Source organism: Brachypodium distachyon, chromosome 4, assembly GCF_000005505.3.
Source record: "Brachypodium distachyon strain Bd21 chromosome 4, Brachypodium_distachyon_v3.0, whole genome shotgun sequence".
Classification (NCBI taxonomy): Eukaryota; Viridiplantae; Streptophyta; class Magnoliopsida; order Poales; family Poaceae; genus Brachypodium; species Brachypodium distachyon.
Window position 1 is genome coordinate 7,501,058 of NC_016134.3, and position 140,285 is coordinate 7,641,342.

Genomic DNA, 140,285 nt, shown 5'->3' on the forward strand with positions numbered 1-140,285 from the left:
CACTGTACAATGGGTTCCAAGATGGATCCCAAGAGGAAACAAAAAGGGGGAGCAAGAAAGGAAAAAGGAACCAAAAGCAGGGCCTAATATCTCGGGTCGGTGGAGCATCCCCAAATCTGCCCCAAAACTTGATGTATATGAGAGAGCCTTAGTGCATGATAACTTGTTGTACCCACATTTACTACTGGTAGTGGAAGAAAATTTGGGTGGGTTTAGCATGTGTTTTTAACCCTGATTTGTTTGATTTTTCACGTGAAATCTAGTACTCGTATATATGTTTTGGTCTTGCTACTGCAGTTCAAAATGGGCTTGTTACTCTTCGAGTTGTTGGGGACTCCTAGAAGATCACATCATGAGCATCTATTCTCCATGGATTTGCTCCGGTGAAGTTTGTAAAGGTTCGAAAGTCACCTCAAGATTACCACCTAGTGATTGAGATCCTATTCGGTTTGGGAAAGTTCAAGGAGATTGGATGTGCCAACCAAGGCTATTCGGGAAACCTCTTGTGGTGCCCGCACCCCTTTAACGGTGGTTAGGTTCCTCTCAAGGAAGTAGACATCGGGATAAATCGTGTCTCCTTCGAGTTCATCGGTTATCTCTTTACCCGAGCTTATTACTTCGTGTTATTATCTTGTTTGTATCCTTGCTATAGCTTGATAAGCATCATATAGGATTGTTCATCTAGTTGCATTTAGCAAACTCTTTATTCCACGGTGTCTATTTGCAAGTAAATGGTGAAAGAACTTGTTGTTGCCTATTCACCCCCTCTAGCCAACCATCTCGATCCCTCAACGTTCAAATTGCTTCTTCTTTTTCTATCTAGCGGTTTTGGTCTATTTGAGTGCTACTATTCCCAAGACTTACAATTAGAAAGACTTATAGTTCACGATCCACTAATAAAAATAGGGTTCACATAAGTGGCAGGGAGTGTTTTACATTATTTTTCTATGAGAATTACTAAAAATATATAATATAAATATAGTACTTCCTAATTAATTGGCGCCGGAAATTTCGCAAAAAAAAGGCTTGCTATTTTCTAAAATTGACCTTTACTCCACGTTCTACCAGAACTTTTGCAAAAAAAAAACTGTAGTTTTTCGAAATCAACGCACCGTCCACGTTCATTGAAGATGTGTGCTGCAGGTTGATGTCGTAAAATAATAGGGATTTTTTTGCAAAATGGCTGACGCCGATTAATTGAGAACGGAGGGAGTACTCTTCATTCAATAATTGTGGACAAATTAACATACAATCTCCGTCACTCAATTTTGGGTGATGTGTCGATGCCAATAAAGTTGGACGCGTGTTTGCGAGGGTAATTTTATTTACTGTCAACGGTGGGTGCGACTGTGCCAGTTGGGTCATCAATTTGAATGACACTTCCACTTAATTAAGATATGCAATGCAGCACATTTTTTTACTTTTATAAAAAAGGTGTACTCCAGCAGAGTCCTAACTAGGCAAAACATGACATATTAACACAGGACTACAGAACAAATCTTGTGATGTTTACCGACCGGCTACCCCATCATCTACCACAATCGCACTATTATTACCCCACTACAACCGTAACAGAAGAGAGGACAGTACATGCAATCCATGCTTAGTTAGACCGAAATAGCCCCTAAAAATAGAGTTACCAAAATAGAAAGCATAGATGGTAACACTCCATGTGAAGTCAAGTCTCTCCTGACACAGATCGGAGGGAGAAAGATGTTGTAGGGTCAAGATCTAAGACCCACTTTTTTCTTCTTCCATGGCTGCGCACGTCATGGGGGAACAATAGTAGTACTGAGTGGGAATTGGAGTTAGCTGGGGTGTCAATTCTAATTATAGGCGTGGATGCGTAGATGTGGGGGGTTAAACGGATTTGGTCATGGCTGATGCCAACTCTTTACCTCTCTCTCTCGCGCGCGCGCGATAACAGTGACTCCACGCATAGTTTAGTTTAGTTTAATTACGCCATCAGCTGGCCCTGTCACACTGTTATTATATTTGTTTGTTAATTTGTTAAAAGTGCTTTCTTTCATGTCAGCCTATATATATATATATTATCAGACGGTAGTTAGCCAATCTCATGTGGCTTCAGCGACAATTTATTTGTTTTCTTCTTCTTTGGCGGTGCTCTTCCTTTTTCTTCCTATTCACATATGACACATTGCTCTGCTAGCTTGTGATGAACCTTAGGTATATAGGGTGGGGGCACGTACACGAGACTCTAATGCAAATCCTACCATTTGGAAATACAGGCGTGATTTGAAGGAAAACCAGCGAACTAGGGAGACCAATTATTCCCCATTGTTCCTCCGCCCACGGTCCTCTAAGGGCAACTCCAGAGGGGCGATCCAAACGGACCATTTTTTGCGTCCGGTTTGGTCCGTTGGGTCGCGCGATGAGCAGAAAAGGCCCCTAGCCCGGCTCTCGTCCGTTTGGGTCGAGCCGCATGTCTAACGAGAGACGGAAATTGAGAATATTTTTTTTAAAGAAGAACACGACATGAACTCTGAAAATTTGCTTCATTTCATAGATACGAAAAAAGGCCCTAGAGCGGCCTTCGTCCTCCTACACCAGGAGGGGAATGATGGTTATATCAGAATGGGTTGTGAACCACTTATAAAAACTAAATTTCTAAAATGGTTCATGACCCATCTCAGTGTAACCAGCTTTCCACTCCCGGAAGCTACTGATCGTCCTCATCGGTGCCGGAGAACCGAAGTGCGGCGCCACGTCCTTGTCGGCTTGCCAGGCCCGCCGTTTTATTTCGAACGCACGGTCTGCCTCTATCCCTCGAGCGACTCCGCGTCGTCCAAGCCCTTCCTGCAGGCGTCATGCCCCGACAAGGCCTTCATCGCGAGGAAGACGAGGCGCTGCTCCTCTTCCTCGAGAGGCCCAAGAGCCCGGAACTCAACATAGGGGGCTTGCTCCTCCATCACCTCCGCCTCTGGCGCCGCCACTCCTTTCTCCTCCATCACCTCGTGCCGGTACTTCTTCCTCCCGGCGGACCTTGGGCATCCGGACGCCGTGCCTCTTGCGACGCCCTCCGGATCGACGGCTGGCGGCAGCGTTCGTACTGAACACCGACAAAGGAGACGCGACGGATCCATGTCGCCGGCGCGAAGCTAGGGTTTCGATGGGGCGAGTGGGGTATGTGGTGGGGTGGGGGAATGGGGTCGACTCGGTCCCATTTAAAAAGAACCCCGGGGGGTGGGTTGTTGGGCCACTGGCAGGTGGCCCCGGGAATGCGAAAGGGTTTTGACCCGCGCAGACCAACCGGACCATGCGGCGCTTCGTTGCGTGTCTGTGAAAACGCAAACCCGCCCCAGATTTGAAACTAGAATGGGTCGACGCGGATCAAAATCCGGACCGCCACGCAAATGGATCATCCTGCTGGGCGACGCGTTTTTGTCCGTTTCAGACGAAACGGACCGCGCAGGTCCATTTCGGTCGCCCGGAGTTGCCCTAATGTTTGCATGGACGGGCATCCGGGGCTCTCAATATTCGTATTCCTACCAGCTAGCTAGCTAGTAGTACTAGTAATACTCCTACGTTGGTAGCTAAGCTAGCTGTCTGTCTGGCTGGAACGATGAAGATTCGTTGAAAGGCGGCACACACGCAGACGCACGCGGACGCGGTAGAAGAGAATTAAGGAGCAAGCAAGGAATAAAATCGCATGTGGGAGGGTAGCACCGTAGCAGTTGCAGTAAGTAGCAAAACCCCAAAACACACTCAACACACACCCGGCCTGCAACCACTGTTAGCTGTAGCAAATGGTCGTAGTGCGAACCTGTACACAGCGCATCTCGCATTGCACGCACATGAATGCCCACACGCACATGCGAGGCTGGATGGTTCGCTTCGCTCCTTCCTTCCTTTACCTTGGTTCGTGTTCCCTCCCGGCACAAGTCACCTCCCCGGTCCAATCCGGTCCATCCATCGGATTCTCGATCCTTCGCAGCTGGCAGGGCTCCGGGCTCGTACGTTGCTTTTGCCGAGTCAGTAAAGGCATTTGATCTATGCATGACGCAGATCTCGATCGACCTTTCTTTCTTTCTTTCTTTCTTTCTTTCTTTCTTTGGTGTTGGATCCAATGGAAGAAGAAAAAGAGAGTGAAGAGACGCAAGTGTACGTACGTGCCCACACTCGTAAAGGGCAATTGACCGCGGAAACTTCCTCGCTATCGACCGATGCTGCAGCCTAAGCAATCTCAAGTTTGATCTTCCCAACAGCCATTCGAACAGATGGAAATCAGGAGAAACAAAGGAACACGAATATGGCACGGCCGGCGGCACCACAGCAATACGCTTAATGAGCGTGATCCATCGACGCGGACCAACTTGAGAACAGTTGTTTGAACGATTTCGTGTGCGGCAGCTAGCGTAGGTCCAACGAGACCGACTCGGGTCGCGCGTTGCGGAGGCAGATTGTATGCGACGATTTAATGGAGGCGGCAACCCTGCAGGTTCAATTCAGCAAGAGTACCGTACATAGCGCCTAATTTGTTTAGAAAATCTCTGCTTAACTAATTGACATGTACATGCATCAATTATTGATGCATTAACTAATTGCGCCATCCGGACTCTCCTAGCGGGCCATTTGTATTGTGCTGATATGACATACAATTAACGAGGAAACCGTTTCTTGTGCTAGCAACTGTCTTGTTACGCAAACCAAGCACAGATGCATTGAACCTCTCACGAAGCTATTAAATATTTGCTATTTTAATACAGCGTTAAGAGAAAACATAAAGGAGAATTCACTTTTCGGTTTTTTTAGATCGACCCCCCCTTTCCATTATACACTTTTCAGTTTGTATATGCTACATCTACTTCCTATTTATTTTGCGGTAAAAAGATACTCTGTTTTTATCTGTCTGTAGCAAGATATGTAGTAACTGTTTTGGGTATGAAATTGTGTCCACATTAGAGAGACTACTAAAGAAAGACTACTTTTAATTTCTTAGAATCGGCCACTTCAACCGTAGCCATATATGTAACTATCACATCTTTTCTTTTCCTTTCCTTTTAGTAGTATGTTTATTTTAAGATTGGTGTGTGCAGCACATTCTTCTCAAACAACTCTATTTTGCTGTCCTTTGCGAAAGCAGTCAAACCACACATTTGTTAAGTGTACCTCGTAGACTCATTTCTCCCGGCAGGTTATAGTACTGGCTGAATCCAGGACGGAATACAATAATTAAGCCAAGGTTTGTGAAATCTTTTTTTCTAATTTGGGTCAAGTTTGTGTCATTAGAAATTATAACTATACCAATTTAGAAACTTAAGCCCATGTCCCCTCTACTATAAGAATAATTGAGCATATATACATAGTCCTACCACGAAACAATCAATGCCCAACAAGGATTTGGATCAGATTTTAATGAACCTTTGAATATCAGTCCACACGACGACTAAATTCATGTGTAGTGCATGCGGCACCGACTGTTTGCACGGCACTTTGATTTTATTTCTTACCAACTCTCTCTGTCCGTAAATAGGATGATGGCTTTTTAGTATGGTCATTACTCTCCAATACTAATACTTTAGTTGTCATTACTTATCATGAATACGACTAGTTAAGATATCGAAACATTTTTTTCATGTCAAGTTTCATGATATTATTCTTACATGATCGACTATTTTTTACACATGTACGAAAGTCAACTTGCAGAAATTTAGTTGTTCATAGTTTACGGCGTCCTCTATTTACTAACAGAGATAACATATCAGTGCAAGGACGGTGTGCTCCTCAAAGTCGTAGATAGGCCAATCTAGAAAATTATGCTATGAAATCCTAATGTACACCTGCCAACTTCCTTATATGTATAAAAACTGTAACTTGATAATAGTCTAATTTACACCAATATCCCTCGAAGCTAACCCTAACTAAGTTAAGCATCTACCATACAAATTCCAAATAAAAAGAAATACCAATCCGACCAGATGAATATGTTGGATGTATCAAAAATTGTTAAGAAAAAATTCTAGTCAACAAAAACTCTATTAGTATATTGATTATGTGACATAATATCGATGTACATACAGATTTAAAATTGCTTAGTTATAATTGTGATTTTTCTCGTAAACTACATACAAACAGGATCATATATTGTTCAAAACACTGTTTAATCCAACTGGAATATCAACTTCAAAACTCCTTTGCGCTCCAAGTAGGTAGGACCGAAAGACAATAGAAGTACCATTATAGATCGAAGAAGAAAACGTAGTAGTATAACTTTTCCTATGTGAACAAACAAAACGAGACCTGCTGCTGCTGGATATACGGCCTGGTCTTTTATTTTCTTTTAGTCGAATAGATATCCTCCATGTTGGTGTTTAGAAACCGTGTGCTTGGTTTCAAGCACTTTACACCAATTCTTTACGAATAGAGTAAACTACTCCGTACTACTAATTGAATATTTCCAGATCGAGCTGTTTGGATGTCCCCTTCGCAGAGCAGAGCAGCAACATCCATACTCCATCAGAATCACCGACGCGACGCACCTGCTTATGATTTGTGTAAAGTTAATCCAAGCATATAGGGCTGGACAAGCTTAACGAGTGATGGAATGGTCGATTTGTTTAGCTCGTGCTAGCCAAGCCTGCCAATCAGCCATTTTGGCTTACTAATCCTAACGAGTTTGACGAGTGTGCGAACAAGTTTCGGCTTATTAAGGGTGTTGTTATTCTTTTAGATAACCTGTAAATTGATCAGCCCATCCCCAAAGGCTTTGGACTGTCAAACTGCAACAGCCCAGCCCTCTCTAGAAATTTCTTTTCCTATTCCACTCTCCTCCTCCCGTCTTATTATTGAGTCCTCGTAAAGCTACAAGAGCCACACGAAGCCCTATCATGTTCAGTCTTAACAAGCCGATCCGACTAAAAGTTTCGTATCTTGACAAGCTCAACGGTTACGAGCTAATCGATCATCAGCTTAACGAGCACGACCTTTAACGAGTTCTTAGCACGCCAGACGATTGAAAGTTTCAGCTCGGAGCTGGCGGCGTGCAGGCTAGCCCTCCACAACCTGCACCTGACCGGTGCAGGTGAAGGTGGAGATGTCGGAGGAGAAGCGCTGGTTGCCATGGCAAGGCAGAAGCAACCGCAGGAGATGCCATGGGCACTGCCGCCAGATTGCCAGACGCCGTCACCGCCGGAGGTGATCTGCTTGCACTCCGATTCCAAGTAGATCACCCAGTGTGTACTACCTCCTATCCTAAGTCATTGTTTTACTACAAATTTGAACTAAAATAACGAAGACAATTTAGGATTATCGGAATAGTAGTTATCCCTCTCAAATCAGAGGGAGTATTAGTTATACATATCAAATCCAAAAACAAGATTACAAGGGCTAATTTGTAGATATTTCGTACTCCCTCCAACACTTGGATCAGAAGGAATACAAAACACCTCACTTTTATATGAACTGAAAACACTTGTCAGGAAAACACTTCAGGGTGAACACCCAATGCACTTATGACTAAAACTAAAAATACAATGGTCAAGGCCTGCTGAGACTTGCTGCAGCCACCCGGTATATATCGGTGGTCCCACAGAGTAGGCAACAGAAAGGGAAGGAAAAGGATGAAACACTTGTGCTTTGAGGCAGCCTTCAAAAGACAGTACAGTCATGCATGATTTTACGTCTTCCAGTTATTTCAGCAGACGAAACAGCACTCAGGCAGGGAAGGAATAAGTACCATCATAAGAAAGAGAGATAGTTAGCTTCAGTAACAACCTGATGCCAACTTGGACAAAATAACCAATCCATGCAAATAAAACAGCCAATCCATTCAAAGCCTAAAACACCTAGTTCCACTACCGCCACAAGCTAAATCTCAAATGAACCAAGTCGTTTTCAGTCTAGACAAGACATATATGGTGCAAAAATTGTTGACGGTCTGCTTAGGAAGAGATGACGCCATGGTCATTCAGCGAGAGCGAAGCCAGCTGCTGTTCAGGGGACGGGTTGGTGTGCTGAGCGCTGCGGAGAACCTCCATGGCTTCAGCAACCTTGGCCTTGAGAGCATCAGGCGACTCTAGCAGGTGCAGCACCTCAGTCTGGTCCATTTCCAGAAGCATGCCAGTCACCTTGGCAGCCTGGTCATGCTCCAGCTGATCAACAAGAGGGTACAAGTTCTCACCAAGCATCTGCAATAATAACCAGTACAAGGTCAGAAGTCCAGATAAAACATCTTCCTGACAAAAGAATACAGAGAAAAATAAGGAGTCATAATCCCCATACCATTCTTTGCTGATCAGGGGGTGCATTTGCAAGTGCAGTAGCCAATGCACCTATTGGAACAGGCTGTGATGCGCCAGCATCTCTCATAGGCATCCCACCTATCTCATATGGGGATGGCATCCCACCACCAACACCATGCATAGCAGGATCAGGCATGCCACGTCCAGTAGGATAGCGGTAGCCACGGCCACCCCTAGCAATCATCTGAAACGTAGATTGGATTTATAGCATATCAGAATAAGACAAAATTCAGATTGTGGCTCCATAGTCCTCTAGAACATTTTCTTAGATATGCAAAGCAGAATGTACCTAAGGCTGTAAAACAGCAACACAAACTAAGTATTGCAGGATACCTGTTGCTGACCCATTGGCATGCTTTGCTGCATTCCACCAGTACCAGCACGCCTACCAGATGGGCGTTGTGGTTGCTGTCCTTGCTGAACCATAGGCATCATAAAGTTTGGCATCGGGGCACCAGGCCTCATCCCAGGCATGAGAGGTTGCTGGAAGCCGAATCCAGGCTAAACAAAGACGACTGTTTGTCAACCCAAAATGCATGTACAAATACTTCATGACAAAGCAACAAGGGAATTCTACTTCTACATAGGAAAGCCTGAAAGCACTATGTCCTGCATGGGCCTGTTTGGAAGATAACTATTTGTAAGTTTTGGTAGTTACTTCAAATTTGGCTTAAATACCAAAAAATACCATTCTTCAAAACAGCCCCCAAGTAGTCACAGGAGTATCTAAGGCCAAGATGTTATATTTGCAAAACAGCATGAAACTAAAACAGAAGAGAGAAGACTATAGAATGCTGGATTTTATTTGAGAAGTTATGCATACATAAGCTATGTCAAGAACGCATAATGAAAAATCACAAGACAATGAACAGCAGAAAAAGAGACAATAATAGGACCGTGTTGATCATACTATTACTTAAATTTATGTGTTATGTTAACCATGGCGACGTGTCCGGTGAAAACCTCTATTTGGTGAAAACTTGAAAACTTCCCATTTCAGCCATTAGATCTCAAGTAAACGATTCATATGAAAGGTGGAACCTCTAATCCCTTGAAAGCATTTTATGAAAGAAAAAACCCTGGATCCAGGGTTTTTTCTTCATAAAATGCCTTGAAGTGATTAGAGGTTTCCCCTTTGATCTCATCCATTTATTTAGGATCTAATGGTTAAAATTGGAAGCTTTCAAGTTTGCAGTCAATAGAGGTTTTCACCTGATACGTTCCCGTTAACTGTTACTTAAATTTTATGTATTATGTTAGCATTTGCAAATGCATAAAGTTCATCACTGGACATTAAAGTAGCAAGCAGTGCAAGAACTTGACTTTGAGCCCACTTTGAACCATAGAGTGCACCATCAGACTACAGTATGTTACTGTGGGCATGTTCGATAAGGAAAGTGATCCACTGTTATGCCATACAATGAGTTGTGAACAAGCACAGGAACAAGAGTTGATGGCCCACTATATTAACCCAAAACAAGATGGCAAGGAATAAAAGTTGAAACTAATGAGGGGCCCAACATGTTCCTCAAACCCAAGAGCTAAACGTTGTCCCCACATCTAACAAGGGTGTAGGAGAAGATCTTCACAGCTAGGGCAGGCAGTTGGAACAATCAAATTATTTGCGATGACAATAGGAAAGCAAATATATTCAATTGGAACATATCCTTGCATATATTGGTCAGTAGGTTAGCAAATAAATAAATGGCACATAACAGAGCCTCGATATTATTGGCCAGTAGGAAAGCAGGTATGTACTAACAGTGGAACACTTCCAACGAAGCATACAGGAGAAAGACCAGTGGGAAAGATGAGCAATGACCCTTCTATTAAATAGTTTGCATATTGAGTAACCCGACAAGACAGAGTGATGTTAAGAAAAAAATCGCATTTCGATAGAGATGCCAGCCCTAGATCAATCAGGGAAAAAACATAACCGCTCACCTGAGGGTTGATAAACGCTGGGGGTGGTTGGCCATAAAATAGCTGCTGGCCAACTCCAGGAACGCCAGGAGGAAACATGGCCATGCGAGGACCAACTGTTGGAGCCATTGGAACAGGACGTAATTGCGAAAACTGTGCCTGCAACAAACAGGAATGTTAGTGACGGAGAGCGTAACTACGGTATAATAGGGCGATAAATAAAGAGCATGGAAATCATATGAGCCAAGACTATTGCACATAAAACATTTCAGTACTGTTATTTAGCTAGTACACACCACAGTGGTAACATGAGAATGCAAAGTGAGTAATAATAGGCCCCCCATCATATCGTGTATAAGCAATCATATCTTATACATCTAAAGAATGCTGGCATCTCAATAGGATCTGTTTACAAACTAGGTAAGACAGTATCCACATAACAGGAAATTATGTATCAAATAGGGAAGGACGATAACAACAATAAGAGAGCATATAATTTCACTCAATAGAGCTTCTTACCTGCAGCCTTGCTTTCCTGTCTTCTTTACGCTGTGCGAGTGCAACATAAAGCGGTTTGCTGCCAACCATCTTGTTGTTCATTTCAGCGAGCTATATGGGAACAACAACCACGAGACAGATAAATATCTTCAGGGACCAGAAATCCCCACAAGGAAACCAAAATATTATTCATTTCTAAGATTACAACTCAAACTTACAGCTCGGGAAGCATCTTCAGCAGATTTAAAAGCAACAAATCCAGAACCTCGGCTTGCACCATTTGAGTCCCGCATTACCTATGACAAGAGTTTCATTCCGTAACATAAACTAGGAAGTAAAGCACACTATGTATGAATCAGCAGGTGAAAATTTAAAGAAACCTTGCAGGAAGTAATAGCGCCAAACTCAGCAAAAAGTTCTCGCAACTTCTCATCATCAACAGTATCATCCAAGTTCTTCAGATACAAGTTGGTGTTCTGATACTTATCTGCAGTCTCTTGAAGGTTCTTTTCAAACTTCTCTTTCAATTCCATCTCTCTTTCCGACTTCTTCTGTGCTCTTCCAACATACCATTCCTTATCATCAAATTTCTTGCCATTCAAGTCTTGAACAGCCAGAGCAGCCTCATCTGGACTCTCAAAATTGACAAATCCAAAACACTTGGATCTTCCATCTCCCTCCCTCATGACAACGACACTAGTTATGGTTCCAAACTTCCCAAAGATTTCCCTCAAGTCATCTTCAGTGGTAGTCTCAGATAGATTCTTTACAAAAACATTATTGAATTTGACATTGCCTGGAGAATTATCCCTCTCCTGCTTACGAATGAAAGGGCCAACATACACCTTCTTGTCATTCATAAGCATCCCATTAAGTTTCTCAATAGCAGCATGAGCAGCCTCATCCCGCTCATATTGAACAAATCCATAGCCCTTTGATTCTCCAGAAGCATCAGTTGCAACTTTACACGAAAGAATGTTTCCAAACACACAGAATGTATCATACAAAGCTTTGTTGTCTATTGACTTGTCAAGATTCTGCAAACATGATGGCCAAGATGTCAGAGAAAGTAACCAACAAGCCAATACTTGCATTTCCAATATGCAAACACACCTTAATAAAAATATTTGCTGTGCCACTCTTGCGTAGGCTGGGATCACGGTTAGAGTACATTATCCTGATAGGCCTCCCATTGATAGGAGTGAAGTTCAGCATCTCAAGAGCCCGTGCAGCTGAAAGATATTTCAAAATCAGTATAAAAGTAATAAAAGGCCCTGAAAAAATAAGCATGAAATAATTATCACATAAATCATCAAATATAAATCATTTACATAGTATAATCCAGATCCTTCACCGTGTCATCATGGGGACAACGCTACCAAACATATGCATCCACTAACATGGAATTATTATCCAGAGCATATTCGATATAATCTACATGGGAGCAGCGCTAACAAACATATGCATTAGCTAAACAAAGACAAAATTGGTAAATAAACTTATTCTATTCTACTGTATGCTTCACAATTAAAGCAATGCACTCAAGGACAGAGAAAACAAGATGATGTTATAATATATGAAAAAAGGAAACACAGTACGTCAAACAGCTATAGGAACAAATTAACATTTTCTATTCTAATGTATGCTTCAAATTTAGGCAATGAACTCGAGGAGAACACCACAAACCTGAATGAAACATCAAAACAGGAAAAAAAAACAGTGCATAGATAATCAAATATAGTCCTATGGTGCACGATAAATTAACTGCAGTGCAACCTTCCAAATCAAGTGTGACATAGTGCAACAGTTTTCGACCGCCCAATCCCTAAATGCATCATACAAGAAGAAGAAAAAATCACCGTCATTTACTACCTAATCGAGGAAACCGCATCGAAACCCTAACCATTCGGCAGCTCCAAACCCTGAATGCGGAAAAGGCTTAATTCGGTCGGAACCCTATCCATGCAAAATAACCTAATCGGCCGGGGCGGGGAATCGGGACGGGCTTAGCTCACCGTCGGCGGGGGTGTTATAGTTGACGTAGGCGTAGCCGAGCGACTTCCGCGTGGTGACGTCCCTGCAGACGCGCACGGAGACGACGCCGCCGATCTGCGCGAAGACGTCGAAGAGCTGCGCGTCCTGCACGCTCATGTCGAGGTCACCCACGTACAGCGACGTCGCCGGGAACGACGATGCCGCCGCCGCAGCGGCCGCAGCGGCCGCCGACGCGGCCGGGGAGCCACCATCCGACGGGGAGCTCGCCGCCTGCGCCGCCATCGATACAATTTTTGGGATTTTTTTTTTTGGAGGTATTTTTTGGTTTAGGGTTTGATAAGGGTTGGGGTGCTGGCTCCCAACTGCGGCGCGAGGAGAGAGAAAGGGAGGAGGCGGCGGTGGACGGGGGAAGAAAGCTATTTGTATCCCAGCTGCAAAACCCTCGTCGCACCTGGCCGTTGGATCCGGTGCCGGCGAGGTTGGACGGGCTTGATCGTGACTTGGTGTGGCGTGCACGTGTCCGGACCTCACAGTTATTCCAGGAACTTCCCCTAAAAAAAAAAGTTATTCCAGGAACCAAGAATAATGCTGCGTGGGTTTTCTTTTTGCCGCTTTTCTTCGACACGTAATTTTCCGTTTAATGTTGTTACATGTAATTTATGTTACCCTTAGGACAACGGAGTTAAAATCAATTCTTAGTTATCCGCAAAAAAAAAACAATTTTTAGTTGTGCCATCGATAGTTTTCCACGCCGGTTGGGTATTTATAAGCATGGGTTTGAGTGCGACACGCTTTGCCGGTTTGCCCTATGTGTCGTCGTGATGGGGCATTTATTCCTACGAGGCAAGGTCGTGAGGTAGATATGGCGGGACTGAGCACCGAGGACATGACACAAATCTGCTTTCATGTGTTGATCCGAAGGAACGTCGAGAAGTAGTGCATCTCTTTGTTCTCGAATTAGTGGGATGTGAGGAACAAGGTGAATGCGGGTAGGAGCCCGCTGGCTGGGGAGATGGTGCCATTCAGGGTGTGCAAAGTCTGCTGAGTTTAAGCAGTTCTTCACGAAAACTGGCTAGGACAAGAGAATGAACAAAAGGAAGTGTGTGCCATGAGAGGAAGATATTCCAAAGATAACATTTATAGTTTGAAAGTTTTGATCTAGATAAATGCACCGGAAGGTGGGTCTTTATTGTGCAGGACAGACAAGGTTTATCCGTTGGGCAGCAAGGGGAAGTTGCTCCATGTAACGGACCCGATGTGATCCTTCTCATCCAGGCGGTATAAGCTAACACAAGAACCTCGCTCCGAACGGGGTGCTTTTTTTTGTGAGATTAAAGCGTTGGCTTTTTTTTTCTTCTGAGTATTCCAGTTTGTAAGTTTCCGTTTTGTAGTCACACTTGTTTACAAATTGCTCGATCCAAACGTTTTTGAACTTCCCTCCTTCTACATGTAAATGGATCACCAATGAATCCCAAGTCCTCACATTCACATTCTGCCAAGCTCTCCTCAAAATCATGCATCAATCAATTCAAACTAGAATTACCGCTCTCCTTCTCATGGCCATACATGGCCTCATTAAAATCACCCATAATTAACCAATCTCTTTGGTCTCAAGCCGGCTCTCGATAGAAACCGGTGAATCTCCACTAAACAAAAATTAATACAACGAGAAGATATGTACTCCAGATAGATTTTATTCTCATTGTTCCAAAGTAAACATAAGATCAACATTTCTTCCATCATTCTCATCAAGTACTCTTCAGTGGCGGCAATGATGGTAGAATCACTTCTACCAGATATAGATTTTATTCTCATTGTCCCAGCTTGAATCATCGCAGGCCGGACATTCTCCAGCGCTAGCCTTTTATGAGCAGATCTTTCCTTCTCTCCCACATTCGGCTGGTCGCCATCATAAGAAGAGAGCCCTTCCACTGGATCATCCCTGTCATCATATGCCGGCATGTCTAAACTGCCACGGCCAGTCGCTGGCCACCTCCCCCGTGACCCAACACACGTCTCCGAGATGATCCGCCCGGTCTGCATGGACAGTGAGCATAGATGCTTGTGTAATTTTCTATCTATGTAGACAAGTATTTTGTCCAGATGCTTGTGTACAAATGTATTAGAGTAGATGCAAGAGAATTATGTGCAAATGTATTAGACTAGATGCAAGAGAATTATGTGCTATTGTTATAGGTAAATTATGAATTAGAGTAGATGCAAGAAAATTATGTCCAAATGTTGTAGGTAAATTATGAATTAGAGTAGATGCAAGAAAATTTTGTGCAACTGTATGTAGAGCTAATGTACAAGGGGTATTACAGACATATCCTAATCAAATCAGACAACAAGCTGTATTTTAAGAAGCTGAAAAGAAGGGGATATAATAGCTTCTCGAAGCTTCTTATGGCAGATGCTTCTCATAGAAATTTAGTTGAAACTGGTTTCTGGAGAAGCTCAAGCCGAAAAGAATGGGGCCTAAATTAACGCCGAGGCTGTGCCACCCCAAGTATTTGCACCCATCGTCCTAACCACATGTTTAGGTTTTCCTCCCCCTCTCACTTTTAGTTAATTTGTTATACTTTAAATTAGATGGGGGATTAATACTTTGACCACTGACAACTTTTCTTCTTCTCTTTCTCTCTCCCCCCTCCCCACTTTTAAGTACATCATGGTACATGAAATGTTTTTAAGTACATATTTAGTACATTATGGTATATGAACTATACCGTACCAGTTTTTAAATATCTCGTGTACATGAACTTATGATACAAGTATATCGTATGGTACATCACATGTATCTTAACAGTTTTTAAGTACCTCATGCACATGATAGATACATTAAGGTATATGACAAGTACATGAAGGTACATCACAGATACATCAAGGTACATGATTGTTCCTCAACTCATACAATTAATAAGTACCTCATCAACGATAAATTACATCGTATAGTAAATCACATGTACACTGACAGTTCTTAAGTACATACCTCGTGTATATGGACTTATGAGATGAGTACATCGTGTGGTACATAACATTTATCCAGAAAAAATCACACATATCTTAGCAGTTTTTAAGTACCTTGTCGTATCAAGACTATATACATCATGTGCCGAAACAAAATTACTACACAAACATTCATAAATAACAGTACCTCGTCATGTACAATGGGTACCTGATGGTACTCGAAAATCACAGCACAAATATTCAAAGAAAAAACCACAAACTTTGAAAAATCACCTGGTACATGATGGTACTCCACAATCACAGCACAAACATTCAAAAATTACTATGGATTTGCCGCATGGGAGGAGAAGAGGAGGAGCCTGCACCGGAGGACAGCGGCGTGCATGGCGCCGAGCTCGGCCTGGAAGAAGGCGACGTCGCCGCGGACGCCGGAGAGCAGCTTGAACTCCTGCTGCAGCAGCTCGCCGAGCTTGCCTGGCAGCGCATCCACCATGCCCGAGAGCGCGCCCACCGCGATCTCCATCTCGCTGCCGAGCACAACCTTTCTGAATCTCGGATTTGTGGGTGTTGTCGGCCGGCGGCGGGGATCGATGGGCGTGGACTCGCACCCCAAGTCTTCGCTAGACTGCACTGCTCGTGGTGAGGTGCGCGTAGGGATGTGCGGAGAGAAACAGAGAGGGTCAATGTTAACCACAGCATGCAAGAGATTAAAAAAAAGTGGGGTACACGTGTGTGGTAGAGATGGTGGGGGTAGATAGTTGGGATGGCATCATGTGGTTTGGCGGGCCTAAATCCTATGGAGAATTGCCATCTCACTGCACTCCATATGATTGTGGCCGAGCATACTATAGTCTACACAGCACACAGAACCGGCGGTACCTTCTCGGGTTTTTTTTAGGGAAGCGGTACCTTCCTCGTAAGTGACTTGGAACACCCCTCGTTTCCCATCTTTGATCAACGAAGCAAAACGGGCCAGCGGTTTAGTAACATCCAGGCTAATGCGGACACAATCGAAAATTCCCTCGCCCCATCTTATCATCGTCGATCCTGTTTTTATCACCTCGCTGATTCTCCCCGCCAGACCCTTAATCAGCCTCTACTTCCTATACCTCTCAGGTCTGTCATGGATCTGAATGCAGATCGGTAGCCGGTCCATGGACACAGTCGACAGATTGGATATGCTGTCATACTCCTTAATGACCACTCCCAGATTTCGGAAAAACCACGGGCCATCCTCCATCACCCAGGGCCGATCCTAAATACGGAGTAACATAATTGAAACATAAACAGGTTTGGCCCTATATCTACGATGCAAAATAACTTCCTTTGTCATGTCAGTGACCAGTTGACCACGCAAAGCGCATGGTAGAGCAGAACATCAAAGGCTTATCAGTCAGCACCCAGGCTAGGGCAGGCCATCTCGTCTCCTCACCTAGATCTTCCTACATCGAAAGCACTGTCTTGCAGGTTCAATTTGAAGACTGCCCTCATATCACCATACTGATTGCATTATATAAATTACCTTAAAATGCTCGTAGAAGCCATCGACAGAGAGAAAAAGAGAGAGAATATTAACCTCCATACATTGTGCTGCTGCTACCTAATACCAAGAGACAGCTGCGTACGCTGACCACAAATGAATTGTAGTTGCCTAGTGCAACACCTATAATACATTTCTCTGCAACAATACACACTACTTACATCACAGTAAATATTATCATACCCATCTATGCTCCAGGGAGAATCTGCTTCTGTGCTAGCCAATTATCAATGAGCTGAATTGCCAAAAAGCCGCCTTATAAAGAATCATCTACACTTATCTAATTTAAGCACCTTCTTCAGCTTTCTTCTTAATTTTGAGAGCAGCTCTGACGACGTTCCCCCTTGTGATCATGCCAACCTAGTTCAGGACAGAATCTTTGCTTAGGACACTGAGATAAAAAAAAAAGGGTGCGGGGAAGGATAGACTATCCACTCACCAATTTTCCCGTGCTGTTGACAACAGGCAATCTATGGTATTTGGTTTCAAGCAGCAATCTGTGAACCAAAAGACCACCATTCTAACTGAGTATTAATAAATCGGTAGAAGAAAGCATATGGGTTGGTTAAACATACCTTGCAGCAGCGTCGAGGTTGGTAGTTTCACGCACCACAAGAGGGGTGGGAGTCATCACATCACTGATAACTTTGCCATTGGTTTTGCTCAAGAGTCTCTGGATCTCACGAAATGTCTGTAGAGCAGTGGTTAGGTAAGAATGTAATAAGTTCCCAAACTGAAGTAAGATGAATCCATAAGAACAGAGAAAAGGAAACTAGCCAAATAATCTGACATTGCAAGTAATGGCATGATATAATCATCCTGCTAGATAAATATATTAACAAACTGAAGTACAAAATGTATGGGCTCTGACTAAACTGATCAATGGTTTAAATCAGTAAAGGATACACGTAACTGGATAAACTAGTAACAATTTGCTCAACAACACATGTCCAATCACAACAGCATTTACACAGTGTACAGCTATTGTTTAGTCATCAATGGTATACTGCTATCACAAAACTTATTGCAAGTTCATAAAATGTGAAGGTTTTATGTGGTTGAAATATTTCATCCCAAGGTAGATCACTGTTTCTCAACATGGAAAGATGATAAATTCCCATGATGGAAAATTACCTGACTTGCAAACTACAGCATTCCATCCCAATACAGGGAGGTTACAAAACTCAACATATGAAAGCGTATAATGGTGCCATACAACTAATCCATTCACCAAGCCAGGTTTTATAGAATATACCTTCCAAGTGCTATCTACCTCAGGAAACATACTTGTATTTTTATCAGCAAGTCCACATCCTGTAGGAAGAGAATATTTTAAAATACTGAAAAAACTACTCGACAGGGTTCATTATGTTGTAGATGATATCAATACATCTTGGAGTATTATAAAACAGAATTAAGTATGGAAGGACCTCAAGTTAATCTGTACATCTGAAAGTACCACAAATAAAACATGACCAAGGCCGGGCACTGGGATCCTAGGCAGTATTCATTCTGTTGCAGCCACCATTTCATATGGTTCCTTCTAATAACATCCTGATACCCTTGTGTGACGATATGTAGTGATAATGCTTTTGAGATGTTAATAAATAATATTGGTTGTTGCAGTTCAGAGCAAATCTTGTAATGTGACGAGTTCTTTATCAACAAACAACTAAAAGTTCCCAGAAGGAATACCTGCCATTGAGTCCAATGCTAATAGATCATAATCTGAAACAACGCCAACCTGCAGGTGGAAATAAAGTTGTGTTGTAGGAGAGTATTGGGATCAAAAGAAACAAATGGTGCAACCAAAACCACAAAAAAGTCAAGAAGAAAGCATGAGAAAGTCGACACAATCATCATTGCAATTTAATGCTTCCTAAGGCAGCCATGAACAGAACAACAAAAAGGCCTGTAACATGTTTAGCATGACAGGGAAACCATTTTCTGAAGCGGTGTCGCACTCGGAGTGAGCATTCAAAGATTTGTAAACCCTTGGTGTGGACTTAAAAACTAGACTAAATTAACACGCATAGCCCCGCAAAAAAAACATGCATAGATCCAAGAAATATCAATCCCATCATAGTATGAAACCAAAATTATCTTTGTCAAGTGAAGAAATTCATTCATCATGGACTGGAATAATCACTGTTGCAAAATATCTGAATAAGTCAACCTAGAAGTAGCCATCTCAGGAACCAAAACTTTAGTTCAAAATTCCACAGTTCTTTTCCACCAAAAGAACCTTTATTTTGGCCATTTTCGGAACGCAAACATCTAAAACTGTACGGATAAGAAAAATGCAGGATTTTGAATGTCATGGCATGTAAGTATGCTGAATCCCACAGGATCGACAAAAAGTGTTTGGAAGAGGTATTTGGATGCCTTGGAATGACATAATTAGAGAGAGAAGGGAGAGAGAAGATGGATTGGAACTATGAAAGGGAATTTCCCATGAGCTTGAAGCTCATATTTGGTTTTCTCCAAAAATCTGTAGGAAATATTCCTATCGTATGAAAACCATTTGATGCAACCCTATGATCCAAAAAACACGGGTAAGAAAATTTTCCTTTGGGTTGCAACCCTGTAATTTTCCTCTAAAATTCCCTTGTTCCAAAGATGGCCTGTTATCTTCTGAGGTTAGCTATGTTTTTATAATCATGAATTGGGAAAATAGAAACGAGTGGGTGAAAACTAAATGGCACTAACCAATTTCCAGTTGTCATCGATAACAGGGAAACCAGAGATCCTGTGCTGCACAAGCATCTCGAGCGCTGCACGGAAACAAAAAATAACTAGTTAGCAATTTGCACGCTCATCAGTAAGCATGGCTGAGAGTACATTTGTAACAAGGAGGGCACCTTCATCAACTGAGGTTGACGGTTTAACGACATGGAGGTTGTCCTTTTTAGTCATGAAGTCACCAACAGTGTACACTCCATTATGACGCTGAGCAAACAGGATGTCTCATAAGCAATAAAAATGTTTTGAAGCTGAACATGGACACTCAAAGCTAGCAGGTAAAGCATTTTCTTCAATTAGTATGTGCTAGTACTAAACGAGGTGTTTCCACTGAAAGGTAAGATACCACGACTAAATAGTTCCAGCTCGCCTCTTGTTGTAATTGTGGCCGTTGTTTCTTCCTCGTTTTTGTTAGAATTACAAGCTCATCTCTTTACTAATTAAGGCAAGATCAGAAAAGCAAGTGGTCACTTAATATGGGACGGAGGGAGTACTAGTTATTTAATCCGTACACGGTACACGACAGGAAGGGAGACCACAAAAAGCAAGTGACGCTGGAGTAGTTTAGGGGAAATTGATGAAATTAAAGAGCTTGCTTTGCAGTAACGCGGTATAGCAGAAGAGAAAAGTAACCAAGCTGTGCCCTCACCCCTGCGGCGGGAGCTGGCGCCGCGGCAGCAGCGTACGCGCAGACGGACGACGAGCGCCTGTTCCCGCGCGCGGTCTGCTGTGCTGCACCGCGTGCGGCCCGCGAAGGGAGTATGCGGCGGCGGCCGGCGGCGAGGGGTGCGTCCGCGGAGAGGAGCAGAGTTGTGGCCGCGGCGGCATCCATGGCGCGCAAGGCAAAGCAGAGAGAGAGAGAGAGAGAGGGGGGGATGGCGGGTGGGAAACGATATTGACGATGGATTGGACGGACGGATTTGGATTTTTATAGATTCCACTGGGGAGGGAAGAAGAAGGTGAAGCGTGTGTTGGCTTTGGGCTATCGTTCTACGTTTTGCTCCCGCGCCGAGGCTGGGTTGGACGGACAGGGACGGGAGCGGAGCATCCTCTCTTTCCTCTGTCGCCATTTTTTGTTCGCTCGTTCTAGCGTGGGAGAGGAGATTCACCAGTTACTTGCACGTGCTCGTTTACTCCACTTTTGTTCATTTCTGGACTTCGGGTGTACTACTTCGCGGAATTCAAACCAGTTGGCTGATAGTATGATGCAACACTATTTGCGTGCACACCACACCGTAGTCAATGTTTTACTTTTCGGGGAGGATGAGTAATGAGTTTCCAGGACAGTGATGTTGTCAGGGTATCCGGCCTCAATTTTGTGTTGTTGCTTATCATCAGAAAGATCGTTCTGTTAGGTTTGTTCAATAATTTAGTAAAAAAAATGTGTGCGTCATTTAAATGCAGAGGCGAGGTGTCATTAACCACCTTTTCGAAAAAATAGAACTGAAAGCACTTTTTCATCCCTCTCGTGTGACGTGTCACCAGCTCACCGTCAGTCTGGACCGTCCGATCTTGTATTTGGGCAAAATCTGACCGCCCATTAGTGTTCGTCCTATGGAGCAGTTGCTCCCGGAGAAAAATTGGCCGCACGGCGAGGACGTCGGACCGCGTGCTCCCCCTTTGGTAAAGTTTGGTTACTGCTGCTTCCATGCTGCAGCCACCTCCTTCCTGCCGCAACGCAGCAGTTGATTCCTCCCTGCGGCCCGCTGCCGTCGCCGGTGCCTCTGCTGCTGCTCCCGCCGTCGTCCGTGGTCGCGGAAAGCCCGCTTCTGCGGTTTCAAAGCGAGCGAAACGGCGCACGACGCCATTGCCATGGAGAAGAGAGGCGCAAAGTCCCTGCCCCTTGCCAGAGATGACCAAGTATATCCACTTCTAGAAATACGTTGATAACAGGATGGACAAATAAAAAGACCTTTATTTAACGGCCTGGTAAGGTACACGTGCAATATACTCCCAGTCAGGGGTGGAGGCAGGAAAATAATATAGGAAGGACCAGAATATAATTATGATTTATTAGGAAGGGTCAAAGCATAAGAATATGAAGCTCATATGATAAAATTGCAAAAATTATACAAGGACTTAAAATAGAAATTCGAAATCATAGGGCCGCCACTTCCCAGTTCAAAGACATTCCTCTCAATGGATAATTGATCATTACTTATGTTGCAGCTGAAATGCCACCCCGATGATACAAACATCGGTGAAAAGAAATGCACATGCCAGTGTTGCCACCCAGCTGTGGCCGCTGCTTAGCCAAGTCATGACGACGATCCCAATGTCCACGCATCCCAACAGTATCCCGACGCAACACTGCATGCAAGTTAATCGCTCGTCGTCAGTAATCAACAATAAACCATGAATATTATTATGTACTCCGTCTCATATTAAATGACTTTCTATTTTAATGTTTTAATAATGTACGTGCGTACATACCGCACGCCCCATCCTTTCGGCTTCGTTCTCTAAGAACATGTTGGTGTGTGCCGGCGCCTGAAGCTGCGCTGCTGCTGCTGCTGCTTCAGGCTGCTGGACGACGGTGGTGGGGCCTGTCTCGAGGTCGACGCCCACAACGGCAATGCTGCTCCTGGACGACGATCCTCCCATCTCGATGATCGATCGGTCGATCACACCAGATCTGTATATACGGATGGATCGACGCTTCAACTAGCTAGTTTAATCGAGGAGTTGAATCGATTCGATCGACCTAGCTAATCGCTAAGTTGTGTGTGCTATGAGTTCGGTTGATATGTCGAACTAGCTGTCTAATATAAAGATCGACCCAGAGGAGGGCAGAACCCCTTCCGTACGTGTGACCTGCCAAATTCGACTCGGATTAGTACTCGTTGGTTGGTTGATCGAACGAACGAGGCTTCCCAATTCTAATCGGATTCTAAAACGTAAAAATCATACTACGGAGTAGTACTTATTCGTTGATTAAACCGCTATTTACCGGCCTGGCGGCCGGCACCGCTCCTCAAAACCGATGGCTCCCCAAAATACCTCGCGATCTCAAAGTTCCGGGCCTGATTACCATTCCCCATTAATTGTCAATCCACCTTGTTTACCAAATCCCGATTCTGATGGTCATGGCCGGCGAGCAGTCTGTTCTGACTTGCCGGCTTTCCGCCCGGCCGTCTCGTCTACCCTGTGACTGTGACAGATTCATCTTCCCCAACGACTTTTCCTCTTTGTCTCATTGATTTGAGACAACAGAACAGAAAGCAAACCTTCATTGATACAACAACACAAACTGCAATTCACTGACAAGGAAAGATCAACAAAGCATCGTCTCCGACGGGCGGCCGGATCGGACTCCTCCACCGGCCTACCTTCTCCTCGCCGTCGCGTGAGAGTTCCGACGGGTGGCCCTCGACGATGGCGGCCGCGGGGCTTCTCCTCCCCCTCGTGCATCCTCTCCGCGCGGCGTGGTGGGTGGACGAGACAGTGGGCAGCGCAGCGGGCGGCCTGCTGCAGGATCCGGCCAGACCTGGGCCGGGAGGGCTTCTCTAGGACGGTGTGTCGGTGGCTGGGATGGACAAAAAGTTCCAACCCCGATAACCCTAAGGAACGCTCGGTTGCTCGGCTCGGTAAGATTATTGGGGTTCGTTAGGATTAATCCCAACCAGGTTAGGTTCCGTTCGGTTCGGTTGGTTAAATTAACGAACGATCTTAACGAGGGCTCGCCGGCACGTTACGAGCCGAGCCGAACCAAGATTTTCAGATCGTTAATGGTAACGAGCTTAACGAACCAAGCCCTTAACGAACCGAGTAGGCTCGTTAGCCAGTCCGGCTTCCTCTCCTGCAGCTTGGCCCCCAGGGCGGCTGGTCGCCATGATGGATCTGGCAGGTGGCACGGCTCGGCCTTCGGTGGCGCATCTTCCTAGCGTTCTCCCGCTCTCTGGTCCTCGCGGCAGTTCTGAAAGGCGAGGCTCCGATTTGATCATTGCTGACGATGACGCGCTCGTCGGCGTCGTTAATTTGTCCCGCCTCCCATACAAATGTTGCGGGAGAAGGTCTCCCGAAGCGGACGATCACAACACTTTTGATGTTGTTCTCTCCCTATTGTAAGATGGTGGACTTTCTGGAGCATGAGCAAACAACACATACCGAGGATTTGTTTAATAGTTGTCCGTAGCCTCTGAATTTCGATGTTTGGTGGTGGTACATGGTCATGGCATGTGGCCCTGATAATGGCACCCCCTTCATCGCGCTCGTAGACATAGGTTGGTGTTTAGGTTGTTTAATCGATGTATTCACGTATTTCATGTTTGTTAATAAATCGACAAAATTTTGCTATGGCATCATTTTGGTGCAGTGCCAAGGGTTTTAACCTCCTTTTCAGAAGAAGAAAAAAAGATGATGCCGTGATAACCCACAAGTGAAGGGGCTCAATATACTACTTTTCCATAAGTAAAGAGTTGTCTAACACTCGAACCCACGAGGAGCCGAAGGGATTGGTTCACAGATTTGGCAAATAAATACAATAAAAACTGTAGAGTTTTTGGAGTTTATGATTTGTAATTTGTAGGGAATAAATGGCACGTAAGTAAATAGCAGAAAATGTATCCCAATCCTCAAATCCGCCGAGTAAGCTTAAGGTGTGTTCTTATTTGAGAAAATTGTTCCCAAAGACAGTACGGATTACTTCTACACATGACTTTTATCTGCAAAGTGCCTGATCCAATAGTCAAATCCTATTCTAAAAGGGTAGAGCCACTTTAAATTGGTGTAACAATACATGTAAGCACACACCACTAATGATTTATTCCCACATCATTGTTACATGAGTGTAACAATACATGTAAGCACACACCACTAAATAATAACAAGACACCATTCATAAACATAACAATCACTACGAAACTATTCCGGGGTTCCGGTATACACAAACTGCGAGGGGATCGAGTCGAATCTCGAAGAAGATGATGGTCCAACGGTGGAGATGTTGGATTGGAGATGTTGGAGATGGTGATGTAGAGATCCCTCGCTACACCGAGGAAGAGTCGATGGAGTTGATGGTGGCGTTTGCCCCACAATGGATGCGGCGAAGCAGCCGGATCTGCCCTCACCCGGAGAACAAAGTTTTCGCCACCCCCACTATATCATAAAATTCTCGTAAAAATTGGTGGAAAGTTTTCTTTCGAGACAAAAACTACTGTAAACATGAGAAGGCGAGCTAGACGGCGCACAGGGGACAAATGGCCCCCCAACGGCACGGTCTGGCTTGTAGGGCATGCCGTGGGGTTCATCTAGGGCTGGGGCTATGTGAGACAAGTGTTGCCAAGGATATAAATGGAGATACATCTTTGTTGTTCTTTTCTTTCTACTTTCGATCTTAGGCTAGGGCATGTAATCTTAAGTTTTATTCCATAATTTAATTCGACTTGCAATCACGGAACTGGGTTTTTTTTTGTGAACTGTCGAGAGGTGTGCTTCTGAGTCTCGCATTTCTGAAGAAGTGATGCTCCTGCTAATTCATTTGTTCCATAATACTGTTTTTCTTTTGTGAAGATAGTGAATGTACTCAGGTTTTACACACAGTTTTCTTCGTTAGAGGCGACGTTGCATCGGCAAAGCACAACAATGGCTTAGCGGCTGGAGGGTTGTCGAGATTGACAAGATCACACTAAGCATGGAAGTCCGGAATCCATGGCCACCTTGCGGCAGCATGTCGACCCCACCATCTCTGTTGGTAATCAATCGACTAACTCTCACACTTGTTCGTGTTTTTTCTTTCTTTTTCGAAAAAGGAAAGCTCCCCGGCCTCTGCATCAATCGATGCACACATCCAAATTTTATTAGTAGGTTGTAAAAGTCTTACAAATCACTGATCATAGATCGTGGATACAAAAATGAGCCCGTGGAACAAGTTTAACATAGAGTCTATGCATCTAAAAGGTGACTAGTACACCGCCAACCAGCCCGGCTGAAGATATTCCGAGATACCATCTTCATACGGTTGCATCCAATATGCAATCCCGCTAATGCGCAGGAAGCAGGAATGACCAGAGACGAATCCGGTGTGTGGCTTTGAAAATGACCTGCAAAAAATAAGGAACTTTGGATCGATAAAAACAATATTATTTATGCATTTCCAAATAACCCAACAGAAAGCCGAAACTACCATCTGAATATGAGCTTTAATATTTTTCTCAATCCCGTTAAGCTAATTCCCATGTTAGTGATCAATGTCGGTGGAGCGATTTTAAAAGCAATAAAAATAACGTGCCTGACAATACGAGCAAAAGGACAATGGAGAAAAAGATGTTGAATACTCTTGAATCGCAGAAACAACATTTTAAACTCCCTTACCAATTTCTCTTAGCAAGATTATCTTTCGTTAAAATAACCTTGCGATCAAGAAACCGCATGAAAATCTTCACTTTAGTGGTATTTTTAATTTCGCACAAGTATTTCCGATGAAAAACCGTATGGCCCTCCATAAAGTCCGCGTACATGGACTTTACAAAAAAAAATCTAAAAGAGAAAGACTCCAGATACAAAAAAAATGAACCAACATAAGGCGTTGTACCAAATGTAACCATCGCAACCATCTATCACCCGACAAGTTCCGTCTAAAACTAATATTCAAAGGAACCGTCGTAAAGACTATGGCAGTAGAAACGTTTTTGTGCCGCACAATCCAGTAAATAGATGGGGTACTGAAAGGCAAGAGGTGAATCGTCCAACTAGGTATCTTCTCATAAACGAATTCCGGTCCCGTCGCCAAGGACAAACATACCACGGTTAAAGAATTCATCCTTAACTTTCAAGAGCCCCTTCGAGAAATGGGAGTCCGTTGGGCCTGGGACAGAGTGGTGGAGTGCAAATATTTGTTCTGGATCAACTCTTGCCACATCCCATCTTCATTAAGAAGTTTCAACAACCATTTGCTGAGTAGGCACTTATTTTTAACCTTAAGGAGTTCAATGCCCAAACCACCATGTTCCTTCGGACGACAAATAATATTCCACTTAGTCAATCTGAATTTTCTCTTATGCTCATCAGATTGCCAGAAAAAACGGGATCTATAGAAATCTGATCTCTTACGGACCCCGACTAGAATCTCCAGGAACGATAACATAAACATTCGCATGCTGGTAAGCACCGAATTAATTAGAGTAAGGAGATCACCGTACGAAAGCAACTTACCCTTATAGCACGCAAGCATTTTCTCAAAAAGATCATCCACCGACTTTCGTTCCTTATTAAGCAATTCATGGTGATGTATAGGGATCCCGAGATAACAAAGTGGCCGTGTTCCCGATTCATACCCAAAGAGCCACTTGTAACTGGCTTCCTCACCCTTAGCTTTACCAAAACAAAATATTTCACTTTTATGGAAATTAATTTTTAGTCACGAGAGTTGTTAAAAAATGCAAATGATTAACTTCATGTTGACGGCTTTCTCTAAGTCGTGTTCCAAGAAGAGAATCGTATCATCAGCATATTGGAGAACCGAGACTCCTCCCTCAACGAGATGTGGGATGAGACCTCAAACTTGGCCATCCTGCTTCGCATGGCCCATTAGGATGGCCAACATATCAGCAACTTATTAGAATGAATTCCATTGTTGACCCCCAAGTTTCAGTTTTTTGACAGCGTTGACCCCATTTAGTAAAAGTTTTGCCACAAATGACCCCATTTAAATTTTTTTAGTAAATAAAATTCACTCAAAAAAATGCAAAATACAAATTCCATTTAACCTGTGACAGCCGATGTTGGGTTTGCCCAAGATCAATCACATGAAGATTTAGATGCACACTCATGATAACAAGATTTTGTGCTATTGGAACCGATGCATTCATTATCGATGCTTGTTCTTACAGGTAATTTCTTATGGTACATGCAACAATTAGTTGTTAAAAAGGAAACACATTGTTTGTATAGTGGCAATAATAGAATTTTCCAGACACATGACATGATTTATAAAATTTAGTGTCTCCCTTGTTAACTTGCATATCTCTACCATTTCACAATCATATTTTGTACTCCCTTGCGATTGCCTAAATATAATTGTAGAAACATTTATATGTTCTCGTGATTCATAGGTTTAACTTTAGCTTAGAATCCTGAAGAGTTTATTCCGAGACGTCCCAATTTATCTCCATTGCAACGCACGGGCACTTAGCTAATATTTATTAAATTTAGAACCTAAAGTGTAGTTTCGTAATTGCAGAACTAACCTGACTGTTCTTGATTAAAAGTAGGACCGCGGGTGTATTTTAATCTTTTTCTTTCATGTGGGACTAAGGAGAACGAATAGCAAATTGATGTTATTTCGGTGAATTGACGTACCGCGGAGACCAGTACTCCTCCATCTCAATTTAGATTTCATTTTAGGGTAATCCCGAATACCAAGAACTCCACCCGAGCGTGTGTATGAGGCAAAATCATACTAACTCCAATTCAAATTAAGTGTTCAGACTTAGTCTAGGGAGTAATTTATTTTGCGGTTGTGCAAGTCCACGACGCAGGGGTTCTTATTTTTTAATGTTAGCAGAAGAACAACTAAAATTCTATTGAAAAATAAAGTATGGTGACAACAACCTAATCATCATGCAGGCCTAATCCAGCTCAGTTGTTACTACTCCGAGACATTTCCAGCAATTCCATACCTCTACTGATCTGAAGGTGAATTAATATCTTTGGATGTCAGTTTGGAACACTTCCATTCACCTACCTTGGACTACCCATGGGGAGCACTAAGCCCAAGATTGAGGAACACCTTCCCCTAATTCAGAGAATTGAGAAAAAGCTTACCTGCTTCTCTTCCATGCTTTCATATGGTGGAAGGCTTCAGCTTGTGACTTCCAGCATTCAACATGAGCACTTTTATGTTACCTGTGGGAGTCATTACACAGATTGATAAATATAGTAGGCATTGCTTATGAAGAGGTCAAAACATCACCAAAAAGAATTCCCCTTTTGCTGCATAGGAAATGAAAATATGTAGACCAAAGAAAGGTGGTCTTGGTGTCAAGAATGGGGCCACCCAAAATAAGGCACTTGTCATAAAAACATTAATAAATTTCTAAATCATGCTGATCTGCCGTGGGTTCACCTGATTTCGGAATTGCACTATCCACATGGTTCACGATTAAGGCACCCAAGCTGATGGATGTATTTGGAACACTCGTAATGATTGTGTCTTCAATAATATCATACCCTCGCTCCATAGATACCGGCAAATCTTCAAAGGAGAGCTTAATCTTGTTTTCATAGAGCTAGAAGAAAGAAATATAGCCAGTTCAAAAATTGGATAGATAGATTCAGATAGAATGGCCCGATAATTTTTGGTTATCAGTCTTGTACATACATTTTTAATTTTTAATATATATGTAGTGTTTCCCAAAAAAAATTATTGAAAAAAAGGAGGCCGATAGAATGGATCATAAAAGGATAATGAAAAACATAAAACCAGCCAGGCTCGAGGAGAAGGAAGCCTCCCGCCAGCTTCCAAAGTGTTGCCCCATCCCGAATCCTGGAACACTCTCTTGCCGGTGAGATGGCCAAGTTTGCAAGGTACGTCTCTTCCTTTCGCACCAAATTTCCCAGCAAACAAGGGTGTCAACTGGGCAAAGGAGCGTGCACATTTTTTGACGGCGACGACAGATAGCAGCGAGCGGAACCAATCAACAAAAAGGCGAGGCGATCGTCCCAGCACGGCGGTAGCAGCCAGCGACCAAACTCTTGCACCCAGCAGCATTCGCGCAGCAGATGGTCTCAGTTTACATTGGAGCGAGTTAGTGGTGAGAACCTTGGACATTTCAGTGGGGGGCACGCTTCCAAACCAATGGCAGGCTCGTCCGTGAACTGTATGATGAGGTAAGCTGGGTATAAAAGTTAAAATATTACTCTTTACATTTCATAAAGGTTGGCGTATTTTGTTTCGTTAAGACAAAAATTTGATAACAAATTACACTATTAATATGTAAAATATATGATACAAAATCATAATTATTAGAAAGAACTTTTAAAGACGAATCTATGAATATAAATTTCATGCATGTAAAAACACATATTAACAAAGTTATCATTGGTCAAAGCCTTGTCTTAACGAAACAAAATGCGCCAACATTTATGAAATGAAGGAAGCATATCTTTACTTAGTTGGATGAAAGAGAAAAGAAGAGAGAAAAGAAATAGGCTACTAGTTAAGAGCCAGCTGCAGCACAAGCCTCTAGAAACTATGAGAGACTAGCATGCATCTGCAAACGATTTGACGGTTTTCCTTACAGTCCGGGCCCACCTGTCAGGTGGCATGTCAGACTAAACCCGACCCGTTAGCCCGTTAAACCGGCTAGTCATTTATTCCTTTTTACTTTATCCTCTCTATTCTTCCCCTTCTTCACCTCCTGCTCCGGCCGGCCTCCACTGCCCTGGCTGCACAGGCTGCCGCCGCACGAACTGCTTCGCCGTCTCCGTCTCCATCCAATCCACCAGCTCCTGGAACATGTCCTTAGTTATCAGCCCGCAATGGCCGCGCCCACGGTGCCGGCCACCTCATGCAGCGGCATGGCGAGCAGCTCCTCCACGCTCGCCTCACATGAACTTTGCGAACTCAGAGTCCAGCGACGGGCCGTTCCGCAGCGGGGACCGAGGGCTCAGCAGGCGCCGGTCGAGCTGGGGCGGGTCGCCGGATCGGAGCCCATGCGGACCATCTTCGCGAAGCAATTGAATAGGAGGACGAACGCCCTGCCGTCGGCGAGGAGGTGGTTGGTGGCGACGGTCAGCGCGAACCCGCCGCACGCGAACCGGACCAGCTGCAGCACAAGGGGAGGCCCGTGTCGAAGGGGATCTGGATCAGGCCGAGGGAGCGGTCGATTTCGGCGAAGTGCTCCAGCGGCATTTCAACGAGCAGGTGGAGCGCGCCGATGGATGCGTGTGATTTGGTTCCGTATTTTCCTAACTGCTTCGCCCATGGTTAATTGTGTGCCCATCGGCGGTGGCGGTTCCATGTTGCTTACTCCCTGTTTGATAATGTTGCCCCGGGGGCACACCCGAGGACCCATACCAGAACCAGACCGACCACGACAACCTTGTCTCCTACGGCGTCGCCATGCCTCGCCGCGCCCGGCCGCCCCCTCGCGCCGCCTGCCGTCTCCGTTGCCCTTGGCCAGCCTGCTGCCAACTCCTACCGCCGCACCGTCTAGTCACCATCGCAGCCCGTTCCGCAGCGCCGGCGAGGTGGCAGTCGGAGCATGGGAAGAAGGGGGAGAAAAGAAATGAATGGGAATAATAGGGGGCTGAGTGGATAAATTGCATGCCACGTAGGACCTTAGTGGGCTGTCGGGGTTGGGTCTGTCCGAAGTGTTACCTGACAGGTGGGCCCGGACTGTAAGGAAAACCGTCAAATCGTTTCGGGCTTCTTGTTACATCGTGACTGTAAAAGTGTGGTTTTTCGGACAAATTAGCAAAAGAGGGGGCAGCGTGAGAAGGCTGCCTCAATATGTGTGATTTTGTGAAATTTACTCTTAAAAGAAGGTAAGAGCATCTCTAGAGATTCCACCCGGATTAGAAAAATAATCGTCAATATGATCGATAAGAAGCGACCCGAACATATCCCACAAAATCATTACGATTCGAAAAAAAAAATCAGAGATCCGAACTCACGAGTCGAAAATCCCAATATAGTCGGGACAGAGATACTCCTCCCCGATCTCCTTAAAAACGGCTGGCGTTCAGCCCGCGCTTTTTTTTCTTCTCTTTTCCCTCCTCTAGTCGCTGCCGTTGCCGAGCCCCGCCTCCTCTGGTCCCATCCCCGACCCAAACGGCCGCCCCAGCCGACGCCCCGACCCCGCTCCTCTCGCGCTGCCTGCTGCTCGCTTCGCTGCTGCCCTCTGTAACGATCTATGTGGTTAACGAGCGCTCGCGAGCAGTAAACGAACCGAACGGAACAGGCTTTGATGTTCGTTAAGGTTAGCAAGCATAACGAGCTGAGCTCTTAAAGTCAAGTATGCTCGTTAGCCGGGCCTAATCTTGCCTCACTTCTGGGCACCGACGGTCACTCCACTCACGACCAGGCTTTGCTATGGGCTCGGCCCATTCTTGCAGTTGGCCCATCTGAGTTGTTATGCACAACCGTGACAGTGCCTCCCTCTTTGAACCCTGCTTGACCCCAAGCAGGCGCATCAGGATAATCCGCCATCAGGCGATTCTTGTTTTCCCAAGTGAGCCAAGACGCCGGCAAGGAGGACCACTGAACTTGTACAAGAGATGTCGGAGATGCACCAGTTTGGATAACTTTTTTATCAACAATGCTTTGAGGAATAATACTTGCCTCCAGTGAAACACAAGCTGCTGGTATATCTTGCTGTGGTACAGCATCTTGTGGCACTGCTTTCTTCAGTAAGGAGACATGAACAACAGGATGAATGTGACTACCAGGGGGTAGTTGTAATTTGTATGCCACTGCACCAATTTTCTGGATAATTTTGTAAGGTCCAAAAAACTTGTAACTTAATTTCTGATTAGAGCGCCTGGCCATAGATGTCTGAGCATACGGCTGGAGTTTGAGATAAACTTCATCTCCCACTGTGAAACTGCGCTCAACACGCTTCTTATCAGCTTGACTCTTCATGCGTTGCTGGGCTCGCAGCAGGTGTTGCTGAATGAGAGCATTCATGTCATCTTTTTCCTTCAACCACTGATCCAAGTCCGGAGTTGTATCAGCGTGGCCGTCTTGAATGCTAAAATGTTTTGGTTTATAGCCATATAGTACTTCAAAAGGTGATTTTCCTAAGGCAGAATGCCATGTAGTATTGTACCAATATTCAGCCAACGATATCCATTTCGACCACTTGCTTGGGCAAGCCTGAGTCATGCAACGTAAGTACGTTTCTAGGCATTGATTTAGGCGCTCAGTTTGCCCGTCAGTTTGAGGATGATAACTGGAGGTCATGTTCAGTGTGGTATCTGTTAACTTGAACAACTGTTGCCAAAAGGCGCTTGTGAAGATTTTATCTCGGTCAGAAATGATGATCTTGGGCAACCCATGTAGTTTGTAAATATTGTCGACAAAGGCTTGAGCAACTGATTGTGCAGAAAAATGGGTGTGCCAGCAACAAGAAATGACCGTACTTGGTGAATTTATCCACAATTACTAGTATAGTGTCGTACCTTGATCATTTGGGCAAGCCTTCTATAAAATCCAAGTTGATGACGTCCCAAGCCTGTTTTGGGATTGGCAATGGTTGGAGTAATCCCGGCATGCGAGTATGTTCTGGTTTGGCCTGCTGGCAGATAGTACATCTAGCCACATAGTCGTGCACATCACCTTTGAGATGAGGCCATGCAAATAAGCTTTTGATTTTGTGATAAGTGGCAGTGATGCCGCTGTGACCACCAATACCGCTCGTATGCGATGCCAATAAGATGGCTTGTTTGGCCTCCTGGTGATTGTCGAGCCATATGCGATCTTTGTATTTGATGACACCTTCATGTACTGAGTACCCTTGTTCATTAGGACTCTTGATGCTTAGCTGAGCAAGGAGCTGTTTAGCATGTGGGTCTTGTAAATAGCTGCCCACTACAATTTCTAGCCATTTGGGTTTACTGATGGATATAGCAATGACTTGTTGCGAGCTTTGGCATCTCGACAAGGCATCAGCTGCTGCATTAGCTGAACCTTCTTTGTATTTCACAGAATATTGTAATCCCAACAATTTGCAGAAGGCCTTATGTTGCATTGAATTAGTGAGTTGCTGCGACTCGAGATGTACCAAACTTTTATGATCTGTGTAAATTGTGAATTCTCTGTGCTGTAAATATTGTTTCCATTTTCCCACTGCCATAATTAGTGCTAAGCACTCCTTTTCATAAGTTGATACTTTTCATAAGTTGATAATGCTTGATTGCGTGGACTGAGGGCCTTGCTAAGGTACGCAATAGGATGGCCCTCCTGGGAGATAATTGCACCAATACCTACTCCAGAAGCATCTGTATGCAGGTCAAATGACAACTGAAAGTTAGGCAACGCTAAAACAGAAGCTTCAGAGCTTGCACAAGATCCGACTTCAGTGCCTGAAAAGCAGCTTCAACAGTGCTGGACCAAATAAACTGAGTATTTTTCCTCAATAAATCTGTTAATGGTCGACTAATAGAACCATAACCGGCAATAAATTTTCGGTAGTATCCTGCTAAACCGAGAAAGCCACTCAACTGCTTCACACTGGTAGGAGGAGGCCAATCCTTGACTGCTGCTATTTTGAGAGGATCTGTGGCTACACCTTCAGCACTGATAATATGACCCAAGTACTCAAGCTGGGTTTGGGCAAATGAGCATTTGGAATATTTCAACTGCAGCTGATTCTCATTCAATATGGTGAAGACTTGTTGGAGTAATTGGTTATGGACAGGAAGAGAAGCAGTATAAATTAGGATATCATTCATGAAGATAAGCACACCTTTACGCAATAATGGTGCAAAAAGTGCATTCATTGCCTGCTGGAACGTGGCCGGAGCATTAGTCAGTCCAAAAAGCATTACCTTGAATTCCCAATGGCCGTGATGTGTATTTCTCACCTTCAGCCAGCCGAATCTGGTGATAGCCACTGCGGAGATCTAATTTTGTGAACCATTTTGAGCTATGTAATTCATCCAGCAATTCATCGACCACTGGCAATGGGTATTTGTTTTTGACTGTCAAGGCATTCAGATATCTGTAATCAACGCACATACGCCAACCACCATCTTTCTTCTTCACAAGAATTACAGGAGATGTATAAGGGCTGCAACTTGGTTGAATGACACCACGCTACAACATGTCAGATATTTGGTGCTCAAGCTCATCTTTCTGAGACGGAGCATAACGGTATGGCTTCTTTTGCACCGGAACAGCCCCCGGGAGCAACGGTATAGTGTGGTCAAACTTGCGTTTTGGTGGCAAATTCTTGGACTCTTGAAAAGCCATCTCATGATATTTTTTTTTGTAAAGGTCCCTGATATATATTATTAAAGCAGTGGAGTGGTAAACTGGTAACTCCACAGGAGAGTACAGCACGAGAAACGTACAAGGCCAAAGCAGAAAGTAAAATTACAAGCAAGCCTCCAAGATACACGTGGATAGCTCCTAGATGAAGCACACAACACGTGTGATGAGTACAGTCTCGAGCTGCCACGACGGAGGGGACCTCCGTCCACGCGTCAACCCAGCTTTTTCTCCACCGACCAGAGTTGTTCTCGCCGCCGATGAGCCGCAGCAAGGACCACCGCCGAATGCAAGGAGACGCCAGGAGATTAGCTTCCTCCAGAGGAGAAAGAAGAGTCCTGCGGAGCCAATGTCCAAGAGGATGAAAATGCCGACACCGCATATGATTATGTAGATCCTCTCGGCGCCGAGCCATATCCAACACCCCTTGAATGGGCAGAGATCTCCAAATCCTGATCCAGGGCGGCCGATGACAAAGAGCACCAAATCTCTACTCCCCGGAACCGCCAAGCGGGCCTCCGAAAAGGAGGTTGAAGGGGGAGGCAGGAGATATATGCCAGTCATGGCTGCCAGAACCAATTCTTTTCCGTGCATAAGGACATGTAAAACATCAGCGGAAAAGAAACAAGCTCCTCTAGACCAAGAAGAAGACGAATATGAAGCACTTGGAAAAGCAAACCAGATCAAAAATCTGGGGGTGAGATTCACCGGTTGCTGAGGGACAATGAACACAAACCAAAAGGAAAAGCTAGATAGGGGAAACTCAGATCCAGAGCTGAGTGGAGAAACACCAGGCAAAGCCTGCTCCAATCGATTCAGATCTGAGGGAGGTGGAGATTATTTAGGATAAAGGAGGATGCGGGGTAAGAGATCTGGCTGATGCTATCTTCATTAGGCAAACCAACGAAGAAAACGATGGCCAACATCACTAACCCACGGTGTCGCCGAGCCACCCCAACGGCGACGAAAATCCTCTAAGAACCGCCTCTAAGGCAACACAAAACATATACAAGAGGAGACGAAGGACTGGCCTTCCTTCCCTTCCCCTCCCTCTCTAGACGGCGAGGCTGCCGGAGATGAAGGGGAGAGGTGGCGGCAGATGGACTCGGAGCTGTAGCAATGGGGGGCGAGGCTTAGAGGAAGAAAGGGGGGAAATCCATCTCATGATTATCAATAACCTGTTGTGTGGAAGAGGGAATGAAAGTAGCTGGTACTTTTTCGACAGGAGCAGATAACTGAATAATTTGCGCCACAGCACCCAATTGGCATAATTTGGAACATTGTTTGCGAGCTATGCGTGGACAATATGCAGTATTATCAGTGACACCTCTAAGTGTAATTCTTTGGCCTGCATGCTTGAAGCGAAGCTGTTTGCGCCGCCAATTAACAGACATTTCACCATCACCACAATCTTCTAACCATTCCATGCCCAGGATGAGATCATATCCTTTCAGGTTCAATACACGCACATCAGCTTGGAATTTGTGCTGTTGTATGCCCCATTGAAGACCAGAAACACCAGTGGTACTGAGCATTTGAGAGCCGTCAGCTATAGCAACTCTTGCAGGGGGCCATGTATATAACATTATAACCAAACTATAAATGTGCACACTCTTTCCCAAAGTAACATGGTTTATTTTTACTGATATTACTATTTCTAAGGCAACTGAGCTATCTATTAGTAATCCTTGAAACCATCCTCCATCTATCACATATTAGTATCCAGACATATTTTAGTATATAGATACGTTCACAAAGTTGAGTCACTTAATATGGAACGGAAGCAGTATAAGATTGGTGCAACTATAGAAGAGATAAAAAAATCTGGTCGGTCGGTTATCACCGTCGAGTGAGAATAGGCACTCCCTGTTTCTATTTGCTTTTTGCATAGAGAGGTCTCTCACAGTCTGGCTCACTCACTACTTCAGTTTTTACATAACTGTTCAGTGGTAGTTTGTACAACTTCATCTCATAACACAACTTTGTATATTGAACCATACAAGAATAAGTCTTTGTATTACTCTGGCGGGGGGCTAAACCACCAAAGATTGCTAGCTTGCACATTAATTGTTCTATCCAACACTGAACCCAACCTCATTATATACTTCTGAGTCTAGCCTAGAAAGCTAGCAGGTCACTAACCGTCATCCCATCATGAAGCAACATGCCAACAGATGCCGATATATAAAAGAAGAAAGGAAAAATTGACAAACCCACGAAGACATGAAAACTAAAGCCTGAAAAATCAGTAGGACTTAACAATCAACAACAGACTTAGCGAAACAACAATGTTACTCCAGATGGAAGTACTGCTGGCCCTTGAAGCAGGGAACTTGAATTCTACTGTTCCTGAATAGGTGTTTCCATCTACGGAAGAGGAAGTGGAAGAGGAAGTCCGATTAGGTGCACCGGTGTTCTTGCATGCACTGGTCGGTGCTCCAGCCTGCAGACATTTCTTCATGAGACTTCCAAAACAATATGGCATCCAAAACTGTGTGTGCCAAGACATAAGTGACATATAAAACATTCAGTAATGCTGATGAGCCTGAGCTAATGATCTCTGAACCAAGTAAGTGAAGGAAGGGACATAAAGTATTCCATGTTTTTTTTTGACAGGGAAGCATGCCAATGTTACTACTATTTAATTATGCATAAATTTTGGCTGGATACGTGCGTCAATGGTAACATGAATTTTATATCAAGTTCAGTTTTTTTGTCAAAAACAAAATTCATGGCTTCACAATTACCTGGCAAGCAGAAATGGTATTGCAACCACATAGCGTGAGGCCATTGATTCTGTCTTGAACATCAAAAACACCCCCACCATCGCTTCGCTGTAAATGTCATATTAAGAAAAGTTACATTTGTGCCCTCTCTCAGGCTTGTAAATAACTCTTATTTCATCAATGCATAACACAAAACTTTTTGTGTTTTCTCGAGAAAGAAAAACAATTACATTGGCTACCACCAGGTATTTTGGTTTGTATTTGTGGGGAACTGGGGAATAAGTATTACCATGTAAAAATTTACAGCTATGTAGTTCGGGATTCTATTTCCAGCTGCAGCATAACAAGTTTGGACCATCTGTGGTAGTCCGACCGAATTCTCTTTGCATGCTTCATTCTGCACAGGAATTGAGGGGAAGTAATTTTGCAGAAGTAGAGATGCAGATCTTGCGTTCAGTGGCTGTGATTCCTTTCTATTTGGACAAGATCCAGGCACAGTACCTGGATCTCCAGCTGCCATGACCATGGGAAATAAAATGTGAACATCAAAAATACAAGATCTCTTATATTTCTTCTCAGACGAAATTAACAAAGCTATCAGTAACCACAACATGGTCAAGAGACCACCAAACTGACATACAAAATTACAAATGGATCAATGTTTATTCTGATAAGCTAGTAGAGGATAACAGGTGAAAACTCAATTCTGATGTAAACTTGAAATTTGAGTTGGTTCAAGCACCAAATCAACATGAAAATTTTCCCAACAAATTGAGCTAGTTCTTAGTTCATCAAACATCTAAAGGTATGTTGGGGTTGTATGAATCCACTCAATGGAGGGTTTGTCTCTTGGGGTATAACTTGCACATAAGTTTGGTTATACATAGAAGGGACTGACTCTCCATGGATTGAAGACTATCCATACCCCAAAACTAAACAAAATGCAACTTCACACTTCAGTCTTGCATGTTCTATAACTATATGCAACATACAACACTGTGTTATGCAGAGGGAGCGCATATGTGGTGCTTTCCCCTTCTATAATGCTGGAGTTACAATACCACCCCATACTTTACTTCTTGGCTATCAATGAATAAGTACTCCGTTATTCTCAAACCTAGGAATTCTTTGTATATAATAGTTATTCTCAAACCATAATAAATAATTGCCTAGGTATTCGTTGGTAATGTACAGATAAATCTTGGACCCATGTAAACTGGCAGCTGAAGCACTTAACACATTGTAATTATTTTTTTGCGGGTACCCAGCAAATTGTAATGAATAAATAGTATCTCAAAATGAATTGTAATCTGAGAATATACAAAAAATTCATGCTCAAAAATATAGATTATCATCTTGACAGAAGAATAACACAAAGGAGTGATTTCTGTTTAGATGCTACATATCAATCATGGTTAGTTACCATGTTTGACATGGTTAGTCATTGATATTAGTGTTAATCTGCAGAGTGCCCGGCCGATCAGCGATTAATCGCTGAATCGGCCGATTTCTTGAACCATGGATTCCTATCCTTGAGTTTAGATGCTACATATCAATCATGGTTACTTACCATGTTTGATTCCCTTGATTGCATTTTTTACTTGCTGAATAGGTAATTATATATACTATACAGTATAATGGTTGACCGATTAATCGGTCCGAAATCCGATTAATCGCTAATCCCTACCCGACCGAGCAGTTACCGATTATCGATTTCTTGAACAATGTTCTCAAGACAGAGAGAAGTACAATCATCGCCTTATCTTACTTCTGAAGTGAGAAAAGTGAGAATATTCCGTAGTACAAATTGTATTTAAGGTATTTTAGATTTGCACATGACAATATGGTATAGCTATCACTACCTATTATCGAAGAACTTAGTTTTTGTTTGCTTGAAGCACAAAAAAGCACTTACACTCATTCTCCAGCAAGTAGCTCCATTGGTAAGCTATTCCTTCACTAGCCTCCTTTGAAGCATCTGAAGTAAACACTAGCAACCTGTGGTTCTTTGCAACCATATCTGTGACGCTTGGCCAGTCCTTGCCATTAGTTGGCATTTCCAATATAGGGTACCAATACTTCATCAAGTTAGCAGCAGTGAAGAGTTTGCTCAATCCCATTGGCGAATGTACATAATCCTCAATGAATATCGTGACAATCTCTGTGGGGTTCTCAGATAGAAATGATTCCACCTCTTGCAATGTGTCAATTGCTGGTTCCTAACATCATATTTCATTTGAAAATTTAGTGTGGGAGCCTTATTAAACAGCTGATGGAATCAATCAAAATTTGCTGGTTCCTAACTTGCAAGGTCAATGATGAATTTCATGATGGAATCAATCAACTTTCGTTTTCCATGTTATTTAATTTCAATTGATTACCACAAGGAAATGCTATTGTCCAAAATTTGGCTACCAACAAAACAAAAACATAAGACTAACAAAAAACCACAAATCTAAGCATTATAAATTCACAATTGGGTTACCAGAATATTATAACTGAACTGCATTTGAGGTGGCTCAACTAAGAGAAGATGAAATGTTAAATAGCTGGTATCTACAAATAAGAGAACTTACAAAAGCGGTGAAGTTGTAGCATTGCCCTTGCAGTGAGTGGCAGAGCCAGACATCACCTCCAAAGTCATACATATCCAGCATCAATCCCCTCGCTCCATTCTGCAAGCACACGACATATGAGAAAACTGAAACTAAGACACTCATCCTATAACTTCGCGAACACACAACCCAAGAATTGACCCATAGATTCAATAACTACCCTCAGCTGGTTGGTGACAGTATCTTCCTGGTTGTAAAATGTAACCCTCTCGACCCCAGTGCGCGACGGCTCGCCAACAATGGAGAATGAATTATGAGTCACCAGCCATGAGTACCTGTTAAAGGGCAGCCCCTTCACCTGAACAAAAAAAGCATGTCCCCCATCCCATGGTTCAAGAACAAGAGCGAAGAGGAATTGCTCAACACAAGCTACAGCGTGGTACAAGCAAGCACTGAAGGGGGATGCAAGAGATTACGATGGAGGTGGGCTGTATGGCCAGGTCCCTGATGCAGGACGGCCGCGTCCTGCCGGTGGCGGCGCAATCGCCGCAATACAGGCCCGTCCCGCAGTCGCGGGCCGACGAGCACGAACCCCCGACCTGCAAAAAAGACCAAGCATCCGGCAGTAAATTCAGGGCTGCAAGAACCGTCTTGTCTCTGACTGACTACCAAATAACTACCACAAAGATCGCACGATTTTTAGGAACAAGATACTGAGATCAATTATGCTCGCGTATCGTAGTCGCAAACGAAAAGAAAATTTGTTCATGTGTGCGGCAGCAAGGGTCGGATTGAATTGAACAAGAACTTGCTCGAGCTGCAAGAATTCGAATTGTGGCGAGGAAGATTGAAGGACCGGGTACCTGGCCGGAGCTAGGGGTTAGCAGCAGCAGGGAGACGTGGAGAGAGAGGAGGAGGATGCAGGAGAGGCGCGCCATCAGTGACCACCAACCATGGAATGGAGTGAGGGAGAGCGAGTGATCTGCTAGTATGGGAAGGGAAAGCAGTATTTTCCTCCTTTTTCTTTTATTTTCGCTGTTTTTGAGACCGAGCTTTTGTCGATTGGAGGGGTCAAACCGTCAACGCGCTTTCTCTTTTCCAAAGACCCTCTTGAACGGGCCCGTTAACTTCTTCTTTTCTTTAGAACACACTCACACATTTTCTTCGTGAGCACCTTCGAAAGACGTTGACAGATCGATGAAGTCACATCAGACATATCACTGTTAACGGGTCTTTCACCTACCAATAAAAAATACAGCGCGACGCCGCGCGTTAGAGACCTAGCGCGACGGCCTGCGCGCAGGGGACGAGGGCGCTGCAGTGCCGGGGTAGCGCGGGGTGAGGGCAGAATGCCTGCAGGCTGCAGCACTCGGGCGACAGCAGGCGCACGGCGACCGTGCAGCAGTAGGTGCACGGCCACGGGATCAACGCGCGAAAGCGGCGAGCAGCAGCAGGTGCATGGCGACAGGGAAGGCACGCAACGGCCGGCTGCGTAGAAAAGCTAAAAAAATCAACGTGCATATGTGTTTGACCATACTTGTACGAATAAACCAAAGCATTTTCTCCAAAAACTATGGCTACAAATCGCAACCCGTTATTGAGTACAAATGGCACTTCTAATGAACACATAATAATCGTGTCGCGGTCAAATATACCACCTACCATTGCATACTGCATCTTCGACACTCAAATCGAGCAATTGTCTATTTATAACGAATCTGACACACACCTCATCTCCCATGTCATCAATGGCCACACACGTCTTAATTCAAATTGTCATCCCTAGTGAGCACAAATTGTCACCCCGCTTAATACAATTTGCCATCTCTGATGAGCACAAATTGCCACCCCCACTTAATACAAATTGGCGTCTCTCATGAATACAAAATTGCCACCTCCGCTTAACTCAATTGCCATCACTAATGAGCACAAATTGCCAACCCTGCCTAATAAAAAATACCATCTCTCATGAGCACAAATTGGCATGACTAATGAACACAAATTGCCTCATCCATTTAATTCAAATTACCATCCCTAATGATCACAATTTTGCGACACCTGCTTAATTCAAATTAATTGCCATTCATAATGAGCACAAATTGTCATCCCTAATGATCACAAATTGCGACACCTGCTTAATTCAAATTGCCACAAATTGGCATCTCTAAATGAGCATAAATTGTCACCCCGCTTAATTTAAATTGCCATCCCTAATGAGCATAAATTGTCACGCCTGCTTTATTCAAATTGCCACAAATTGGCATCTCTAAATGAGCAAAAATTGTCACCCCACTTAATTTAAATTGCCATCCCAAATGAGCAAAAATTATCGCACCCACTTAATTCAAATTGCCATCTCTAAATGAGCATAAATTGTCACCCCCGCTTGATTTTATTGCCATCCCTAATGAACACAAATTGCCACACCCGCTTAATTCAAATTGCCACTCGTGCGAAACAAAAATAACCATATTCAATTTACATCAAATTGACACTTGTAAAATAACATAAATTGACCCATGGATGCCGACCCGTGCGCCATCTCGGCCACCTCCTCGGTCGACAGCACCACGAAGCTTCCCGCGAGGCATACACAACGAAGCGCGACGGGCACGCGTCCATCGACCCGACGCAGACGCGCAGTCCTTTGCCGACCTTCATGTCGTCGCGCACGGCCACCACGGCATCCTTCTCCTCGAGAGGACCCACGAGGATGAGCGGTAGCAGCGCGGGATCACGCGTGTCCACCGCGGCCTGCTCCAGCTCGGTAAAGGAGTTGACGGCGGACGGAGCGTGGCGGCATGGCACGACGAGGGCTTAGTGGCGGGGTAGCCCCGGCGGGGCGCTCGGTGGCGGGGGCAGCGCCTTGCGACGCTCGCGGCGACGGGTAGCAGGCACGGCGGCAGCTGGGACAGCACGCAGCCGCGGAGATGGTGCTCGACGGCGGCAGGCGCCCGCGGCCTGGCGGGGATGGCGCTCGGCAAAGAGGGGCAGCGCATGGGGGGCGGCCGGGGCTGCGCCCGGCGGCGACCAGGGGCGGCTAGGACGGCGCTCAAGGGCGGCTGGCTCATCGCGCGGCCGCCGGGATCCGCAGGGATGGAGCCTGACGGCGGCCGGAGCAGCGTGCGGCGGGGGCGGGGGCTCGGCAGGGAGGGGCAGCGCATGGGGCGGCCGGGTCTGCGCCCGACGGCGGCTGGCGCTCAGGCGGCAGGGACGGAGCTCGGCGGCGGATGGGGCAGCGCGCGGCCGTGGCGGGGCTCCGCGCAGCAGCGTGAGGCATCGCTCGGCGGCAGCTAGCACGCATCGAGCCGAAGCAGGAGAATCTGTCTTGACGAGGGAAGCACGTCGTGCAAGGAGATGAGTGCCCAGCAGCGCGTCGCGCGAGAAGGCTCCGGGGAGAACGTCCACTCCATATAATTTCCGGTTAAATCTTGAATTAATTTTAAAAAATGTGACAGTCATGTCAAATTTATGATTTGAATCTGGGTGGGCTGATTCCGCCACAAGAAACATGACCACCTGAGCTAGATTCAATTCACAACATTTTCTCTTTTGTGGCAGCAACGGGCTCGTTAACTATAACTTCCATCGTTAGAGAAATATATTTGCAGTAGATCATTGATTTACTGTTTTCCTAAAAAAAACTTATTTTTAGAGAAGTATGGTAAAAAAATCTTATTTTCAGAGAGCCCTAGTCTTTTCTCCGTAATGTCTATCCATTTGGTATTATCCTAAGTGTAATTTAAGTTGTGTTTTTCCCCATAAAACCCCGCTAGAATTACACTTCCGCAGTCACCCCCTCCCTTGCCGATAGATCGTCGACGTTCTCCCTCTTCACCGGTTCTGCCGGTGGAGTTGTTAAAAAGGCCCTAATCTAACGATGGAAGTTATAGTTTCCCTTGTCTTAAGGCTTTGATAGGTGTCTTCGTTTGTCCAGGATCGTCGGTGGCGGAATAGAATAAGGTCTTCTCACTTCGGCCTCATTCCAATGGTGCTTCATACCATCAGGAGGTGTGTGGAACATAATGTGGTCCTCATGGGGGTGGAGCTCGGGGGATGACGACTCTTCCTCGTCGAGATGGTTTTCCAGGCTTCTATTCCCCTCTAGTTCTTCCATAGGGACGGAATCGGTGGAGCGACGACATAGGTTCTTGTCATCCCCTCGGGGCATCAAGGTTAGGGGGTTTCTTGCCGTGCGTGCACATTAGCGAGATATTGTGTCAGGTTCTTCTCAGATCGATTCAAGTGGTTGACAACGACGACTGCAGCTCCAAGGAGTCGGTCGACCTTAGGTGAACGTGCATGAGGATTCCCCTGCTATCGTCGACAAGATCAAGCCGGCTCTTGTATGGGAGCAGCGATAGCGACACGTCATTGGCTCGTTCTGGCGATAGTCGTTGTCGTCCAGTGGTCTAGGAATCTCGATGTAATTTTATTATGTTTGAGTTGATTTGTACTTTTAGTGAACCTTTATAGTAGAACTATGTCGTTTTCAAAAGAAAAACAAACTTTGACAGTGTGTTTGTAGAAAAAACACTAATATATATAACACTAAACAAACGCACTATGAAAGTATGCCTAAATCTAAATTTGTGTATTTGTTTTTATAAATTCAGTCAAAGTTGGCAAGTTTTGACTTAGGACAAATCTAAATGCACAAACATTTTGAAATGGAAGGAGTATGTGGTAAGCATGTGGATTACATAGAAAAAAATTATACTATTAAACAATTCAAATATAATTTTTTCTAACACATAAACTACAACAAAGAAAGAATCTTAAAATATGTGCATGTGCATTGTATGAGGATGGAGGGAGTATAAACTTGCTTCCCTCAGTGAAATAAATTTATACTTCCTCCGTCCAACAAACGATGTTTTAAGTACAAAATAACTGAAATAGTAAAAGACATGATACCTATGTTGATTAGAAATTTCTAATTCTTTAAATAATCATGACAAACATGGAAATCCCTTTTTTTTACAACCATAATGAAACCGTTGCATCTCGATCCAATGGCGTGAATCAAACAGAGCGCGTCGTAAGCTTGGGTTTGCGTATCTCACCAAACCATTCCTCAGCGTGCAGCGGCGCCGCGCCTCGTCTCGCAGCCGAGTATATTTTGGCACGACGAGCCCGTGAAGCCCACCACCTCCCCTTCTTCGCTTCCCCTGCCTTCTCGATGCCGTTCCTGAGCCCCCTTGCCGCCTCCGGCGACGACGCCGACGACTACTACTACCACTACGACGCCGGGTACCGCCGCGCCAGCACCACCGGCGGCGGGAAGAGCGCCAAGAAGGACAAGGGCATCTTCTCTTGCCTCCCCTGCTTCAACCCTTGCTGTAATTAATCCCCCCCCCAATCTCTCGATTTCTTGGTTTTCTTGTGTTGGATGTCGCCGATTTCTGGGTCTCCCGTCGATTCTTGCTGCTGCTAATCTGTGCTTATGCCGATGAACCAGCTCCCGGGGCAGTGGACCCTATGGCGCACCGCCGTCTCCTCTCCTCCGACTCCAGCGACAGCGACAACGTCGCCGCCGCCGACATCACCGCCGACCTCGCCCGCCTCCGCCTGCGCTACTCCCGCCTCGCCGCCGGCCCGCCCGTCCGCCCGCGTGACGTCCCGGGCCTCGTCGCCCGCCCCGACGACACGCCGCTGGCCGTCGCCGCGCTCTCCTGGCTCGGCGGCGATCTCCGCCCTTCCTGCATCCTCCGCACCATCCTCCCGGCGCTCTTCCCCTCCCTCCCCGAGGACGCCCGCCGCGCGCTCGTCGCCGCCGCGCGCCACCTCCAGCCCCGCGAGGCCGCGCTGGACGGCGAGGTCGCCGAGTACCAGTCCACCTACGCCATGAAGCTGGCCTGCGAGAAGACCAAGGACGGGGTCGCCGAGACGGCGGCCGAGGAGGCCTGCAAGATGGCGCGCGCGGCTCGCCGGGCCGACAAATTGCGGTGGCGCGCCGTCCAGGCCGCCGTGCAGGTGCTCGAGCCGGCGCAGGCCAAGGAGTTCCTCAAGGCCGTCGATGACGTCGCCGCCAAGGTGGGCCGCCACGGCGCCAGGTGGCACATGCGCGCCGGCCCCCTCTCGGTGCCCGTCGAAGCATTCGAGCGCATGCGAACCAATGCCAGAGCTGCCACAGATGATGCCTGGTGACCGCATTCAAGCCTGTTCTGATCTTAGAGGATTGTTCCTGACTATTGTTGGCTGCTGATGAATCTCTTTGCGAGCTACTCCAGTGTTCAAGTGCTGCCCGGTGAGCTTGAGGTGGTTTTACTTGACTAGGACTTGAGTGCTGCATGATTTGCTTCGTTCTTTTCAGTGCTGCATCATAGCATGTTCACTTCAAGAGGATTATATCTGAATTTGACATAACTCTCGTGGAATCGTGTCCATGGATGGGTGATGCCTGCGTGACAGATTTGAAGGAATCATATATCAATCTCATGCTGTTTCAGACAGAAGAGGAGAGCCCCTTTTTAATGAATTTTGACTGTGTCATGTTGTTTTCTCAGCCCTTTGGGGAAGGTCCTTTCTGAATTCAGTCTACAGAGAAGCTGGCTTAGGACAAGTATGGGTATGTATGTATATAGTGAAATGAAGAGATTATCAGGTGCACAGCATATCTGGTTTCCATCAAATGTGCATTGAAGGTTTGGATGATAAGCTAGGATCAGTTCGTCAGACTGAGCAGTGTCATGTGTGTTTTTAACATGGATATGTGAATCTTATGTGGGCTATTACGGTTCCTCACTTTATGGTGGTTCTGGTCACAAGTACACGAGGCCTCCCCGTGGCTCAGAAGCTTCTGGAAGTAATGGTTGTCCAGCACGCTCCTGGAGAGGCTCTTCAGGTCGGCGGCCATGGTGGCATCCAGGTCAGGTCAGGTGGGCTTAACTTGTCGCTGAACAACACGCACTGAGCTCGCTTGATTGTGCGTGTCCTCGTCATTTTAGGATGTAGACCATTCGTTGTGACTAGTGTAGCCTGATCATGGATGAAGTGGTTGTGAGTTGTGACAGCGAAAGAAGATTTTGCTCCTAATTCGGTTTGGTGTAATTGACAACATGGTTAGAGAACTAACCATGATTGCTAGTATATGATCACGCTATGAGTATAAAGGTTAAAAGCATGCACGGTTGGAGAAAAACCTCTGTCCACAAGGGAGAAGCAAGACGTTGCATTTAAATTTATGCGTTTCCCCTTTGCTTGAGTCATGTGAAAATCGCACTAGAAAGATGAGTCATATGATGAACTCGGAGAAGAACTCTAATTCCTTTGTAACACAACCCGCCAAACAAGTTCCACCATTCAACTATACACATCCTAGCTTTTTGGGCGGAGGATGCAGCCGGTGGTTTCGGACTAAATCTCCAGGGTGTCTATGATCCAGACAAGTTGCTAAGTTGTATCCGGACGAGTTTAGAAGCCTGTAGACTCGGCAGGATGCTTGTTTGGATGGTGCTCCGGATAATGGGCTACCCTCTTACTAGAAGGAGGATCCCGAGTGTGAATGACCTACCGTGAGGGTCACCGACACGTGGGGTCGGACCCCACATGTCCAGCACATCATGGGAAGTACGGCAGAGGAGCTGCCTCCTACTCCCTCTATGCCTCATATACGTAACCATGGGTCCCCACCACATTGGCCGGAACACATTTTTCTCACTAGAAGTTTTCTATGGAGTATCATCGTCGCATTGTTTCTATGCCTGTTCAAGATGTGGTAGTTCATGGTTTCAAGCAAAGGGATCCCGAGAATTTAACACGTCAAGAGGTTCTTAATGAGCAACTCGATGCTATTGCTCCTCACATGATTCAAAAGGGATTATTGTGAGAGCTATGTGTCTAAGTCATCCTCCTAGGTCCACCAAGGATCTTTGGAATTGTCTTGAGCTCATGCATGGGGGACAATGAGCATTCGAAGGTAAATATATGAGATGGCCAAGAATGAGTTTAATTTGTTTGTGATGAATGACAACCACAAACTTGCTTTCAAACAATCAATGCTCTTGCGGTGAAAATACAAGGCCTTGGGTGTGATAGGACCAATGATGGATTCAACATCAATGATGGTGTCAGTGTGAGCAAGTTTGTTGGAGCATTCTCACTTCAGTACCATACATGGGGTTCAACATATAACAAATTAATGGACAACTATGAATCTTTGGTTCGTAATGATCACTTCTACGAAACTGGTCATCCCTGCACGTTTACCACTAATCGCAGGACGACGCCGCATCAGTAACAATGGTAATCTCACATATGGGAATGTCAGAGACAACTTCCGGCAGGCCACGTAGATAACTCAGACACGTCCCGCACAAATATGGCTAGAGATGCAACCAAGGATAACCGGAGAAAGCAGGAAATAAACTTTTGGTGGGATTAGCAATAGATGGAAGTGAATCTGTGTCACATGTATTTTGTTCTGGCCATTCTAATCGATATTCAATGCTAGTAAAATAAAACCATTATATAGGCCGGGCCGTAAATCCTACGTAGCGACGACTAAGTCAACATTTTCCAAGCATGAGTCAAGACGCCCACGTGACGCAGTCAATCCTACGTGGCAAAGAAAAACAAGTCAATAAGTCAAGCCTCTCATGTCATAGTCAAAGGGTCAATGAGTCAGAATAAGGGGCAAGAAATGTGTGAGGAGGGGGCCCTAGTCCATGGTGGACCATGGACCACACCCCCCTTTTCTCACATGGTGCACACAAAAACTATGGACCAAAGGAGTTATTTTTACCATTTTGTCCCCACTTTTCTCTCTCCCTCAAGGGTAGTCATGGTCTTTCGTCATGGACCCCTAGGCTATAAATACCTCCCATGGGGGCATGTGACATTCACTCTCACCTAAATAAACTCAAGGGGAGAGGGCTAGAGTGCTCCCTCTAAGATTCGCTCTCGCGCGCCGCTCTCGATGAAAGTCGATCGGCCTCGAGGAAGCCTTCTAGGGGACTCTAGTTTCGAAACCCCGAGCTGGCCGTGGTTGGCTCGGGTTCGAAGGAGAAGGGGTTGGGTTAGAGTTCCGAGGGTATCCTAACCTCGATACTTGGAAAGACGCGTTCGGTCCAAGTACGAGACGGCCCCGACGAACCTCTTGCTAAAAGGTGTCTTGGGAAAATCCGTTCGGCTCAAGCCCTTGGCTAACAACCCCCTCGAAACCTTTCCTAACATAGGATTAAGTCGCACCCGCAGGGTCGACCGAACCTATTTAAAAAATATCGACGTGTCAACTTGTCCAAGTGTACGGCGACCTTCGCTATAAGGCCAGTGTACACGCCCTACTTTTATATCCGCACTTGTGCCATCAAGCATTGGCACCTCTTACTCTAATTGTTGTCGAGAACAACAACATAATCAATTGACAATGAATTATCACACGGTAGTTGGTTTGAGGTGTGACTCAAATCTCATGCTCCTGAGAGTTGGACACAACGGTGGTGGCATAGTATCCTCTAGCTTATGAGTTACATCTATTTATTTCTTATGAGCTTTCCATGTTGGAATGCTGAGAGAGGACGTTGTTTAATGAATTGAGTGATCTAGCAATGAAAATCTATGGTGAGAATGTCTTAAGATAAGAATATATATTTCTTATGAGTTAGGATCTGTTTTGAGTTGGTGATGACGTGGATGGTCTATATTGAGCTTGCAAACACTAACTGAATATTGAATATTCGTATGAACCAACTTGATGATATGGACATTTTGCATATTGAGCTTAGTGAGGATCAACTTGATGATGTGCAAACTTCGTGTGTTGAGTTTGCAAAAATTAATTTTATAGTATTAGTGAAAACCAACTTGATGAAGTGCACACTTTGCGCATTGAGTTTAGTGATGATCAATTTGATGACGTGGATACTTTGCACGTTAAAATTAGCGACGATGAATCCGATGATGTGGACATTTTATATATTGAAGTTAGTGCGAATCAACTTGCTGATGTTGAATTGAGTTTGCAAGTATTAAAGAACTTTTAGTGTTAGTGATGATTAACTTTCTTTCAGAGGTGCTTATAGGGGTGAGTGTACGTGCGTGTTGTGAGCGTTTGTGTTTTTGTACCGTGTTTTTAAAAAAAACTTTAGAAATTTTATACTTTCTTCATCCCATATTAAGTGACTTTCTATTACATGCATCTAAACATTTTTTAGGCATGGATACATCCATATTTGGATAAATTTGAGTCAGTTAATATGGGACGGAATAGATTTGACATACACAGGCAGAAGCCGTAATTTTGTTTTCTGAAATTTTCTCTGTTAGTGTGGGTCCTCGAGGAATGGCACTATCGGAAAAACCCATCAGGAAAGGGAAGGTACTCCCTCTTCTCTCTATCCATCGCGTTCTCCGGTTTGCATCTCCTCGTCTCGCGTCACCGTCGCGTCCAAACCCTAGCCCTCCCCACCCCCATACCCTACCTCTCCGGTTCCCCGCGAGTTTTCGACACTACCGTCGCTCTCCGCACTCCCGATTCAACGCTCGTCCGGGCGAGATCCGGCGGATGGAGCCCGCGGCGTCGAAGGAGGCGCCGCCGACCCAGCCACAGTCTGCCTCGGAGGAAGATGGGATGCTCTCTGTGACAGCAGCTATGGCGAGGGACGCCTCCGTGCTGTTTCAGAGCCACCGTTACGCCGAGTGCGCCGAAGTGCTCGCGCAGCTCCTGCTCAAGAAGGAGGGCGACCCCAAGGTAGGCGATTCGAGCTGCGCCTTTTAATTTCCGGTGTGTCGACAAACGGGAGGGTAGTTAGGAGGTTCTGTGATTGTTACTTGCATTTTTTTTCAACTTAATAGTGTCAAATTCTGTGCCTGGTTGGGTTTGTGGTGGCGCGTTTGCTCAGGTAGGCTGTTCTGATTTTGATGCTCCTTGGCTGTGCTTATATGCTTGTTGAGTCTATGCTGCGTCCGAATTGTGCGGGGTGCATGTTTTAGTGCGCGTGTGGCAGTCCTCTCTGGGGCCTGCACATGTTGTAGGCGGCTTGGTGCTCTCTTGGGTGTGATTGTTGTGCATATGCTGAATGCATGCATCTGCTGCAATATTGCATTTACATGACTCACAAGCATGATAAATGTGTTGGTGAGCATCTGCATTTTGTGTGTACCAATGGTTATGTGGAGTCGTGGACATTGATGCGGCTGTGCTGAGTGCAGATGCCAACATGGCTTGCGATCCGGCTTGACATGCTTCTCCTTTGCCTTATTTTAGTTTGTAAGGCTGTGTTTTTTTTTCTATTAGGTTATAAATTTGAAGCTGAACTTTCTTCCAAATGGAAAGGAAATATGGTTTAGTTCAGAATAATTGGTTATGAATATCTGTGTATAGCACTGAGACTTTCTAGGATGCCCAGCTTGAATTTATAGCAAGGTATTGAAACTAGGTAGCCGGTACCTGGCACTTGGCAGGTTGCTCACCATATAGTGCTTATAAGGTACTCAGCCATGCAACTGGTTTTCCTATTTAAATTCTGGAATTTTATATGTATACTCATAGAGTATCAAAATAAATATGTAATTGATCTGACTTGGTGTATATTATCTGAATACAAAGGAATTGTCAACACCTCCTGCTGCGTCATAACAATTTCAAAACATAGTTATGAGCAACAAGTGATTAGTCAATGATGTTTAGACTTTAGACTATGGACCTAAACATCTGTGGAACAGTGAGCGCACTGGCACTGCTGCAGTCACCTCTACCCTCTAGGCACCTTGCTTTAATTGATCTGTAACTGCCTTACTGGCCTGTGAGCTGATATGACTGATTAACTGACCTGTTATACCTTTTAAACATGTTAACTACTCGTTTTTTGCTTACTTGCAACCATTGAGGATATCTGGTATGTATGGCCTAACCAATTCAATTTTCTGAAGTGATTATATTGTCTCTTGAGGAAGAAATAATAGTTTATCATGTTTTCTTTGTTGCGTCTTATGTTCAATTTTCAGGTCCTTCACAATATGGCTATCGCAGAATCGTTTGTGGATGGTTGTCCTTATCCAAAGAAGCTGCTTGGAATTCTAGGCAATGTTAAGGTTCGTGAATTTATTAGTTTGTCTTTCAGATTTGGTAATAGAAACACATTGTCTTTCCATGGACCAGAAAACTTTCCCATTTGTCCTCCATAGTTTTGCCCCTCCTGTTTAGAAGCAGAGATTGAATTGACAATAGTTGACCCCAGAAATTACTTTGCTATTTTATCTGCCTTCCTTCATCCTTTGAAAGTTCAAATCACTCTGGACTGTACTCGTCGCAATATACTTCGCATGAACAATTTCTCGTATATTTGGAACTTGATCGAGTTGTGTGCTTTTAATCCCTAAATTCACAGTTTGCAGAAAATACTAACGTTATACTACTACATGCATTCAGAAAAGAAGTGACGAACTTGCCTGTGCATCTAGAGAACAATCTGATTCTGCCAATGGGGTAGGAAACAATGCTTCTTCGGGACCAAGAGGCGGTGGCATTGTACCACCGATTTCTGCTGCACACAATACAACAGCTTATGGAGAGGAGTTTGACACAACCATCATAACATTTAACACTGTATGTTCTCTTGTTTCAGTTAATATAATAATTTGATTATTAGGTTTTCTGGCATGTGGCTTGTATTTGTTGGTGTACTGTTGCCAATGTAAGCTTTGAGCATAGTTCCTGATGTGAGCTTTAGTTGAAAACATACTGACATGTAGTTTGTTGGACTTGCTTAACTTGCAGGCTCTCATCCTTTACCATCTTCATGATTACGAATCTGCACTATCTGTTTTGGAGCCATTGTACCGAAATATTGAACCAATTGATGAGGTATTTGTAGTTATTGCTTAGATTAAGCCTTAAGCTAAATGTTGCTTACGTTCTCTAATTATTCTTCGCTGCTGCAGACAACTGCTCTCCATGTGTGTTTTCTGTTACTGGATATTACATTAGCTTTGCAAGATGCATTGAAAGCTGCAGTAAGTTCATTTCTTTACCGTAGTACAGCCTGAAGTTGACATCTACAGTAGGCTCTGTTGAAACCAGTAACTTTGCAGACTTTCTTTGTGGTCTTATTTTATCAACGGATGTTTGACACATGGCAGTGTTACTATTTTCAGAACGGATGGTCCTAGTGCACAATATGTTGTAGCTTCACCTTATGACACAGCAAAATGGCATAAGTAGACTTATGCTCTTGCTTTCGAGATAGCAAAATGACATACCATCTTTTTTTACTATTTCTATGTGATATGATCAACCTATCTACTTTTCCCCCATATGTCCTACCATGACATGCATTTCTAATATATGGATACTTGTATTGACACTGCGAGTAACTTATTATGGGATTAATGCTAAAAATGGATTATACTTACAAGAGGTGGGAGAATCAGAGAGACCTAGGGATGCTGATTACGGAGTTCGTTTGTCTGTTTGATTTTATTGAGGGTAATTGAGATGATTATGTTTCCCCTTTGTTTTGATCTGTGTTTGAATTCTCGAGCTTAAAACTGTCAGATATGTCCGGATTTTAACTTGCAAGGTGATCCATGGCATTTGCTTAGCCTTATTTCTTTGCAAAGTTGCAGCATTGACTTTTTTCTAGATGGAATTTTGTTCATCTCCAATCTCCATTGTTTTTTCAGGACATCATTCAATACTTGGAAAGATCATTTGGAGTAGCTAACACTATGAATCACAACGAAAATGCTGGCACAGTTCAGCAGCAGTCTGCTCAACCAAAACCTCATGCAAAAAGTAACACACCTCCAGATTCTGATTCAAACATTTGTCCAGGTGCATCTGATATTCTTTCAGTTGGGAGTTTCTCAGAAGATACTCTGGAGTTTGAATCTCTGTACTCTACGTTGGATCGTGGAAATCAATTGGGCAGACCTATCTTAAATGAGTTCTCGAGGGCATCAGCTGATCGTGCTGCCACTGCGGCTGATTTGAAAGTTAGACTACAAATTTACAAGGTCCGGCTACTACTTCTCACAAGGAACCTGAAGGTTGCCAAACGAGAACTCAAAGTTTTAATGAACATGGCACGTGGTAGGGATTCATCAATAGAGCTTCTCTTGAAATCTCAGCTGGAGTATGCACGAGGAAACTATAGGAAAGCAGTGAAGCTGTTGAGCACACCCAATAATCGGACTGAACCAGTAATGCTAGCCATGTTCTACAATAATCTTGGTTGTATACTCCATCAGCAGAGATCCAACCATTCATCAATATTGTGCTTTAGCAAAGCACTGAAATATAGCTTGTCTCTTCGGTCAGAGAAACCGTTGAAGCTGTCTGCGTTTTCACAAGACAAATCTTGTCTTATATCATACAACTGCGGTATCCAACATTTGATGTGTGGTAAACCTCTGTTAGCAGCTCGCTGTTTTCGTGAGGCCATGCCGCTTTTGTACCATCGGCCCCTCTTTTGGCTCCGTTTTGCAGAGTGTAGCCTGCTAGCACTAGAAAAGGGCTTCCTTACTGCAAGTGGTGCTACTTCATGCAACGACGAGGTTGAAATTCATGTTGTGGGATCAGGGAAATGGCGTCACTTAGTTATCAATCCGGTTAAGTCCAGAAGTTGTTTTTCAGATTCTGGGAGTTCAGATAAACATGGAAATTTGATCACACTTAGATTTGCTAGACAGTGTCTACTCAACGCCCAACTTTTAATGGATGATTTTGAGCAGGAAAATTCTGTGATTGCCTCAGATACAGAGGATTGCAACCAAGGAGCACAATGCCAGAAAAGTTCTGGTCAGAACACAATGAGTGTGGAATCGAAAACACCTTCTGGTCCAACACAAGCTAATGCAAATGGAGAACAAAAGGGAGCAGCGAGCTTGAATGCCACTCTGCAGAGCTCTCTTGGTATGTATGATGCCATCTGTAGAAAAGAGAACCTCAAAATTCGACAAGCCATCCTGGGGGACTTGGCGTTCATTGAATTGTGTCTTGAGAATCCCTTGAAAGCTTTGTCTATTGCCAAGTTGCTGCAGCAGCTTCCGGACTGCTCAAGGATGTATTTGTTCCTCAGTCATGTATACGCAGCTGAAGCTTTGTGTGCACTGAATAGACCAAAGGAGGCTGCTGAGCAGTTGACTGTTTATTTGAGAGATGGCAATGACATTGAGCTGCCCTACAGTGTTGAGAACTGTGAAAAGGCCCCTGTTGAGAAAGACAGCGATGGTGAAGACTCGCACGCTCCTGCAGTCACAAAACTTACCTCAGAAGAATCTCAGCATTCGTTGTCTCTCAGTCCTGAGGATGCTTGTGCTGTTGTGTATGTTGACCTTGGCATGACCGCTGCGATGCAGGGGGACCTCGAGCAGGCAAACTACATGGTGAATCGTGGTTTTGCAATGTTACCCAACAATCCAAGGGCATTGCTGGCATCTGTTTATGTGGACCTTCTGCAGGGGAAGGTGCAAGGGGCTATGGGAAAGCTGAGACAGTGTAGAAACGTGAGGTTTAGGACCACTGGTAGCGTAGCAGCCAGCAGATAGGATACAACCTATTTTGATCACTTCTTTATAGTCGATAATTGCTCTTTTCATCTTTTGGACCCTGACCCTTGTGGATGATCATCATGAAAGATCGTAATGTTTTTCTGTGTATCATACATAAGAAAAAGAACTGTAGATCCCATCTTTAGATTTCCCAGATTATGGGTGTAATTTGTTGAGGTTACCTAAGTTCTCGTTTGGGGCACTTTTTAACTGAAGAGAGGTGAACTGGTGTTGTTCGTTCTGATATTCGTTCATCGTTCATTCAGGAAACGAACACGGAAAGAGCTTCTGGTTATGTTTCGTTGCATCGTATATTACTTGAAGGCCACATATCAGCTTCTTGTTATGTTTTTGTTGCATCGTATGTTGCTTAAAAGGTGACACATCTAGTGAAAATCCTCTCTAGATGCAAACCTGCAAACTCTATTTCTGTGATGTCGGATTGAGAACGGACGCCCCGTAGAGGTGGGGTAGCAACCCAGCCACTGTCCCTTTGATCCTAAGACACTTGATTCCATTCAGGCTTGACCCAAAATCCTTCTGAAGACACTTGATTCTATTCAGATTTGATTTGACCCAAAATCCTTTGTCCCCTAATCCTTGTTATGTTCCTCCATCCCCTCCTGACGTCTAAACAAGCTGCAACGTACGACCCTCGTCCTGTGCCAACGTATACCCTTTGACCCCTCGACAGCATCAACCCTTCTGCACTTCATCACTGCTGCTCTGCCTCTATCGCCTCTGCCTCCATGCCCTTGCTGCTCCTCTGCCTCTATCGCCTTGCACGGCGGTGCAATACTCCCTGTTGCCTTACCTGCTCGACCATAAGAAAGTCTCTTTCTGGGTATGGATCCAGCTCAGGCGACATCTTGAGAAACATCAAATCCACCTCTCTGTAGCTATGCACATGTATGCCAGGGATGTATTTTTTTTTATTCTCTCCTTTTGGTACAAGTGTATCATGCTTGACCTCCTAATCCGAACCATTTGTTACAGATAAATTAAGGTTGAGACGAGAGATAAAATATAATTAAACATGTTGTACACCACGTTTTAATTGCCCACGAATAGCACTGACCATTAAGTATGGAAAATCAGTTAATTGCAATTCAACCCATTATCTTTTAATCAATTATGGAACTGTCAGTTAATTACGAATTAACACCATCAATTCAAAATTACTAGACATTGAACATATCTCATCAATAATTTTTCATGCACTAGTTGACACGTGCACAGTTCCAAGTTGTCAAAAAATGGCAGATGTTCTTGCAAGTTATGTCTTGGGATATAACTTTTGTTTTGTTTTTCCTTTTTAATAATCCTTCAGCCTCAGCTTTAGACATACTTTTGTTTCATAATATAAGTCATATTAGGTTTTGTTAAGATAAGGTCTTGACCAATAGTTACCTCATCCATATGTCGTTTATATGATATGAAATTAGTATCACTAGTTTCGTTTTGAAACTACTTACTAACGGTTATGGTTTTGTACTGTGTAAACTATATATTGATGTTGTAATTCTTTGTCAAACGTTGTCTTAACAAAATCTAATATGTCTTATATTATGGAGCGGAGCGAGTATTGTTTAGTACCCCATCCGTTACACAAAACACCTCTTTTTTTTTCTTATTGGTTCCATAATATACCTCATTTTTCTCTTGGCTCCTGTACCCGGTCAATAACTGCTCACACCTATTTACACTTAATCCAACATAAATGGTTAGTCACTAGAAACCAGAGTTGTATTGATCCAAGTGCACAAATCTATACGAGATGTTTTGTGAAACAGAATAAGCAGTGTCCTACCGGCCCATGTTTTATTTTTCCGTCACTAAGTTTTCGGCACACGCATTGAAACAAGTAAGTATGAACCAACACATACTCGACAGATTGTATAATATTACATGTATATGTGTGTATATGTGTAGTCAGGGTTCAAATGTACATATGCTCCTCGAGCCCATGTCGGTACATTCAAATGTACACACACGATATCCATAGGGACAAAGAGAAATAACAAACCGGAAAGGAAAAACGCAAAGCAAAATGCCATGGTTGACGAAACCGGGCTGGCATCTTATACATATATATATGGGACTCCAACAGATCAATCCAGATCAGTGAGCTGCTGTTTAGGCCTTGCCGGACTCCTCGCAGCCTGGAGGCTTGAAGGCGATGAAGCTGATGCACTGCACCTGCCGGGTGTTGTCGAAGCCGATGATGCGGACATAGGCGTCCGGGTACTCCTTCTTGACCTCCTCCAGCTCCTTGAGCACCTGTGTGGCGTCGGTGCACCCGAACATGGGCAGCTTCCACATTGTCCAGTACCTGCCATCATAGTACCCAGGGGAGCTGTTGTGCTCGCGGAAGACGAAGCCGACCTTGCTGAACTCCAGGCAAGGAACCCACTTGGAGCGGATCAGGTACTCGATCTGCTTCAGGAGAGACTCCACGGAGAGAGGGGGCAGGTACGAGAGGGTCTCGAACTTCTTGATGCCCTCGATCGGCCACACCTACACATTTTCCATTGACATCAGTACATTAATTTTGCTGTATTAGTTTCCAGCTCTACACAATACTAGCCATCCGGCAACAGGAAATATTACAATCAGTGATACTATTTGTTGTATTAATTTCCAGCATGTAACATCATTACATATATTTTTTCTTATAAATTAAGTTGATCAAATTTAGAAAAATTGACTTAAGAGTTAAGACAAACCTAAATGTACAACTATTTAGTTACAGAGGGAGTATTTGTATCTACATTATCAAATAAGTATAGTATGCAGATATATAGATACAGATGTTGGTGAAATTAAGTTTCCATAAATTTGGTCAGGCAAGTTTGACGCAAGACGAAGCTAGAATGCGTTATAATTTGGAACCAAATAAGTACACAAGGTACTACAGCCTAACACATACCTGCATGCACCTGATCCTTCCACCGTTGCTGACGCTGCCGAGGCTGTTGGAGGAGCGGCGGCTGGCGACGGGGAGGCCGGCGGTGGACTTGAGCCCCTGGAAAGGAGCCACGGAGGTGGCGGAGGAAGCCATCACGGTGGGTGCCATGGCTGCGCGCGCACGTCTGTATAGTGTGGTACGCTTAGCAAGAGGCTTTGGCTTGAGGCACGCACTGCGGTGTTGCTAGCTGCTGGCCGGGTTTATAAGACGTGCCGTCGGCGGGCTAGCCTAATCCTGGCCTATCCGACACAAGATGTGGAAGGAGTGGCTGGTGTCCCGCCCTGGCGATCAAGCCCCGGTGCATCACTGGCATATGCCGTTCCAGATATGGTCGAGAGCCACACATGCCAGCGGCGCCTTATCTTCCGGATCCGGACCATCCACGCATGCACAGCCACCCGGCCTGGAATTAACGCCGTACGTGTATCCCTGTTCATGGTTGCCGCCGATGGATGTAAACTTTTGTCACGGATCACAGAGTGTTTGCTCTGAACATCACCGTCATCGAATTTACCGAAAAGGCTTACACGATCATTTGGAAAACGAGAAATGACACTTATTTGGGAGCTTCACTATACAAGCATGATGTCCCGTGGGTTAAACTTATTTGGGAGCTTCACTATACAGCTGGATTACCACCTCACAGGACTGCTAATGCTTTTTTTTTTGGTGGAAACATGCCACTAAATTAATTGAGGATTTCAAAAACATTGGTGTCTGCAATCTGAAAAATGGATCATCTGTTCTTTTCTGGGATGACAACCTGAACAATATTAACCTGCAACTTCAGAGTGGCCCCATCTCTTTTCATTTGCTGCCAACAAGGAGATTACTATCCAGGAGGTTCTTGTGACTGATGATATCTCCACCCTTTTCCGGCTTCCCCTATCTGATGTGGCTCATGAGCAATATAGTCAGCTCATTGATACCTTGCAAAGCATCCCCAGGACAACTGAGAAGGACAGCTGGACATACATCTGGAACAAAGAGGCTTTCATCCCTGCCAAGGCTTATCAAGCACAGATTGATAATATCCAATTTCCTGCCAGCTTCACATGGCTCTGGGCTTCCTACTGCCAACTCAAACACAAATTCTTCTTTTGGTTACTCTTGATTGACAGACTCAACACACGCGCTATGTTTCAGAAGAGACAGTTTCATGTTCCTTCATATGATTGTGTTCTGTGTGGTTCCAGAACCTTGGAATCAAGAGATCATCTTTTTTACCATTGCCCATTTGCCAAGGCTGATCGGAAATTCTAGATCTTCCATGCAAGTATGTTTGTGGACCAGGAAAACATTATAACAATTTATAGGCGTGTCTTTTAGGAGATTTTTCTTTGATTTGCACACCACGCTTCTGTAACCTGAGAAAGTCAACTGCCGAGTCAAGAATCATATATGTGTGTGCTTGATGCACATGTTCTTACTGTATTAAATGGGAAATTTTGGACTGGCTACTCCTAGGCACCTGCTAGGAGAAAATTAATGACAACAAGCCACCCATATGAAAATAATTACTCCCTCCGATCCATAAAAAGTGTCACCCATTTTGTACTAAGTTAGTACAAATTTTGTACTAACTGGACAGCACTTTTTATGGATCGGAGGGAGTAGTTCCCAAATTCCATCAAACTGCCTAAGCATATCCAAAAGGCATGCAAGACTGCAAGTTGATATAGTTTGAATTGTGAGCTGCGTCAAGGATGATGATCTTCTAACTTCACTGCAGTAAACTCAACATAAATTGAGATGTTTAGCTCAACTTGACCAGTAAATAACTCTTTTGTGTTTTCTGAGGATACACAAAAAAAAAGAGTTGAATGTATTTGTATAACTATTTTTCCAATTCTAGTCTGAATAACCACACAATTGCAAATCCCAGCAGCAAAGATGACAATACATAAAATGCATTCCAATATACTCTATAAAGAGGAAAACCACAAAATGTTCTAAGTAAATAACACAATAGTAACACCCAACCAAGTAGTATTGTGCCTCCTAGTTAATCCCAGCTTGCAGTACTTAAACAGAGAAATATCCATTTTTAGCATTTTCTAGCTTCTAATATCAGTAGAACTCAATCCTCCAAGTTAAAGTAACTTACTTCACAGAAATTAGCAAAGGTATCATCGAGTCTTTCCTCTGTCAACAGATGTCAGCCAAAGGTATCATCGAGTCTTTCCTCTGTCAACAGATGTCAGCATGATTAGGTGTTAACAAGCACTCAAGAATAGGTAATATCTAATATGCATACCAATACCATCATCAACTATTCATGGTATGATTGAGTTAAGAGACACAAACTATTCGCATTTGAGATGTATAAACTACACATTACATTTGCAAAACACAAATTTAAAGTTTCAGTTCTATATCTAAATATGAACAGAGAGGTACTTTTTCTTCCTCTTTCTTTTGGGGGGCTTATTAAGGTTACCTGTGATATACTGATATTTATTCCCCTATCTTCCAACAACTAGTAAGTTTGCATCGAACAATGTAGCTTCCAGGATTAGTTCTCTTCCAATGCTTGAGCAGCAAATCACTTTAAGACAGATGACATATATCAGTACCAGAACTGATCACAATTATTAGCGCTTGGTTTCAGCTTGATTAAAAAAATCAAGAAGTTTAAAATGTGAGTAGAACAACTAAAAAGAAGACTGAAGATAAGCACACGAGAAACATACTAATCATGTTTTTTTGGGTCCAACTTCACCTAACAGCCGGAAGCAGCGTGATGAGTCTGGTCGAAAGGGGAACCGAAAGGCTCGACTTAGCTGCTATTGTAAGTGCACTGGGCGGTCAGATCAGAAATCGCATGATTGGCGTGAACCTTATCATGCTGATTGGATAGGACATGGAGAAGCAGCTAAGGCAGTGGGGCATCATGGGTGGATTTGCTGATGGGGATGCGTGAGCAAGAGGACGGCGGCGCCAATGACCCTTTCCCCTTGAATCCTCCCCATGCCGCTCCCTTCCTCGTTTACGCCGCCGCTACCGTCCCCAATCGAGGGGCGGCTTCTTGCCTCGCCGTTCAGCCCCGTCGTCGCCGGGAGGTGCTAGGGCCTACGAGACGGAAGGTGTGCGGGAGTGGCGTGGCGATGGCCCCATCTCCTTTTTTTTTCTTTTTCTTTTCCTTTTTTTTGACAGGGCGGCAGGGCAGGCCTCTTTGATCCAGCAGACCAGCATTCAACGAGAGCGAGCGAGTGCGAGAGAGAGGAGGTATCGGAGGGCTCATTTCCCTCCTCCTTTCCTCTCCCCTAGTGCTACAGCTCCGAGCCCTGCCTCCACCTCCTCTCCCCCTTCTCTCCGGTGGGGAGGTTAGATTTGTTCTCGTTAGTTTTATGTACATCATTGTAGTTGTCTTAGAGGAGTTTCAACGAGAGATTTTGTCATCGGTGAAAAGGTTCTGATGGCTCGCCGGAGTAGTGGCTCTCGCCGCCGTCGTTAGCTTCGGGTCTCCCGGATAGCACGGCAACGGTTTGACCCTTACTCTAGATTCCTTTTTCAATAATAGCCTCTGGCCGGATCTGATTTTCTTTGATTCCATGGCTGCAAGAGCTGGATCTGAGGCCCTTCCACTTGTATCTAAAAGAAACCCCTGCAATTTATCTACTGTGTACCTGCCGGATCTGTACTCCAAGACTCGTTCTCTCCGGTGATCTTATTCTGAGCCTACCTTTCTGACCACTTTGAAGATCTTGTGGGGGTTGGGACACGATTCTTCTTTGAAACTATTGGTCCCCTCTCCCTACTGTTTTGGTGATGCACTTCTTCTCTATCAGATGCATCGGATCAGGGCCAGTTCTGGTCATCGGATCCGTGTTGTTGGCTGTCGTTGCCCCTCTCGACCTCCTTCTCGGAGGCCCGCATGGCGGCTCTGGGGCGTGACCTCCAAGATGCAGAAACGATGTCTCTGCAGGATCCTTCGGTTGGTGGTTACAGCCCGTTTCAGGGGCAAGTTCTGGATTCCGACGTCCATTGCGCGTATTCCCCAAGATTTCTTGGCGTCGGCATCTCCTTCTGTGGTGGCCATGGCTCGGTCTTCCCCAACATCAATTGCTCTGGCTACACCCTTTTCCTCCGGATCTGGCGGAGGCATGTGCTATGCTTGGCTTCTCTGTCCATCGGTGGCGGCCGACGTCGGTGTTCGTCGACGAATCCTACGACGGTCGGTGATGAAGCAAGCCTTCAGACACGTGTGTGTTCGTGGCATCTCAAGCAAGGCATAGGGACACGTGGAGGTTCTTCAAGCTTTATGTGATACACGTGTTTGTAATCTTCCTTTTTACTTTTTATCCTTATGTCTTGTTCTACGATGTAACCTCCTGTGGAGCTTGTTTGCCTCCACCTTGTTAGTAATATTTTGCAGGGCTCTTTTCAAAAAAAAGAGAGGAGGTATCAGGAGAATCCGGGAGCGCACGGAAGGGCTCAGGGGCTTCTTTAGGCTCGCTGGGCTTCACGGGCCGTGCCGCTCCGGAGGGCTTTTGTGTCCTGTCAGGGCCTTTGGGCTGCCTTTTGGGAACAGCCCGGGCCAGTTATAAAATGTCTGAGGGACCAGACCAGGCCACGGCGGCCCGGTGACCAACTTTCGTCTCGGATAGTCGCTTGAATTGGCCACGTTTTTTGCCCAATTAACCGGTGACATTTTTATCAATTTTTCAAGCGCAACAGCTGTCGATGGTGGCATTGTGCAGCCCGGGCGGGAATAGACAGCGAATCGGATGGCCAAGACCATGTGGAAAGAAAAGGTAAATCGGACAGCAGAAAGTGCTCGATCATGAGATCAGATGGTAGATTGGAACACCAGGACAGAGAAACCCTAGTCGTCGTTGTTGGAGAAATCTCGATCTTCGGCAGTTCCTTTCGTCTCTGATAGCCGATTCGACGTTGAGAGACGAGGGAACCACAGATTAACGCTTGCCATCTAGTTTTGCAATTTTTCTGGTTGGGTCAAGATTTGGCATGACATCCATTAAGATCCTGGTTTGGGACAATTAGAAAAAACAATTATTAAAAATGATGTTAGTCATAACTTCATAATTACAATATTCATAAAGTTCATCCGATTTTGCACCGCTTGTGCATTAGGGGAATTTAATTTTAAGCGTTCTCATCTTAACAATTGAAATGAGCCACTCATTTTATCTTGAACACATCCAAGAAGATATTTGTGGATTTGTTGGAAATATACCTCATAGACAACCATAGAGATGATGATATTTTGTTGTATCCATGATTTGCCATCGGGGACCAGTCCTCACCATTGTAGAGACGTTGCCAAATTGAAAATATATGGAATCATAGCACCTAGCCGCTCCAATGTCAAATTCATAGGTGCAATAAAGAAATGCAATCTTTGTCCAACAAGCAGCCTCTCTCTTCGTTCTCGCGCTTTGGCATGGATATATGTCCATGGAGCTTGGAGGCGGACCTACTAGCGATGCCCACCTTGCCGGCTCCTTCCTCTGCCAGATCTCAAACCTGATCTCTTGTTGAAAGGGAGTTAGGAGGAGGGAAGTGGTGAGCGCGTGGGAGGATGAATATGAGGCGTTGGGTGTGGGAGACGAACATGACTTTTTGGGCAGATACCTGGATGGAGATGAGACTAGTTGGAGAATATCGGATGCATCGTACCCAAGTTGATTGTACCCGCAAGTGCTTGCGTGGCAGGCAATCAATGAGAGAATAACGGTTTTTCAAAGGATCATTTAATTTGCAGCGTGGTATTTATCTAATTAAAACCGAAATCCGATCTATATGCCTGTCGCACCAGTGGCACCCGGGTGTCACCGCTGCACGACTCGTGGGTCGCATCGCTGAGTTCCCGGAAGGATCTCACCCCGGGCGGCACCGTGCAGGCTGCCCGGCAGGGGTAGCGGCGCTTCGGGGAATAATCCTGCCTGAACACCTCCCGGGAAGGCGCTTGCCGGGAGGAGGCGTTTCCAGGCACAGGTTTCCGCCGCGAGGACGGCGCCGAGCGAACAGAGCAGCAGTGCCACATGGGCGCGCGGCAGGCCCCCGGTGTGCAGGGTCGTCAGGACAACGAGTGAGGCGCACGACGCATTTAATGAGCCGACAGGAGGGGCGTTATCCGTCTAGTCGGGCAAACGGTGGATGTCCAGGGCTAGCTTTTAGGCCTTAGACCTCTAGCCGCGGGGTTGGCGCTCGTGCATCCATGCCAGCGCACTGAGGAGGAGCTGCCAAAGCTCCTTGCTCGCCACTTGTAATCCATGCACCGTGGCACCTGTGGTATCCCCTTGGCTATAAAAGGAGGACCCCCGCCAACGGTCAAAGGGTTCCTTTCCCGGTTAGTTTTTCCCACTAGGTTCGGTCTTTGGTTGGTTGGTTCGTTTATTGATTCAGCCAACAAGCAGTTCACCACTAGTAGTAGCTAAAAGTAGTAAGGAGCAATTAGCCAAAGAGAGAGCGCCCGGGGACCCTTCCCCGGCAACTTGTAAACGCACAATCTTACGATAATATAAGCTCAGACAAGCAGGACGTAGGGTTTTATACCGCAAGGTGGCCCGAACCTGGTTAAAAAGAGTGTGCATGCGTTCTTAGTGTGTTCTTACGCTTTGCATTGGCCTTGCCGGCGATCGCTGGAGCGATCCCCGTAGCCCATTGCCGAACCTAAAAGGGGGTGCCCGCACATCCCCGGTGTTGGAGCCCCGTGCGACGACATCTAGCGCGTCAGGTAGGGGGCGCGTGAGGAGAGCTCGCCAGTGACCGCCGGCGGCAGCGTCTACACCAACATCAGCCTCGTCCTCCTCGACGACAGAGCCAACCACCATGCCTCCCAAGCGGGCTGGAGACCCTCGGATCGATCCGCGTGAAGCCCCAGCGGCACACACACGCGGTCCCACGATGCGCGGCCCGCGTCGCAGGTTCAGGAAAATCCTGAACCCTCATGAGCGCAGCAACCGCAGTGCCACCCCCACCTCCTCAGCCATCGGCAGATAACCGGCTGAGGGGGCCGGCGGCCCCCAGTGCTGGGCCAGCCGTGCGAGCAGACATGGTGCCGCCCGCGCCGGCCAGCGAGTCGAATCGCGGGCCGAAGGCGCGCAGCGCAGCTGCGCCCTGAGCACACCGCGTCGCGAGCGACGCCAACAGGGTCGCACCCCGCGCACCCGGGTGTGTCTGGGGATAGAGCGGAGGGCAGCCGCTCGGGAAACCGGGGGCCTCCCGCGCGCACCCTGGCGGAGGCCATCATCGCCGCGCGGGTCATGGTGTGGTACGAGGCACAGCAGGGTACGCCAGCGCACGAGGCATGGAACGAGGAGCTGGACGCACTCCTCGCGCTCGCCGCCCAATAGCCACAGGGCGAGGGCGCCCCGGCAGGCTCCGGCCGCGGGCAGAACCCGGAGCGCGGAGACGCGCCCCGCGCCTCGCGACAAGGGGAAACCCTCCCCTGCAGGGAGGCCCGGGAGGCGGGGACCCGGAGGGGTCCTCGGACTCGTCACCCACCGTCACGCGAGGTGACACGCGCGGCATTTTGAATGCCCGCCAGCAGGAGGATCTGCGTCAGCGCCTGGAGCGCCGGCGCCGGCGCGAGGGAGAGCGCCAACGCCCGCAGGAGCAGGAAGATGCTCCTATGGGCCCCGAGGACATGGGCCCGCAAGTTCCGAGCGCCCGCGCTCGGTACGTACGATGCGACCATGAATCCCAAGGATTTTCTCCTGATCTACACGTCGGGGATGCATGCCATCGGCGCCGATGACAAGGTCAGAGCCAACTGGTTCCCGATGGTCCCGAAAGGATCGGTGAGAACCTGGTTGCTCAACCTGCTCGCTGGGTCCATCACCACTTGGGTGGACCTGCGCGCGCAGTTTGTGAGCTCGTTCCAGGGAGGCTACAAGCGCCCGGGGACCATGACGGAGCTGCACACTGTCATGCAGAAGCCAGGAGAGACGCTGCGGTGCTTCGTCAACCGCTTCTCCAGTCTCTCCTACTCCATCCCGGAGGCGGATGCTGCCGCCATCGTCAACACCTTCGACCTCAATGTTCGCGACCCCAAGATGCGCGAGAAGCTGAGCACGCATCGGATACGAACGACGCAAGATCTGTACGCCCTGGCGCACAAGTGTGCCATGGCCGAGGAAGGGCGCTTAGCGCCCGAACTTGCAGCTAAAGCTGCCGCGAGCCCAGGAGAGGGTTCACAGAAGAAGAGTTCCCGCAAAGCGCAGCGGGAAGCAAGTCCTCGCCGCGGAGTCAGGGGCTGTTGCGAGGCCTGCAAAGAAGGCCTCGCCCGGTAGCGGGTCTGGCGGCAGGCAGGGCGACGCGCCCCGCGGCCCCATCCACGCCAATTCCACCCACGACGTGCAGGACTGCCGTATCCTGCAGGGTATCAAGCAGCGGCGTGAACAACGCCACCAAGAGCACCGAGCGGCCGGCGCCTGCTTCAATTGCGGCGACATGAGGCAATCTCTCTCCCGAGATTGCCCGAACGAACCCAGAGCGGGGCCGAAGCCTGCCGGCGGTAACGCCGGCAGGGAGGAAGCCCGGGGGGGACGCGGCCAAGCCCGCGTGGGCAGGGAGCGCCCTCGCCGGGGACGGGCCAGGGCTCGTGCGAAAGAGCAGCGCGAGTCCGACTGCACTGGCGACGAGCCGGGCTTCCAGGAGCCCCGCGGCGGCGCCTACATCCATGGGGGAGCTTACGCTCTCCCATCTCATGCCGCGGTGAAGCGCCTCACCTGCGACGGGTGCGCGCTGTTGCCGGACGCGGAGCCGCAGCAGCCGCTGAAGTGGTCGCATGTACCGATCACCTTTAGCGCCGACGATCACCCAGTGCGGCAGCTGGGTTCAGGGGTCATACCCTTCGTGGTCTCACCGATCATCAGCAACATGACGGTGACCAAGGTGCTGGTGGACAATGGAGCGGGGCTGAACCTCCTATCCGCCAGGTTGGTGGAGAAATTCCAGTTGCCGGTGGAGCAGCTGAAGCCCACTGACCCATTCCGGGGAGTAAACCCCGGAGTCGTGCGCCCCCTGGGGCGCATCACGCTGCCAGTGACCTTCGGGTCCCGGGAATGTTCAGGACCGAGCACATAGTGTTCGACATGGCGCACACCCCGTTGCCCGACAACGGGATCATTGGTCGGCCGGCGCCGATCAAGCTCATGGCGGCGACCCATTGCGCCTACGGCGTGATGAAGATGTCGTCCGTGTACGGCGTCCTCTCCATCAGGTGTGACCTCAAGGACGCGGCCTGGTGCGTTGGCGAGGTCGTCAGGGCCGCTGCGGCAGACGAGGACGTTGCCGGAGACGAAGGCTTGTCGGGTGACGGCTCGGCAACGAAGAAGGCCCACGCTGCCCCGCGAGAGCTTGCCGGGGGAAGCGCAGGCTCCAGCTCGTGCCCCGGCAAGGGCTAGAAGCTCAGGGAGGAGGCCGCCAAGGTGAAGAAGCTGCCCCTCCAGGCCGGCAACAAGGAGCGCACCGTCACCGTCAGTGCGAGCCTTACTGCCGAATAGGAAAGCACCCTCATCACTTTCCTCCGGGAGAATGCCGACGTGTTCGCTTGGGAGCCGTCGGACCTTCCCGGAGTCCCTAGGGAGGTAATTGAGCATCGACTCGCGGTGTGTCCGGACGCCCGTCCCGTCAAGCAGAAGATTCGCCAGCAAGCGCAGGAGCGCAAAGATTTTATCAAGCAGGAGGTGGACAAGCTCAAGGCTGCGGGGGCTATCAGGGACGTTCTGTACCCCACTTGGTTAGCTAACCCTGTAGTAGTGCCCGAGACGGGGAAGAAGCTTCGCATGTGTGTAGATTTTACTGATGTTAACCGTGTGTGTCCCAAGGATCCTTTCCCTGTACCCCGTGTCGATCAAATAGTTGATTCCACTGCTGGTTGCGACTTGTTGAGCTTTTTAGATACATTTTCCGGCTACCATCAAATCAAGATGGCAGTCGAAGACGAGGAGAAAACATCGTTTATCACCCAGTTGGCTGCTACTGCTACACGTGCATGCCTTTCGGGTTGAAGAACGCGGGCTCAACATTCCAGCGCGAGTGTTTGGGACCCCAGTTAGGCCGGAATGTGGAGGCCTACATGGACGATATCGTCATCAAGTCAAAGCGCAGGGACTCGCTGATCGATGACCTGCGGGAGACGTTTGATAACCTCCGCAGGATCAAACTCAAGTTGAACCCTGAGAAGTGCACCTTCGGTGTAGAATCGGGCCAGCTTTTGGGTTTCTTGGTTTCGCACAGGGGGATACAAGCCAACCCACAGAAGATAGAAGCTATTGAGAAGATGGAGGCTCCCCGCAAGGTGAACGATGTCCAGCGCCTCAACGGCTGCGTTGCCACGCTGGGCCGCTTCATCTCAAGGTTGGGCGAGCGCGCCCTACCTTTCTTCAAGGTGATGAAGAAGAAGGGCCCGATAGAGTGGACCCCTGAGGCCGAGGCGGTGTTCCAGGGTCTCAAGCAGTACCTGAAGTCGCTGCCCGTCCTCGTCGCCCCCAAGCAGGGCGAGCCGCTGCTACTCTACCTAGCAGCGACTGACCCAGTGGTCAGCTCGGTGCTGGTTGCCGAGAGGGAGGAGGACGTTTCGGGAACTAAGGCTGCGGGGCAGGGGGCTGAACGGCCCCCGGAAACAGCCTTGGACCCAGGGACCACCCCCGAGCCGGCAGCATCGGCACCGCGCAAGCGGCTCGTGCAGCACCCGGTGTACTTCCTCAGCACGGTGCTGCGTGACGCCCATACGAGGTACCCGCAGGTGCAGAAGCTCCTCCTGGGAATTCTACTCGCGTCCCGCAAGCCGTGCCACTACTTCCAGGTGCACCGCGTCACAGTGGTGTCGGGGTTCTGCCTTGAGCGAGCCCTTACCAACCGTGAAGCCACCGGGAGGGTGGCCGAGTGGAGGATGGAGCTGTCGGAGTTCGATCTGCACTTCACCAACTCCAAGAGCATCAAGAGTGCGGCCCTGGCAGACTTCATCACGGAGTGGACGTCGACGGGTGTAGAAGAGGAGGAGCCGGGGACCAGCCTGCCAGGCAGGCTGGACAAAGGCCACTGGATCCTGTACTTTGACGGCGCGTTCAGCCTCCAGGGAGCTGGCGCTGGGGTCGTCATCGAGTCACCGACGGGGGATCAGTTGAGGTTTGCTGTCCAACTCGATTTCCCGAACTCCACTAACAACACGGCGGACTACGAGGGTTTGCTCGCCGAGTTGCGGGCAGCAATAGCCCTAGACATCAAGCGCCTGGTCGTTTCCGGGGACTCCCAACTGGTGATCAACCAGGTTAACAAGGACTACGACTGCCCGCAGATGGCACCGTATGTGGAGGAAGTCCGCAAGCTAGAACGCAAGTTCAAGGGCTTGCGATTTGAGCACGTCAAGCAGAAGGACAACTTCGTGGCTGATGAGCTGTCCAAGATGGCAGCAGAACGCCAGAAGCCTCCGGCGGGGGTGTTCTGCCACAAGCAGGCGGCGCCTTCAGTCGCCCCCAAGCCGATTGCCGGGGAAACCCCTCCGGCAACCGAAGGAAACCCCGCAACAGCAGGGTTCCATGCCGCTGACGTAGCGGCATGCGTTGGCAGGGAGACCCCTGCCTAGGCGGTGGAAATCGCCCGTTACCTGAAGGGAGAGGCCCTCCCGGAAGACGACGTTGCCGCGGAGCGAGTGGCCCGGCAAGCCAAAATGTACGCCGTGGTGGACGGGAACCTCTACCGCAGGCGTGCAAATGAAGTCAAGCTCATCTGCGTGCCCCAGGACGAAGGGCGCGCACTGTTGGAGGAGATACATCGAGGCACATGCTCCCACCATGTGGCCTCTCGGGCGCTGGTCGGCAAGGCGTTTCGGCACGGTTTCTACTGGCCCACGGCCCTGGCCGATGCGGAGCAGCTGGTGAAGACGTGTGAGGCGTGCCAGTTCCACGCGAAGAAGAGCAACCAGCCGGCACAGGCCCTGCAGGTCATCCCGTCCTCATGGCCATGTGCGGTCTGGGGGCTCGACATCGTCGGCAAGCTGCCGAGAGCAGTTGGCGGCTACAAGTACTTACTCGTGGATATCAACAAGTTCTCCAAGTGGGTAGAAGTGAAACCAGTGCGGAAGGTGACCACCCAGGCGGCCATCAAGTTCTTCAAGAACATTGTGTGCCAGTTTGGTGTGCCTAATGGTATCATCACCGACAACGGCACGCAATTCACGAGCGCGGTGTTCCAAGCCTACTGCGAGGGCATGGGCACCAAGTTGCACTTCGCGTCCGTTGCTCACCCAAGGAGTAACGGGCAGGCGGAGCGAGCCAACGCGGAAGTGCCGCGGGGGCTCAAGACGAGAACCTTTGACAAACTCAAAGGCCACGGGAAGCACTGGGTCGAAGAACTCCAGCCCGTGCTGTGGTCAACCAGGACCACACCTAGTTAGGCAACCGGCGAAACTCCTTTCGCCCTTGTCTACGGGGCAGAAGCGGTGCTGCCCCTCGAGCTCAAGCACAGATCTCCCCGAGTACGCGCGTACTTGGATGTGAGCAGGGGGCTGCCGGAGGCTCCAAAACATAAACCCGTTGCCGGATCAGTCCAGCACGGGGCATACAGTTGTCGGGCTTCCCGCAACGTGCATCACGGGACATGAAGTTGCCGGACTTCCCGCAACGTGCATCTCGCAGTCGCTGCGTCTGGGAAATAAAAGTGCTCACATCCAAATTTGGCATTGACCCTTCTGTGCCCGGGGGCTGTGAGGCAAGAGAGTTATCCATACTGCTCTGTGTTTTCGTGAATTTCGAAAAAAATTTGCAGCATCTCGGGCTTGGTAAGAATCTAATGTGCAGGTCAAAGGCGGAATTTTGCGCATAGTAATGCTCGTGAACCGTCCACAGGCCGTGGCGCGTAGCGGCGCCTTGTAGTGTGGAGCGACCGCGTCATGAGGGACTCGCCGCACTCTGAGGCCCCTAACTCAGGAGGAAGCCGCCACGTGTGCCACAGCAACTTGGCATGCGGAGTCGTGAAGACCGTACCGCATTCCAAGGGGCGGGGCGCCACGTACGGCGCGCGTGGTGGCAAGCCCCCCCCCCCCCCCCCACCGCGCGCCTATAAAAGGAGCGTCTCAGCCATGGAACGGCTCAGAGCGGAGCCAGAGAAGAGGCTGCGAAGGTGAGTGGAGCCACAGAGGCGCGATAGAGGTGCATCCCATCAGCGCCCAGCGGGTGCACTGCCATCGCGCCCTTGCCGCATCCCTCCACCGAGCCCACTCCGAGGGGTGCCGCGGAGACACGGTGGTGGTGCATCCCACCAGCGCTCGGCACCGGCGGGTGCACTGCCGCCGTGTCCTTGCCACACCTCCTCTAGCGAACGGCTCCGGGGCGAGGGTTGCCGCGGAGACACTGTGACGGTGCATTCCATCAGCGCCTCGCGCTGACGGGTGCAATGCCGCAGTGCCCCTGCCGCATCCCTCCAGAGGGTATCTCCGCAAGGAGCGAGGGTTGCCGCAGAGACACTAGGGTAGTGCATGCCATCAGCGCTCAGCGCCGACAGGTGCACTGCAGTAGTGTCCCTGCCGCACCCCTCCAGAGGGCGCCTCCAGAGGCGGGGGTTGTCGTGAGGATGCTGTGATGGCGCCGGTGCCGGTGTTCGCCGTTCGCTCCGGCCCACCACAGCCTCCCTGCTGCGTCCCTCAGGTAGACTTTCCCCAAGCAGCGAGGGCTGCTACGGGGACGCCGTGATGTCTTCGCCACCCGTGTTTGCCGGTGGTGGCGAGGATGTCACGGCGTCCCTACTGCACCCCTCGGAATAGGTTCCTCCGAAAGCAAGGGCTCTTCCAAAGGCGAGGGTTGCTGCGGAGACGCGGCGGCGATCCTGCCGCGGCATTCCTGCCGCATCCCTCAAACAGGCTCTCTCAAGGGCGATGTATCAGGTGCACACCTCCGGCAAGCGTACCGAGCACGAGACAAAACGAAAAGCTAAGTGCGTGAACCTGAACGATAGACTCTTTGAGAACTAAACGTAACTGAACGCTGCCTCGCTAAGTGTGGCCCCGAAACCTGCGTGTGGCCGGGGTGTTAGAACGACACTTGCGGGGGGAGTGTGCTCCTCGTGCAGCTTCCGAGTCCATCTCGGGAGGGCATGGCTTGGAGTAGTTACCCCGCAAGCGGAGTGGCTCGCTGCTGCTGCTTGACCCCAGGTCAGCACTGCGGGTCCATCCCGGGTCCCTGGTCCGGTCAAGGGTGAGGCGCGCGAGTCCCCGGCAACACAAAGCACAACACACAAGGGCGAAGCGATCCACCCCGCGAGGCAGCCCCGGGAATAAGGAACAAGGAATAAGCAGAACTTAAGAACTGGATTAACAAAGTAGCAAACGATTACATGAACTAATGAAACTATAATTGTTCAAAAAGCGCCAAGCGCCATACTTGCAGGAACGAAAACAAAAGAAGATAAACAAGGAGACAGCAAGGGCCGGCAGGGGGCTGCGGCAGCTAGTGGCCAGCATCCTCCGCCGAGGGCTCCGGGGACGGCTCTGGGTCCGGCTTCCGCTGCATCCGCTCGACCACCTCGTCGACAAACCCACTCACCGCCTGAGTGTGGGTGGGTTCGTCCTCGCTGTCCGACGAGGCGTCCAGTAGCGTCTCGAAGGGGAACTCCGGGTCCCGGAGGTGCACCCTCGAAAGGATCGTCTCGGCAACCTCCCGGGCGCAGTTGGTAACCTCGTCGGCGCCGAACTTGGCGATCCAGACGTCGAGCACCCCGAACTTCCCCACCAAGTCGGAGAAGAACTGGATCAGCGTGGAGACGTCCGTGCCGTCCACCTCCGTGCCCTGCAGCTCGAACCTAGGCAGCAGGCCGCGCAACGCTTGGGCGATCTTGAGCAGCTTCTCGGTCTCCAGCTGCCGCTGCCCGATCAGCGTGCCGTGGTGGAGCCGGGCGTCGTGCGCAGCCTTCTTAGCCTTGCGGAGGCGGCTCGCCAGCGATGCGAGCTCCGCAGCCTGGGTCACGTTGTCCTCGCCGGCCTTGGTGAGCTCCTCCCTGACAGTGGCCAGCTCGGTCTCGAGCCAGGCCGCCTTGTCCTTGGCGGCGTTGCGCTGGATCTCGTGCCGAGCTGACGCGCCCACCGCACTTTCGGTGGCCTTGGTCTGCACCTCCAGCTTGACGCGCAGACCTTCGATCTCGCCGAGATAGTTGGCGATCAGATCGCTCTTCTCGTCGATCCGAGCCTGGGCTGCAGGGAGCACCTCGGCATGGTCCTTCTTGGTTTCCGCCTGGGCCGCCACCAGCGAGTCCAGAGCCCCTGGAGCTCGGCGCGCTGAGCCTCCAGTTGCCGGTACCTCTTCGGGGATGACCGGTGTCTCCGCATCCTCCAAGGCTTCCCGGGCAAGGCGCGCCTACTCCCTAGCGAGGCGCGTATCCTCCCGCAGCCGAGAAAGCTCCTGCCGCTCCTTCTCCACGGCCAGCTGCAGCTCGCCCAGCTGGCTCTTGGCGATCGCGTGGTGCTCCCTCACCTCATTGAAAGAGGTGACGAAGGCCAGCTGCTAGTCCTTGACAGCGTCAAGGAACCGGTGCCCCCGGTCGAAAACGCTCGGATCTCAGGTGATGGGATTCCAAGCCACCCCGGCAAGGGTGCCGAGGTCGGTGTCGAAAGTGGCAGCCGACGACGAGGTCAGAGTCGAGGTCAACCACTGTAGCGCCCGCTTCCGGTGCGGGTGCGCTTGGGCCTGCAACAGCGAGAAGTATGAGAAGCGGGAAGCTAAACGAGTCGCCCGGAGGTAGACGCGGGGCCTCAGGATGGTTACCTTGCGGGGCCACTGGGCTTGCGGGGGGGGGGGGCACCCCCTCCTCCTCCGTCCCGGCAAGGGTCTCCGGGAGGCTTGCTGCGGGCGGAGCGTCATCTACGGGAAAAAGAAGGTACAGTTGCAGGATTAACTAGCAAATGGAAATGCAGGTAAGGAAGCGGGAAGGAGATGTACCTGTTGCCAGCGCCACCTCCATCGGGGCTGGGTCGTCGGCAGGTGCGGTGGCGGCGCCGCGGGCCCCTGGGGCGGCCGGGTCTGCGCCACTGCCGGCGTCCATGCGCGCCTTCTTGCTCGGCACGGCAGGCGGGGAATCGTCCTCCCCCTCTTGTCGGCACTCGCTGACGAATCGGCCTTCGGGGGGTTGCGCCGGAGCGCGAAGCCCCGGAAGACACCCCGAGCGAGCGGGCCCGTGGGTACTTGTGGGGTTGCCGCGGGAACCGTCGAAGGAGCCACCACGGCGTCGGCGGCCATTGCGGGTGGGGCAGCCGCCGCGGCTCCGGCGGCCGCTGCTGGGGCGGTCGCCGCCGGGGCGCGGGCGGTCGCTGCCGGAGGGGTCACCGCCGTGGCTCCGACAGCCGCGGCGGGGGTGGGCGCGGCCGCTGCGTGCGCCCTTGATCTGCGCACAATCAGGGGCGCGCCGTCGCTGTCCTCCTCCTCGTCGTCCATAGGGATAACCTCACGGGCGGCGGCCACCCGACCCGCCTCGTCATCGGAGGACGAGTCGTGGGGCTAGCTGGCCTCTGACTCGCTCCCGCTCTCCTCCTGCACCTGCTTCCCGCGGGGTGCGGGCGGAGGAGAGCGTAGGGACTGAATGGGGGTATCATCCATCAGCCCCCACTCGTTGCAGTGTGGAAGGAGCCGATGATGCTGCTCAAGCCAGCGATGCCGGCGTGGAGGGAGAAAACCCCCGGCGGCAGCTTCGTGATGGGAACGTCCTCGCCGGAGATCCCCCTCACCCACACCTGGAGCGACTCCTTATCCATGCTTTCCTCGCGGAGGCGCGTCCTGTCTCCGGCCCCCGTGTACGCCCACGTGGGGAGGGAACTGTTGTAAATATGCCCTAGAGGTAATAATAAATTTGTTATTATCATATTTCATTGTTCTTGATAAATGTTTATTACCCATGCTATAATTGTATTGATTGGAAACTCAAATACATGTGTGGATAAATAAACAAATACCGTGTCCCTAATACGCCTCTACTAGATTAGCTCGTTGATTAAAGATGGTTAAGGTTTCCTAACCATAGACATGTGTTGTCATTTAATAACGAGGTCATATCATTAGGAGAATGATGTGATGGACAGACCCAAACCTAAACATACCTTTTGATCGTGTCACTTAAGTTTAGGTTGCTTATGTTTTATTATGTCAAGTATTATTTCTTTAGACCATGAGATCATGCCACTCCCTAGTACCGGAAGAATACTTTGTGGGCATCAACCGTCATCTCGTAACTGGGTGATCATAAAGGTGTTTTTCAGGTATCCCAGAAGGTGCTTGTTGGGTTGTATGGATCAAGACTGGGATTTGTCACTCCTTGTGACGGAGAGATATCTCTGGGCCCTCTCGGTAATATAACATCCTAATGAGCTTGCAAGCATGCAACTAATGTGTTTAGTTGCGGGGGTATTATATTACGGAACGAGTAAAGAGAACTTGCCGGTAACGAGATTAAACTAGGTATGGCGATATCGACGATCAAATCTCGGGCAAGTAATATATCGCGAGACAAAGAGAATTGGATACTGGATTAATTGAATCCTCGACATAGTGGTTCAACCGATGAGATCTTCGTGGAATATGTGGGAACTATTATGGACATCCAGGTCCCGCTATTGGTTATTGATATTTGATCATGTCCACATGTTCTCGAACCCATAGGGTCACACACTTAACGTTTCATGTTGCTTGGGTTAGATGAGATAAATGATGATGATATCGAATTATGATTCGGAGTCTTGGATGGGATCCTAAACGCAACGAGGAGCTCCGGAATGTTCCGGAGATAAAGATTTATATATGGAAAGTTGTTTTCAGGGTTCTGGAAAGTTTGGAATATTTCCCGGTTTTGACCGGGAAGCTTCTAGAAGGTTCCGGAGGGATCCGGAGGGTTCCACCTTGAGGCCCACCTATCCCTGGGCTAAATGGGCCTGTGAGGGAGCACCCTGGCCTTAATGGGCCGAGGGGCTAGCCCACAGGGCCCATGCGGCCAGGAGGAGAGTCCTGGCCGCGGGAGAGTCCTGGCCGCATGAGAGTCCTGGCCGCCGGAGAGTCCTGGCCGCATGAGAGTCCTGGCCGGCCACGCCTCCTCTACCCCTATATAAATAGAAGGGGGGGCAAGGGAGAGAGGACCCCCAAGCTTTCAGTTGGATCTCTCTCCCCTGAGCCCTCCTCTCCTCCTCTTCTCACGCGCACGGCGTAGCCCTGCCCGTGAGAATATTCACCATAGTCACCACGCCGTCGTGCTGCCGGGATCTCGTCTACCTCTCCCTCTCGCTTGCTGGATCGAGGAAGGAGGAGACAACGTGAAGCTGAACGTGTGGATACCAAGGAGGTGCCGTCCGTTCGGCACTGTGATTGATCTCATTGAAAGTTCCACTACACCAACAACGATCTCGTGATCGTAACGCTTAGCGGTCTACGAGGGTATGGTGTTCATGATCCCTCTCGTTACATATATCTAGTATATATATTCTTGGGTTTTCTTCCGCACTTCTCGTAGGAAAATTTTTGTTTCCTATGCAACGAGGCCAACAGTGGTATCAGAGCTAGATCTATGCGTAGATGTTTTGTACGAGTAGAACACAATTTAGTTGTGGGCGTTGATGTTCATATTGCTACCTCCTTTGTGCACAATCGGATTTTGCGGGATAGTGGGATGAAGCGGCTCGGACCAACCTTACTTGTCTTCGCACAAGAGACCGGTTCCGCAATTAACATGCAACTTGTATTGCATAAGGCGGCTGGCGGGTGTCTGTCTCTCCCACTATAGTTGAAATCTGATTTGCAATGGGAGGCCTATATGGTTAATAAGCAATTTGTATATCACCGTTGTGGCTTTTGCGTAAGTAAGAACGGTTCTTTTAGTGCAGCCCCTAAAGCCACGTAAAACATGCAACAACAAAATAGAAGCGTCTAACTTGTTTTTGCAGGGGCATGTGATGTGGTATGGCCAAGATATGATATAATATATTTGATGTATGAGATGATCATGTTTTGTAATATTTCACGACTTGCATGTCGATGAGTTTGGCAACCGGCAGGAGCCGTATGGTTGTCTCATTAATTATTGTATGACCTTCGTGTCAATGATTTAATCGCCATGTAATTGCTTTACTTTATCGCTAGTAGTAGCAATAGTTGGTGGAGGCAACTATACATGACGCCCGAGGACCTAGGCGCCATGCTGGTGATGATGGAGATCATGCCCGTGCTTTGAAGATGGAGATCAAAGGCACACGAAGAGAAGGCCATATCATGTCACATTATTTATGCATGTGATGTTTATCCCTTTTATGCATCTTATTTTGCTTAGTTGACGGTAGCATTATAAGATGATCCCTCATTGTTAATATCAAGATAATAATGTGTTCTCCCTTAGTATGCACCGTTGCAAAAGTTCGTCGTTTTGAAGCACCACGTGATGATCGGGTGTTATAAACTCTACGTTCGCATACAACGGGTGTAAGCCAGTTTTACACATGCAGGAATACTTTGGTTAACTTGACGAGCCTAGCATGTACAGACATGGCCTCGGAACACAAGGAACCGAAAGGTTAAACATGAGTCATATGAATGATGTGATCAACATGCTGATGTTTACCATTGAAGCTACTCCATCTCACGTGATGATCGGACTTGGTGTAGTGGATTTGGATCATGTGTCACTAAACAACCCGAGGGATGTTGATTTTAGTGGGAGTTCATTAGTAATTTGATTAGCTTGAACTTATTATCATGAACTTAGTCTAATTGCCTTTGCAAATATGCTGTAGATCAATGGCTCGTACTACGTTCAATATGAATACTCTCCTAGAGAAAGATAAACTGAAGTCCAATGGAAGCAACTTTACGGACTGGTTCCGGAATGTGAGGATTATCCTCGAAGCTGCCAAAAAGGCTTATGTTTTTGATGCAGCACTTGGTGCAGAACCCGCAGCAACTGAGTCTGCTGACGTTAGGAACGTTTGGCTGACTCAATCTGAGGACCACAATGTAGTTAGGTGCGGCCTCTTACTTGGTATGGAACCTGAGCTCCAAAAGCGTTTTGAGCACCACTCGGCATATGCTATGATTGGGGAACTGAATACTTTATTTCAGACCCAAGCCCGTGCGGAGAGGTATGATGCCTCCGAAAGGTTCTTTAACTGCAAGATGGAGGAGAACAGCTCCGTTAGCGAGCACGTGCTCAGAATGTCTGGGTACGCCGACCGCCTGAGACAATTGGGAATTGAGATTCCTAATGAATTAGGCATTGACCGGGTTCTTCAGTCACTACCACCTAGCTATAAAAGTTTTGTGGTGAACTACAATATGCAAGGGATGGATAGGACACTTCCTCAGCTCCTCGCGATGTTAAAAACCGCGGAGGTGGAAATCAAAAAGGAGCATCAAGTGTTGATGGTCAATAAGACCACCAGTTTCAAGAAGGCAAAGGGTAAGAAGGGAAATTTCAAGAAGGGTGGCAAAACTGTTGCCACTCCCGCGAAGAAGCCCAAATCTGGACCTAAGCCGGATACTGAGTGCTTCTACTGCAAGGGGACTGGCCACTGGAAGCGTAACTGCCCCAAGTACTTGGCAGATAAGAAGGCTGGCAACGTCAAAGGTATATTTGATATACATGTTATTGATGTGTACCTTACTAGTACTCGTAGTAGCACCTGGGTATTTGATACTGGTTCAGTTGCTCACATTTGTAACTCGAAACAGGAGCTACAGAATAAACGAAGACTAGCAAGAAATGAGGTGACTATGCGCGTCGAGAATGGATCAAAAGTTGATGTGATCGCCGTCGGCACGCTCCCTCTACATTTATCTTCGGGATTAGTTTTAAACCTTAGTAATTGTTATTTGGTGCCTGCGTTGAGCATGAACATTATATCAGGATCTTGTTTAATGCAAGACGGTTATTCATTTAAATCAGAGAATAATGGTTGTTCGATTTATATGAGTAATATCTTTTATGGTCATGCACCACTTGTGAATGGTTTATTTCTATTAAGTCTCGATAGTAGTGACACACATATTCATAATGTTAATGCCAAAAGGTGCAAAGTGGATAATGATAGTTCAACATATTTGTGGCACTGCCGTCTAGGTCATATTGGTATAAAACGCATGAAGAAACTCCATTCTGATGGACTACTTGAATCACTTGATTTTGAATCATTTGATACATGTGAACCATGCCTCATGGGTAAGATGACTAGAACCCCGTTTTCAGGCATAATGGAACGGGCCAGTGACTTGTTGGAGATCATACATACTGATGTGTGCGGACCAATGAGTGTTACAACGTGCGGTGGATATCGTTACTTCCTAACCTTCACAGATGACTTGAGTAGATATGGGTATATTTACTTAATGAAAAACAAGTCCGAGACATTTGAAAAATTCAAGGAATTTCAGAATGAAGTGGAGAATCATCGTAACAAGAAAATTAAATTTCTACGATCGGATCGTGGAGGTGAATATTTGAGTTACGAGTTTGGCACGCATTTAAGACAATGTGGAATTGTTTCACAACTAACGCCGCCTGGAACACCACAACGCAATGGTGTGTCCGAACGTCGTAATCGTACTTTATTGGATATGGTACGGTCTATGATGTCTCTTACTGATTTGCCACTGTCGTTTTGGGGTTATGCATTAGAGACAGCCGCATTCACTTTAAATAGGGCACCATCTAAATCCGTTGAAACGACACCGTATGAATTATGGTTTGGCAAGAAACCTAAGCTGTCCTTTCTTAAAGTTTGGGGATGCGAAGCTTATGTAAAAAGGCTACAACCTGATAAGCTCGAACCCAAGTCGGAAAAATGCGTCTTCATAGGATACCCTAAAGAAACAATTGGGTACACCTTCTATCACAGATCCGAAGGAAAAGTGTTTGTCGCTAAGAACGGGTCCTTTCTAGAGAAGGAGTTTCTCTCGAAAGAAGTGAGTGGGAGGAAGGTAGAGCTCGATGAGGTTATTGAACCTTCTCTCGAATTTGAGTGTAGCGCAGCACCAGAAACTGTTCCCGTGCATCCTGCATCAGCTAGAGAGGAAGCTAATGATAATGATCATGAAGTTTTGAATGAGACAACTACTGAACTTCGCAGGTCGACGAGAACACGTAATACTCCTGAGTGGTACAATGTTCGTGTCATGAATGTCATGTTGTTGGACAACGATGAACCTGCGAATTATGAGGAAGCGATGATGAGCCCAGACTCCGAAAAATGGTTAGAAGCCATGAAATCCGAAATGGGATCCATGTATGAAAACCAAGTATGGACTTTGGTAGACTTACCGAATGACCGAAAGGCCGTTGAGAACAAATGGATTTTCTAGAAGAAAACAGATGCTGATGGAAATGTTACCGTCTATAAAGCTCGACTTGTCGCAAAAGGTTTTCGACAAATTCAAGGAGTTGACTACGATGAGACTTTCTCACCCGTAGCGATGCTAAAGTCTGTTCGGATTATGTTAGCAATTGCTGCATTTTTCGATTACGAAATCTGGCAGATGGATGTCAAAACCGCGTTACTTAATGGTCACATTGAGGAAGAGTTATACATGGTTCAGCCCAAAGGTTTTGTCGATCCTAAGGATGCTAATAAGGTATGCAAACTTCAGCGTTCCATTTATGGGCTGAAGCAAGCATCTCGGAGTTGGAATCTCCATTTTGATAAGGTGATCAAAGGGTTTGGATTTGTCCAAACTCACGGAGAAGCTTGTATTTACAAGAAAGTGAGTGGGAGCTCTGTAGCATTTCTAATACTGTATGTGGATGACATATTGCTGATTGGGAATGATATAGAACTTCTTAAAAGTGTTAAAGGCTATTTGAATAAAAGTTTTTCAATGAAAGACCTTGGTGAAGCAGCTTACATATTAGGCATCAAGATTTATAGAGATAGATCAAGACGCCTGATAGGACTTACACAAAGTACATACCTTGACAAAGTTTTGAAAAGGTTCAAAATGGATCAAGCAAAGAAAGGGTTCTTGCCCATGTTGCAAGGTAAGATATTGAGTAAGACTCAGTGTCCAGCTTCGGCAGAAGATAGAGAAAAGATGAATAGTATCCCCTATGCCTCAGCCATAGGCTCTATTATGTATGCCATGCTGTGTACTAGACCAGACGTGTGTCATGCTGTTAGTTTGACTAGCAGGTACCAAAGTGATCCAGGAGTGGAACACTGGACAGCAGTTAAGAATATCCTTAAGTACCTAAAAAGGACTAAAGAAATGTTTCTCGTTTATGGAGGTGACGAACAGCTCGTCGTAAAGGGTTACGTCGATGCTAGTTTTGACACTGATCCGGATGACTCTAAGTCTCAATCCGGATACGTATTTATTTTGAATGGTGGTGCAGTTAGCTGGAGGAGTTCCAAGCAGAGCGTTGTGGCAGCATCAACAACTGAAGCGGAATATGTGGCTGCTTCAGAAGCGGCACAGGAAGGAGTTTGGATGAAGGAGTTCATATCTGAACTTGGTGTGGTTCCGAGTGCATTGGATCCCATGGACATCTATTGTGACAACACTGGTGCCATAGCCAACGCCAAGGAGCCGAGGTCTCACAAGAATTCCAAGCATATTAAACGCCGGTTTCACACTATTCGTGAATATGTCAAGGATGGTGACATAAAGATTTGCAAAGTACATACGGATCTGAATGTCGCAGACCCGTTGACTAAACCTCTTCCACGAGCAAAACATGATCAACACCAAGACTCCATGGGTGTTAGATTTATTACAATGTAAACTAGATTATTGACTCTAGTGCAAGTGGGAGACTGTTGTAAATATGCCCTAGAGGTAATAATAAATTTGTTATTATCATATTTCATTGTTCTTGATAAATGTTTATTACCCATGCTATAATTGTATTGATTGGAAACTCAAATACATGTGTGGATAAATAAACAAATACCGTGTCCCTAATACGCCTCTACTAGATTAGCTCGTTGATTAAAGATGGTTAAGGTTTCCTAACCATAGACATGTGTTGTCATTTAATAACGAGGTCATATCATTAGGAGAATGATGTGATGGACAGACCCAAACCTAAACATACCTTTTGATCGTGTCACTTAAGTTTAGGTTGCTTATGTTTTATTATGTCAAGTATTATTTCTTTAGACCATGAGATCATGCCACTCCCTAGTACCGGAAGAATACTTTGTGGGCATCAACCGTCATCTCGTAACTGGGTGATCATAAAGGTGTTTTTCAGGTATCCCAGAAGGTGCTTGTTGGGTTGTATGGATCAAGACTGGGATTTGTCACTCCTTGTGACGGAGAGATATCTCTGGGCCCTCTCGGTAATATAACATCCTAATGAGCTTGCAAGCATGCAACTAATGTGTTTAGTTGCGGGGGTATTATATTACGGAACGAGTAAAGAGAACTTGCCGGTAACGAGATTAAACTAGGTATGGCGATATCGACGATCAAATCTCGGGCAAGTAATATATCGCGAGACAAAGAGAATTGGATACTGGATTAATTGAATCCTCGACATAGTGGTTCAACCGATGAGATCTTCGTGGAATATGTGGGAACTATTATGGACATCCAGGTCCCGCTATTGGTTATTGATATTTGATCATGTCCACATGTTCTCGAACCCATAGGGTCACACACTTAACGTTTCATGTTGCTTGGGTTAGATGAGATAAATGATGATGATATCGAATTATGATTCGGAGTCTTGGATGGGATCCTAAACGCAACGAGGAGCTCCGGAATGTTCCGGAGATAAAGATTTATATATGGAAAGTTGTTTTCAGGGTTCTGGAAAGTTTGGAATATTTCCCGGTTTTGACCGGGAAGCTTCTAGAAGGTTCCGGAGGGATCCGGAGGGTTCCACCTTGAGGCCCACCTATCCCTGGGCTAAATGGGCCTGTGAGGGAGCACCCTGGCCTTAATGGGCCGAGGGGCTAGCCCACAGGGCCCATGCGGCCAGGAGGAGAGTCCTGGCCGCGGGAGAGTCCTGGCCGCATGAGAGTCCTGGCCGCCGGAGAGTCCTGGCCGCATGAGAGTCCTGGCCGGCCACGCCTCCTCTACCCCTATATAAATAGAAGGGGGGGCAAGGGAGAGAGGACCCCCAAGCTTTCAGTTGGATCTCTCTCCCCTGAGCCCTCCTCTCCTCCTCTTCTCACGCGCACGGCGTAGCCCTGCCCGTGAGAATATTCACCATAGTCACCACGCCGTCGTGCTGCCGGGATCTCGTCTACCTCTCCCTCTCGCTTGCTGGATCGAGGAAGGAGGAGACAACGTGAAGCTGAACGTGTGGATACCAAGGAGGTGCCGTCCGTTCGGCACTGTGATTGATCTCATTGAAAGTTCCACTACACCAACAACGATCTCGTGATCGTAACGCTTAGCGGTCTACGAGGGTATGGTGTTCATGATCCCTCTCGTTACATATATCTAGTATATATATTCTTGGGTTTTCTTCCGCACTTCTCGTAGGAAAATTTTTGTTTCCTATGCAACGAGGCCAACAGGAACGCCGCTGAAGCGGCGCGGTACGCCGGGTGATGTAGACCCGCGCCACATCAAGATCAGAGAGCCCGGCTACCCGGAGGGCCTTGATCTTCTCCATGATGGGGAGGAGGTCGGCGTCGCGGTGGTACCGGTCCCGCCAGCCGGGGGCCTCCACCGGCAACTCGGTGGGCGGGAAGATGAACTCCTCGGGCTCATCCACTCGGACCCAGCACCAGTTCGAGCGCCACTCCTTCTCGATCTTCTTCTCCGACGGGACGATGAACTTTGACTTCATCCGGTCGCGGGCGCGGAACACCACCCCTGACGACATCTCGTTCTTGTTATCAATGCGGGGGTAGAAGTAGTGCCGGAACAATGCCACCGATGGCATCACTCCGACGAACCCCTCGCAGAGGAAGGAGAAGATGGTGAGGAGGTAGAGGGACATGGGGTGAAGCTGCGCCACCCGCAGCTGGTATGACTTCATGAGCGCATGGAGGAACAGAGAAACGGCGGCACCAACCCGGTGAGTATGAAGTGCGCGAACACCCGGAAGTTGGTGGACCCAACGTTGGCGCCGGCGGGGAAGATTAGGGTCCTCCCGTGCTCGTTGAAGTCCGAGGCGACGGCGTGCTGGAGCTTGCCCATCGCCTCGCCGTTGAAGTCGGGTCGGAAGAAGGCAAGCGTGGCATGCATCTCTTGCTTCTTCAGCTCTTTCTCTCCGGCGGCCTTGGCGACTGCCACGCTCTTGCCCTTCAGGGGCTTCGCCTCCTTCCCCTTCCTGGTGGTGGGGGGCGCCATGGGGACCGAGGGCGGAAGCTAGCAAGGCTCTTGAGTGCAAGATGCGAAAAGCTGAAGGAAGAAGGCTGGGGGGCTAAGTGTTTCCCCCTCAGCGCAGCAGTAAAAGCTTCATAACACTCCGCCGTTTGGTAACGGCCGGTTCCGCACCCTACGGGTACGCTGGAATAATTACCAATCAGAAGGATAATGCGAAGAGTGGCGTTAACTTCCCTGTTTAAGGGGGAGGTTATAGCGGAAATCTCGCACCCACTACTCCGCTTGTAACGGCGGGGTCACTAGAAGATGAAGAGACGCGGGCCCGAGGCGAATCGGGACCCACGCGTCGGTTGGGGCGTAGCCCGGCAACCGACCAGGGAAGGGTTTGCCCGGGAATAGGTGTTGCCGGCCCACGCCCGGGGGCTACTGTCGCACCAGCGGCACGCTGGGTGTCACCGCTACACGACGCGTGGGTCGCATCGCTGGGTTCCCGGAAGGATCTCACCCCGGGCGGCAGCGTGCAGGCTGCCCGGCAAGCTACCAGCCCGGCAGGGTTAGCGGCGCTTCGGGGAATAATCCTGCCTGAGCACCTCCCGGGAAGGCGCTTGCCGGGAGGAGGCGTTCCCGGGCACAGGTTTCCGCCGCGAGGACGGGGCCGAGCGAACAGAGCAGCAGTGCCACGTGGGCGCGCGGCAGGCGCCCGGTGTGCAGGGTCGTCAGGACAAGGAGTGAGGCGCACGACGCATTTAATGAGCCGACAGGAGGGGCGTTATCCGTCTAGTCGGGCAAACGGTGGCTGTTCAGGGCTAGCTTTTAGGCCTCAGACCCCTAGCCGCAGGGTTGGCGCTCGTGCATGCATGCCAGCGCACCGAGGAGGAGCTGCCCAAGCTCCTTGCTCGCCACTTGTAATCCATGCACCATGACACCTGTGGTATCCCCTTGGCTATAAAAGGAGGACTTCCGCCAACGGTCAAAAGGTTCCTTTCCCGGTTGGTTTTTCCCACTGGGTTCAGTCTTTGGTTCGTTCGTTCATTTATTGATTCAGCCAACAAGCAGTTCACCACTAGTAGTAGTTAAAAGTAGTAAGGAGCATTTAGCTAAAGAGAGAGTGCCCGGGGACCCTTCCCCGGCAACTTGTAAACGCACAATCTTACGATAATACAAGTTCAGACAAGCAGGACATAGGGTTTTACACCGCAAGGTGGCCCGAACTTGGTTAAAAAGAGTGTGCATGCGTTCTTAGTGTGTTCTTACGCTTTGCATTGGCCTTGCCGGCGATCCCCGTAGCCCACTACCGAACCTAAAAGGGGGTGCCCGCACATCCCCAGTGTCGGAGCAACGTGCGACGACAATGCCATATATAACGGTTGCGTGGCAAATTTGACAATTAAGATGTTGTGTTCGAGACGGACAAATACCGTGAGATCCGTGCTACGTTCTTTGAAAACGGAAACCGAAAACAGAAAAGAACAGTTAATTGGCGAAAAACGTTTCAACTGCCAACGAAACATGATTGTACCAAGACGGCCAAGGAGCCACCAAGACAACACCGTCCGCCATGATCAACGAACTGAACTAAGATAACACCGACCGCCATGACTAACCGAGCTTAGCCCACGCAAGGTGCCCAAGAATAGAAGAAGAACGTTACGACAGGGGGAAGACAATGACAGTGGTCAGAGCGTCCGCCACGCCCACTGGCAACAACAAGCAGTACTGTAGATAGCGAGCGTAGCCGCGGTGGAGAAAAGAAATCGGGAATCGCCTGCCATCCACCTCAGCGCCGCGCGGGGAGAGAGAGGAGAGAGGCGCGGAGGCGCGGGGTGCTTTGTGCTTCCTCCCGCGCTGAACCCACCCCGAAAGATTTCGCGGCGCCCCCAAAAACTTCCCTCCCCCCTTACCCAAAATCCCCAAATCTCCAAAAGCCCTAGAGCGTGAAGCGGGCATCCGAAACCCTACCCAGGCCAGGCCATGGTGATCGCCGTGGAGGGGTCCTTCGTGCGCCAGGAGGAGGTGGAGGAGGAGGGGGAGCATCCCATGCGCTACCTCCCGCTTGGCCGCGTCTACTCCTCCTCCGCCCCGTGCCCGCCGCTCCCGAAGAAGCCCCGGGCCGCCGCCGCCGCCGTGGACGACAAGCCGCCGGTGACAGTGTTCTACCGCCGCCGCCGCAAGAAGCCGCGGCTCGAGGCGTCGCCGCCGGCCTCGCCAGTCACGTCGGCGCCGGCGCCACGGCAGCTGGACGAGGAGGCGGAAGCGGAGGTCAGGACCTCGCGGCGGAAGTGCCCGCTCAAGCACGAGCTGCTCAGCCTAGGGCCGACCTCGCCTGCGTTGAGTGCGGACAGTGGTGGGTCCGACCTGGTCCGGCGGCGGCAGTCCAGGCGTACCGGAGGAGGAGAGAGCATTTCGACCGGGAGACGGCGGAAGCACGGCAGCCAGAAGGAGGCCGCCTCTTCGGCTGGGAGGAGATGGGTAGAGTAAGTTGGATCTGTGCTTTGCTTCACAGAGATATTTTCACGGCTTCAACAAGAGCTGGGCAACCAGATTTTTTTTTCTTTGTTAAAGTTGACGCTGGTTTTGTCACAGGTTGGCGATTGAGGGCGCTGATCCTCAGGCTTTTATCGGATTAGCATGCAAGGTAAGTTCTTGATAACGATTTTTGTTTTCTGAATCTGGTTATTTCGTTGCTGTAAAAAGCAGGGGTGCTGGGACCTGAATTTTCATACCGAATGCAGGTTTTCTGGCCCCTAGATGATGATTGGTACAAGGGTTCCATCACGGGGTACAAGGAAGTAACTAAGAAGCATTCTGTATGCTCTCTATATCCTTGGATTTTATTTTCTTATTCATGAAACTAATGCTGTGGTTCAACGAATTATAATTTTCTGAGTTGAATATGATAATTCTCACTTATGCTCATCTTTTCTGCATTTTCCTCATATAAATTTTCCTTGTCTGAACTATGAACTGTGCAATGTGAAAGGTCTTGTGGTTGATAACTAGAGCTAAACAAACTGCAGGTGAAGTATGATGATGGTGAAGCAGAAGACCTTACCCTAGCCGATGAAAGGATAAGATTTACCATTTCATCGGAGGAAATGAAGTGCCTGAACCTGAAATTTGGGATGTCCAACATGGATAAGAAGGGACATGATGAGTTGCTTGCGCTTGCTCTAAGTTTTCACGACTACCAAGGTCTTGATCCTGGTGATCTTGTGTGGGCTAAAATAACAGGTACTACTAACTCTTCTGATCGCTCATGATTCAGCTGGTTAACTGTGATTTCAATGTCAATGGTTCATTTGCTTCATTCGTAGCATGCCATCAGCGACTACAAGTTTTATTGCATTGTTCGAAGTCACTGCACATATTCCTTAGAAGTTTTACCATGTGGTACTTTGTTTGTTATAGTGTTTACGGAAGTTTGCATTAACTTATAACTTCGTTTTATCTCTCGTGATCCATCCCATGTGTTTGATGATTCCACTGTGACTGCTTTTGCAAAAAATGTTTGGAATATTAAAGCCCACCTTTGAAATTTTTATTTGATATTTTCATGATATAATAATCTCTTTAATTGCCTGACGTTATCTCGTTCTTTTGTCACTTGTGGTAATTTTGACCTTTTTGTTCTTGGAAAATCTTTTCCATTCTTGTTTTCCTGTGCATTCCCAAACATAACAGATGAACCTGGATTTTCCTTTCTGTTTAGTGCTTCCATTCAGTTACTTGTTTGATCTACCATCTTTTCTTTTGTGGTATCTGAAATGCTTTCATTCAACTGCTCACTTTCCTCAGTTACCTGAAATTGTTTTCTTTATAATGGGCCTGGTGTGCCTCAACAGGTCATGCAATGTGGCCGGCTGTTGTGGTGGACGAGTCAAATGTTCCTGCTAACAGGGCTCTCAAGGAAGTTCGATTAGATCAGTCAGTGCTTGTTCAATTCTTTGGTACCCATGATTTTGCAAGGTCTGGTTATGTGAAAGATTCTAGTATAATTTGCTTTTTCTTTCAAACAAGTCCCCTATATGACGTGTTCTTATCTCAGGATTAAGTTGAAGCAGGCAGTGCCCTTTCTGAATGGTCTCCTTTCTTCCTTGCATCTCAAATGCAAGCAAGCACGCTTCTGCCGGGGCTTGGAAGAAGCCAAGGAGTATGTGTCCAGAACTTCTTTTATATTACATTATTACTACATTATGATTGATTTTTCCCCAAATACATGCGATAGATCAAGTTTTCTGTTATCTTGTATGTCTCTCTATTGGTATGATACTGATAAATTCTGATTTTACAGGTTTCTCCTCACACAGCAGCTTCCAGAAAGTATGTTGCAACTTCAGAAATCCAATGATGGTTCTGATGTTAATTGCCAAGACGACACAATAGGTGCTTATGATAATTTACCAGAAGATAGAGCAACAGAAAACGGGGATGATGAGGAAATGACTCAAATAGAACTAGGAAATCTTTGTGTCAGCAAGTTAGGTATGTGCCAGCAATATGATAATTACCTTTTATTTCTATTCCTATGAACTCCGGACAGGGAAGTTTAAGATGCATAAATGCTGTGGAAGCATGTTATCATACCCATTTCAATGATGCCCTGTTTCTCTTTTGGGTTTTGGACTGTCTTTATGAGCTATGATTCTAAAGAAAGAAAATGCATGCCCAACATGTTTTAGGGGCAGAATTTTGCAACTTTTCCTTGATGAGAAACACAAATTGGCACTTTGAGGTAGTGTAACGATATCTGTTCCAGAGATATGGACACAAGTTATATGTTCCAGGATGACGCAGGTCAGATTGCACCACAAGTCACCATGCATTGTATAGTTCCCAGAACTCAGTACCCTGACCTACTTTTAGGGCCTGTTTGGTATGAAGGAATTTGAGGAGAAGTGTAGGAATTACAAAACAGAGGAAAACTACGTAAATAGATTGTTTGGAACAGAGGATCGGGGTAGTCGGCAAGGCGGAGCCAGGATTTAGATATAGGGGGGCAAAAAGAAAACATCTGAGACTGGAGGGGGCGAGCTTACTTTATGTTCTACTCCCCCCGTCCCATAATTCTTGTCGAAATATTACATGTATCTAGACGCTTTTAGGAATTGATACATCCATTTTTGAGCAAATTTGAGACAAGAATTATGGGACGGAGGGAGTAGTAATTTTCTATTTTTTCTTCATGAATTTTACCAATGCTCTTGCTCCCACTCCCCCTTGTCTCTGCCCCTGGTAGCTGGATTCTAGAGGAATGTTTCTGCAGCCTGCAGTTTCACAGGAAATGAAACATCTGCCTCTAGCTCGTGTTTTTCATGCGGGCATGAGGCAATCATCTTATGCAGGGAGAAAAATGGATATAGTTTATGCTCGCCGTGGAATTGGCAGCTGCCTCCACCAAAAAATGGGAATATTTTTTCTTTTTAGCCAAGAAACCATTTGTTTAATTTTACTTGCTCTTAGTAACCTATGTAATTGCCTGACGTGTGTAACGTGGATTAAAATGAAAAAGTTTTAGTACCAATGATTTTTACATCATCTCCATGCATGTTTTCTCTGAAATCATACATCATTTCCATGTTAGTTGATGACTTGATTCTACATTTTTTTATTATGTGTTCCAAACACCATCTACTCTTGTGAATTTTTCTGTGTTTTTCATTCCTGTGTTCTAAACACTTGTTGGTTTTGTGAAGTTTCCTGAGTTTTCTGTTCCTGAGTTTTGCCATTGCATTCCTTTCTCATCCCTATGTTTTCACTCTTCCTACAATCTTCTACTCCTATTTTCCGAACAGGGTCTTAGGTTTTTCTCCCATCCCATAATCCTTGAAAAGAAATAAGTGGTTTCCAATTAGTTTATTTGATTAGTAACTTTTTGTTTGCGTCATATTAAGACATGCTCCCTCCGTTCCTAAATACTTGTCGCTGTTTCTTAGACTATTTCTTAGAGGTTAAAAGATGTACTTGCCGCTCTTGATTGATGATTGATATAACAATGCTTCTCCTTCACTTTTTTATTTTTTTCTCTGAAAGGCTTTGCTTAACTCTGTCCACTTACTTTGTACTCATGATTGTCAATTTCGAACTTTGTGGTTACAAGAAAACCAACACAGTTCAGTTGTATCTGGTGTATGCACAAAAAGTTTCAATCACAGAGCCATCATTCGCATCCTTACTTAAAAGGATGCTTGATTGGCTTAGAGATTATATGGAGCTCTATTTGTCACACTGAACTTAATCCTTCCTCTCAGTGAGTAACAAATTATGATAGTGTGAGTTTCTTTACAGGCAGGATAGTATCTGATTCAGACCATTTCCATAACAAAATGCATATATGGCCTGAAGGGTATACTGCTTTCAGGAAGTTCACATCAGTAAAAGGTAGTTTGTTCAGCTTCAGACTTTTGTCAGGCATCACAAAATTTAGTGTTCCATTTTGGAAACAAGTGTACTTTCACCAGAACATGCCCAGTTTAACCAGTACATTGTAATGCTATCGCAGATCCACATTTAGTAACATCTTACAAAATGGAAGTACTGAGGAATTCAGATACAAAAGCACGGCCATTGTTTAGGGTGATCGCTGAAGATGGATTGCAGGTGAGCAGATTAACAATTATGTTGTACTGATCCTTCTTTTGTTGATACTTCATTTTGCTGAATCCTTTGAATTAAGTGTATATCATGTTGCATTGCCATGTACGAAACGAGTATCCTAAACCTGAAGTACTGATGTAGCTGACAATTTCTTAGGAACATAATTGTGTTATTACAATAAAAATTGCTGTCTGTATCACTTGCTGTAGTTTACTATTATAAAAGAAATATCTAGAACCTATTTTCCTAGTCTCATTGTGTATACAATGTGATGGCATGTTTGCTTTACTAGAGGATGATGCTATAATACGGATGTCAAGCTCTTTAGATGGCATTGTGATTATATGGACCTTGAACTGCAGTAAATAGCTGCCTTCACCATGTTCTCAAAGGTGCCCTACTGTTGATGGTCGTGTTGCATCTTCTCATTTGACAGCTTCCATTTGTTTCTTTATCCATATATTTTATTCTAGGAATGGGTATGAAAGTTGATCATTTTACAAGAGTTGTTGCATTTCTATATTTCTTTTATCAATGTCTTTACATCCTGAGAGGCATAAATACCTTTTGGATGCCTTACTGCTAGTGGTACATGCTTGAATTGCATCGAATAACATTAGAACAATGATTTGGGCTCTGAATTGCTTAACAATACCTGTCAACTTTAGGTGATCAGATGCTGTTGTGATATTTCATTAAACATGTGTTTCTAATGATATTATGATAGTACATGCCTTTACGTCATGCCAAAACAAGTTTATTTCTCCCTGAATATAAAATAAGAAGTGAAAGCTTAGCTAAGCTACAAAGTTAAACATTACTCCCTCCTTCCCAAAAAATAAGGCCTATGCATTTTCTTAAGTAACTTTTTTGTAAATGTTGATGGCCAAACCTACAAAATTTTGAATTAGGAGAAAATCTATGGGCCTTATTTTTAGGGAAGGAGGGAGTACTAATTAGTGTGTCATGTTAGTTATATTTGATCTGTACACTTTACTAACATGATGCCTTTTGGCCGTCAGATTGATGGCTCTACCCCTAATGCATGCTGGAAGGAGATATACCGCAGAATAAAAAAAAAACAGTGTGATGTTGCCTCGGAATCGGAAGGAAATGTTTGTCAGAGATCTGGCTCTGACATGTTTGGCTTCTCAAATCCACAAATTAGGCAGCTTATTCAGGTTTTCAAACAATACGTTTCATGGTTTTTATATTTCATTTATCATTATTACTTTTGTTGGACAGTGAGTTGGTGCTAGTCAATCAATTCATCTTTAATACACACATTTTGTTTATTTATATCAGTACATTTGTGTTATTGATGATCATCTCTATATTTGTTGGTGTTGTCCAAAGCCTTTTGTTATTAATATTTCATTTCAGTATTATTAGCTATCTAGTTTATGTCCACCCATGTTCTGTGCTGAACTTGTGCGGTTAGGAAGTTCTTGTTTCTGTCAATATGGGATTGGATGATTGCCGTACGCTTTAGTGCCAATCTATTGTTTCAAATTAGTCTCCATACACTTCTGCAAGAATAAGCCCCTACCCCCATTTTAGTACGCAACTACTGTTTTCAGCTTAGTTTGGTGATGCTTGTTGTTGCTTAAGGTAGCCCCTATGGTGGACAAGCAGCCATTAGCCATCTCCACTTATTGTTCATTCAGTACATAACATTAAACTATGAGCTGGAAACAGCAAGAAAGTCGTTTCATGTCTGCATTTTTCCACGAACAAAAAGGAGAACAAGTTTTGCATTCTTCCACATAAACAAAGAGAACACACTTATATGGAGGGCATTTTGTCTTTAAGATCTTGTCCACCTGAGGTTTAGGTTAAAATCAAATCAAATCATTACATTGGCAAACTTTAATTTTTTTGATACTACCCTAGAGCTTCTACATGTATCAATTTTGGTTAGAGCTTATTTTGTCTTATGATTGACTGATAGGGTAACTTCTTTATTTCTTATTGAAGACATACGTTTGTTATGCTCAACCTTCCTGCATTCTATAGCATCTTCCATAAAAACAGTGTCTTTTCTTGAAAACATTGATGAGTATTTCGTAGATGCATGTTTAGAAGTTTCATTAAAAACTGGAATCATTCTTCCATGTACTAGTATCATTCTCTATTAGGGCTTTTACCTTCTTCATTGTATCGACTTCACATTGGTGTACCTCCAATGCTTTAGATAGTGCATTCTGTTCTTTATTTTTGTTAGCTTCAATTCATAGTTACTTGTGTTTTGTTAGGAGCTTCCCAATGCAAGGTTATGCTTGAAATATTTTGAAAATGGTGGGGATACCCTTCGTGGTTATAGAGCTGTTAATGTTAATTGGAAAGATCTAGATTATTGCAATGTTTGTGATATGGATGAGGTAAATAATCCTAGTTCTGTTCTCACGCTTATTCAAAATGCAAGCAATCAAACTGAAAGGTAATTTAAACTCTCTTTTGCTTTCCAGGAGTATGAAGACAATTTGTTCTTGCAATGCGACAAGTGTCGTATGATGGTATACAAGCTTTCATCATCCGACTCCATGAATATTGTCAAATATGGAAGTGTTTACAAAGCATGATAAGCCTACTCACATGATGCAGGTTCATGCTCGGTGCTATGGCGAACTAGAGCCATTGGATGGGAAACTTTGGCTATGCAACCTGTGTCGACCTGGGGCACCTCGTGTGTCCCCGCGATGCTGTCTGTGTCCAGTCACAGGTATGTAATTGCAATTCAACTCTTGCAAACGAAGCTATGTACTTATGACATAATCTTTTTGTTTAGGGGGTGCAATGAAACCTACAACAGATGGCCGTTGGGCTCATCTAGCATGTGCCATATGGATTCCTGGTAAATTCACTTGATTATCCATAGATTTTTCTCAGTGATATTATATTGACATACTCTAGATCTCTTAATCTAAATTGGTTGCAGAAACTTGCTTGAAAGATGTAAAGAGAATGGAACCAATTGATGGATTAAGCAGAATCAACAAGGTTTTCACCCCCTTCCTTGATTTTGGTGTGAATTTTTTGGAGCATAGGCTGCATAACATTTCTGTAGAAACAGCCTCAGTTTTAAGTTGCCTCTCCAGGACCGCTGGAAACTTATATGCAGCATTTGTACAGTAGCTTATGGAGCTTGCATACAGGTACTTCAGGAACAGTTTTAAGCTTGTGTTATGATGTTTATAAGTTTATAACATATTATGACTCTTTTCCTTGCATCAATGTAGTGTTCTCATCCCACCTGTCGAGTTGCGTATCATCCGCTCTGTGCACGTGCTGCTGATCTTTGTGTTGAGGTACAATGCTTAGTTTTAGGTTGTGGCATATTACTTGGTGACTAATTCTATTGCTTATGTTAATTTTAGCTTGAAGATGATGACAAAATCCACCTCATGCTACTTGATGAGGACGAGGACCTATGTATTCGTCTACTCTCATATTGCAAGAAGCACAGACAACCTTCTAGTAAACGTCCATCTCTTAAAAGTGACCTTGGTAACCCCGCTATGGTAGTTCAGACAGATGTGGCTTCATCATCTGGTTGTGCAAGGACTGGTAATAGCATTTTTTTTTCTTGAACATGCTTCTAAATGCATGTAATTATGTATTAGAAGAACGCCGAAGGCACAAGATACAAAATCCAACCAAAACAAAGTAATAAGCAGAACAGAATCCTAAAAAAATAAAAAAGTTAGCAGTGGTCAGACCTGATGAAGGGCTAGCTGTCAGGGGCCCTCGATTGCTAGCAATGTTTATTTGACTACTCCCTCCGTCCTAAAAAAGATGTCGCAATTTTTTCAAAATATGGTTGTATCTAGACATGTTTTAGTGTCTAGATACATCCAAATTTAAACAAATTCTAGACATCCTTTTTGGGACGTAGGGAGTACTATTTTTCAAATTTTCTGTGCATTAATTTGGTTACCTATTAAAGTAGGTTACCTAGCATCGCAAAAGAAACAACTTAACTAAGATAAGGCTTGTGTAACTGTGCTCCCTATTTGAATTTTCTTATTACCTCCGTCCAACAAAAGATGTCTCAAGTTTGTCAAAATTTGGATGTATCTAGACATGACTTAGTGTATAGATGCATTCAAATTTGATCAAAATTGAGACATCCTTTGTTGGACGGAGGGACTACATGGTAGATTTTGTTGTTAATCCTTGGAAGTCTAATAGGATAGGCCTACTTATTTCTTGAAATGCTATATTGTTTATTAGTAGATGCTATCATATTCATATGATTACATATCTACTCTGTTCTCACTCCTGGGTCACATCTCCATTTACTTGTTTCCTTTTGTCCAGAACCCTATAATTTTCACAGGAGAAGAGGCCAACAGCAACCTCAAGTTACGGCTACTGCTTCTGTAAAACGTTTATATGTGGAGAATAGACCTTATATTGTTAGTGGATATTGCCAAAATAGAGGAGGCTGTGATACTAGCTGTGAACCAATTCAGTCAGTTTGTCCCTCGGATGCTGCGCTGCAAGAAGTTGTTGTTAATGTCTCTTCTATGGTTGAGAAATATAAAAGAATGAAGGCCACATTCAGGAGGAGACTAGCTTTTGGTGGGTTTCATTAACCTTTGATCCAATAGCATCTACGTAGTATTATTTTTGGCAGCTAATTAGGTTTTTGTATCTTATTGAAGAAAATATTTTCTGAGGAAACCAAAGCCAATATTGTTTTGGTGGTCTATCACCCTTTTGTTTGTTCATCTATCACCTTTTTTAATCACGCAAAGCATGCTTTTGTTTGCGTTAACTTGATATCCTACTTCTTTACTTCACATATTTATCTATAGTAGTATTTGTGCACTGCCACTTCACCATTTATGCTGTTATGTTAACTCTGATGTGGGTGCTTGATGGATCCTTTTCTTCAGTAAAAGTTGAAACTACAGAAAGAAATTGAAAAGATCTTGGTATAAATCTGTCGACTAAAAGCATGTGCACTAAAAGAGACATGCTGGGTGGATTATAATTAAAAATTAGTATTAGCTTGGGATTATGATTTATACACCTGCAAATTGGGGTTTATATTCTGCTTTTTTGGCAGGAAAATCAAGAATTCATGGGTTTGGTGTTTTTGCAAAGGTGGCTCACAAGGCAGGAGACATGGTATGTTTCTGCAACTTTTCCCTTATAGATTACAATTGCTTTTGGAAAGGAGATGGATTCCTTTGTAGGCAAAATTTCATTAATTTCTTTTTTTTGCGGATAAATTCATTAACTTCCTGATGGCACTGCAAACAGCAATAATTGTATAATATTAGAGTGAAATGCAAAACCCCACCTTCAAAACTCGTATTCCTCCTTCCCATTTTATAAGTCGTATTAGAGTCAGTTAACACAGATACCAAGGAAGCTTCAATCACTTGAAAATCGGCCAATCTGTTATTTATTGCTGCGGCTCAGAACACTCTGGGGCAAATCAATCTGTTCAGTAGAAACCGAAGCGTCAACTCATGGGAAATATAAATCTAATATGACAAACGGGATGGTGGGAGTAACAGGTGAGATGATAGCTCTTTAAAATAAAGCAGAAATGCAACGACCACTACTGTAAATAAGATGAGGCAGAGGGGCAGTTGTGGATACAAAATAAATCACAAATGTCCCCACCACTACCTAAATGATGGAGGCGGTTGACTGCCATCTATCTGTCTGTGGCAACAGGTTGATGACACCAGATGTTGGCTCTTGGTATAGATTGGGTATAGGATCAAACTGACTACAAACTAATGCCAATGAGATTCTGCAGAACTTCTGCTGATTGTAGATCACATGGGAGTTATGGACAGCTTATTTAACTAAATCTGCACACTTGTGATACCGCTGAGCTAATTTTCCCTATTTTGTATCTGGTTTACCTATTCAGATATAGACTAGTTGAGTATGGTTTCCATGCTATTTGCATAAATTTGCACAAATATGGTGCTAATTATGTACTAATATTCTCTATTTTGTATCTACTTGTCCAGATGATTGAATACATAGGTGAGCTTGTTAGACCACCAGTATCGGACATTAGAGAGGGGCGTATATACAATTCTTTAGTGGTAAGTTTCTATCTGTAACTAAATCTCTTGGGTGCGCAGAATTTTTTGCAGCTTTTAATAAGGCTGCTCATATGATGGATCTTATGGCTACATACGAAGGCATTGTTTCACCCCATGAATAGAAGTAATAGTATTCAAACCAAATGTGTTATTTTTGTGGCTGAACTTGGTCTTTTCATTGAGACTAGCTAAATGCATGTGCGTTGCTACGGAATTAAACGTATTTATTACATGCATGAGTTGTTTTAAATATTTAAGTGCTCATAATTTCCAACCTTATGCTAAATAAGAATTCTCTCAAAATATTTATTTGAGAAAACATATATCTCAAAAGTATACATCAAACCAAATCAACTACAATCAAAAGATTTTGATACATATCTATATCACATTGAATGGGTTGCAATCAAGTGATTATCTAACAAGCTAGGGAGTCGTCTCGATAGGGTGAATGGACGACCACCAACTCGAATTTTTATGTGTAAAGATTTCTTGCTGCATACTACTTGAGCTTGATTAGTTTGAGTTCAATGTCGTCAAACATCTTCGCCTTCTTCTTGGACACTTGCTGTGTGAGTTATTACTTTGCTGCACCGGCACGGGTCATTACTGCAGCAGCTTCTCGTGTTCACTCCTTATTGTGTGGTAGCGAGTGGCCTGCTGTACTGCATGAATGAATCTAGGTATTATGATCCAGAACTTGCCATTGAAGCAGCCATGACACTCCTAGTTTAGTAATTGGCATGTGAATTTAAATCACTTGTTTGATCATACATGCTATGTGTTAGATAAACATATAGAGGGCAGTTAGTACGTGAGCGTGCGTGGGGAGACCTGTCCACTCGTGTTCCAACTGCACGTGTGCTCTCATCAGTGTCGAGATGCCTCTAGCATTCATGCCATCCAAGCCATGCCCCTATCCCTCCTGTGTCTACCCTCTGCATCTTCTTCCTCTCACTCTGTCTGCCTGATGCCGTTGCTGGCAATGTGCTCAGTAGAGGCAAGGTCAAACATAAAAAAAAACTCAGTCAACCCCATAAGAACCAAGTTTTAACCGAGCAGTTACAATTTACAACTGACACAGACCAACTGTCCACTCTGGTACTCCTAACTTTTAACTTGGAAGATGTCAAGATGCAAGCTTTTAACTCAAACAATGCAAACTTTTAATTCATGAAATTCAATTTTATGCCCCCATAAGCCCCCTTAAACTCACAAATGATAGATTTAAACTCGAAAATTTGGTGGAAAAGTTTGAGGTTAAAGACAGTGAGGTTGAAATAAAAGAGGGGAGGACCAGGTGCCTGATTCAGTTAAAGAGAACAAAAGGGGGTGAATGTAGGGGTGATAGTAGCCCGGGAATTCTGACTGCACTATACATGGCTTTGCTAGCCAGAGACCACAAGTGAATTAGAAGTTCTTAACTTCAGATAATTTCCCCACATAGCCAGTTATACATGACTAATAGCTGCTGGTTATATGTTTGTCAATAGAACACGAGTCGATGCACGCAAGAATTATTTCTTTTTAAATTTGATAGGCATAGCCCATACCTCTATGGTCAAGACAGTTCTCACAGCTACTAATTCCGTACGTAAATACATGTCCTAGAATAATGCAGTCAAATTTCACCGACTTTGACTGGCAACGGTATGTCCGTATGCTATTAAGATTGGATATGTAGTAAATAATATTTATTAGATATGTTACGAAAAATATTTTCATAATGTTGTAATTTTATAAATCTTGACCAACATATTCATGGATATTAAGTTTTGATATGAAAAAATAATATCGTTAGTTATGTTGTGGAAATATATTCATAATATTGTAATTGGATATTAAGAACCTGTATGTGAAAATAATATCATTGGATATGCTATGAAAAGTATTTCCGTAATATTGTAATTTTGTAAAATTTCATCAACATATTTATGTGAAAAGCAATGGTGAAAGCTGCATGTCAGATACCATGTATTTCCGAACTGAATGAGTATTATGTTAAACATGTTGTACTTGTATGTTAATTTTCTGTTAACTATTCAAAGTAACCAATGTGCAGGGTGCTGGGACATATATGTTTAGGATAGATGATGAGCGTGTTATTGACGCTACACGGTCAGGAAGCATAGCCCACCTGATCAATCACTCATGTGAGGTGAGTAAAATATTATGCGTTTATTGTGCAGGTGCTTTCTAGTTTTTTGTTACCTGCTCAAATCCATTCATCTCATATGTGCTTAGGCCTCCGGATTACTTCCTCACTAATTATTGCATAACCTTGTGGTATTTCCTTGAATTCTCTTCCATGCGACATATTTTGAGGAAGCTCATGTTGAACAAATATTGTTCCTCTTCTGGCCACATTTAACATTCTTTACCCAAAATTAGAAATGAGCGTGAAAAAGGAATGATAGTACACTCATGGTTTTCAAAGCGTCGCCTAGTCGACGCCTGAGCGTCGAAGCGCCCAGCGACTTCAAGGCGTCTGGGGGCGTCGCCTAGGCGCTAAAATCTCTGCTTCGATCGATTCTGGACGCTCTCGAGCGGGAAACAGAGATCGAGCGGGAGAAACAGAAATTGGTGGGCATGGGCGGGAGAAACTGAAATTGGCTTGAGGATGGCTCCTCCCAAGCAAAGAGTTATTGAGTTATGGAAATACTCCTTCCGACCCACATTACTTGTCCAAATATTACATGTATCTATACGCTTTTTAAACATAGATACATCCATATTTGGGCAAATTTGAGACAAGTAATATGGGTCGGAGGGAGTATTATTTCTGGAAAGTTACAAGAGTAGTCATCTTTAGCAATATATTTAGAATGTTGGGCTTATATTCTACCAGCTTCTTAAAGGTCAAAATGGTTCATTCTAACAGTTGAGAGGCACTATTACTTATTAATGTGCTGTATAACTACAGTAGCAGCTCTCATCTTGCATACATAAGTGATCAGCTTGATGGGAATAGTTTCATCATACAGCTATAGTCTCTACCTTATAGTCTATTTTTGCCATTCTTAGTTTCGACACTTCTAGTTGGTTTCCATTTTCATGGTACTTTGTGATATTTGAATAGTTAGAATACCAAAAAGATCTGCGTTACTTGCAAAAATGTTTATTTTTGCAATGTAATATTGACAAGATTTCTTCATCATTTCAGCCTAATTGTTATTCACGTGTTATAAGTGTTCTTGGGGATGAGCATATCATCATTTTTGCAAAGCGGGATATAGCCCCATGGGAAGAGTTGACTTATGATTATAGGTCAGATTCTAATACCATATTGCTTTGACCTTTCTCACATTGTAGTTTTACCAACCATGTGGATGATTTATTCAGGTTTGTTTCGAACGATCAACGGCTTCCTTGTTATTGTGGATTCCCAAAGTGCCGTGGGGTTGTTAATGATGTTGAAGCAGAAGTGCAATCAGCCAACATAAAGGTTACCAGAAGTGATTTATTTCAGCAGGACTAATGGTCAGTCCTTCCTATGCTAGGGTTAGTGTGAAGTCCAACTACCAATAAAGTTTATATCTATTTCTCTCATTTTTCCAGTTCAATCATAAAATGATTACACTTTGGTTATGATGTCTCCCTATCAACGTTTCTTTGGATGCAACCTTTCATAGACATGATAGATGTTCACAAATGCGGTAAAATTCTTCCAAAAATCTTGGAATTTTCATACATTAAGTGTGTGGGCTCTAGTATATGGCCGGGATACTGCACCCATGCTTTCGTCAATTCCTACTTGTTTTCTTCGACAATATTTTGATCTATACTAGTTCTTGGGTGGATTACCTGTGCCATGTTCCCGCTGTCCTCTAGATCCTCTAGCGGTGTGGTCTTCATCTCAAATGTCCTAAGTGCCTCTTCGGGGAGGAGCAGTGGTGTACTTGGGACACGTCATCAATGTAGTTGGGTTGGCATAGATCCCTTGAAAATCCAGGCTGTGGTTGATTGGCTGGTGCCACAATCTACACGCCTGCTTCATGGCTTCCTTAGTTCCTTGGCTGCAAGCTACTACTGGCAGTTCATTAAAGACTTTGGTAGCATCGCGCCCCTCACCATGGTCCTTAAAAAGGAGAGGTTCTGCTGCTCTTCGGAATTGGCCTCACGGAAGCCCCAGTGTTGCATCTGCCTGACTTGACCAAGCTCGCTTTGGGCTTGGTGAAAACAGTGAAAACTTTGTACAATGGTCGGTTTAATTTTCAAGCATAAAACCACCTTGATTGCTAAAACCGACTTGTTTGGGAACCTAGGTGCGTATTTCAGGACAAAAGTCGCAGATTTAATATGCAAAATTTAGCAGCTCGTTGACATTTTGGATTGGAAGCAGCTTTGATATAGCTTGTCTTGGTCTACAGAAATCACTGTCAGGAACGGGGCTAGTTATTTAGCTTTCTGTTGTTCTGTTGTGAACCGGTCATGGCAGGCATGGCCAGTTTCGGCTGGATATGATCCAAAATATTGACATTTAGAACTGTGAAAAGTTAAGAAAGTACAAGTGAGGAAAATGGGAAAATGTCCAGAAAATTGAGTTTACTGGAAATCTGAGACTCCACTAATGGCCACGTGCACCCTAGCAATTGAGGCATCTGGGCATTTGACGATCCTTTTAAGAAAAACAAATGTTCTTTTAGTTACATAATTGCAGCTATAGTGACAGCTTTAATTCTCGCAGGGAAAGTATCTGGAAATACCCCAGGCTTGGATTTACTGAATGAGAACAAACTGTGATGCTGCCGGTGGTTGCTGTGATATTCTACAATTGACGGAGTTTATCATCTAGGAATGCTAACAATTCATTTCTCACATTTTTGTAGATGGAATGCCATTGTAATTGTATAGATACTCGGGATAGGTTCGGCAATCCAGTATGCATTATTAGGAACCATAATTGAAATTGATTATGGATGGCATCAGAAGGTTTACATGTAATTTGTTCATTTACTGTTTTCAATGTGCCTTATCCAAAAAAACATGTAGTTGTTAACCGAGCGACTTTGCTACGGTTAGTTATAATCAATTGTTAACCATTACCTGCTTCTGTTTTCTTTTCGTACTGTTATCATTATCAACATTTGTAGTTTTACCGATTTTTCTTCGATTGAAATTGTTGTAGTTTGATTGAAAATTGAGATAAAACTCGAGAGTTAAGATTGAAATTGCAGAAGCTTTAAAGAAAGGGTCTATCTTCAGATGAGGCGACTGAGAAAATCTTATTTCCCAGTCACCTTAATCGCTGTCGGGTTTGCTTAGTTTTTTTTTTTAAGGAAAACCCTGGAAATTTACTGCACAATTATAACTCTAGTTACACAAATAATACTTTCTCCGTCATATTAAGTGACTTTCTATTACATGTATCTAGACGCATTTTAGGCATAGATACATTCGTATTTGATTAAATTTGAGTCACTTAATATGTGACGGAGTGAGTATTTGATGGTGAAATAATCGCTGACCTCGCTCTTCTCTCTCTCTCTGATGCCTCTCCAAGATTTTAGGCGATCACATTATGGCCGTGTTTGATTGGCTTAAATGTGGCTTTGACTTTTGGCCTATAAGCCGTAAAAGGTGTTTTTGTTTTTGTCTTTTTGCTTATATCATCATCTAACAATATGAAATCCAAAACCAAAAGCACCTTTAATCCTAACCAAACCGGGCCTATGATATCCTTGGCATTCTGGTACCAAATCACCGAGAAAATATTTAGTGCTACCGTGTTACCAACGCTTTAAAAATATTTTACATAAACTAAGTATATTTATAAAATAGTATATATCTACAATATTATAAAAATTCAAATCAAATTTATTATACATAGAAAAAAGAAATTTGATTTGAAATTGTTGTCGTATTATTATACACATAGAGAACTAAAACAACGACAACAATGTATGAAATTTTGTGAGATTGTAGATGTATCTTACGAACCCACTCAATATTCATAATTTCTTGATTTTTTTTGTAGAGATGCCACCTTAAGAATCACGGTGCTCGGTATCGATTCAGTACCCACAAGCACGGCAGCATTTCTTTTCTTATGGTCGTCACTTGGAGTTTTGAGACCTAAGGGCAACTCTAGCAGCGCGACGCGGTCTGCTCGTGCAAAAATGGACAAAACGCGTCCCCCAGCGGGGCAACCCATTTGCGCCGTGGTCTGCTGAGACACATTGCGGCCCCAAATCTGGGGCGGGTTTGCGTCTCCACGGACGCGAAATGGAGCGCCCCGTGGTAAAACCCCCTTGCCTTCCATGTTCTCACCCGTCCCCATTTCCCCACCACCCACCTACTTCGCCGGAGACCCCAATAAGATGCTCCCGCCGCGCCTCCTGCCGCCACGGAGGAAGAACCTGCACCGTGCTGGGTGTGGGAGGACGAGCCCTGGTCACCGTGGCCAGGGCAGGAGCAACCGGAGGATGAGGAGATGGCGGACCAGTCTCCGCCACCGGAGTGTTGGACTCCCTCGCCGCCGCCGGTCATCGTCCTCGACTCCGACTCGAAGATCACTTGTGTAGTATAGTAGTACTACTTTTAATATTCTGTGTAGTAGTTTTAGATTTGCATGTATGAACTATCAACTATGAAATGCAAATCATTTCTATCTTTTTCTTATTTCTCATTTGCGACCCCCCACCCTGCTAGGCGCACTGCATGACCCAAACGGAGAAATGGCCTTTTTTTAGTCCGGCCCTCGATCCAAACAGACCCAAACGACCATGAAACGGACACAAAGTGGGTCGCCCCGCTGGAGTTGCCCTAACACGCCTACACCCTTCTTCCCCTGTTTGCTTTGCTGCTGTAAACTTCAATCACGTAGTAGGGAGAGATCAGCTATTGGCACTCTAGTGTCTGAATTGCTTCTTTTGTGTCGTGTGTGAGAGCACAAACACTGGGAGTGCGGACACCCCCTTTTAGTTTAGGTAGTGTGGCGCGAGAGCACTTCGAACTTTGCCGGCGAGGACCTTGACTCCGTTCGTTTTACCCAGGTTCGGGCCACCCGAAAGGGTAATATCCTACGTCCTGCTTTGAGTTGTATTCATGGGGGTGGATGGATCAAGGAGATTACAATGTGAGTCTTGAATGGCGGGCTCAAGCTGTCTCTACGGTGGTCGGAGCAGGAGGGAGGAGAGATGCTACTCTTCTGCGGCGGGCTCAACCCTAACTCTTCTCCTACTTCGAACCTCCTATGCTTGGTCTATCCCTGATGCCAACCTTCTTCCTGAGGAAGCCACGGTGGCAGACAAGATCACGAGTCGGGCGTGCTGCTACAGGAAGATCATCCTTACTACAAGACGAATATGAAGTTGTCCACCTGCACTGCGGCTCTGTCCAAAGAGAACTGTACCAGGCCTGGGGCACAGAGGGGCTTTAGGCCCTGTCGGGGCTGAACTGGTGACAGTCTTGGCGCGGGATGGACGCTGGCAAGTCAAAAGGTAAAGGTGGGCCCACCGCGCCCAGCCTGTAGCCCTTCGTGGCGATCATCATGTCCGTAGTCGCGCAGTCCTGAGAACGTCTCTAGGCGGGCAGGCGTGTACCGGCCCAGGCTCGTGGGCGCCGACGTAGACGCCCGTGGCCTGCTGAGGTAAGCAATGACGCACTCTCTTCCCAGGCATCAAGCCAGATGCCCCCGTGGAGCTTTAAGGCCCCGGGTCCGAGAAAGGAGAGAAGGTCGTAGGGTTTCCGAGAAGGCATTCCTTGGATGACAGTTCCCGAGGATACCCCCTCCCCAGGGATACAATTGCCACCCATGTACGCGTACCGCTACGGGTAACGGCTACAACTTTTGGCAGATGGTACGGGTCCCTTATCCAAACCCTCTGGGTGCCATCCCTAGCCATCTGTTGGAGACCGTTTTTGCCTCCAAATGCTGACAAGGTATTTATCTACACACTGAAAATACACCAATAAATAAATAAAAAATCTAACTACACTTCCCTCAAATGATAATAGTGTTTCTATTGCATGTTTTCTCATAAAGGATTTTTATTAAAAAAATTCGTTAAAAAGGAGAATTTTCCCATCTTGATTGGGGTCAGTAGGGATATTCTTTTTTTAGCCGCAAGGAGTAAAAATTCACAAAATTTTGGCATTTTTCTTTACAAATTTGATTTGTTTCGTACATTTATCTATAAGAAATTCTGAGGGTCACAAAAAGATTTTACATCGAAAAGAGGTCTACAACGACTTTTGGGAGAACAGTATTTACACAAGGTTACATACTTGTGGAGAATAGTATTTACACAAGGTTACATACTTGTGGAATAGTATTTACACAAGGTTATATACTTGTTGGGAATAGTAGTATTACACAAGGTTTTGGCGCAGCAACGATTGAGCTTCATCACCAGAGTTCCCGTTCCCATGCTGAGCTTTCCACATGTTCCTGGGGAAGCCATACCGCTGCTGCGGTTTGGGAGACTCGACCAAGTTCCCAGACCCCTGCGGGGACAGTTTAATGGAATTTGATGATGCACTCTGCACGTGCTGAAGGCATACTTGCACGGCGTCATGCACTCGCACGAAACACAATCCTGCACCAATCATGTCAATGATGCCAGCTGCTGACAGCAGCAGGTGCACCTGCCGGTTCGGGTTCGCTATAGCAATCTGCAACGAATCAAAAAGACACCTTATGTTTTGTTTTATTACTCCCTAGAACGGAGGGTGTTCGGGTTAGCAAATGATTAGAACAAGTGCTTAGAGAGGGTAAGAACCTGGATGTCTCGTGCTCTGTATTCTTGGTGCAGGTCCTTGAGAGCTTGAACAGCACTCGAGTCAATGTATGTAACAGCTGCACGCCCAAATTTGTATATCATCAAAACCAATCATCTCGCTGGTTGGATTTATTCTCATAAGATCCCGTTTTCAAATTTAAGTTTGGTGTTTGGTGATGCATCTTATAAACATCACAACAGAAAAGAAAGGGCTTACGGGACATCTCGAGGATCACAAAGTACACCCTTCCGACATCAGGGCCCCGGTTTGAATTCGGGAGTTTGAGCTCATACTCGCGCAACCTGATAAAACAACGATTTGAACTTATCTCAGCAAAACAAACAGCATTAATAACACAAACTGCTCAACAAGATCAAGAGATTCACCTGTCCTTTATATAGCTTATGTTAGCAAAGTAGATTGGTGCATCAATTCGGACAACAACGATCCCATTGTATGTATAAGCCTCAGGGTACTGCAACATATTCCTATACACAGTAGTACCTGGCAAACGACCCAAAACAGCTGCAGAGGGACCATAAAAACAACATATTAAAAGCAAACAGTTAAAACCTTACTATGTATACCAATGACAGGAAAACAATGGCAAAGACCATTCGAACTCTGAAATTAAAATGTAAGGGTAGATCAAAGGTCCATTAGAAGATGATGAATAAAGGGTGGTTGCTGGCTCTGAGTAATGATTGTACACTACCAACTCCCTTGGTCCCATAATAGTGGGCGCGTACGCATTTCAAAATTTTACTTTGACCATCAACTACACCAATAATATGTGTGGATCATGTGGCATAAAAATTATACCATTGGAAACTTTTTTCAAGTACAAATCCAATGATATAATTTTTGTGATACACAACTACATGCTATTAGTCTAATTACTGAATCTCAAAATATGTGCACACCCACTATAAAAGGACAGGGGGAGCAGCAGATTGCAAGTCATCATCATTCTGGAGTATCTCACCTATATGTGGATTTGCTGATTCATGGATTACAAAGGCCAGCGAGAATCCAACCTAGAAAGGAAAACATTACAGTCAATTGAATGATTCTTATCCATACCAAATCTGAAAATGACCACGTAGTCTTATCTTCAGCTGATGATTGATTTACACATTAGAAAATTAAGCCATGATAAATTTATACTTACTCCAACAAGGACACCAATCTCAATGCCAAAAATTAATGTTGTAACAAATGTCATTGCCCATAGAAAGAAATCCTTCTTATCAATACCCCACAGGAAGATGGCCTCTTCATAGTCTACCTAAATAATTGCCAATATTCATGAGAAATAAGGTGTGAAATAATTAGATCATGAAAAAAAACCCTAATAAATTAGAGCTCGGTAATGAACTGAGATGTCATGTTAGAGCAGAAATTGTAAACTACAATGCAAAGAAAAAGAAATAGCTTTATTTCTTGGTAAAAGGTACTACATTGCTTGCAGGCATGATTAACTTGAGCAATTGTTATAAACTCTCAACCATAGTAATGTGAGTATTCAGATGCCCTTACCAGGCCAGTAACAGCAGAAATCACAATGGCAGCCAGTGCACACTGAGGAGAAAATGAGATGAAATTGTAAGTAAACACAGAAAACTCAGATCTTGCTAAGCAACAAGCATACAATGCTGCAGATATATATATTTGGCACGAAGGTTTATATTTGTTATATTTCATTCGGAATTTTTAACGGGCATAAATTTGGCATGAAGGTTTATTTACTTAAAAAAGCTGGATCTTAATTTTTTTGACTTCTGCATACAGTACAATAAAGTTGCACAATTAAAGAAACAAGATTGTACAACTCAATTGACTTTTAGGACAAAATTTAATTTAATTTAACAAATTTGTCAGTTATTTAGATAGCTCGAGCTCTAATGATTTCACTCCACCTTCCGCCTCATTTTTTGGGCAAGGCTGCCTGCATGGCTATTTTTCTGATCAACCGGTGGCCCTCCATCCTTCAGGCTTGTATTGTACCTATTTTGACTGTTTCTTTGGCACACATCCTGGTTACAATCATCCCCGGGCATTTTAGTTGTGTCCGCTTTGTTCTCCTCCTGCCACGAAAGCGGGCCAAGATTTTTTTTTTTTTACGAGAGAAAGCAGGCCAAGATGACCACTAGCCAAGGGTATCTTTCTTGGGTACAGCACTGAGCATAAGGGTTATCGCTGCTACGACCCTGTTACCCGTCGGATGAAAATCTCTTGAGATGTCACTTCTGATGAGTAACTTCCTTACTACCCTCTTACCACACCCATAATAGTTCTACTCACGAGTCAATCTCTTTTCTGATGTTTCCTATTTTCTTTCCACCATGACACCACCACAATCACCACCGTCGCAGTCTCCTCCAATTTCTATCTCGGAGGCTCCCATTCCATTGCGACCACTGCTGGTGTCACCCCTATCACCTGCAAGTGAGTTTACCAGGTCAAGACTCGCTCGGACGGCTCCCTTAAGTGCTACAGGGCTCGGCTTGTGACTTGTGGTTTCCAGCAGGAACATGGTCGTGAAGAACGTCTAAGTGATACGTTCTTGATGTCAGATCTGGGTCCTCTTGATACTTTGTTGGATTTGAGGTGTCTTCTAAATCTGAGGGCATCTTTGTTTCCCAGGAGAACTATACTCAGGATCTTCATGCACGTGCTTGTCTTTCTGAACAGCGCACAGCAGATAACTTCCATGGAGCTTGGAGTTCGCCTTCGAATCACTGATGGTGGTCCGCTTGGGGACCCCAAACGGCACCATCACGTTGTATTACTCTGATACTCCCTGACATCTCGCATGTTGTCCATATTTCTGATCACAGAAACTGTCGGTCTCTTTCTGCTATTGTGTTTTTCTTGGCTACTCTTCAATTGCTTTGAAGACTAAGAAGCAGATAGCAGTTTCCCGTTCGAGTGTAGAGGCTGAGTTGAGGGCTAATTGCTGAGGTCCACTGATTGAGGTGGGTTCTTCATGATTTGGTATTTCTGCTACTGCACCAACTCCTCTCTCATGTGACAGCATGGGGGCAATCAGCATTGCTCAATATCCTTTGAAGCACGAGCTCACCAAGCAGCATATTGGTGTGGATGCTTCTTACATGAGATTCCAGGTGCAGGACCAGACTGTAGCACTTCATCTCATGCCTTCAGAGCTTCAGTTAGCTGACTTCTTCACGAACACACAAACTAGAGCTTAGTTGTTGTATAGTTTCTCCTTTCTACAGGGTTCTATTTGCATATGTACAAGTGTATACTCTGGCCCTTTGGCCCAATAGCAACACAAGATCCATTGTTCTAACATAATTATTGCAATTTCCCACTCTGTACCCTATTTAATTGTTTTGGGAATTGCTCTTTGGTTGTAATATGTTATTTGAGATTATCTTGTATTAAACTCTATTCACGTTTATTGCTTCTTGATCTGCGCGCATGGGGGCCTAACGACAGATAGTTAAACAAGGGGACTACTGAATGAGTATTAGCAGGAAAAAAACATGCATGGTTAATCTTACCTGAGGTATATCAGTAAATAGTGGTGTCATAAACAAGAGGGCACTGCCAATTATTATGCCCATTATGATTCCTGATAATCCAGTCTTTGCCCCACTTTCATGATTCACAGCTGACCTAGAAAACGAGCCTGCTTGGACATCCATGAATAATCAGCTTTCTAAAGCCTGGCGAGTAACTAAAACATTGTAATTTTCAGGTAAAGAATAGAAAAGAAACACAGATGAATGAAGTAGTACAGCTATTTCCATTAAACATGGTTAATACTTTACCTGTAGAAGGGTATGCAGAGAAGAATGAACCACATATATTTGCTATGCCAAGACCAAATAACTGCAAGAAAAAAAACTTGATAAGACTTGATTTGCTGCATACAAATGTGTGCATAGCATTGGATATTCCTGTAAGCAACATAACTTGTTTTGTGGCCTTGATAAACTGCTAAATCTTAAAAGAATCGTTCACACATCACTTTAGTTTTGTGTAATCATTGATCAACATTCATGCCTCTGCAAACAACAGTCACTAAGTTCAACTTCCTAGTGTTACAAGCTAGGACAGGCATCTCGATCACCAGTGGCGGATCCAGGATTGTCCACAAACTAGGGCAAAACTAGGCTAAGTATGTAAGTCTAGGGCTAATCCATTGTTAATCAGTTTTTTTGCCAAATGTCTATGGCATATTACATGTAGCACCTAGCTCACGCCTAGGGCTATAGCCCCAATTGCCCTAGGCGTGAATCCGCCCCTGACGATCACCTAGGTTTTACATAACAAGCTTTCATGGAACATTGTCATTCCCGAATCTGAAGTGCAAACTGACTTGAACAAAAGTAGAAAAAGGAAAGAAATGATTCATCTTGTTTGCTTCTTAACAAATGACATCATTACTCTAAATCATATGATAACTAAGTCTCTGTTTGGCACTGCGATGGATCATGATAATCCCATTTGATTAACCAGGTTTGCCTTGTTTAACCAATCTTTTCCAACTTCCATGACTATCCTAGTTGGGGTCACCATGTTCTGACCACAGATCTTGCCGCTGGTATCTCCCTCCAAGATTGAGCGTGTTTGTGGGCTGCCAGGGTCATAGGGATCTGTCCCCACTCCCTTTCCTCTCCCAAGTTGGCCTGTCCTCAACCACGAAGAGATGGCACTGCTTGTGCGCGCGTTGACAGATATGTCGCTGTACCTCGCATGGGAGTCGTTGTATGCATGCCTTCGCACAGAAACTGGTGCCTCTGCCTCGACTTCGTGGCATCCCAGTGCACCTGACCAGCGACCGCACATTCCACACGAACTTACAGCTTGTTCTCGAGCTGCTGAGTTGCGCTAGTGGTCGTGGAATCGCAGTGCTCCTTTTCTTCCACCCAAGGTGCAGCCAATGGAAGTGTTAATGGAGCAGAAGGTGGTGGGCGACAGCGTGGCTTAGCTGGCGTCACTGAAGATGTCATGCAAGGTGGCATTGACATGGCCATTGTGATGGTAGCCTCTGCCTGCTTCTCTTTTGTCCCCCTTTCCCTCCCTTGAGATTGCAATTGAGGCCACTTGATATGGCTCAACTTGCATAGAAATATTTGGTGGACAAGGGTAGAATACAACTCTCTCTCTAACAGGAACCTCTTCATCAGGAGTAGTCAGAACTCAGAACACGTCACATCCTAAAGACAGTTTGAGTCATATTAAGAGTTGTGTTCTTCAGTTATCCAACAGCCATTGTCATCCAGGCGTTATGACTTGCTCCAACGGCCAGTATGTGTTCCGGTCTTGCCACATTTACTATAAGCTGTCCAGTGTTGTCGTTTTACTCTCTTTTTATACCGCGTTGAGGCCAGCTCAACTGTTGCCCCTTAAATACCCGTAGCATGAGTTGTAATCATCTATCAATTTTGCTATTGCATAAAACAATGTACTACTATATTTATAATATATACAAGTTCTGCCAATCTGGGCAATTTTCCCCAATTCCTTGTCACCTCAATCTAGCTAGGATCTGACAGCTTGTACCAGGAAAAAAAAGTATTAGTTGGTTTATGGCATACCTCTTTGTTAGAGTCCAACTCGTAGCCATTCTTTGCAGCCAAAGCTTTAGCGATCCCAACAGATTCCTAAAACAATATACTAGAAATGTTTAATGGCCACTAAAGAACGTAACAAACAGAAAAAAAAAATTAGCAATTAGCAACATGTTTTACCAAAATGGCAACACCAGTGATGAGTACTGCAGTTGGCATTAGGGACATCAGATGTTCAAATCCTCGAGGAATGGAAAAGATGGGAAGGCCTTGCGGTATTTCACCAACCTAGGCAGTCAAGAAATAGAGGATAACTTTTGAATCTGTGATGCAGTTTTCCATCATAACGTGTTACACATGGTAAATTTAACTTGGTAAACTAAAAATATCACCCAAATGTATGCTTTTCCAAGTGGCAACAACATAAGAGTTGACAGTCTGTCAGCAGTGACTTGGTGTGAAGTTATAGCAGATGAACAAATACATGTAACATAGGCAGATGGATTATGGCAGTCTGTCAGCAGTGACTTGGTGAGAAATTATAACATGATAAATACTCCCTCCGATCCTAAATTGTTGTCGAAATATTACATGTATCTAGACGCTTTTTAAGAATAGATACATCCACATTTGGGCAAATTTGAGTCAAGAATTTAGGATCAGAGGGAGTAGCATTTAACACAGGCACGCATTGGAGTTAAAAAAAATTATGTACTGACTACCACACCTCACGCATGCACTCCTAGTACTTTGTTGACTTCCACAGAACATCCTATCAAAAGAAAATCTCTTAACTCTGAAGAATCATCTATAATCGTAATATTTCACAATACAACTATACAAGCGCACAGACACATAATCAGCAAGGTACATGTTTCACAGGTATTTTGCAGCATACTGCATAGCATCACACATTGGGACAAAACAATATAGCAAGTTTGCTCACCACTGATATGGCAGGTGGGTGGAAGACTTTCACAAATAATGTTCCAAGGACAACAGCTGTTAGTGGACCAGAAGCTCTCAGGAAACGTAACTTTTTATATTTTTTTCCCTGCAAAAAATTTAGAGGTCATAAATGGTAAATTTACCAGGTCTGCATTTTTTAATCAAACAATTAACTGGAGAAGAATGTGATAAATGAAGCAATGTAAACTTACTAGTTTTTTCATTATTAGAAGAATAGCAAGAAACACTGATCCCATAACAAATGGAGGCCAGGAGAACTGCAAAATAGTGGTACTATATTAACTACGAAAACTTAAAGTACCATATAAATATAGCAGTCTGAAAGAAAAAGACAAGTTAATGTATGCAGTGTGTCAGGGAAGGTCGATTAATGCTGTCTAGTCTGTATGAAAGGCAGAGCTCGAAACTTGACGACTATTCACTGTAGCCAAGGAAAGCCTTCTCCTTTTGTGGGTCACATCACCATGAGCAGTGTCCAAATCAGTAATGTAATGATGTTCACACACACATGCCTAGGCTTGCAACGATTGTGGGAACAATGATCTATGTATTATCTGGCCATGTGCGTAGAACACATTGAAATTTCAAAAGTATATCTGATGCAACATGCTTGTCTAGGCAGTAAGCAGTGTGCATCTAAAAAGGAAAAAGATACAGGCTGGCAAGGAAATAAAAACTAAAATCACAGGGGCAGAAGAAAGCTCACCTGATCTATTCCTGCAATTATGCTCTCAATAAGTGGTACAATTTTGCTGCTTCTTGTAACACTGTAACCCAAGAAATACTTGATTTGGGACAAACCAATTACAATGGCTGAAGCTGTAGTGAATCCAGATATGACAGAATGGCTAATGAAACGAATAAGCCAACCAAGTCTGTAAAGAAAAATACATGAGCAGGCGACAAAACCTCAAAGATAATCAGGGTTATGCATATGATATCTCCCTGGAATCAGGAAGACAGTTAAGCCTGAAGAAATAGACAAACATGCACTTCAGTCCATCTACTTTGAGAAAAGGAGAATTTTTGTCAACCTACTTATATTAGTAGGATCTACATGGCCATAGTACAGAAGGAGCAATTCAGGTTTCTTCTACTACCGAAACCAGAACTTTTTCCCAGCTTCTTTAGGACCTGTGCCCCTGTACATAACTAAAATAAAGCACACTAGATCTTTGGTTGGATAATTTTGTAGCAAAAGTTGTGAATCTGATGTCTCCATGAACTATTCCAAAAAGGTTCAAAAACAAGTGCCTGGATATAATGCGTATACAAAAATCTGAGGCTCCAGTACATGTGATTTTTTTTTGCATGACGCGGTGCTTGCGTTTTTCTCTTTTTCGTGTATGGAGGTAGGGGCCTACATGCCCCTTTCCTAGATGTACTCCACGCACTTAAACTTCGCTTTTGTATGAAGAGCAATTCATATTCATGCACCTTCCCCCCAAGTCAAATGACTTCACAGGCACTTTCGCCTAAAAGTCAAAATGCAAGTTGTAGCAACATAGCTCTTGTGTAAAACCCTAGCAAAAGTGACTGCATCAGAAGACGAAGATATGCAGCCAGCAGGTTAAATATTTGAGTTATCCAAAATTTTTATTATGGCTAATACAATAAAGTATAAAATAATGATGAATCTGCATGCATGTTTGCATATTTTCTTCTCAACAAGAGCAATTAATGCTTCAAAATGGATAAATAGGAACACCAAATTTCCTTGGTAAACAGAATTACCTTAGCAATCCCATCAAGCATTCCAATATGCCAACCATGAACGCCAATAATATGGCTAATTCAGTGTACAGCTCACTAGATGAATTAACTATACCCCCGAGAACGTTGGACACTAGCAGGGAAACAAGAGCCACTGGACCTACTGCTAATTGTCGTGACGACCCAAAAATTGCGTAGACAAATAATGGGACAAAACCTGTGTCTGTTCAGCACCATGGAAATTAAAAGAGATGATTTTGCATCAACTACTACGCTCATTTGGGAACAAAAAGGAAAACGTAACGAAAGTGCCGTACTGGCGTGAACACTTACAGAGCCCATAAATTGGGTGAAGGCCAGCCAGCTTGGCATATGACATTGCCTACAACACAAGACAAAAATTATTATATTCTGATTACCAATAAAAGTACAGCAGATGGAGGATAAAAACTCGAAAACTAACTCCAGAACAGTACACATGTCAACAGGATTTTTTGTTACTCCCTCCGACCCATATTACTTGTCGAAATATTAATGTATCTAGACGCTTTTTAAACATAGATACATCCATATTTGGACAAATTTGAGACAAGTAATATGGGTCGGAGGGAGTACTAATTTGTCAGAAAATTAGGACCAGCAACAAAGCTATTGACTAAGTTGAGATCATGTGCACAGTTGTTGAATACAAATAGGTAGGGAGACCCAATAAGTTCAGCTAATCCAGAAATCTCGGTAATTTACCACCGAATTTGTCAAACCAAATATTAGGTTCAAACAAAATATGCACAAATCTAGCAAATTCAAACATAATTTGTAGCAAACACGCAAAAATTAAATATGGCGCTCCTTGCATGGGACGCTGGGTGATCTGCGATTGCCGAGGAACCCAATTACCACCAATGACTGACTGTGATTCTCCCCCAACATAGGCTGCAACAATCTCATCCATTCTGTTTTCGCGAGCTAAACTTAAAAGAGCAATAGCCCATCACCCAGAAAATAGGATGTGAAAATGTCAGCAAACCTCGGCCAACCATGCTTGAAGTACAATCCTGCAATGTGCTAACATGGTGGGTTTAGCCATTTATGTGACTAGTCATTTAGGTAAGCTCTGTGAGTAATTAACCCTCCCATCTAAGCTGAGTGCATTGCAGAACAACTGCATATTTGGAATACACCACTTCAAAACTTTGCATAAAAAGTATACTTCAATCCAACAAGCGCAAAAGTATGGCCCCATTAACACTCCCTTGTGCACTTAACTACTCAATTAAGCTGTATTCCCAACTTTAAATCTTAGAATGAGCGATTAACAAGCTCCAATTGAATAGAAATGTACTCCCTCTGTTCCTAAATGCTTGTCGTGGTTTTAGTGCAAAGTAAGGAGGGAGTAGAAGAATTTGTAAGGTTTTTGCATAAAATTGAACCAAGCATACTTTAAGACAAGCAAGAGCAACCAATACGTTTGTTTTCTCAAGTCAAGCAACCAATACTTCAATAAGCTCGATCGGGATTCGGGAGTAAAAAATTCAGCATTATTTTTAGTAAAAATCTCAACGGACTTGGTAGCTAAATATTTCTGGAATAATACTCGATCCAGACGAAGCAATGAAAGATCCTGAAATGGCGAGTAAAAGGGTACCTGGGGCACAAGCATGACGCCGACGGTGATGCCGGCGGCGAGGTCGGCCTGGAAGTCCTCCTTCCACCTGTACCTTCGCATCCAGGCCAGGCACGGGAGAGCCGCATCCATCCATTCCCGCGGCCCCATCCCCCGGGCACTCTCCATCGCCGCCCACCACCACAATGGGGAGGTGGAGGAGGACGGGCCCCGCACATCCGCCTCCAGAGGGTGACGCAGCGGTATCACTCTCACCGGCCTCCCGAGTCCGGAGACGGAGGCGGCGGCCAGCTCGCCGGAGCTCGCCGACGCGAACGACGACTTCTCCATCCGATTTGAGGATTCCTCACTTGACCTAACGAAATCGAAGATGCTTACTACACTTTGAACTGTATTCCTGACCACCGCGAGCCAATTTGGCGACCAGCGGCCGGCCACAGCCGCGGAGGTGGGAGACGGCCAACGGAGGGAATGGCAGGCGGGCAGCCGAGCCGGCGCGCTTGGGCGCGAAGGACCTTCTGGACTGCGGCGGCTGCTCACTGGCCGACGGGTGAGGGGCGCAGGAGGAGCGGAGACGGTGGCCGGAGGGGGATGCCAGGAGGATGTGGAGTGGAGGCGAACAAGAGGAATGGACCCAATCTCAGGGGGGATGTTTCTCCGCAGTATGAACGGTTGGATTCGGGATCGACGAACCAACGGTCCTGATGGGTATGACCGGAGGTGCGGAGATGCAACTGGACGGGATATTGGGGTGCATGCACTCTTTGTTGCGTGATGCCGATGTACCTGACCTGGCTGACAGGCGTGTCATCATCGCCTTGTTCGTCGGCGGCATTTGCAGGTATCTCTACTGATAAAAAAAATTCTAGTCGGTCGAAATTACTTGTCGAAATATTACATGTATCTAGACATTTTTAGCACATAGATACATCGGTATTTCAGCAAATTTGAGACAAGTAATACCGGTCGGAGGGAGTACTGTGGATAAAAAGTCTGGTATTAATATACGGAAAATCTAAATTCTGATGATTTCCATTGATACAGAAGGTTCTATGGGTGCCCGATATTTACAGTAGAACAAGATAATTTGTCAAAAACTGATGAATCAAATGTCAACAACGCACATCAATGTGGTAGTATTTGACAATGAACTCATCCGACAAAACATTTGGTGGATGCTCTACTGTTCTTACAAAAACAAGAAAATACAACACCCAGGGAGAGGGGATCTCCCAATCCTACGGTGGTTTAGAAACTCAAATCCTAAGAAAAAGCAAAATTCAACTAGTTCTCAATTCTTGTCTAATCTTAGAAATGTCATACAATATATCTTCTACTCCATACGATACATAATAAGTGTGTTAAATTTAATACAACTTCATATACTTATCATGGATACAACTTTATACTAGATCTAAGAAACTTATTATGAACCGAAGGAAGGCAGCATATCTAAATAGGAGATCCGCTAGCTGATTTCTGTGGCCTCGTGCTGCCACGCCAGGTTTTCACCAGCATGGTTTCCACCAGCATGGTTTTCACCATGTTTAACACGGCCAACACCTCGTCCGAACCGGAAGCCAGCCAAACTGCTGTCCTCCCGTCACGTCTTGCCATATCGGCTAAAGTGTGACTCGCAATGTTTCGAGATCTACTAATCTTTGCAAACATAAACACCCTTCCATCAAGCAACAGTCGCCTGATCTCATTGACAAGGAACATTAGAGAAGATATTTCCTTGCAGCGGCCTGCACCTCCGGATGGCACCCGTCGGATTCGGGGCCGGGTCAGGCCCTACCAGACCCGGAGCCGGCCACCTGCCCCGTGACCCGAACCCGGACCCGGACCCGGTGTCGGGTCTAAAAATTTCTCAGACCCGGGTCTCGGGTACCCGCGGGTAAACCCGACCCGCATCTCGTCGAGCAGCGCGGTGGCAATGTAGGAGTCACCGGCAAGGGCGAGCTTGAAGGCGTAGGGACTAGGGAGGCGGTGGCCCCGGGAGGAGTGCGCGTGGATGGCGGAGGTGTAGAAGATGGGCGTTGGGTCGCGCGTGCGGCGGAGGACGGAGAGCGAGTGGTCGCGGTGTCCGACGCGGCAGGCGAAAGGCGAAGGCGCGATTGCCGCAATCGAGGAGAAGCCCTACGCGGACCACGGCAGCGTGGAGCTCGGCGGCGCGGCGGACGATAGAGCAAGAGGTGAGGAGCGAGACAACGCGGTCGGCGGTGAGGGCGCCATGGTGGTGGTGGCCGCCACCAACGTCCCTGGCGGTGTCGTTGTGGAGGAGATGGCGGACACCGGCGGGCGGGCGGGCCGCAGAGGGCGGCGGGCGGCAGAGGGCGGTGGGCGGGCGAGCGCTAGAGCCGAGAGAAGACACGAGGGGCGGCGGGGTCGCGGGAGGAGGAAGAGACCGTGGCTGGTCTATCGAGATGGGACGGGAGTTAGGGTTTTTGGAACGGTTGGACTGGGCCGGATTCTGTAGTGGAATGGGCCGAATTCTTACTAACCCATAGTATTAACATGTGGCATGTATAAAGAATCGGGTATACGGGTTTCTGGGTTCGGGTTGGGCCCTACCAGACCCGGACCCGCCAAACCCGACGGGTCCGAGATTTCCCTGTTTACAGACCCGCAGGTTTTATTTTTCCTCAGACCCGCATCTAATCGGGCCTAAACCCGTCGGGTTATCGGGTTTCGGGTACCCATTGCCATCCGGACCTGCACCATGGCCAGCGCCTCCGCACTGTCCAACTTAGACCTGGGCAAACCCCGGGCCGGGCCGGGGTTCGGGCCTGGCTTCATAAAAGCCCGACGGTCAAACCTGAAGCCCGGCCCGGCCCGAAACCCCGAAAATAGGCCATTTAAGTAATAAAATAACTATTTTTGAATAAATAAATGAGTTTTTATACTTATTTTTCCTAAAAAATACCTGTTTTTAGTCATTTCGGGGTTTTTTTCGGACTTTCGGGCCGGGCTTGGGATTGGAAAGTGAGGCCCGAGCCTGGCCCAGGACGTCGGGCTTCGGACTCCAACTCAACTAACAAAGGCTGTGTGGACCACTGGAGCGCCAAAGCAATGCCCTCCACGCATGCCGCAAGCTCAGCCTCCAGTGTACTACGGCACGGCCGGAGACACCGGCATGACGAGAAGATGCTCTCACCAGCTTCGTCCCTGAGGATCATATCAGCGCCACCCGTGCCGGATTCCTTCCAAAATGAACCATCACTTCACAGGGACGCCCAGCCAGCCGGCGGCTTACCCCAACTAGGAAGCATATATAGCCGAAATATTCTTACGATTCCGGTTGCTGGCAAGCGCCACTTCGTCCACGCTGCACTTCCCCTTCCTCAAATCAGCCCCCCAGCGTGTTCATTGATAAGCTTTAAGGACTGCAGGTAATTGCAGAGGAAATGTCGAGAAGCTTCAATCGATGGGAGCCCGACACGTTCTCGATCACGCGTGGTGGGCTGAGCAATCCTCCTGGCATATGTGCCAAACGTTGCCGTTTGTTTACATCTCAGCCACATCATCAAACAGTTCATTCCATGAATGGAACGCAGATCTTCCGCCGCTAGAGTAGAGAATTAGGGTTTTGAGTTAGATTTCGCCGGAGTTCGTTGGTTCCTCTCGCGCCCTGTCGCCATCTTGGCACCGTGAGGTGGGGGAAATCTTGTGTTCTCTTTTTTTCTTATAGAAGTGTTTAGTATTTTGAGTTGTGTGGTATTCATCGCAACGCTACGACGAAAGGTGCGACGTCGTCGAGAACAAACTTATTATGTTTCTTCCTCTGTTGCGGCGGTGTCTTATCAAACAGTGCCGTCGAGAATAACCTTGGGTCCTCCGCTTTTCTTCCAGAAGTCCGATCTTGTGGATTTTGAGTTTGCGTCCTTGCAGATCTGTTCATACAGATTTGATAAGTTTTCGTCAGTGTGTCATGGTGTTTTTGGTGGTATGATCTTTACTTTGAAGTGCTTCTCTGGTGTTCTTGTGAAGATCTTGCGGGTCGACGAACTGCACTTTTAGGGGATCATCCCCGCCCCAAGTACGTTCAATGCTCATCGCTTACCATCTTTTTGGATGGGGGACTCAAGAGGATTTCTGAAACCTTTAAAGGTAGTAAACGTCGTGCAGCGTACGAGCGGCAGTGTTGCCGCTCTTGTCTAATTGCATTCTTTTGCCGAAGCATCGACAATATTTCATGTTGCAAAGGTTAGCATCGACAATATTTCACCGTAATTCTTAGTAATAAAAGTTGCTTTGTAAATTCTTGGTTTTATTATCCAAATCATTGTAGCTGCAACGATCATGAAGTTTGAATAAAGTTTTGCCTAATTCTAAAAAATGTCACGTCATCAACTTCTGGGCAATCATTCTAATAAAAAACCTTTTGGGCAATTTACTAGCAACATTTATTTTCTTCTCACTGGCGATATGGGCCAACCCGAATTAGTTTCTCCTGCATTCCCGTTTCCATTTTCGGAAAAATACAGAGAGCTGACGTTCGCTCGTTGGTCCGAGGAGCGACGCGCGCCTGGCTTGCATGCAGGCAAAAACACTAGGCCAGGGTGGGCACTTAATGGCACTTCCTGGAGGCACAGTTTTGATATGCTCCGAAAGTCCAAACTTATGAGGCACTTTTAGTATCAGTACGAAAGGGTCTGAATAAGCTAAAACATGGTCTCTCCTAAATTTAGGCGTACCCTTTGTTTATATAGACGAGGAGTAACCCAAACTTAATACAGACTCCGACTCAGATTCAAACTAGAATTCGATTCAGACTCAAACATGGACTCACAGATCCGGACGCTCCTTAGACGTGTCGGACTCGTCGTAGGCTGTCCTAGTGCGCCTTATATTCATACATGACTTGTGATGCATCCTGGGCATATCATCCTTGTCATTGGCTGCCCCTTGCACACAAGACATTCTTCTAACTTGTATCATTCATCTTCACTTTTGGTGCGCCTCTCCTCCCTCGCGCATATCTTCATGTTGGATATCAACACTTGAGGATTCGTACCCTCATCATTCTCCCCTTCTTCAAAAAGCGTTGTCCTCAACGCTGAAAGGTCTTTTCCAGCGGGTGGAGTCAGATCATCAACATCGCCACACTCCATCTTCAAGCCTCGCCAGCCTGCCACACCACGTTCTCCCTCTCGGCTAGCTTGACCTGCCCTCGGCGCCACTTCCGTTGTCGGCGCCACCAACCTGATTGAGACATAAAGCATCCTCCGAATGTAATGAAGCACACCTCGCATATCACCCCACAAACAGGACAAATTCCTGTACGCTAAGAGTCCAAATAAGCTGAGTACACCCGTATGTGCAATCTGTTGAAAACCAATGTCTCTTTTTCCTCTTAATCCTTTCCTTGTTGTCCTCGTGAAGCCAGAAACTTCTCGGAACTTGGAACTTGCCGGGACTTGCCGGAACTTGCCGGGACGTGCCGTGAAGTTGGATCTGAATTTCTTGGCTACACGTGCACAAACAAATCTCTTCTTGCCTTTTTTTTTTCCGTAGCAATATGATACCAAGATGATAAAGGGTTGCAACCCAATGGAAATCCGCAACACCACACACTTGCGCAGTAGTCCGCCGACCACAAGCGGTTTCACAATCTTCCAATTCGCAGTGGAACGACAGATTACGCTCTAACTTTCAGTAGATAAAACACCCTATCGAAACGAATATGGTGTAGGTGAAATTTCCGATCGAAACAAAAAGGAATTATATACTTTCAGATAAATGCTTGGAGCAATTCAACAAAAGGTTCTGAATAAGCTAAAACGTGGTTTCCCCTAAACCTAGGCGTACCCCTTGTTTATATAGACGAGGAGTAGACCAAACTCAATACGGACTCTGACTCAAACTAGAACTAGAATTCGACTCAAACTAGAATTCGACTCAGACTCAAACATGGACTCGCAGATCCGGGCGCTCCTTAGACGTGTCAGACTCGTCGTAGGCTGTCCTAGTGCGCCTCATATTCGTACACGACTTGTGATGCATCCTGGGCATATCATCCTTGTCGTTGGCTGCCCCTTGCACACAAGACATTCTTATAATTTGTATCATTCATCTTCACTTTTGGTGTGCCTGCCTCCCTCTCTTCCCTCGCGCATATCTCTATGTTGGATATTAACACTTGAGGATCCGTACCCTCATGACGATGCCATGCCGCTGTTTCGCTCGTCCATCTCCTTCCCTCGTCGCCACACGCCACCGCCTCCTCGCTCGCCGCCTCGCTGGTCCATCTCCTCCGCACCGACACACGCGACCGCCTCCTCGCTCGCCGATCTCCTAATAATCATGATTTTGTATCATATATGTTACATATTAATAGTGTAATTCTTGGTCAAAAACTTGTCTTAAGAAAACAAAATACGACAACCTTTATGGAATGGAGTGAGTATGATGTAGCAGCGGAAAACATATTCCAACTATTTCGGAAAAAAATAGTTGTAATAATGAACAAACAATAACACAGGACATACCGTTTCCAAAATTCTCCATAAGCAAGTAAATGCTCAATAATTGACACGTTTCCAAAATCCTTTCCCACATCGTGCTTTTTCGTTACCCTTCCTCGTTTCGACAGTTGATGAGCTGCAGCGAGCTCGTCGGTACACCTAGCGGAGATGCGTGCGTGAAGTCCCAAGTTCCGGATTAAGCCAATGAATGTCCTACTAACACAAAGTAGTACAAACCAGAACAAAGAAAAACTTTGTAGAATCATCAAAACAGTAAGAACGATAACACCAGACATGGCAAAGATGTGTTGAATTTTTCTCGTAATAGCAGCAGCAAGAGCAATCCAGCGGATTTTCCTTGAAGATTAATCAAGTGAGAAGCCACAACACCTGTGAGTCAACAAACAACAAATAACCAATTACTGAATCTTGACAGCTGCTGTCCTGAAAACACCACCCAGGCGGCCCAGGCCTGTGCGTGCAGAGTCCTTGGGAGGAAATCGGGCCAGCGGCGGGCAGGGTGGCGGCCGGCTGTCACGACCGTGTCTGCTGGCCTGGGCCGCAAGTCTCAGCGCACGAGAAGGGGCACTGGCCGATATGACTCGGCCCAGTGGATTACCAATTGAGGTGGTCGTGTTGTACTTAAGGGGGTATCGTCTAGCTGAGTTCGGTGACTTGTGTATTATCCTTTATCTGAAATTCCCCAAGAACTGAAAGCTGTGCCTGTACGAAACCTTTGTATCCCCAATTTCCAAATCAATCGAGAGATCGAGGTGGCGGCGCGCGATTCAGCGGGCATCAGCTAGCGGGCCGTGGGCGACGGGAGCAGCAGCCGGCGGGGTGCGGGCGACGGATCGAGGTGGCGGCGATTCCAGCGCGAGTGGGTTCCACAAGGCGACGGCGTCGACGGCTTGAGTGGAGGCGATGGCCTCGTTTCCCTGAGGTCGTAGCAACGACGGCGATGGTGATTCCTGGATCGATTCCAGTAGGTGGCAGCAGCGACCGATAGATTTCAGAGGCAGCGGCCGATCCGAGGCTTTTGCTTGGCGATCAATTCGATTCCTTCCTCGGTTGTTCACCAAGCGGAGACTACTATTGACCGATGGATTGATTCTGTAGCTTGCAGCAGCGTGGAGACTAGGATGATCACACGGAGATAGTTTCTTCCTCGGTTCCCGTGTGCAGCAACGGAAACAAGTGATTTCAGGATTGATTCCGTTTCCAGTGGCGGTGATGATCCCACGAGGCGACGACGTGGGCAAGAGAGTCCCTCTTTTCAAGTTCGTTTGAGCAGAGTACGCAGGGACAAGGACTTCAGATCGGATCGAGAAAGAAAAATGTCAATGCTCCGTTGCAGATCGTCGACTTCGATAGAAGGCAGGTCGCGAGGTCGACGAAGCTTGAGGTCGTCGGAGCGGCGAGACGCAGCAGACGGTCTACCCACTATTCTATTCCTCTGCCCCCTTCTGTGGCACCGCTCACAATTTTGCAATCTGAGGTTAGGGGGTAACTACATGTACAGATAAGAGTCTTAGTTTTAAATCCTCAAATTTGAACTCGTTTCCAAATAGAGTCCAGATTAAACTACCAACCACGATATCGTTCATCCGTTAGGAACTCTAACTGTGTGTTCTTGGAACACCCACCTGTGATCAATGCGTCATGGTCATGTTTAAATTTCATTAATCATGTAGGTCGACATTAGGACTGTAATCTAATCAATGACCTAGTTCCTTCCGATTATCAATGTGGCGGGGCAGTCTTTCCAATATTCATACAAGATATATTGTATTCTGTCGATAATCGTCAGCTTCTTTAAAACACATAAGTGTATTTAAGTCATTCCAACAAATATACATTTCATGTGCCATATAACCATGAGCATATGATTCCATAATGAGGTAATCGAGTATTAGTAATTCAATAAATAATAAAGTTGCATGACACAAAAGTCCTACAAGTCTTTCAGGAAAGCTTTGATCTCTGGTGATTCACCTCGTCTCTGACAGCCGATCTGCGCAGGTAGACGGGGGACCACAGATCAATGTCTGGCATCTAGGTTTGCTATTTTTCTTGTTAGCTTTGTGTGTTCTTCGCGGTGGCATCTTGACGGTGGAGATGGTGTCGTTTAGAAGATTGTTGTCCTGGCTCCGTCTTTGTGTAGGTATCATGGCCTACTCCATGAAATCAGTGGTTCATGTGGCTTATCGTTTGGTGTTTTTACTTGTCGATTCATCGATGAAGCAGCATTTCACTTGTCTTGCAAAGAGTGTGTCCAAAGTCATGGTGCGTTCAATTATCTTATGTTTCCATTGTTTGGGGTGGGCGACTCATGTGGCTTTCAAAATCTATGAGGTTAGTCTAGCTTGTACAAGGATGGTATCTTTTTTATTTCGTCACGAATACCTGGAAGAAGGTCAAGATGCGAAGGATGGATCTAATGTCGTTAACTTCGAAGGACCATGACGATGCTTTTAGTTTTATCGATGATCTTAGTTACTTATGTTCATCTCAATTTTATCAATCAAGTTTACTTTATTTCCCCATTCCCATTTGCAGCCCTAGCCGCAAAGGCGCCAGCCGTGCCGGCGACGCCACACACGCGCGTATCAGATCTTAAGTACATTATGGTACATAACAGTTATCAGATCTTAAGTATATTATGGTACATGGCATTATGGATACAAATTGTACCTTATCAGATCTTAAGTACATTATGGCATGTACCATAATGTACTTAAGATCTGATAAGGTACAATTTCTATCCATAATGTACTAAATATGTACTTAAAAACGAGAGAAAGAAGAACAAAAGTTGTCAGCTAGACACAGTGTTAATACCCACCTCTAATTTAATCCGTTCATAGATTAAAAGAAAGAGAAATAGGAGAGGATAGAAAATATGTGGCTGTCATGGGGGTGTAAATCACGGGGGTTTGACAGGACCCGTGTTAAATCATAAGGAGAAGGGACACGATATGTGAGGGAACTAAGGTAGCTGCAGCTCTCAGAATAAGTTGTGGCTACCAGCTGCGGCTCGAAGTTTGAAGCTGTCTGATGTCCGTTTGTTTCTACGGCTGGTCCGACTGTGGCTGCAGCTGGAATATGATGAAATGACCTAAATAACCTTATAGTCCTGCAAATTGGGTATAACTGCTGACTCTACCGTTAAACTGAAAATTGTAATTATTTAAATGAAAATTAATAATTCAAGTGAAACACAAATGTTTACTATTATTTGTGGAAGAAGTAATGAATTTTTGGCCCAAAAAAAATGGTGTTGAACTTATACATATTTTGAACGCTACCAAGATACAACTATCTACAGTAACTACTACTAGTTCTTTCCTTCCCAAAAATAGGATTTCTTTTGATATGGCATACAGCAACACAACTAGCATGTATATAATCCCAATCATAGAGTATGCCGATTATTATATTTTTAACATTGCATACAGAGTGATGCATGTTGTTAGCGGAGGCGGCTAGACGGCTGGTGGTGGATGCCAACCAAGGAGTAATACAATTAGAGATTATCCCCATCGGGCAGGCTGTGGCCGCATCCCATCTTCTTGAGCCGGTTGATGGCGGAGGCCGTGGGTGGTGGGGGCATCAATCAGGGGCGGCGCGGAGGGACATGGAAGAGAAGAGAGCGGAGCTGGATGGGCGACTGGGAAGCGGAGAAAAGGAGAAGGCCGTTGTAGAAGATGAGCTTGCCGGCGTGAACTGCTGTAGCAGGGGGCTGTTGAGGGGATAGGGGAAGGCAGCCGGAACCGTGGGGTCTTGGGGCGGCGGCGTGGGGAAGCTCCGTTTCGCCGGCCAGAGAAGGGCGGCGGCGGCCGAGAGAGAGGTAGGGGCTGAGGCCTGAGCGGACAGGGGAGGGCGGAGCGGTCGATTGGGTTGGAGGAGGGGGGGGGGTGCCTTGGCAGCCGGCTGTGACGTGGACGAGGGGTTCCCGTCTGCAGCGCCGGTCAGCGGGGATCCGCATGGTTGCGCGGATGGGGGAGGGGAGCAGCGATGGGAGGTTCGGGGTATGCTCGAGGGAGACGGAGGGGAAACAGAACGAACCGGTAAGGATAATTTGTGTGTAATATGGAGTTTGGTAAACCAGTAAAAGGCACAATTTGGAGCTGCCGCCGCTGGGAGAAACACCAATATCGCAGATTCCCGATCGCAGGCTATTTCTGAGAAGCGCTTCTGTCAATCCGCTGCGTGAAGCGGTCCAAGTTTTGTTATTTGTTTGGGCTCCAGCTTTTACAGCCTAGAAGCTGTTGGAGCAGCTCCTAGGAGCCCGAACAACGGATCCTAAAAGCTCTTCATTGTTATATTACAGCTTCTAGTTGTCACGTGTTTTCACGTGTCTCGTGTCCTCGTTTTGTAGTTGAGGGAGCATTTTCAGTACTTGCACCACACCACAAGATCGTTCTTCCTTTGCTTTAAGAACGATCATGCAACTTGGACTTGTTTTCCATGGAAAACTACTTAGCCACTACGAAAGAACCTTGATCAACTAGAACATGCCATCCAAATGAAGCTAACTCAAGTCATAATCACCAAGGAAAGGGAATGAACACTTTCCTCTACAGTAGTAGAATTATGGTCTTGCTGTTTTCCATCATCAAGCATATTTTGTTATGACTAAAATTCGAAAATCTCATATTCACGCTTTCTAGCAGACATGTTGACCCATCAACTAAGAGAGCGGAGGCAGTGACGCTAACGCGATCTACCCGTAGCTTCATAACCACTCGTTTACCCGGGGCCACCAAATTAATTTACTTTGTGTTATATTAGAGAGAGTCATTAACATGAAAGTCACTGCTTGTGTCAGGACACACGTTTTTGCATGTTACCTTTTTCTTTCTTCTCTCCCCTTTGTGTCAGTCACTCACGGTCAAACGTAAAGACTGTGTTTCTTTTGTACAATAATTTTAGAGTGCCACTTATATCTTTTGTATTAATTTGACTAGTTGGTACGTATTACAGTACGACAGGTACATGTACCCTAGACGATAGTACATAAATATTTTTTAGTACAAATTCTACGAAATGTATCGTCGTCTATGATAATAAAAATAGCCAATTTCAAGTACGTTAATTTTTGTTTCTTTTGTACATAAAATTTTAAGTACCTTATCAAATTTAAACGTGACGGAATTACTCAATTTCAAGTACGTCATCAATTTTATGTACCTCATCAATTTAAGTACCCTATATACAATACTCATTAATAAGTACGAGATCAATCAAAAGTACTAAGTACTTTCTCAACAATAGTACCTCATTAATTTTTAGTACATAGCAAATACAACAAGGTACATGTCAAGTACATTAGGATAGTTACAATATATCATCAATTTTATATCCTCAACAATTTTAAGTACCTTCTTAATTTGATGTACATCGAGGTAAATGTCAAGTACATGACAATAACTTATCAATTTGTGATATGAAATCCATGTACATCAAGCCATGCAAAAATGAATACATGAGAAGTACCTTCTCAAATTGATGTACATCACTAAAAATGCACATTAATATGCATCAAACAAATCACAACATAAGCATCGTCAAAAATTAACAATTAGTACAGTGCCTAAAGCATCAAAAACAAACAATAATATGTGGATCAAACAAAAATCATAGTACAAGCATCGTCAAAACCTAGTACCTCGTCATGTACCCATGGTACATATTAATCTTATTGCGTACATTAGCACGTCAAATAAGATCCCTGTCTAAAACATGAAGAAACAATTACAACACACGATAAGTACCTCCTCAATCACACTGACGCTAACCCAATGGTACAACATAACCTAGTGGTACATCACAGAAAAAGAAGAAATACACCTTCGGACTCAAAACAAGATCATGATAGGAAGAAAAAAAAAGTCAATATGTCCAGGAAAGGAAACTTTGATCTATTCTACCTGCAAATCAATAGAAAACAGAAGGTACAAATCAATAGAAAATCAAAGTACCTGAAATCAAGCCACAAATCAATAGAAATCTAGCCACGGAAGCTACAAATCAAAGTACCTCTAACCAATCGGTGACAGGACCCTGTTCCGTGGGAGGCAGCGGGTGCTAGGAGCGTGCAGCGACGGCGGCTGAGGCCAGGCCTAGGGACGAGGCGCGTGACGGCGGGGAGAGGACGCGCGGCAGCTTGGACGGCGGGACGAGGTGCACGGTGGCGGGGATGGGGGCACGCGGCGGTTTTAACAGGGGCAGCGGCGCAGTAGGCGCGGAGCAGCAGGGTCGGCGCGGGGCCACAGGGACGGGCGCAAAGGCGGCCTCACCGCGCGGCGGCGGGACGAGGCGTGCGACGACGGGTAGGGGGACGCCTGACGGCTTGGATAGCGGGCAGCAGCGCTGCGGGATCGGCCCACGGCAGAGAGGAGAGAGGACTGCGAGAGAGGAGAGATGAGAGAGATGCATCAGAAGAAAATAAAAATGGACAGGTGTATGGCTAGGACCGTAGGTGTAGATCACGTTATGGTTACGAAAAGGTTTGGCCATCAACTAAGATCAAGGGGAGGAGAGATAGCGGACTGGGCCCGCATACTTTGAAGTTGTTAGCCAAGACACGTACCGGTCATCGTAATGGATAGACATGGAGAAAAGCAGCTAGCTCTGGCACAGCGAGAGGCCACGAAAATACCAGGAGTTCGGGTTTCTGCAATTTGTACTCCCACTGTCCAATGTTAAGTGTTGTAATTTTATCTAAACTTGCCTAGATACGCGACAAAGTTGAAACACTTAACATGGGACGAATGGAACACAGTTGCTCAAGCTAAAAGACGCACCACCACAATCAGTTCACTTCAAGTCAAACATACAAACATACATCGTTTCTAAATAATAACAGAAACAGATGCTGGTGCCTTGTTGACATATTGTAGCTGACAGTATACACTTCAAAATAAGCTATGTTCAGCTTAAACACGAAACAAGCAGGAGATAAAGGTGAGCACTCAACCGCGAGGAGCAGCCATTTGCTGCTTCTTAATCCGATCTCCAGCCTGCACCATGCTGATGAAACATAGGATTGTTACAAGTATCTACGCAAGAAACTGAAATAGGGGAGCACCTACATGCAATTTACAAACCTGATATCGTGCGGTGTTATAAATATCCATTGTGATCCTTGTGCGGCAGCAAAATCTACAAGGGTGTGCAGGCTTATTTTGCGGCTCACCGCATCCTGCACAATTTAGATGATCTCGATAAGAAGGTTTGGTTTGTCATTAACTGGACAGAATGGTTGTCAAAGGCTATATCCTTTTTCTGCGAGGAAGTCAAAGGCTATGTCATTGCTCACCATGAATACATCAAACTCATCCATGGCCCTAAAAGGTGCTTCTGTCATTCCATGAAGAGCTAAGGTGAAGCAAAGTGTCGAAAAAGATCGCTCTCCTCCTGGATCAAGAAACATGTCAAAAATGATATTTGTCTAAAACATCGCCACAAAAAACTAAGCAAAAAAATTGGCAGTACTCTAAACAATAAATGATATGTGAAGAATACAATCTTACAATCTCTTATGTCTAAATAGTAGGAGGCTCCCACTACCTATTTCTCTCAGCATGCAATCATGCCACCTCATCAGGCCCATTTCTCTGAACATGTAAATATGCCAGCTCATCAGGTCCACCTCCATTATCTATTTCTCTCGGCATGCAAGTATGCATTGCCACCTCATCAGGCCCACCACTACATATTTCTCTCGACATGTAAGGATGCCACCTCAACCGGCCTATCGCATTGCCATGCAAACCATGCCACCTCATCAAGTCATGCATATCTTTTTCAAGCCATGCATGTATTCATTTACATTTTTGCATTAATCTATCAACTCAAACCATGCCACACCATTAATTCAATCATGTTTTCTTTTTTGGGGCAAAAGTTTCTCTTTTTTACGCCCTCCGTCCCAAATTAACTGGCATGGATTTGTATAGATTTTTATACAAATCCATGTCAGATACAAATCCACGTTAGTTAATTTGAGACGGAGGGACTACATCATTTTGTGACACACTTCTTAGGTTTTATGTTTCAAACTGTAAAACAACAATACTTTAATAATATTTTTCCACTTGTTTTAGTTAATTTTAAACATCTATTTATGCATTTGTTATAACATGGTTCCACAGCAACGTGCGGGGCATCATCTAGTTACAACTATGAGAAATTACAGGTACCTGAGAGCCCTCTAGTGTCTCTGACTGTATCACGGGATGCATCTTGAGGCATGGTGACCTATATCAAACACCATAAACAAACGGTACATAAATTGGCAAATTGCTACAGGAATGAGCAGGCAGCTAGTGACGACACGGACACACGGACACACACACACACACACATTGAAAAGGGCAATCCTTTGAAGATACACACCTCAATAGAAAGAACTTTACTCTTGTAATCCAAGTTGATGAACCCACTGATACCTTTCTTTCCCAGGTGCTCATTGAACCTTAAAAGAAACAATTCAACTGATGGATAAGAAACAGAAAAATCTTGGAGAAAATCTGATGGTAAACACCCCAGCAAGAAACTTGTACTTACAGCCATGTCAGTTGTCGCTTCAAAAGGCCAGCATTTCTCTGGAACTTGTTCCATCGCATGTCCAATGCTTTTTGACACGACTGCAGAGCAATAAAATTGGCTCATAGGCAGATCCAATATAGAGTTGATACGTCAAACCCAACTTTCAGTACTAGTATACTCCCTCCAATTAAGAAAAAGCTGCCGTTTTGGATACAAGCCTAGTGAAATGTTCAAAACTTTGTCTAGCAATATATTTTTAATAATTAGATTGGGTATTCAGATATCATATGTGCAGAGTTGTTACGGAAAGTAACTTCAGAATATCATAATTTTAATGGGCTTACAAATATATTACAATAGAAATTAGTCATCCAAATAGTGTTCTGGAGACCGCATCAATTTTATAAAACAACAGCTTTTATGAACAGGAGCCTTTCGTAAAAAAAAAAAACAGGAGCCAGTATATGCACGGCTGTGAGGCCTTACCTCAATTTTCTAATTTTTTGTGTGTATTTCCACGACCAAGATTTAACAGTAGTTACCAAATGCTAATTCAAACAACTATTTCTTCCAATTAAAGCACAGCTGGAAAAATGCGAAGAAGCCATCATGTGTAGGTAAACATGACATAATGAACTTACATTCAATTTCAGCCTAAAACCTGCATACAGCTGTTGCTTTCTAAAGATCTTGTGCTCCTTCTGGTCATGCAATTCCCTCAGATCATCAATGGACTCAGAATATCTGCTCAGTGTTAGTATGAAAGAAGGATCAAAACTCATACTCATCAACTCTTCTCTGTAACTACAACCAAATTGTTGCTTCCAAACCTTCTGCTTTCTTGATCGAATCTCAGTTTCAATCTATTTATCTTAGCACTTAATTGTTCAGGGGTGGATCCTGCCACATGGCTCAGAACTTCCAAATCACTCTCAGGGCATATAATCGAAGCCTTCTTGAAGTAATCCTACAGAATATAAGGTCATTACTGCATGTGTGAATCAGGTAACACAAGAGAGCTGATATATCCAGGTGTTAGTAGAAATGCTTGATAGAAATAACAGAACACCAACAACATCTTCAAATTTTAGGTCAAAGTAACTGCCAAAACCTGCTAACCACTGGTACATATGCTGGATGTACCAGTTCAACGGTACATCCACGTTACTCTATTTGCAATACGCAAATGCTGCTGCTTTAAAGCTCAGCCACTATTCATACTAATAATATATAAACTACGAAGTACAAGTTTGGTGGTTCTAGACCATCCGGAACCAACATCTGTCCTTTCCAATAGCCACAAATTATTAGTTTGACCCCCACCCTTAAATCTTGCTCTGTATTTCACCCCGTCAATTAGCAAAACCGATACTCATTCTGTTAATTCTATCAGACAGTCCCATAACATATCTGGTCTTAATTGCTTGTTAAATAAAAACTTGTTCTCTTATGAGCTTTTGTTATTCTTTTGGCGTTTCAATTTTCAGGTGCTATAAAAGAACACACTTTCTTTTAGTAAGTTCCATACAGAAACAATTGGAGGTCAAACAAATGATAATATGTCATTATTGCCAGAAACAGAACAAAAACCTGCCGAAGCTGCTGAAGCTCTGCATATTCTTCTTCGGCCATTTTAATATCAGGTAAAACTTTATTTCTCATCACACCTTCATAGTGGGTCTTCTCCTGGTAAAGTTCACACATACCACATACTTTCAGTATAATAAGTGTGAAGCAAATTCACAGGCAAACTAACAAGCTGCTGACAATTGAGCAATCAAAAATTTCTAATTTCTTCCAAATGGGAATAGTCATCTCTTGGTCAACCAAGCTGCTGACAGTATCTGTCCAAAGAGGACATGTTTTTAACAGAATTCTTTAAAGTGTTATAGGTGAGGGCTACAGTTATATTCTAAAGAAACAACAATGTTACAGTTTTTTTTTTGCGAGGAAAATGTTACAGTTATCCACTCCTAAAATATAATAATTATTCTTGCATTCAGAAAAAGTAATAAAGGTACAAAGGTCGGGAGGCAAATAAACAGTAGGAGCCACGCAACATGTAGAGGACAAAATGGATAACAGCTTTGACTTGGAGCAAAAAGGGATCATTTCAAATACAATGTTAGGAAGGAAAAGGGAAGATTCATTAATGTATTCATGGAATGGCCAATAAAGAATAGTCTTTACAGTACAATCTCACCTATACATCTATACTGAAAGCATCAAAGGCCAAAAAAACACAAACATACAGCAAACTGTATAGCACTTATGACTTTAAGATACAGAGAAGCGCACCTGCTGAGCTGCTTCTAGTTTCTCCTTCGCAAGATCTAATTCACTACTTGCGTTGTTAAAAGGCCCCGCCTCATCATTCACAGAATCTGTAAAAGACAATATTGTTGGAGTCCGCAAAGAATAGTAACCATAGCTAAGGAGGCAGCCACAGGCAGCAAAACAGTAATTTCCAGTTTCAACCAATAAAGACCATACTCTCCAAAAGTAAAATGAAGGACACGAATATGAAACCAAAGAAACATAAAACAGAGATTTTATTGAACAACATTTTTTCCTATTTCCATGCAACATGGTTATGCCATTGATTTGTTTCTGTTAGAGAGAGTCTTATTGTCCTAGGATTCTTAGTTTATCTCCTTGTACCTGTACATATTTTGGAAAAGAGCCTTTGCAATAGATTGAGTTGCATATTTCCTCATGGTATCAGAGCCTAGGGTTTCTAGGTTCCGCACGCACAACTCGTGCTTTCCGTTTATCCCGTGATCAATTCCCACCACATCATAGATTCTCATTCTAATCGATTCCCCACTGCCCCCCAAAGTCTTTTTTCGTTGCATCAGTTTGGCGCTGGTACAGCCGAAAACAATCGATTTCTGAACGATTACCTCGACCAGCCGCCGCCAGATTCCTCATCGGTCACAGACACAGCCGTGTCTAGACGGTCGTTGGACCCAGTCGACACCAAATTCCTTGCTGCTGCCAAAGGATTGACAGAAGAAAGGCCGGCAGCCACCGACCTGCGTCTCATCTGGCGGTCACCAACACAGTCAGGTCTTGTTGGGCGCCGTCACTCACATTCTCTATCAAGAGTGCTTGTTTCGATCGTTTTTGTGAGGAAATATGCAACTTGTATTTCCTGTTGTGTAAATATGCGGAAACCCCTTGTACAACCGTAAATTGTACAGGACTCCCAACAAGATGACAATAACAAGTCGGATTAGAACGAGGCTCGCCATCAGAAGCTCAAAGGTGGACACTGAGGTCCATTGGAGTCTCAATAGTACACTCATCAGTAAGAGCAGCACGAGCAAGAAGATCCTGGATTTACTTTTGTTGGTAGATACATAAGCCATCGGAGGTAGAGCAAACCTCAATTCCAAGGAAGTAGCAAAGAGGACCAAGATCGGACATAACAAATTAAGATGGTACGGGTGCTATCAGTATTACCTGTGACCCTGTGAAGTATGGGGTCACCAAACATATAGGTGTCGGTGGTCTTCGAGGGTCAAGGGTGACAGATGCGGCCACCATTTCCTCCATGGAGGCGTTGTCCTAGCTTGGCGGGTTAGGCAGCTTTGCATCATGGCACCGTTCCCTCCTTGGAGGCACCATCTTGGTAGCCTTTGGAGTCCTCCGGTGTGGCAGCATTACACGAGGCTACATAACAGCTCGACATTGAGGTTGGTCCTCCGTGCAAGCGCAGGGTGTTGGTTTTTGGGGCGCAATGTTTGCCATCCGTGCATCCTAGACAACATCTCTTCCCCGGTAACGGCCAGGTTCTCCCTTCTACTTGCCGAAAAGGGCATGGTCTACTTCCTACGCTACTTTGCCAATCATGACCTGAGGTTTGGCAGCGTCTCCTCACCTTCTCTGATCCCGAACTGACTGATGATCTGCTTCCCAGGTATTGTTTATTGTGTTGTTCCTACAGCTGTCTCCAGGTCGCACTCCCTTGAGCTTTGGTTTGGCTGCCAACAAGGACTCGTGGTGCTTCAGGCATTTGATCTTCTGTTTCCAGTGTTCTTCTAGGTCTTAGTTAGCTAGTGCTCTGCAATTGGTCAAAGAGGGCAGTCATGATCGTGTTTTTCTTTTCTTCCCTTGCTGTTGGCAGTTGTTACGCTCATATTATATATATTGGTAAATTTTGTGCTTTGTTCATAATGGAAATGGGGCTGCGTGTTCGAGAAAAGTATATTTGGCATACAAAGCAGATCTGAGAAAACAAGTTCCAACTGAAAACTGGAAAGGGCCAAAATTGTATGTATGTTCTGTGAAGAGAAAGACATCATAAATTTTCCAATTCCTTCAAGAGTAAGAAAAGCACCAGAAAAAAAAAAGTGTACTGTGTACGAGCTTATTATCTTCATAAGAGAACAGATATGCCTAGAAACTTAAATATACGAACATTAGCGGTAATCTATATCAAATCCTTTCACACTGACTTATTGCTTCTCATGTATTGGGTGTTATACTGCAGCTAGTGCAGCAATCCCTTGTCACTATTATAACCAGCTTGCATCAGCAGTAAATATGCGCAAGTCCAATATGAAAATAAGCATAATTCTGCAGTAAATGCTAATGCGGCAAGCATGGTTGGCTATCTCAGATAAAAAATGGAATAACTCAAATTCTGAATAGCTGAACAACATAGATGTCAGCAAGAGATGGCAAGATCATCAATAGTGATATGGTGGAATCTTCATACCCATAAAGGTCTTGTACGCCGCTTTTCTATCATCCACCTCTCGTAAAATTGCTGTTAACCTTACATTAGCCTTCTGCAGTAATAGTTCTTTCTGCTGAATGTCGTTCTTCACATGCTGCACAATAAGTTGCATGGTAAAATGGATAAGGTTCTTGCTTAGATAATGAAAATACGTGTAAGAGTGCACTGAAATGAGATAAATGATTCCTCAAGAGAAAAAATAAGATCAACCTTTAATTCCTCCTCTAGTTCACTGGTATCCACAGCAGTATGACTATTATTTTCTGCAGAAGCTTTCTTGGCATCATCAAGTTGCAGTCTTTTATTCGCCAAACGCCGCTCCTCGGGTTCCCGTTTCCTCTAAACAACATCAAGTTGCAGTCTTTTACTCTATGAAAGAATATAATTGAATAAAGTACACGTCAGTAAGAATTTAACCTTTAAACTTGTTATTTTCTGTTCAAGGTTGCATCGATCATGATCTAGTTTCCTTTTCTGACCCCTCTTTTCCGAGTTTATTCTCTGAAAATCAGCAACTTCGTTCTTCAGTTCAGCTATTCTTTCGCCCGGTGAACTGCACCAACGACCAGCTCTCGGCCTTTTGTTTGGAGGAAGAATGGTCTGAACAGAACCTCTAGAGAACCTGAAAGAAATCCAATGGCAACAGAATCATCAAAGAATGAGCGTGCAGCAACAAGATGATACCTGCATGCTCGTTTCTTCTCTCAAACAAGTTATTTAGAAAAATACATGATAATTTAAAACAACGGTGAACTATGTTTCAGGCAAAATTAGCTTATTTCATGCTTGTTTTCCAAGACTTTACTTCCGCAAAACTGAAAATCCTCACCTTTTGTAATTATACCAAGGGGTCAATTAAATGATCTGATTATCTAGCTGAAACAATTGGAGGAAGCGACTCGACTTGCCATGGACGATGACAAGTGGTCAACAAAAAAGGCCATTTAGGTGCTCAGTTTAGTGCAAACGATGAAAGGGCAGGGGCGGGTGGGGGTGTGTGTGTGGGGGGGGGGGGGGGGTGGGGGGGGGGGGCGACCAGCTTACAAGCTTTACATCAATACCAACCCCCGCCTCTAACAGTAAGAACCGTGACGATTTTGGTTGATTTCGCTCAAGTTCAATCTGGATCTCGGAGATAAGAGCAGCAATAGCTGTGAAGAACAGAGAAGAAGCCTAGTTACGCTAACTAAGACTATGATTTCTCTCTTGTCTTTCTCATTACCACAGCAACAGCTTATATACCGCTGGGCAATCAACTGCAGCAAGTTTATACCAAGTTCAAAGTAAACACAACGGCCAAATTGCAGGAACAGTTAAAACACACATGACAACACAATTACGGTAAATAGTGTCAAGTTGATCTAGGCCGTTGGAAAAGCAACTCGTCGCTGGCCGCTGGATAACTGAAGCTATAATCTTCACACCTCTGCCTGTGTCTTACTGGGTCCTTGCACATAGTTACCGGGATCACTGTTCAAACGTGGATACACAAACCTGGATAGCTGTCCCCAATCCCGGGCCACTGATGTTCTGGGTTGCTTTCTTTGGACACCGGTTTACACACCAAAGGAGAGAGGGCCCCCTTGTTGCTTCATGTCATTGATATAGCAATCGCTGACATTTCAGCCAATTTGGTCATGTCATATGCCAACAGCGCAGTGGTGTTCCTCTCCCAGGTCAAGGAGGATTTAGACAGACTGAATGTGGTGTCGGACTGCATTTCCTTTTGGAAGAGGGTGGACCTTGGGGCTGCACACAGACTGCTGCAAATTATTCCCGTCACTGTTCCCTGATCAGGTGCTCAATAGAGGATGTTTATTTCGTAGTTACCGGATTAGCTAGAAGAGGCATCGGGCCCCAATCCTGATAGAGCAATTGATATCAGGCTTCGAAACAACTCCAGATTGCAGTCAATTTACTATTGATTCATCAAACAGAACTGAACCTCATTCCTGATCATGCTCACACAAATGCTGCCACATACAACAATGTGCAGCCTGACGTCACTAGCCTGAATGCCTGATGCCCTGATAGACACTATCATGGCCGAGGCACGGCTATGGGGGAAGGCAGGGGCTGCGGTTGTGCTAGCACCAGCTCGGTTGACCTCGCAGTTGGAGTTATCCGTAGGTGACATTGTTGAGGAGCACGGTGCAGCACCAAAGGGAGTGCAAAGGAGGACCAGTGGTAGCATGGTGGGAGGAGTGGGCTGAGGATATAGGAGTTTGAAGGGGGACACAGCAAAAAGGAAGAACGAAGACAGACCACGATGAGGTCATAACCAGGATGTAGAGATGTTGCTAGTTTGTTGGGTTGAGCACTTGGGATGGCCCAGCCTCCCAACCTCTTTTTTTCATTGTTGTGTTGTTAAGCTACAATCTTCTGTGGGCAATTTGCTTTCTATGATTACTTATTACTAGACTATAATTTATCGACTTGCGAACCATACTCTCTGTTCGTGTACCCGATCTCAAATTCACAAACCAGACATGTATATACCCCAAATCGAACTCTTATCTGTCGCAAATCACGGATTTGAATCACGAACCCAGTATACTGCAAAACATGTAACTATAGTCTAGTTGGGCCTCCAAGCAATCCCGTGTGCCATCAAACCATTCTCACCTACCTTAGGTTGCCACTTGCCACTGGATAACTCCGGAAAACAGATGTCCAGCCGCTAGTCAATTGCACAAAATTGAAAGATGGTAAATAATCAAAACTAAATGATTATATGGGAATGCAATTACACAGAGATGTGCGGGCACGTGGTGATAGAAAGGACTGTAGGATTCTATGATTACTTCTTGGAAGGACTTGGTATGGTAAATCACATCTAAACTGCTTCATGATAACTATGTAAATGGCTAGAATAACGAGAATATGACCAAACTTAAAATGATCAACACCACCGGAACTTACATTCTGTACCCATCAGAAGTATAGACATCCTTAATGTTTCGTATCCTATGATCAAATGCAACAGATTTTCCTACTTCGTAATCTTGAACCAGGACTTGTCTTTCAGCGCTACCCTGAAACGAAGGAACTTTAGCAAAGAACTCCTACAATGATAATATTTAAAATTGAAATATCTGAAGAAAAAAGAAAGAACAGTGTGATGCATATTGACATCTCATAATTAACAACGGTTTCAAAATATTTGGATTAGTCCTTAAAATAATTATACATTGAGGGAAAACAGTGCAGTTGTGAAATTTTTTGCATCATCTACCCGTTTATTAAAGATATCAAATGGTTGAAATATTACTCAAATTTTGAGCCTTCTTGTGTTTGCAAAGTTAGTTGTACAACCTTTTTTTTAACCAACAGAGTAGTTCTCTGAAACATAACGCCTTACCTGATCCACCAATACATTTAGTACAGTATGGTTTTCTGACTGAATAACAGATAGTACAGTCGGGTGCTTTGTTGCAGGAAGTGAATCATCAGGAATGTTTAATCTACAAAAGTTCATAGAATTATAATTCATCAAAGATCAAAGAAAGAAAATAAGTGAAATGGAAGGCCTTTAATCTTACCGTGGCCTAGTGAAATCATATACAATAATTCGAAGGTGATTGTAATTCACTTGCTTTGCACATTCTCGTAACGTTTGTAAATCCTTATGACACGAGACAATGAAAGCATCCAGAAGGTTCCCAAATGCACAATCAACAGCAAAAGACCAGAAGTCGCTAGCAAGTTGCTACATCACAAAAAGCATTATTAAGGTTGGACAGAGTAATGCAGCTGCAATTTACTCCAATCCTAAATTCAAATTTGAACTAAAACCACGACAAGAATTTAGTAGGATCGGAGGGAGTACATATTAGACAAGACAATACTGTAAGAAAGAACCAGGTATATTTTGTGCCATTAGTTTGTATTATATCGGAAGTGCAATACCCAAACTTGGACTATGACTACAATAACTTAATAAGTGGTATCTCAAATGAGTAGATAAGATCATATAAAGCTAAAAAATTATATTTCTAGAGAGTTAACATAAGACAGCAAATCTATTTGCATGCATGCTATTTAATTGAATGAAAATAAATATGAATAATGTTACGCCAATGAATTGTCATCTGAAGAAGATGAGACACCATGAGAATATTGCTCATCAGGAGAATCCTCAACTCGTGGACGACAAGATAAGCCTACCTCTCCCCTGCTCTTCTCCCTTTTTCTCCCCTACTCTCTTCTTATTCCCGCCCTGCTCTGCCCTCTGCTGTGTGCTAGTGGCTGTGAGTTGTGAGTTAGCCACTTCTTTTTTAATCATGTTCAGTTCTCAATGCGAGCTATTTTACTAGGTTAGCTTGTATTCTGTGATTTAATTTTATACTGGCTGTGTGCTTGTTACTTAATTTGATGTGATACTAAATTACAATGTGTCTGTCTATGAAGCTTATCTTATGATCTAGGGTTTTGGAGAGAGGTAGGGAAAGGGCTCTCG

The 140,285-nt window shown here is 45.4% G+C and overlaps 10 protein-coding genes, 2 long non-coding RNA genes and 1 other non-coding gene across 17 annotated transcripts in view; 3 read left to right on the forward strand and 10 right to left on the reverse strand.

Moving 5' to 3' along the window:
• Nucleotides 1–7,624: 7,624 nt before the first annotated feature.
• LOC100827201 (polyadenylate-binding protein 2) lies at nt 7,625–13,066 on the reverse strand. Its single transcript, XM_003576830.4, has 9 exons — nt 12,698–13,066; nt 11,796–11,914; nt 11,063–11,719; nt 10,901–10,978; nt 10,704–10,793; nt 10,206–10,343; nt 8,595–8,762; nt 8,242–8,445; nt 7,625–8,147 (listed from the first exon to the last, which is right to left on the reverse strand). The coding sequence occupies exons 1-9, from the start codon at nt 12,957–12,959 to the stop codon at nt 7,902–7,904; spliced, it is 1,962 nt and encodes a 653-aa protein (XP_003576878.1). The 5' UTR covers nt 12,960–13,066; the 3' UTR covers nt 7,625–7,901.
• MIR9486A (microRNA MIR9486a) lies at nt 9,288–9,400 on the reverse strand. Its single transcript, NR_127088.1, has one exon. It is a non-coding gene; the product is annotated as a microRNA MIR9486a (primary transcript).
• Nucleotides 13,067–15,743: 2,677 nt separating the features above from the next.
• On the reverse strand, nt 15,744–16,993 carry LOC112268806. Its single transcript, XM_024454941.1, has 2 exons — nt 16,527–16,993; nt 15,744–16,277 (listed from the first exon to the last, which is right to left on the reverse strand). The coding sequence occupies exons 1-2, from the start codon at nt 16,684–16,686 to the stop codon at nt 15,970–15,972; spliced, it is 468 nt and encodes a 155-aa protein (XP_024310709.1). The 5' UTR covers nt 16,687–16,993; the 3' UTR covers nt 15,744–15,969.
• A 183-nt stretch (nt 16,994–17,176) lies between these two features.
• Nucleotides 17,177–20,938, reverse strand: LOC100828819 (CBS domain-containing protein CBSX1, chloroplastic). The gene is made up of 8 exons (XM_003575525.4): nt 20,579–20,938; nt 20,049–20,136; nt 19,897–19,961; nt 18,883–18,931; nt 18,443–18,501; nt 17,763–17,878; nt 17,627–17,684; nt 17,177–17,547 (listed from the first exon to the last, which is right to left on the reverse strand). Exons 1-8 carry the CDS (start codon nt 20,759–20,761, stop codon nt 17,473–17,475), a joined length of 693 nt encoding a protein of 230 aa, XP_003575573.1. The 5' UTR covers nt 20,762–20,938; the 3' UTR covers nt 17,177–17,472.
• A 1,022-nt stretch (nt 20,939–21,960) lies between these two features.
• LOC112268803 lies at nt 21,961–23,536 on the reverse strand. The gene is made up of 2 exons (XR_002960281.1): nt 22,363–23,536; nt 21,961–22,239 (listed from the first exon to the last, which is right to left on the reverse strand). It is a non-coding gene; the product is annotated as an uncharacterized LOC112268803 (long non-coding RNA).
• Nucleotides 23,537–36,711: 13,175 nt separating this feature from the next.
• LOC100835455 (PI-PLC X domain-containing protein At5g67130) lies at nt 36,712–41,165 on the reverse strand. Its single transcript, XM_003576857.4, has 8 exons — nt 41,006–41,165; nt 40,619–40,741; nt 40,363–40,500; nt 40,164–40,262; nt 39,503–39,806; nt 37,877–38,100; nt 37,609–37,695; nt 36,712–37,304 (listed from the first exon to the last, which is right to left on the reverse strand). The coding sequence occupies exons 1-8, from the start codon at nt 41,078–41,080 to the stop codon at nt 37,107–37,109; spliced, it is 1,248 nt and encodes a 415-aa protein (XP_003576905.1). The 5' UTR covers nt 41,081–41,165; the 3' UTR covers nt 36,712–37,106.
• A 4,025-nt stretch (nt 41,166–45,190) lies between these two features.
• LOC100837516 lies at nt 45,191–47,265 on the forward strand. The gene is made up of 2 exons (XM_003576862.4): nt 45,191–45,484; nt 45,604–47,265. Exons 1-2 carry the CDS (start codon nt 45,325–45,327, stop codon nt 46,290–46,292), a joined length of 849 nt encoding a protein of 282 aa, XP_003576910.1. The 5' UTR covers nt 45,191–45,324; the 3' UTR covers nt 46,293–47,265.
• A 3,356-nt stretch (nt 47,266–50,621) lies between these two features.
• Nucleotides 50,622–55,932, forward strand: LOC100832993 (CCR4-NOT transcription complex subunit 10). 2 transcript variants are annotated; one of them, XM_003576849.3, is made up of 6 exons: nt 50,622–50,835; nt 52,092–52,178; nt 52,516–52,692; nt 52,864–52,950; nt 53,028–53,099; nt 53,769–55,932. In XM_003576849.3, exons 1-6 carry the CDS (start codon nt 50,650–50,652, stop codon nt 55,632–55,634), a joined length of 2,475 nt encoding a protein of 824 aa, XP_003576897.1. In that variant the 5' UTR covers nt 50,622–50,649; the 3' UTR covers nt 55,635–55,932. The 2 variants fall into 2 exon arrangements, with proteins under 2 accessions (XP_003576897.1, XP_010237317.1); XM_010239015.3 differs by lacking the exon at nt 50,622–50,835 and adding an exon at nt 50,845–51,982.
• Nucleotides 55,933–57,506: 1,574 nt separating this feature from the next.
• On the reverse strand, nt 57,507–58,811 carry LOC100840557 (ribulose bisphosphate carboxylase small chain, chloroplastic). The gene is made up of 2 exons (XM_003576872.4): nt 58,567–58,811; nt 57,507–58,154 (listed from the first exon to the last, which is right to left on the reverse strand). Exons 1-2 carry the CDS (start codon nt 58,711–58,713, stop codon nt 57,774–57,776), a joined length of 528 nt encoding a protein of 175 aa, XP_003576920.1. The 5' UTR covers nt 58,714–58,811; the 3' UTR covers nt 57,507–57,773.
• A 1,170-nt stretch (nt 58,812–59,981) lies between these two features.
• LOC112272377 lies at nt 59,982–61,198 on the reverse strand. The gene is made up of 3 exons (XR_002966090.1): nt 61,046–61,198; nt 60,713–60,792; nt 59,982–60,331 (listed from the first exon to the last, which is right to left on the reverse strand). It is a non-coding gene; the product is annotated as an uncharacterized LOC112272377 (long non-coding RNA).
• A 25,287-nt stretch (nt 61,199–86,485) lies between these two features.
• On the forward strand, nt 86,486–102,536 carry LOC100829121 (histone-lysine N-methyltransferase TRX1). Of its 2 annotated transcripts, none has more exons than XM_014903117.2 (25): nt 86,486–87,286; nt 87,396–87,447; nt 87,545–87,619; nt 87,830–88,043; nt 88,655–88,778; nt 88,858–88,962; nt 89,104–89,294; nt 91,098–91,190; nt 91,312–91,409; nt 92,429–92,587; nt 93,662–93,787; nt 93,875–93,922; nt 94,011–94,128; nt 94,195–94,260; nt 94,345–94,406; nt 94,505–94,561; nt 94,646–94,714; nt 94,784–94,973; nt 95,727–95,990; nt 96,481–96,542; nt 97,406–97,483; nt 99,546–99,641; nt 100,647–100,750; nt 100,826–100,963; nt 102,171–102,534. In XM_014903117.2, exons 1-24 carry the CDS (start codon nt 86,784–86,786, stop codon nt 100,959–100,961), a joined length of 3,090 nt encoding a protein of 1,029 aa, XP_014758603.1. In that variant the 5' UTR covers nt 86,486–86,783; the 3' UTR covers nt 100,962–100,963; nt 102,171–102,534. The 2 variants fall into 2 exon arrangements, with proteins under 2 accessions (XP_014758603.1, XP_010238960.2); XM_010240658.3 differs by having other exon boundaries at nt 86,487–87,286; nt 100,826–100,984; nt 102,171–102,536.
• A 3,028-nt stretch (nt 102,537–105,564) lies between these two features.
• Nucleotides 105,565–116,698, reverse strand: LOC100829731 (sulfate transporter 4.1, chloroplastic). Its single transcript, XM_010239016.3, has 17 exons — nt 116,081–116,698; nt 114,769–114,817; nt 114,457–114,658; nt 113,429–113,597; nt 112,914–112,979; nt 112,700–112,807; nt 111,934–112,041; nt 111,781–111,846; nt 110,008–110,068; nt 109,738–109,865; nt 107,747–107,788; nt 107,379–107,495; nt 107,193–107,244; nt 106,594–106,732; nt 106,424–106,509; nt 106,207–106,283; nt 105,565–106,099 (listed from the first exon to the last, which is right to left on the reverse strand). The coding sequence occupies exons 1-17, from the start codon at nt 116,387–116,389 to the stop codon at nt 105,797–105,799; spliced, it is 2,082 nt and encodes a 693-aa protein (XP_010237318.1). The 5' UTR covers nt 116,390–116,698; the 3' UTR covers nt 105,565–105,796.
• Nucleotides 116,699–129,279: 12,581 nt separating this feature from the next.
• LOC100845329 (structural maintenance of chromosomes protein 6A) overlaps nt 129,280–140,285 on the reverse strand; it is a 21,820-nt gene continuing 10,814 nt past the window's right edge. For 2 of the 3 annotated variants that reach the window (XM_010239017.2, XM_014903296.2), the window contains 17 exons: nt 139,369–139,535; nt 139,188–139,290; nt 138,749–138,861; nt 138,456–138,506; nt 136,244–136,448; nt 136,037–136,165; nt 135,806–135,920; nt 133,381–133,466; nt 132,673–132,768; nt 131,913–132,049; nt 131,724–131,826; nt 131,101–131,180; nt 130,930–131,008; nt 130,734–130,791; nt 129,851–129,948; nt 129,639–129,733; nt 129,280–129,561 (listed from right to left, as the gene is read on the reverse strand). In XM_010239017.2, coding sequence (XP_010237319.1) covers nt 129,504–129,561; nt 129,639–129,733; nt 129,851–129,948; nt 130,734–130,791; nt 130,930–131,008; nt 131,101–131,180; nt 131,724–131,826; nt 131,913–132,049; nt 132,673–132,768; nt 133,381–133,466; nt 135,806–135,920; nt 136,037–136,165; nt 136,244–136,448; nt 138,456–138,506; nt 138,749–138,861; nt 139,188–139,290; nt 139,369–139,535 — 1,773 coding nt within the window. In that variant the 3' untranslated portion in view covers nt 129,280–129,503. The remainder of the gene's footprint in view (nt 129,562–129,638; nt 129,734–129,850; nt 129,949–130,733; nt 130,792–130,929; nt 131,009–131,100; nt 131,181–131,723; nt 131,827–131,912; nt 132,050–132,672; nt 132,769–133,380; nt 133,467–135,805; nt 135,921–136,036; nt 136,166–136,243; nt 136,449–138,455; nt 138,507–138,748; nt 138,862–139,187; nt 139,291–139,368; nt 139,536–140,285) is intronic. The other variant, XM_003576887.3, reaches the window with a different exon arrangement.

What these genes read in the sequence shown, in the direction of transcription:
- LOC100835455 (XM_003576857.4), bottom strand. Translation starts at nt 41,080, where the DNA reads ATGGCGCGCCTCTCCTGCATCCTCCTCCTCTCTCTCCACGTCTCCCTG. An exon ending in CTGTCACCAACCAGCTGAGG is followed by an intron (nt 40,263 to 40,362) that starts GTAGTTATTGAA and finishes GTGTGCTTGCAG; the next exon opens with AATGGAGCGAGGGGATTGAT. An exon ending in CTACTTGCTGGAGAATGAGT is followed by an intron (nt 38,101 to 39,502) that starts GTAAGTGCTTTT and finishes TGGTCATGGCAG; the next exon opens with CTGGAGATCCAGGTACTGTG.
- LOC100840557 (XM_003576872.4), bottom strand. Translation starts at nt 58,713, where the DNA reads ATGGCACCCACCGTGATGGCTTCCTCCGCCACCTCCGTGGCTCCTTTC. An exon ending in GAAGGATCAGGTGCATGCAG is followed by an intron (nt 58,155 to 58,566) that starts GTATGTGTTAGG and finishes GAAAATGTGTAG; the next exon opens with GTGTGGCCGATCGAGGGCAT.
- LOC100837516 (XM_003576862.4), top strand. Translation starts at nt 45,325, where the DNA reads ATGCCGTTCCTGAGCCCCCTTGCCGCCTCCGGCGACGACGCCGACGAC. An exon ending in CCCCTGCTTCAACCCTTGCT is followed by an intron (nt 45,485 to 45,603) that starts GTAATTAATCCC and finishes CCGATGAACCAG; the next exon opens with CTCCCGGGGCAGTGGACCCT.
- LOC100829731 (XM_010239016.3), bottom strand. Translation starts at nt 116,389, where the DNA reads ATGGAGAAGTCGTCGTTCGCGTCGGCGAGCTCCGGCGAGCTGGCCGCC. An exon ending in GCGTCATGCTTGTGCCCCAG is followed by an intron (nt 114,818 to 116,080) that starts GTACCCTTTTAC and finishes CTTGTGTTGTAG; the next exon opens with GCAATGTCATATGCCAAGCT. An exon ending in TAATTGCAGGAATAGATCAG is followed by an intron (nt 112,980 to 113,428) that starts GTGAGCTTTCTT and finishes ACTATTTTGCAG; the next exon opens with TTCTCCTGGCCTCCATTTGT.
- LOC100832993 (XM_003576849.3), top strand. Translation starts at nt 50,650, where the DNA reads ATGGAGCCCGCGGCGTCGAAGGAGGCGCCGCCGACCCAGCCACAGTCT. An exon ending in GAATTCTAGGCAATGTTAAG is followed by an intron (nt 52,179 to 52,515) that starts GTTCGTGAATTT and finishes ACATGCATTCAG; the next exon opens with AAAAGAAGTGACGAACTTGC. An exon ending in AAGATGCATTGAAAGCTGCA is followed by an intron (nt 53,100 to 53,768) that starts GTAAGTTCATTT and finishes TTGTTTTTTCAG; the next exon opens with GACATCATTCAATACTTGGA.
- LOC100829121 (XM_014903117.2), top strand. Translation starts at nt 86,784, where the DNA reads ATGGTGATCGCCGTGGAGGGGTCCTTCGTGCGCCAGGAGGAGGTGGAG. An exon ending in CTCACAAGGCAGGAGACATG is followed by an intron (nt 96,543 to 97,405) that starts GTATGTTTCTGC and finishes CTACTTGTCCAG; the next exon opens with ATGATTGAATACATAGGTGA. An exon ending in GTATATACAATTCTTTAGTG is followed by an intron (nt 97,484 to 99,545) that starts GTAAGTTTCTAT and finishes ACCAATGTGCAG; the next exon opens with GGTGCTGGGACATATATGTT.
- LOC100828819 (XM_003575525.4), bottom strand. Translation starts at nt 20,761, where the DNA reads ATGGATGCCGCCGCGGCCACAACTCTGCTCCTCTCCGCGGACGCACCC. An exon ending in AGCATTGGACTCAATGGCAG is followed by an intron (nt 18,502 to 18,882) that starts GTATTCCTTCTG and finishes CTCTTCCTACAG; the next exon opens with GATGTGGACTTGCTGATAAA. An exon ending in AGGTAGATAGCACTTGGAAG is followed by an intron (nt 17,879 to 18,442) that starts GTATATTCTATA and finishes ACTGCTCTACAG; the next exon opens with ACATTTCGTGAGATCCAGAG.
- LOC100827201 (XM_003576830.4), bottom strand. Translation starts at nt 12,959, where the DNA reads ATGGCGGCGCAGGCGGCGAGCTCCCCGTCGGATGGTGGCTCCCCGGCC. An exon ending in CAGCAAATATTTTTATTAAG is followed by an intron (nt 11,720 to 11,795) that starts GTGTGTTTGCAT and finishes TCATGTTTGCAG; the next exon opens with AATCTTGACAAGTCAATAGA. An exon ending in ACAGGAAAGCAAGGCTGCAG is followed by an intron (nt 10,344 to 10,703) that starts GTAAGAAGCTCT and finishes TGTTTGTTGCAG; the next exon opens with GCACAGTTTTCGCAATTACG.
- LOC112268806 (XM_024454941.1), bottom strand. Translation starts at nt 16,686, where the DNA reads ATGATAAGATGGGGCGAGGGAATTTTCGATTGTGTCCGCATTAGCCTG. An exon ending in CCTAAAAAAAACCCGAGAAG is followed by an intron (nt 16,278 to 16,526) that starts GTACCGCCGGTT and finishes CACCACGAGCAG; the next exon opens with TGCAGTCTAGCGAAGACTTG.